General features: G+C 38.4%; 3 protein-coding genes, 7 long non-coding RNA genes and 1 pseudogene across 11 annotated transcripts; 7 read left to right on the top strand and 4 right to left on the bottom strand.

The window, feature by feature from the left end:
- Positions 1 to 15,528: 15,528 nt before the first annotated feature.
- Positions 15,529 to 15,906, bottom strand: LOC136251459 (uncharacterized). Its single transcript, XR_010699101.1, has 2 exons — positions 15,791 to 15,906; positions 15,529 to 15,746 (listed from the first exon to the last, which is right to left on the bottom strand). It is a non-coding gene; the product is annotated as an uncharacterized lncRNA (long non-coding RNA).
- Positions 15,907 to 23,223: 7,317 nt separating this feature from the next.
- Positions 23,224 to 28,236, top strand: LOC136248162 (uncharacterized; annotated as a pseudogene).
- A 1,143-nt stretch (positions 28,237 to 29,379) lies between these two features.
- Positions 29,380 to 30,741, top strand: LOC136251452 (uncharacterized). The gene is made up of 3 exons (XR_010699100.1): positions 29,380 to 29,488; positions 29,807 to 29,906; positions 30,523 to 30,741. It is a non-coding gene; the product is annotated as an uncharacterized lncRNA (long non-coding RNA).
- A 2,419-nt stretch (positions 30,742 to 33,160) lies between these two features.
- LOC136239480 (uncharacterized) lies at positions 33,161 to 47,428 on the bottom strand. Its single transcript, XR_010693478.1, has 3 exons — positions 47,040 to 47,428; positions 33,333 to 33,424; positions 33,161 to 33,226 (listed from the first exon to the last, which is right to left on the bottom strand). It is a non-coding gene; the product is annotated as an uncharacterized lncRNA (long non-coding RNA).
- On the top strand, positions 46,266 to 47,666 carry LOC136239484 (uncharacterized). Its single transcript, XR_010693481.1, has 3 exons — positions 46,266 to 46,714; positions 47,008 to 47,336; positions 47,525 to 47,666. It is a non-coding gene; the product is annotated as an uncharacterized lncRNA (long non-coding RNA).
- Positions 47,667 to 47,854: 188 nt separating this feature from the next.
- On the top strand, positions 47,855 to 48,891 carry LOC136239472 (uncharacterized). The gene is made up of 3 exons (XM_066030215.1): positions 47,855 to 48,119; positions 48,168 to 48,464; positions 48,677 to 48,891. Exons 1-3 carry the CDS (start codon positions 47,990 to 47,992, stop codon positions 48,706 to 48,708), a joined length of 459 nt encoding a protein of 152 aa, XP_065886287.1. The 5' UTR covers positions 47,855 to 47,989; the 3' UTR covers positions 48,709 to 48,891.
- A 16,100-nt stretch (positions 48,892 to 64,991) lies between these two features.
- On the top strand, positions 64,992 to 68,598 carry LOC136239460 (uncharacterized). The gene is made up of 3 exons (XR_010693476.1): positions 64,992 to 65,144; positions 68,340 to 68,385; positions 68,432 to 68,598. It is a non-coding gene; the product is annotated as an uncharacterized lncRNA (long non-coding RNA).
- Positions 68,480 to 72,242, bottom strand: LOC136239468 (uncharacterized). Its single transcript, XR_010693477.1, has 3 exons — positions 72,123 to 72,242; positions 70,204 to 70,331; positions 68,480 to 68,685 (listed from the first exon to the last, which is right to left on the bottom strand). It is a non-coding gene; the product is annotated as an uncharacterized lncRNA (long non-coding RNA).
- A 3,468-nt stretch (positions 72,243 to 75,710) lies between these two features.
- LOC136251446 (uncharacterized) lies at positions 75,711 to 76,186 on the top strand. Its single transcript, XR_010699090.1, has 3 exons — positions 75,711 to 75,901; positions 75,956 to 76,039; positions 76,098 to 76,186. It is a non-coding gene; the product is annotated as an uncharacterized lncRNA (long non-coding RNA).
- Positions 76,187 to 87,157: 10,971 nt separating this feature from the next.
- Positions 87,158 to 93,443, bottom strand: LOC136239448 (uncharacterized). The gene is made up of 3 exons (XM_066030191.1): positions 92,968 to 93,443; positions 91,486 to 91,635; positions 87,158 to 89,915 (listed from the first exon to the last, which is right to left on the bottom strand). The coding sequence occupies exons 1-3, from the start codon at positions 93,154 to 93,156 to the stop codon at positions 89,808 to 89,810; spliced, it is 447 nt and encodes a 148-aa protein (XP_065886263.1). The 5' UTR covers positions 93,157 to 93,443; the 3' UTR covers positions 87,158 to 89,807.
- LOC136239430 (uncharacterized) lies at positions 91,157 to 94,967 on the top strand. Of its 2 annotated transcripts, XM_066030175.1 has the most exons (8): positions 91,157 to 93,367; positions 93,432 to 93,884; positions 93,935 to 93,996; positions 94,042 to 94,136; positions 94,193 to 94,311; positions 94,377 to 94,518; positions 94,564 to 94,728; positions 94,786 to 94,967. In XM_066030175.1, exons 2-8 carry the CDS (start codon positions 93,765 to 93,767, stop codon positions 94,854 to 94,856), a joined length of 774 nt encoding a protein of 257 aa, XP_065886247.1. In that variant the 5' UTR covers positions 91,157 to 93,367; positions 93,432 to 93,764; the 3' UTR covers positions 94,857 to 94,967. The 2 variants fall into 2 exon arrangements, with proteins under 2 accessions (XP_065886247.1, XP_065886253.1); XM_066030181.1 differs by lacking the exon at positions 91,157 to 93,367 and having other exon boundaries at positions 93,397 to 93,884.
- Positions 94,968 to 115,255: the final 20,288 nt, after the last annotated feature.

Genomic DNA, 115,255 nt, shown 5'->3' with positions numbered 1-115,255 from the left:
CAAACCAGCAGTTGGCAGGTAACAATGCCAGATATGAACGTACTAAAAGAAGAGCTGCTGAACAACGAGCAAGGGAAGAAAATAACAGGATTGTTAGCCAATAGATGGAAGTCATTTGTTCATCAGAGATAGATTTAGTGGTTAGTGGGTTGATGCAGGAGATTGTCCAACAAACTATTGATGAAGTTACTACTATTGAATCATCTATTGTGAATGTTATGGACCATTTTATTCTGACTTTGTAAATGAAGATTTAAGGAGAGTGTCTCAAGAAGCTTTTGAGCTAGAGATCTTACATCGAGCTGAAGGAAAGTGTGAATGCTCAGAAGAAATCAAAGCCTTAAAAGATGAGCTGAAATCTTGCCATGTAACTATCGATGAACTATCAACAAAACTAAAGGAACACCTACCTCCCTTTTGTGAGGAGTCAGTGACGGATGATGAATTTGTGCTGTATTACACTGGACTTCCCAATGTAAAGGTGTTAAAAGCGATTTTTAAGCATATACTGAAAACAATGCCATTTGAAGGGATCAACAAGCTGACCCCTTTCCAGGAGTTTATGTGCACCTTGCAAAAGCTTAGGTCAAATACTCCTCTACAGGGTCTAGCTTATCAGTTTGGTGTATCCAAGGCTACTATATCAAGAATTATTTCAAGGTGGTTAGTGCAGATGGATATTAGACTCCAAGACCTGATTATTTGGCCAGATCAAGAGAACTTACAAAAAACCGTGCCGATTTGTTTCCAAGAAAGCTTCAGAATTAGGTTGCAGTTATCATTGACTGCTTTGAAGTTTTTATAGATAGACCATCCAATTTGAAAGCAAGAGCTTCCACGTGGTCGAATTATAAACACAGAAATACTGCAAAGGTACTGATTGGTATAACACCTCAAGGTACAGTGGCTTTTGTGTCAGATGCATGGGGAGGCCGTGCTAGTGATAAACATATAACAGAGCATTGTGGGATTTTAAAGAAACTTTTACCTGGAGACATCATCCTTGCCGACAGAGGCTTTGATATAGCAGAATCTGTTGGCTTAATGCAGGATAAACTGCATATACCTGCATTTACTAAAGGTAAAAGTCAGCTGTCTCCATTAGAAGTGGAGGAGACAAGGTCAATTGCCAATGTTAGAATACATGTAGAGAGGGTCATTGGTTTAGTACGGCAAAAATTTACAATATTACAGAGTACTTTGCCCATACAATTTGTGGCAACTAGGGAAGAGGATGACTGTCCACCTATTGATAGAATGATCCGTATATGCTGTGCTCTGACTAACTGTTGTGATTCTGTCGTACCTTTTGACTAGTTATTACTAACATTATATTCCATCAATTTGAAATTTAGCATATTGACAGTATTTCATTGCAATATTCTACGTATGTCATTGATTCATTAATTTTATTGTACATAAGATTTAGAATACAATAATGGTGATTGGTTAGAATACAATAGTGATACAAATTGGTGATACAGCGGTAATCTACTTCTTGGCTTTTTTCCTCAAGAACCTTGGTAAGATCCGTCAGTCAGGACAGTACCACTTAGCTTTACCTTTTGGTAGTTTAGTTAATTGGAGACAAGAAGTGTGAAACCATTCAATGGGACAATCATGGTTATCACAAGCAATCATCGTGCCTTCTTCAGGTCGATGGCAGTAACAATACGTCAGCTGATTAGTAAAGCCTGAATCAGCACCACACTAGCACTGTTATCCGATGAAGTGCCAGAAGCTGAATCTGTAGTAATGGTCGTATCATTAGAAGTGGTGACAGTGGACCTGGTGTACCAGTTACCCATTAATTCTGGTAGCAGACAGGTCTTGAAAAACTGTTCTGATGCCACTTTGCACTCATTCCAGACACTGGTATCCTTACAAATTCGCTCAATGTGCATGCCTGCTCCTTGGTCATCGTCCATTGCAAATGTGCACACACAAAAATCAGCATAAGAAACATCACAAACATGAAGCTGGCATTGTACTTGATAATAGTAGGTATGGGTGTGGTCCAGAAATAGCTTCCCATTAACCTTTTTCAAACAGAATTTACGGTCGTCAGATGCACTTTGTATATCTGTTCCTCGATGGCAATAAGGGCACTTGATTTCTAGAACACCCTTTCCATGGCAACTGCAATTAATAATACCATCTGGTGATGCACCAATATGTGGCCATTTTGGATTTATCACTAAGCCACTGTCTGTCACAGATAACTCACTGTGCTTTACCTTACTTGCACTTAGATACATATCTCTTGCATCTTTCTCATGCTTGCAGCCCCATTTAGTAGCAGGACATGTAAAACTAAAAGCCTCTGGATAACAAATGGTTTTGATTAGTGACTGAGCCGGGTTTCCAGGATTCGTCCGACAAACAGCTTTCATCCGTGATGCTGTAATGCGGCCTGCCCTATATTTGAACCATAGCTTGGAACTGCTTTGAGATCGTGTAGCTTGTTCAACCTTTGCTGCCATCTCTCCACTGATATCCAAAGTAACAGAGTCATACTGTGCTAACAATTCCAAATAGTTCATCTGTACATATTGTGGTTGTTTTAATGACGTTAAAGGTTGAGGAAAACCATCGCACATCAGCTTAGGTACATATGCAGCACAATGATCTGATGTTAAAGACAGAACACCTGGCCTTGTTCCTCCACAACTCAACTCACCAAAGAGTAATGCCAGTTCAGTCTCAGTAGACCTCTTTCCTCGTGGTGCCACCTTTGGAACAGGTTGTTCATTATTATTGCCATCACTCATTTCATCGAGCTTTCTCTTCTTTCCTTTGGCTGACGTAAAATCTATTTCCTTAATTGGAAGGTACTCAACATTTTTTAAATATGATGGAATTATCCACTGGCATTCTTCCTGCGTGCATGTTCTCGTGTCTTCCATTCTGGCTAATGCCTCCAAATAATAAAGAATGGCTGCAATATGACTGCATGCTTCTCCCAGTCCAGCCATGCAGTCACAGTGGGCACAACAAACTTCCTCAGATAATTTCAAAATAATCCAGCAACTCAGAGGCTTCTCATTCATCCTTTGTGAGTGACAGACCTACAAGCATTATACATCAACTTATAGAGCCTATAAATGCATAGCACAGAAACTTACTCTGCCAGTAGTGAGATATTTACCAGCTATCTCCATCGTAGACGTCTTTAATCCAACCAGACACGAATTGGTTGTATGCTTCCAGGCCTTTACGTGCTCAGTTTAAATTGCTCGGATGTCATATAACTAGTCTTGAGTACCAGATAAGACACCAAATCACACGAGTCGACCGGCACAACTCCACGAAATGGCTCCCCACCAACAATCTTCCCGAATGGATCATTCCCATTAATTAACTCAATCTTCGATTTATAACGTCTCTTGTCTTCTTCGAGCAATCCTTCGAAATACGAAGACATTTGAGGCACCATTGTCAGTGACGAAGAAGTCGACATAGCAGATTCACAGAACACCTGTACACAGTAATGGCGGACGCGGGGGCAACCTGACTTAATCACGTGATAATGCTCACGCGATGAAATAACTCTATTATTTATTTATTTATTTATTTTCCAAAAATGTGCAGCCTCAGTTTGAGGATTAACGCACATATGAAACATGCATACAAAATGTTTTACAATATGATTGATTATGGGATTACTGATTGGTAGGGGAAAGTAATAATAATTTCAGTTGGTACTTAAAAATTTGTAATGATTGTTGTTGGATTAGGTCAGGTGGGAGTGAATTCCACAGTCTAATTGATCTAGGGAAGAATGAATTACTGTACTGATTGGTATTGACAGGAAGAACGAAAACGCTACTTTCGCACCTCCGTAGCTCTGTGCTACCTTGATGAGAAACAGGACGATTTTTGCTGTGGACACTCTCTCCAACTTCAGTACTCCAAATACCAAATTTGAGCGAAATCGCTTCAAGCGTTCCCGAGATATGCGACTTCAAAAATTGGCTTAGTTTCTTCGGGTTTTTTTTTCCCGGGGTGCCTGCACCCCTTACCACCACTCCCAGCACCAGATGGTAAAAGTGCTGGACAAAAAGACTGTAAACTCAAAAAATCAATGAGATGGCAACACTTGGCCTTCCGAAATAGCAAGGTCAAGTGCTCCAATAGTCACAGGGCTGCCACGGTGTGACCTTGCTCCACGCAAGCAGGTCACTGCTGACCTGAGCAAAGAGAAGCTGGTGGAACATCTAATCCATGATACAACACTGCTGTAAGATTGGCCCCGTTGAGTAGATAGCATAGAAGCTAGACGCTTATAAGCAACTGTAGCTGCACTACCCATTCCTCCAAAAGTGGAGAAAACCAATGGAGTGAATGAGCCCATTTCAACATCTCTTATTCTCTGTTCATACATCCTTTGTTTATCTCTTTCAAACCTTCTGTACAAGGAAGAAACCGCTGTGTTTCGATAACTGGGAGCAGTTGGATTGAAAATTCTAACATCAAAGAAAGCCTTCTGATGACGACTTCCCCAAAAACCATGTGCACTTACATCTAAACGTGCCTCATCCTCCACATTAGCTGTGGCATAGCGAAAGGACTCACCAGACAGGGGTTGCAGCACTGGTTCAATGGCCACATTATGACATACTTCAGACAGAGCAGCAGCAGTGAAGTCCCTAAGTTCATTATGACGTAGAGTAGGGAAACCACCTGTAGCACAATTCATTGCATGATCAACAGTAAAGCCATGACCACAGACACACTTAGCAGGTAGACCATTGGGCAACCAACCATATCGTAGACACAGTGCATCCCTAAATGCACCTTTATGGAGTGCAAAACCACGTTCTTCAATAGGAAGCACTGATAACCATGATGAGGCACCTTTCTCACTAGATAAAGAAACAATACGACGTAAACTAGCTGGCAACTGTGGTGTGAGTTCCGATTGCTTACAAACCAGCTGCCGATGTCTCAAAGCTATAACATCAGCTTAGCTTGACGCTGGGCACTAACCACTGACATCCTAAAGCAAGTCTGTTGTTCAATGATCTCCTTGGTTAAAGATGAGGTAACTTGAATGGAAGAATCAAATTCAAAGTTAGCATTAGCAGAAGGGTTACAGACCCAGGCCTCCCATTCGTGCTGGAAGAGAAAACAACTCTCGGTCTAAATCACTGACAAATTTTCCAGTAACAGCAGGAATAAATTCTGTAAAAATAGTTGTTTCAAGAGGTTGAAGATAGTCAGAAATTCTGGCAGCGTTCGTAAAAACGCTCTTTTTCTTCCTCTTTTCGCACACTTGCAAAAACTGCTATAAAACGCTAACGCCATATCCGATTGCCTTGAAATTTGGCACCCAGAAGGGGGGGGGGGGGTATATAGGAGCATCGTGGTACCACTTTTGGCTGGAATACGATAAACAGGCAAAGAGTTAGTAGCGATTATTCACGAAAAATAACACCAATATGTTGTCACGCCTACAGGGTACTGAAACCGCTTACGGGAAGAAGCTGAAAATCGGTGGGTAGGGACCAGTCTATTTTGCTTTTTTTCCTACCTATTTCCAGCAATTCTTTTATTTTTCACCTATTATGCTCCATATTTTGCTTAAGAATTATAATTTTGCTCAGCACTGATCTTTGTTAATTGAATATTTCCAAGTGCAAAGCTACAGTTTCGCCTTAAAGTGACTGTTCTATTAGAGTATCTCGATCAGAAATTACTTCTAACATGTAAAGCAAGAAGCCAGCTAATATTGCTTAACATGTGCGACTGTTTTATTAGGGTATCTCGATTGTCACTTGTTGTTCTTGTAACAATTAGCTATGCATTGTCGATATTTTAGCGTGTCTGACTGTTCTATTAGAGTATCTTGAGCTTTTGTGCAAGAGAGAGAACCATCACTAATAATTGATGAGAAAACATGCATGATTACAAACATATTATGTGTTATGTGTCCTCGGACAACATGCGACCACATGTCTGACCAACAGTGGACAGCAGTGGGCATGGCAAGGAAAAAAAAAATTTATATTTAAGTACAAAACTAAAGTTACAGCTTAAATTATATACAGATTAAAAACAGTCTGGGTTGATTGTCCATTCTTTAGAGTTCCTACCATAAAATATTCTCTGTGAAGCAGAAATTGAGGCACTGGCCATCTTGAACAAAAGATTTCTAGCACTTCCCTTGGAAAATAGGGATACTTGCTGGGTAAAATTTATCACATCCTTAATTGCAGCAATAGAACTAGGTTGAAAATGGCCCAAAACACTGACTTCCACAGTTCTGTAGCAGTGAGGAATCTTCAAACGATCCAATTCAGCCAAAAGCTGTACATACTCAGGTTTATAAAGTTTGCGGTTGTGTGCAGACTCCAAATGATGTATTGAGTCCAATGGACATGTAAGCTCTATAATGCCCATCGATGCAGAGTGTCTGTTATAGATGACAACATCGGGTCTGTAAGGAGTGACTAAGACATTGGAGGGGATGGTTTCAGGAGAGTCATTAAAACGATGTCCCTGCAGGTCCGCATAGACACTGACCATCTGGCAATCAGAAAAGAGAGTAATTAACTGAGAAATTAAAGTGAACAGTACTTGATTATGTCTATAGGTGTACCTTTGTTGGGATAATGCTACTGGGCAACCACCTAAAATATGAGCAGTAGCTGGCCGGTTAGAGTCACAAAGGGTACACTTGGCACCACACTGTATGTGCCAGCGACGCAGGTTAACAGCAGTAGGCAGAGTGTCCGAGGATGCTCTCAACAAGAAAGAAAGTTGCCCAGGGTGAAATCCAGTCATTAACTTATTCCATGTTCTGCAGCTAGTTTCTAACCTAGCAGAATCCAAAAATTTGTATTGCACAGTGAGTTGATTGAGATGGGCTTCACTGTCAGAAGTAACTTTACTAGTCAAATCATCCTTAGCTCTCTTGTAAAGAGACTGTGCTGATGGCATACCGGACAATTGGCTTTGGGCAGCCGACAATATGGAATAATCTTGATTCTGGAACTGCAGAAAATCATTACCAAGATGGAGATGCAAGCCCAATTCCTGCAGCTGAGGATCAGATGATGCACAGATACATGAAAGCAAACTAAGTTTTGCCTCTCTTGACACTGGGGCAACAAATTCCCGGATAGTATAGGATTACCCGAGTAGCATTCCTTGGAAGTTGTAACCATTTCTTAAGATAACGACTGACCATAGATTCGAGTTGTTTAATAGTATGGTTAGTGATTGCATCAACACATAGATGGAATCTTAACAGTGACAAGATGTAATTCCTATAAATCCAGAGCTTATACTCTCCCCTAACAGGAAGAGAATCAGTAGCTGTTAGTAAACCAGATAGACGAGAAGTCATATTCTTGTTTGCAATAGATTTGGTAGCTGACAAAGACACATCAATTAGTTTTCCCAGAAATTTTGTGCCACCCTCAGTAATCAATTTTGTGGTCCCACCTGATAACGGAATTCTCTGTGACAAATGTTTAGAGCCATCAAATAGAAATGAAACGCACTTTGAAGGCTTAAGTGTTAGATCCAAGTCTGCAGCTTTCTTGTCAATCTCTTGGAGCACAGAAGAATGGGTTTCCAAATTGGTGGAAATCAAGGTAGCATCATCGGCATAACCCTTCACTGAATGGGCAATTGAATCGACAAATTTTGGAGAAGATTTCCAACTGGATTTAACAGTGGCAGGTTTATTAGTAAGAGGCACAAACCTCTTTGCCCTCTTACCACAAGGTTTCCAGTCCACCTGGTGGAGGTCAACTTCTTCAAATACCATTGTATCTATGTCTTCCTTATACACAAGTTTACAGAAACCATTAAACAGATACTTGTCAATACGAGCTTTATACCAACCAGGTTCTTCATCACCACTCTCGGACCATTTAATGTATACAAAAGAACCAACAGGTGGTAGGCTATCACAATTAGGCACAGGAAGTTGAAATGTGTAGCCACATGGATTATTCAAAGAGTCTGCCAACTGTAGAAGTGGATTAAATACCAACAAAAATATCATAGGGGAAAGAGTATCTCCTTGAAATACTCCTCGTTGAAATGGTATCACAGCTGTTTCCCAGTGATCACTTGTAATTGTAACTGACAACTGTGAATAAAATGAAAAAACATAATTGAAAAAGGAGGAAGGTACTTTGACTGCCCTTAACATGTCAAAAATAAGATGGTGTGAAACAGAGCCGAAAGCATTCTTGAGGTCAATAAAAGTTACCATCAAAGGCTTTTTGTTTGACAGAGCATCTTGCATAATTGCTGATAAAGAGTAAATGTGTTCAAATACACCCGGCATGCCTGACACAAATCCTTTCTGTATGGTAGTATCCAAAACTCCATTTACTTTCAAGTATGACTCTAACCGCCTACTAAGAATTTTGTGAAACAGTTTCCCAACCACCGATGTAAGGGCAATTGGACAAAAGTTTAAAGGGTCATGTCGATCTCCAGTTTTATATATCAGTTTAATACGAGCCTGGCCCCAACTTCCAGGAGCAGTTCCAGCATTCAGTATCTTATTAAATAATGTAGCCAAAAAGTGATGGGTGCATGGTAAATGAAATAAATGGTAATAAGTAAGCCCATCAGGACCAGGAGCTGATTTCATGGAACAATGACGAAGGCAGGACTTGATCAATGAAGGAGTAATACTTCCAGTGTTAAACAGTGAAGTATCAGTCAGGAATTGTATCCGTAACCCAAGTGGGAAGATGGTCGCCATAGCTCAACGACTCATCAGAGTAAGTTTGCTTAAAGAAATTAGAGGCTGTGTCACAATCAAACAGAGGTGTCACCTTATCTGCTGGCTGTAATTTTTTCCGGGCGTACTCCCACGGGTAATGTCTGAAATCATTTTCATTCTTACACATATTCTTGTGGTTCTGGTCGGAACGATAGCACTTTAGTACTTTATTGTGCGCCCTTACAACATGTAAAAATTCTTTAGAACGATTCATGTCCTTACGTGAGTTGTTCTTCAATAGAGACAGGTTCTGTACCGCTATCTCGATTTGGCGAGGGCGATGTCGGCCGTTGCCACAGGAAGGTTTCATCACGCCATACTCTTGTAAAAGGTCACTCACAAAGTTAGAAAACTGTTCTGCAGCCTCAACTGGAGACAAGTCGTCACAACTCACAGAATGGTGAAGCCAACCCAGTCTGTTCCGAAGAACATCATTAAGTTGTGTCCAACATGGCGAAGTAGCACTTTGCTGTGAAGGGGAAAAATCAGACGCCATTTTGGTCACGTGTGTTCTACTTTCACGTGTGTTCTACGTGTCACTTTTTATGTCCACTTCACAAAAATTGCACGTATTATGCCAGCATTTTGCTCTTTGCTTTTACCCAACCATTATGCCAAAATTTTTGCTGGCGAAATCGACGGGTCCCTATCGGTGGGTGAATAGGTTAATTATTGAACTTCAAACTTTTTGTGGTTTGAAAGAAATCGAGCTAAAAACCAGGAAATTACAACGAAAAAGCCAACAGAGAGGAACAATTACGCAATCGAGATTAGCTAATAAAAAAAAACGACTACTTGCCATGCCTACCAGATAAACCGCTTGGAGTAATGCTTTGAAAATCGCTGTACAGATGGAGTAATCATCTAAGAAAGGCTCTTCAATGGTGTAGAAGAATCAGACTTAAAGCCACGGAGTTATAACACGAAATCCAACTTGGTGTAGCAAGTGCAAGATCGAGATACTCTAATAGAGCATGGCGAAGAGCTGCCAAGAATGGTGTGTAGACTTTTGAACATTATGTTGGCAAGACATTTTTCATTATTAATTGTGTGTGTTTTGTTTTTTTGTTAATTGTGCTCCTTGCCATGCCCACCTGTGGGGCTTTTTATGCCCTATTTTTGTGGTAGCATGTGTCCAAGGACATTTGATTGTAATTGTTTGTGTCATCAATAATACTGATGGTTCTTCTCTCTCTCATCCTAATAGAGCAGTCACCCTGAAGAGAATTCAAGAGATCAGCTAGAAACAAGTAACCTATATAGAGATTAGCTAGAAACAAATCACCCTGTAGAGAGCTCAGCTACAAACAATTCATGATCACCCTGTAGAGAGATCAGTTAGAAGAAGTTACATTGTAGGGAGTTCAACTACGGAAAGAGATAGTTCAGCTAAAAGAAGTCACCTTATAGAAAGTTTAGCTACAAAGAAACCAACATGTATAGAGAGTTCAGCTACAAACAAATCTCCCTGTAGAGAGTTCAGCTAGAAGAAGTTGCCTTGTAAAGAGTTCAGCAAAGAAACCATCATGTATAGAGTTCAGCTGCAAACAAATCACCTGTAGAGAGTTCAGCTACAAACAAATCACCTGTAGAGAGATCAGCTAGAAGAAGTTACCTTGTAGAGAGTTCAGCTACAAACAATTCACCCTGTGCAGAGATCAGCTAGAAGAAGTTACCTTGTAGAGAGTTCAGCTACAAAGAATTTCTACAAACAGGTGAGCCTGTATATATAGACACCAGCTAGAACAAGTTACCTTGTAGGGAGTTCAACTACGTAGTTCAGCTAGAAGAAGTCACCTTATAGAGAGTTCAGCTACAAAGAAACCACCATGTAGAGAGTTCAGCTACAAACAAATCGCCCTGTAGAGGGATCAGCTAGAAGAAGTTACCTTGTACAGAGTTCAGCTACAAAGAAACCACCATGTAGAGAGTTCAGCTGCAAACAAATCATCCTGTAGAAAGGTCAGCTAGAAGAAGTCACCTTGTAGAGAGTTCAGTTACAAAGAAACCACCATGTAGAGTTCTGTAATAAATATATGTATTATATATATATAATTTGTACATTTATTGATAAAATCAGAAATATTTAAAGTATTCATCTGCTTCATCTTTTCTTCTTCTTGTGGAAAAGAAAAAAAAGATAGGTTAAAGAAGCCCCAAAGCTGGCCATAGGCTGGCTTTGGGGTATACAAATACGAAAAGAAGTGCAATCTAATCCAAAATAGCCAAGCTGTAAAAAAAGAGTGCAGCCCTCAAAAAGGCTATGGTGAAAAAAGATGTGAAATCCAAGATAGCGGCCAAGAAATGGCTGTGATGGTAGGTTAATGGTAAAAAATTTAATAACGACAATTCAGGTGAATTTTGTGCCAAGACCAAGCGGCACCAAATTCACCTAAACAGTTGTTATTACAATTTTTATCATTAACCTACCATCACAGCCATTTCTTGGCCGCCACCTTGGATTTCAAATCTTTTTTCACCATAGCCTTTTTGAGGGCCGCACTCTTTTTTTACAGCTTGGCTGTTTTGGATTAGATAATATTACATAATATTACTTTGTGTCCACAGCCTTAAGCTGTCACATGTGAAACCACCACCTTATCACATGACATGATTGCATTGTTGGACAATGTGCAAATCTTGGTTATAAGCAAGAAGCTGATGAATAAGCTTCATTCAGTAGGTTTCGTTACTTCATATAGTGGCTAGGCGTTATTCAGTGGATTACTAACAAGATTAGTAAGTTCATTACTTAAAGTAATAATATTATGTAATATTAGACTCGTTACAGTAACATCATTACTTAGGTAATGCGTTACATTTGCAAGTAAAGTAACTTGAATTACATTACCTGTTTTTACAGCATATTTCATTATATTACTTCGTTACCACAAAAGTAATAATTATTATGTAACACATTACTTATGTTACTCCCAACACTGAAAACATGTATGCATATATAATTATGTGACCAGGCCTGTAAAAATAGGGCATGTGGGCACATGATTTTTGCCTACTTTATCAAACTTTCATCATTCATAACTTTTTGTGCCATTATGCTATGGCAATGCAATTTTGAGCATCTAGTAAGAATAAATTAAGTGGCTTTATGATGCAAGTAACAAAATACAAATATTATGTTCCAGCACTGAGATGTGGCCTGTAGAGTGACATGGTGTAGTTTGTGCCCACATTCCCTGATTTTGCAGGCCCGGTCACATATACAGGGTACTTACATAATATGATTGCATGTACAAATATGCATGAACTCAGAAAACAATTACAGTGTAATAGTGACATGCATAGGTATGCGTATGGCTTGTGCAGTGCACAAAAGTACGACACATATGCAGAATTAGATACACACTTGTATCATGTATGAATGTATGCATGCACCCAGCAGGGATGGACCAACACAAAAAACAAGCTGTAAAGTGTTATTAATTAATTAATTAACTCTTAATTATATAATGGCTAATATATTGCCATAACGAGTGCCCATTATAAATGGAGCCATAACTCCTTTTCCTAGGGGCTATGAAGCTTTAAACTATCAACGATCGGCACAATGCTGTTCCTCCTTGTTGGAGTGATACAAAGTTAGACATAAGTACATCTAGCTATACAAAGCAACAGTACACCATACCCATGCACACTCAACAACATCTTAAAATTACAGTACATTAATCATAAGTGATAGAAAATGGCAAAAAGAATGCAGATCTTTAAGGTCAGCTGACAAAGAATTCCACAAATGAGTACCTTTACATCAAAAGAAATTTTGTGTGAAGGTCGCTTGAACTGGGAAGAAAATGAACATAATCATAGCTAGTAGCTAACAAAATTATCAGTAGTTCACTATGAAAATATCAGCTAGCTAACTAGCCTGCTGTGTCACCTGTGTGTGAGTGCATAGGCGATGTAAACGGGGGGGGGGGGGGGGGGGGGGTTGGGGCATGTTTCATTGGACAACGCTTACAAGAAAAGTTAATTTAGCAGTCAACCACTCTAATGGACCTTATTCGCAATGACGTCAAGCCATAAAATGGTGGTGGACTTTCGTAAAATTTGTATGGACGACTATGGGAAGAAAATTTTTTAACAATCATATCTCAGCCAAGGAAGAAGCTCTAACCCTTAGGTATGGCTATAAGACAGTACAATAAACATGCAATTTTTGGGTGGAATTCGATATCTTCTATCTTAGCTGAGATATCAGTGTTCAATAATTTCCTCCCATACAAATTTTATGAAAGTTCCACAACTATATATGGCAGTAATTTTTACGTGTTTGATGTCATTGCGGATAAGGTTTATAAAAAAGTCCCCAAAACATAGTGAAATAGTCTAAAATAGGTTCTCGGGGCTTCTATAATATGAAAAGTTTCCCTGAAGCAAGCTCCCAGATCCCTATGAATAACAGCCATACACTGTATCTGTTATAAAATTCCACTGTGCAAATTGCACTGTTGAAGTTGGCCCCCTCACTTTCACCGCCCCTGTGCGAGAGAGAGAGAAACCATCATGATTATGATGAATGTGCACAACAACAAAAAAAGAGACAAGTATGTAAATCCTCGGACTAACATGTGACCACAGATCTGATCTACACAGTAGTCAGCTGTGGGCATGGCAAGGAAAAAAGTGTAACCACATGCATACGTACATACAACAAGAAAAAACCCTATAAGGTAACTACAAAACCTAGTTCAATCAGTCTGGGTCGATAGTCCATTTTTTACAGTTCCTCCTATCTTATAATTACATAGCCGGCTACAGTAGCAAAATAGGTGATAAAGAAGAAGTATTATCGAGAGATGACCTTCCACTTTAATAACTATAGCTACAGCTTAGCTAGCTAGTTAGCTACCTCTAATTGTATCATTGAGAAGCGAGCCACTATCATTAAACTCTTCCAGTAGTTCTGACACACGTGGTACATGAAACTGCTTTCGTAGGTTCCCAACATCGTCAATTTTATCCAAGCGTCTGGCAAATGCTTCATCCGTTATAGTCAATCCTTGCCAAGGGGTACGACACCTCTACAAATCACGTACGCCTTCAGTTCCAAATCACAAATCTCCAGCGATTCGCCCACGCAAGTAATTAATGCTACTTGAAAACTAGTCTCGAAAATATATTTATAAACAATACAAACTTACACTTACAGTGATACAATACTAGTTCTTAATCAAGAACTAACGTCCTTCAGAACCCAGTAATAGTGTTAGGCGCAATCTGTGAATTTGCGCAGTTTATAAATTGCGCTGCGCATTTTGTGAATTCATAAAATAATGCGCAACAATTTATAAATTGTTGCGCAGTTTGTGAACTACCGTAAGAGCTGCGCATTTTATGAACTGGGTACCGCCGTTACGTTCTTGGCCGATTCAAGTACGTATCACAGGGAGGAATGACAGGCTTCTCATTTTACCCCCTTTATACTAGCTGAAGGCAGGGGCGGATCCATGCAGGGGGGGGGGGGGGGGGGGGGCTTTAATGGGCTGAAGCCCCCCCCTCCCCCTTCACTTTTAGGCTTTACTTGATCAATACACTGAGTATTGTAATGACATTTTGTCTTAGCATAATTAGATGATCACTAATAATACAAATACTCATAAAACCACCTTATAAACATCTTTCCAAGGTATTATCAGTGGATTTATGCTAAAGTTTATGCAACAAGGACCCGGATCAGCATTGGAGGTGTACAAGATCGAGATACTCTAATAGAGCAGTCAGCTAACTACTCTAATAGAACATTCACTGGAATCATAATTATAGTTGGTTCTGTTATGGAATTTTTCCAAATCTACCTGCACCTATACATACAATGAAGTGCATTGGTCTGTTTAAAGTGCTTCATTCATCTACTTTTGTAGTTAGCTAATATGTATGGCAATACTTAATCCAGGTAGACAATTTCCATTGAAAATGCTCTCAGATTCAATCTTGTATTGTTCAAATTTCAAAATTTTCCACTTTCAACATTAATATTCTTATTCTAACATGCACCTATTCAGTGTTGTGTAATTGTGAGAGGGTGCATCGTGTACTTGGTTGTCTGTACCTACCCAAACTTTTCCATTAACAAAGTGCTTCAGAGAGCCATACCTTAGTAATCTAAAGGCAGTATATAAAATATCTACAGGCAGAAAATATTATGAATTTTATGTGGAAATGTCTCCAAATTGCAGTATTTTTGCATCTATATTTCAAAATTTTCCTGGGGGGTCATGCACCCAGACCCCCTAGTTCCAGCATGCGATGCATGCTGGGAAGTGTGCTTTACACACCTCTACCCAAGAGATTAGTACCTTGAATTAGCCCCCCCTTTTATAAATCCTAGATCCGCCCCTGGAAGGGACATGGATAAACTGAACTGAAGACGCATTCTACCCGACTATCTCTCCCTCCAAGGTTCCTTTGCATACTCTGCAGCTGGCCTGGATAAGGTGCACTGTCTTTCTCTCTCAGTGTTGCGCTACGTATACTACAGCATTTGTGGTAGGCTAAGCCATTCATTTTGATCAGCTGATATTGATGGGCACAGTCCAGCCTGCATGTTTTACTTTTCCTAGCAGTTGTCCAGCACATGCAAGCACTGCACAAGTAATGAAATGCATATCAGCACATAAGGTTTGGTACATTGTAACTCAAGTCCAACATCATATCTTTAATGTCCAGCCTTAAATGGTACACGTAGTTAGTTTCACTCTCATGCATCCAGATGTAACACAACACATGGTTAGCTACATAATGTCACCTCTGTGTGATACAGTTATTAGTGCAAACATATAGTGTTTGGAATCAGGTATGCTGTGTTACACATATAGCTAAGTATGCTCAAATACATGAGTTACAAAGGTACAGCTCCATTTGATGAACAGCAAGACCCAGAAAAGTTGTATCCATTTTCATCTTGCCTGGCTATAACCACATGTCTTCCTAAACACCGTTCATGGTACCCCCATGAGCAACTATTGCACCTGACCTATGGAATCCATACATTAATTTGTATGCATAACTAGACCTCACCATGTCAGTTGTATCATCATCCAAACTAATCATTCCACAAGATTGATAATAGTCATCCAATGATTCTAAATAAACAAACATAATTCATGTGACACATCATAACTCATCGGTACAATACAACAGACGATGAAAAGAAATTTGCTGGTTCACCAAGAAATCCAACTATTCATCAAGAAGTTATTTAAGCTAATATAGATACATTTTACCACAACATGAACAGACACGTACATGTTTACTTAATGGTACAAATGACACAATGTGATGGTGTATATCGAACTGATTGCTGAAGCAATTAATAGGTGCATAATTATAATAATTTTGAGGGAAGCCATTACATGGTGCTAGCTACCACAAATCAACACCTTCCGCTGTCAGCAAAGATACATAAAGGAGGACTCAAGTAGGTCCATGGTGTTCTCATTATACGTACTGCAGTATGACAAATTAAGGTACCAAGCAACGTTGAACAGTGAAGACATCAAGCCCGTAGCAGGGGGTCTGTTCCAGGTAGTTGTAAAGCTGAGTACCGTGTGCAAAATACACACATGATCTTACTAGGGGGTCTGGAGGCATGCCCCTACAGATTCCTTCTGAGATCACTTACTGACTGCTTTATTAGAACAAATGACTATTCTATTAGAATGTCGTAATCTTTTTGCAAACTAATATATCAGAAAATTGATAGGTGGGCTCCATAAATTGATAGGTCGATGGGGACCACAAAGGTTTGGTCTCTTGCAAAAATATCAGCTAAAATCCAGCCTGACTTGTCCTTCACAACTTGGCATTATTACAAACTTGGGAACCGGACTACTTGTTCAGTACAGAATATTGGTATCACCCATCTCCACAACGTATGACTAGTGGCTATAAATTTTTGTGATGCTTGAGAATATGATAGCATACATAATTCACTATACTTCCATATCTCTGCTAGTATTTTCTTGTAGTCTACATGTCCATTTTCAGTTGAATGCACATGCTCTACTATGTCATAAAATTTCTCAACTGTTGCAACTAAATGATGGTCATTCTCATTCTGTAATTACAAAATTTTGTGGAGAGCAGGCACAAAGTTTCTTACCCTTTGTTTGTTCCAACTCCAGCTCTGGGTAGTTTTAACAAAACAAACTTCTTTGTTGTAGTAATGAAAGGCAGGGTTAATTAGAGCATAACTTCTTTCCACTCCATTCAAAACGGTCTGATATCAAACATGATCTTCTGCACCTTCTCCTCCGTTAGTGTTTTGTTTTGCTTTTTGGAGGTGTGATTGGGACCAAGATATTTTCCTCTACAGAACCTTTCGAAAAAACTTGTACTAAGAAAGCGAAAAAAAAAGTTGTCTAAGCGGGGGTTCGAACCCGGGCATCCGTACTCATAAGCAATGTTTGTAACGATTATACCACCGGTGCTGCAGCTAGTCATATTATTTAGTTTCTACTTTATAAACATCCGACTGAAGTGACTTCTATGTGAAGAAGAAACCAAAGCTGAACCCTAGCCTACCCCTAACGCTAAGGAACTACTTTTCGCATCCCCTAAAGTTGAATGCTCGGGGCAACCTACTAGACGCGTGCCCTAAAGTTGAATACTCGGGGCAACCTACTAGTGCCGGCACAATAGCCGTTAGTGTTTGCAAACCGGTACCGGCTAAATATACACTTCGTTATTGGCATTATTTATACACTGACTTATGACTTGAAAGACCGGCACAGACTGTTTTCTAACGTCTAAATAAGAAAAACAGCTCACATAAAGTTCCCTTCCGTATGGATGAATATCACTGATACAGCTCATCCCACAATAATACTTCGTTACTAATGACAACCAACAAAAACCCACAATCGATCCGTTAATTCTTTTTATCTTATGTTTAATCACCCACTGGAGATGCCACTGCTAACTTATAAGGGAAGTTTCAGCAATGGTAAGTTGCAAGCTTCAATTTGAGAAAGCGTTCCGTTCCGTGGTTTAGTCCATCATTCCGTTCCGTTCCGTTCCGTTCCGTTCCGTAGAATAGTCCCCACCCTCAAATCACTCCAAATTGACTGAAAACACTATTGGCGAGCTCTCTGTGAAGTCCTAGCTTACTACACACCATTATCACATAGCCATGGCCATTCAATGGCACCAATCTCCCACTCGTGGTTTTGACAGGGTCGGAAGAAAGCTGCCACAGAAACCAGACTTGCCAGTCCTGAAGGAAGTACAGTGTGGAATATGTGAGTGTATTAGGCCAGCAATCCATTTCTGGTAAAAACGTAAGTTTGATTTTGCGTGTGTGGAAGCCTTGTTATGTGAAATCCGGTCACATATGAAGCTGAGATTTTGCCAGTGGGTACACTTGGCTACATAGATAGTGTCCGCAATCCGAAAAATCAACTTCTACAAATCGATCCCCCTATCATTGTGGGATGTTCATTGTAGTATCCCATTGCTTGATCTACCATGAAACCGGAGGCACGATTGTTGTCTTCACAGAAATATCATTTTCAGCATCTCACAAGATGCAAGATTTATTTTTAAAATTTTGTGCTAAACACAAAGGACCGGATGAAACTTGCTACTTAGCCAAATCGTATCCAGAGTTGTTGTAGTTGAAAACTACGCACAGAAATAAGTAAATGGTTGGCTGGGTGCCCGACACAGGGTTGCTTTCTTTGAAAAAACAGACAAAGAAATACGAAGTTTCGAATTCAAACTGCCCTACCACCCAGGGCAAGAGAAGCCAACTCTTCCTCATAGTGTTTCGATACGGTTGGGTGCATAGTCTGTCAAGAGATCTGAGACTTCTCACCATCTGGGTGACGAGCGTCAAATTTTTTTGCAGCATCAAAGAATTGTGTTGCGAATTCTACCCATTTCCAGCGCTTCTGCAGCCACAACAATCATCAATTATAGACTAAAACTATGGCAAAAGATGTCCCTGAACGTTTGGTAACAGCGGTTGTCAATTATTATTTCATCCACAGTTTCCACGCCTCGCTCTAAGCTATGCATCAAGGGAGGCATCAAAATCGTCCAAATTTGACTTCACCTCTAACGTTCTGCAGCAGCTTCAAATCTTCACTAGATCACCCTACATCACCATTATGCTGCAAAACATCCCAAAACCAAGTTCTGTGATATTATTTTTAATTTGAATCCTTCTCAGCTAATCTGTGAACCAACTCATATTGCTGGAAACATGCTTGATCTTATTTTAACAAACATTCCCGATCACATATTCAATGTAAATGTTCATTCTGTACCACCTCTGTCTATTCCCTCAGATCATTACATAGTAACTTTTGATGTGCAAACTCTCAATCATTATGTACATAACCAAGCAACAACATCATTTGACTTTACCAAAGGTGATTACAACAGTCTCTGCTACTTTTTAAGCAATTCTGACTTCTCTCCTTGCCTTGAGTCTGACAATATTGAACAAGTGTGGTGCTACATTAGTGAACTTATCAAGGATGGGATAAAACAGTTTGTACCCACTGTTAGAGTCAATCGCTACAATCAGCCTAAATGGTTCAACTCTTCTATTAGACACAATATTAATCGTGTTCGAACTCTTAGACGTAAATACAATAAGCATCCCTCTGAACAGAATAAAATCAAGCTTGAAAATAACAAAACACTACTCCAAGCTGAAATAAGTAATGCTAAGGCTGACTACGAATCTACTTTGATCTCTAACTTTTCCTACAGCAACTCTAAAATCTATAAGTACATTCGAAGTTTAACAAATTCCAATTGTATTCCATGTTCTGTTTATTATGACTCCATCTCTGCCAACTCTGACTCAGCTAAAACCTCCCTTTTCAACAAATATTTTCATTCAGTATTCACCCAAGCAGCAAGCCATCCTGCACCCCCTGATGACATTGATCATCATACTATGTTATCTGAGCTCAATATATCTGATAGTGAAGTACTTAACGTTCTTCTTAATTTAGATACCACCAAAGCCATGGGACCCCACCAATTGTTTTACAAAGGTGTGCCACAGCCCTTTATCAACCTCTCTGCTATTTATTTAATTTAACGCTTCAGTTTTCATACTTGCCTAGAGACTGGAAAGTCCATAAGATTGTTCCAATTTTTAAATCAGGTGATCCCACCTCAGTGAAAAATTACCGTCCAATTTCTCTACTCAGTAATACATTTAAAGTTCTAGAACGTATCATCTACAACAAAATGGTTGATCACATTTCGGCCTACATCAACCCTGCTCAGTTTGGATTTATGAGCAATCGGTCTACTACTCAACAGCTACTTCTATTTCTACACAATGCATTTTCTTCTCATGACCAATTTGATGCCATCTACTTAGATATCAGTAAGGCTTTTGATTCGGTTTCCCATTCTTATCTATTGTCCAAACTTCATAACTTTAACATTTCAGGTAGCTTGTGGCTTTGGCTTCAAGCCTACCTTAGCACCAGATCCCAGTTTGTTTCTATTAATAACTGTTATTCTGATCTTTTATCTGTTGAATCTGGGGTACCCCAGGGCAGTATTCTCAGTCCACTTCTCTTTATCATGTTTATGAATGATCTACCTAATTCTATTACTGACAGTGAGGCTTTACTCTTTGCAGATGACACCAAATGTTTCAGGCACATTAAGACACCTCCTGGCGAACAACTGTTACAACGTGACATTGACAACCTCTTTAGCTGGAGTACATCCTCTAATTTAGATTTTAACTCATCTAAAAGCTGCCATTTATCTTTTAACCGGAAGTATCCTACATCATATACTATTAGTGGTAACATAATCATTACTAAACAATCACATAAAGATCTCGGAGTTACATTAAGTGATAATCTTGAATGGAAAATTCATCATGACATTATTTTAAGTAAAGCTTATAAGACATTGGGTCTTGTACGAAGAACCTTCAGTTCATCTATACCACCACTGACTAAAGTTAAACTATACGTATCTCTAATCAGGTCTCAGCTCATGTACTGCTCCCCTATCTGGCGTCCATATTTAGTGAAAGACATCAGTAACCTAGAACATCTTCAGAGATGAGTCACAAAGTATATTTTGAACGATTACATTTCCGACTATAAAACTAGACTTCTCAAACTAGAGCTTCTCCCATTAATGTACACCTTTGAACTTTCAGACATCATGTTTTTCATCAAATCTATCAAAAATCCAACCAGTAGTTTCAACATTCACCATTTCATTTCCTTCTCTACCAGTGCCAGATCAGGAGGCTTCAAATTACATCACAATCCCTCCACCACTAACAAGCAACGACACTTTTACTTTGTAAGGATCTGTCGCTTATGGAATGCGCTTCCATTAATTGATGTTAATCTGTCTATTGATACTATCAGGAACAGAGTCAAGTCCCACTTCTGGAATCATTTCATTCATAACTTTGACCCCCTCAACCCTCATACACTGCACTACCACTGTCCCTGTAGTCGGTGTGTTACTGATCATTTCTCGATTAACTACACACTGTCTTAGACAATTTATCATGTGTTCTTTTATTATTATTTTATAATTACTACTTTTGGCTGTAGGAACAAGCCTACAGACCTTTAGTACACCATGTGTATTGTCAATTCTTGTATCTGTGTGTGTACCTAAGCTTATGATTGTATGTGTGTACTATAAAGCATTAATAAATAAAATAAATAAAAAATAAAAACAAACCGCAAAATGTACAAATCTTTCATTTTTTATTCGAGCTGGGTGGAGCTCCTGGTGAGCTGCTGGTATACTGCATCATATGAAATCACAGAAACACCAACTACTACTACTGTCAAACGTTTTGAACCATCATTTATCATCATTCTAAACAAAATTAAGTGACCAGTGTGGCATCAGAAGTACCGGAAAGCACTTTGGTACCATTGAGAGAATCCCTTGAAATGACGCACGAAAATTTTGACGTTTTCACCCAGATGGTGAGAAGTCTCAGATCCTTTCCAAACTAACAGCATAGACAGACTATGCATCCAACCTTATCACATCACTATGAGGAAGAGTTGGCTTTTCTTGTCTTGGCTGGTAGGGCAGTTTGAATTCGAAAATTCGTGTTTCGTTTTCTGCTTTTTGAGAGAAAGCAACCCTGTGCCGGAACCCAGTGAATCATTTGCTTATTACTGTGCGTACTTTTTAACTACATTAACTCTAGATAATATCTAGCTAAGCAGCAAGTTCTATCCTGTTCTTTGTGTGGAGCCTGAAATTTTAAAAATAATTTTTGCATCCGTCACAAAATACTAAAATCGATAGTTCTTTGAAGACAACAACTGTGCCTCCGGTTTCATGGTGGATCTAGCAATGGGATACTACAATGAACATCCCACAATGGTAGGGGGATCGATTTGTGAAAGTTGATTTTTCGGATTGCGGACCCTAACATAGATTATATATATTCAATAAACAGGAATTCGGAAAAAAATGCGATTATGTCCTGTTTTCGCAGATCCGGTCACATTTATTAACACTGTTCTTTTGTGTTTTTCGTGGATGCACATGATGCGGCTTGTTTAGAATTGCTAACACGACTGCTATATCCTCATGGATTCGACTGAGAAAGGGTTGTTTTTGTAGACTGATCACCGTGACTATGTGCAAGATCATACTGGGAATGTAACTGACTCAAGCTATATAAGGTGCAATAACTACAGATTTTATTATCTTTTAGGTTTATTACTGCTTTTTACAGGAGTCGAGCACCTCCACATTTTCTGGTGCATCAACTGCAAGTAATCTTGATATTACCAAGCAAAGAAAGGAGATAGCTGCCTTATCCAAGGAAAAGGAAACTCTACAGTTTTAGCTGGATAAATAGTGGGCTTGGTAAGAAAATATTACATTATTTACTGTATCTCTACAAACTTTTTCCTGTACTAGATAAATATAGTCTCAAACTCAGCTCCTGAATCAGCAACTTCATCTTCAATAATAACATCTGTCAAACCTAAGGTGTGCCTTTACCTCTATTGACACTTTGAACTTGAAACAATTTGATATTCTTTATAGCTATATAGGTTTACCATGTGTTAGTTGTGTACCACTTTGATTAATTAATTTCTTTACTTTAGGAGGATCAAGATCAAACTCATCTCAAGTACAGTACACAGCTTGTTTGCACCATAAATTAAAATGGATCTTTATTCTTAAGGATATTCCTGACCCCTTTCTGGTCCCAGCATTTCGCCACTCCTCAGAAGCTTGCCTAAAACGGGGGGGGGCATAGACGAATGCGACAGGAAGTACATGGTGCAGACTCTAGCCACCCCCCTCATGACCTACACATTATGACCATCATTGAAGGACTGCCAAATAGTTTCCAAATCATTGCACCGCAAGTTTTCAAACCTTGGTGATGAAAGTTCTAAGGTATACTTGAAACAATCGTATTTCAAATCAAATGGATACTTTTCAACATTACAGGGTGGTTTATATATACCCGGTGCCAGAATATAAATCGAAAGACCACAGATGACAATGATGACACTCAACCTAGAAAGAAGAGGAAAGTGGACACCTTCAAACATAAATACCTAGCGATTCCAGACAATGCTGAAGATGAAGTATCCGATCGATCCAATTTAAAACTCCTTAAGGAAGAGTGGATAAAAAACAAAGCCAGATCCTCAAAAAATGAAGACGCTTTTCATTCGGACCCATAAGCAGCGAAGAGCTGACATTTTAAGTATGAAGGATTCAACCACTTTAAGCCTATTTCTAAAATACCCTATGCTATAGAAGTGCTCTTATGTAAGTATCAGCTATATAGTAGACTTATTATTATTGTTTTCATATGCGCTTTTATGAAGGCAAAACTGAAATTTGAAATCACAATGCAATGACCTGAGCTAAAAGATAACTTCGATGAAGAGTTTATTTTGTGGAGCAAGGCCGTAGTCAGCTATTGTAAGAAGAAATGCACCAGAACCACTGCCATTCAAAAATTGGTGAAGGACATGGATGGTGCTAACATAGTGGTAATTATAATTACAAAACCACATATACCTAATTGACTAGTGGTAGTGGACAATGCTTCTGTAACAGTGGACACTGAACCTAAACCACCCTGCAATTGAGGATATAAAAATGGTCCAAACTTCAAAGCCAGCTGTGGTACATTAATTATGTTGTTCAGCTAACCATCATGGCAATGAGTGGTTTTGTGTAATCAAACCAGTGGATAAATAACCTTCTTAGTGAATTGTATAATGGATAGCTAGGTTATTATTTTTGCACTGGTCGGTACTGGAACGGAGTGTGTCAGAATTGCTGTATGTACTCCCTATAAATTACTGAACATGAGCCTGTGTTTTTGCATGGTGAGCTAGGAGGATTGAAATTAGTACATGGCGGGATAGTTTTTAGTTTTATGCAAATCTGTTACAGATGGTAGTGAGTGAGACATGCAATTTAATTGTTTAACTTGCTTTATTTTTTCATATTATAACCTGTTACTAATATATGTGATGTTTAATCCGCTAAAAAAATGTAGCGGAACAAATGGCGGGATAAAAAGCCCAACAGTTAAATATTGCCCTGTAGGTTCAAATAAAGGTATTCCAAACATACTAATGGCACAATACAATCAATTGCAAGCCAAAGAAATCCTGCTCCCAGCAGTTACTGAAGCTGTTCGAATGTTCGAAGTATTCCATGCTGTTGTAAACAATAACAGTGTCTTGTTCCGTGGTGGCCACAAGTGTGTGTTATAAGTAAACTTTAAAGTGGACTTTTAGTTTTAGTGAACCTCTGAGGCAAAAAAAAAAAAAAACACTGGCATATTAACTAATTATAGGCGGTGGTTTTATTTTTTAAAAGTGATTACAAATACTTGTGTAAGTCTTGAATACTGATGGGGGCCTGTGGCCCCTGGATTCAGAGCTTTGGGGCCCCTTTTTACTTGGGGCCCCTTTTTACTTGGGGCCCTAGGCGGCTGCCTACTCTGCCTACCCTTAAGGCCGGCCCTGCTTATGGATGAATGTGTAGCTCCAACATGAGATGAAGTTGTAAAGAAATGCCAGAGGTTTGCTAATAGTGTTTAACACAAAGTTTCACTAAGTACAAAGCCAAAATATGTGCCTTACCAAGTGAAGCAGTCTTCTGTAGTATGTTCCACACGAAGGATTCAGTGCACTAAAACTGGACTCTAAATACTGGCACATGTTGTAACTGCAATTCACACAACCTTCGTACCACCCCAAGAAAATAATCACGATGAAGTTTATTTATTAGGTGCATGCGCTTAACAACTGTGTGTTAATTCCATTATTTTTTCGCAAATTTGTATTAGGCGTGTGCGCCTAACAACTAGAGTTTATAGTCTGTCTTTATGTGTACCAGTTTGTATAATATAGAATGTTAAAATCCTTTGTGTGCTGATTTATTTTACAGCACTCTTCTATTACACATTGGCTAATATTCATCCAAAGTACTGGTCATCATTAAAAACTATTCAACTAATAGCTGTTGTTCGATATCCCCTACTGAAAGAGTATGGATTTGAAGCTGTTTTAAAACCTTTCATAAAGGATATGAATAAACTTAGAAAGGTGACTTATTTTGTTTGTGTGCATGCATACGAATGTATTGTGACTTTGCAGGGTTGTCTGCTAACAATAAATGATCAAGAAACTGTAGTTAAGGGAGCTGTTTTAGCCATGCTAACCGATACTCAGGCTGCACATTTGATTGGGGGGTTTAAAATCGAAGTTGGATTTTCACTCAGAAAGTGTAGGAACTGCCTTGCTACTAAAGACACTATGAGTGTTAGGGTAAGTGAGGGTGCTGTGATAGTAAAATTGTCTGAAACCTGTTGAAACACAGGAGTCTGATCTCTTGGTAACAGTGCCAAAAATCATTGTATCTTAATTGTCATCAAAATAACTGTATTCCATATATCAACAAATATTGCCAACGCTAATATTTGGCGATTCTCTGAGAAGTGCAATTGGGGACGTTTCTCTTAGCATTTTTGCATGTATGTTGGTTGGATTATGACTGAAAAATTGATGTTTAAAGAGTACACTGCACTTGACTACACTGTATTACTAGTTCAAGGTTTCTGTTGTGAGCCAGGCCCCCTTATCAACTGCTGCCTCATCCACTTATCAATCTACATAACTGTTGCTGTGTGCAGGCTTATATGAAACCACACCCACTAATTGGGTACAAGTTGTATTCTAATCTTACTGTGTAGTTGTGAGCCATATATCCACCTGCATTATATTGCTTTACAAACTGTAATCTTGTCTGACAGCAGGCAGAGAGCCACAGCCACTTGCATGTGTCTGCCCGTCACCTGGTTTTGCTATATTGTCGTGTATGTTGCTATCCACGACATCACACACCTACCTATATACATGTTTGTACAAAACATATTTTGCCACCAAATATGGCAGCTATCTACTAGTCTGGCATGCATGGCCACTCCTTTGCATATTCCTCTTTTGTCCCACCACATTAGCTACCGACTGACTGAATGTTTTAGCTACCAATGAAATATGTACTGTACTGCAGTGTAAGGAATGGCTATGATTACTGTGAGGAGCTTACAATATTGGCGAAATTTAAATTTGGCAATTTGGTGATGATTTGCCACATTTAGTTTACTGCCAAATTTAATTGATGTACAGTATTATGCTGTATTATGATACCTATCATGTATTCCAATATGTTATCACACCTACAACACTCCCTGCTGATAAAGAAAAGGTTTTCTGAAGCGCTATATTTGCCTACTTTTTGTTATATGTGAGTGATCTTATTAACTGTTAACACGAGTCAATTTATGGCTAAATTGAAAAGAGTGCATTATTCACAATAAGCATTCTTGCAGTATGTGTCAGTATAAGATGTCCTGATGACAAAGCCAACCATGTGTTGGCATTCTTATACATAAGTGGTATGAGCTTTCTCTGATGCTATGATTTTGTGAGCTTTCTGAACAGCAGAGGGGTACATTTGTGGTCACTCCCATTATCTACTTATGGTTGCTATGATGCTTAGCTATGGTCATAAAGATTTAGAATGCATCAGGTGTGATCAACTGTTCAATCATCATCCATGCTGTTTCACATTATATAGTTTCGAGAGGATATGTTTGTTTTGAGGAACCCTGTCAACTATGAGTATCACTGTTCTCTTTTATCTGGAGTGTTACGTGAAGCTGACTCAGTAACCTATGGAATTAATTATGAAAGTACATTAAACCAGCTGGATGATTTCAGTGTTGGTAGTGGTCAGCTACCGCAAGACGTCATGCACATCTTGTTGGAGGGAGTACTTCCTTATACTATAAAAACCATGTTGCAGAACTTTGTGTGCGAGGAGCACTTCTTCTGAATCAGTATTGACTATTTGAATCAGAAAATATCAAGTTTTAAATTTAGCCGATCAGAATCTAAGAATAAGCCTTCCCGACTTTCTTGTAATGTGTTAATTGATGATGGTAAAATTTCTCAATCAGGTATGGTATACATTTTAAGTATGTGATTCATTTTGTATAAAAAAATTTTATGTAGCTAGCCAAATGTGGAATCTAGCAGTGTATTTACCATTGATGATTAGAGATATGGTGCCTGAATCAAACAAAGAATGGGAATGCTTTATTTTACTATTAGAAATACTACAAATTTGTGTTTCCCCCCTTTTCTCAGTTGATTTAGTGGAGTACTTGAAATTCTTAATTGAAATGCACCTGTCGTCATTTCGTGAATGTTATCTTCACAAAAACATTATTCCTAAACAACGCTACATGACACATTTTCCATCTCAGATTTTAAAGTAAGTTACATGTACATGCTGTATGTACATGCGTAACATGTGTATATGTAGATTAGGTCCTCTTACGACATCTTGGTGCATGAGAATGGAGGCCAAAAACAGCTATTTTAAAAGAATAGCTCAGCAGGGAAATTTCAAAAATATTGCCCTCAGTGTGGCACGACGTCATCAAAAACTAATGTGTGCCCTTCTTCAAAGTGATGACTTCTTTGAAAAAGCACTAGACAAATCAAATGGTATGTACATATAATAATTATAGTTTGTGACATGTTAACTCCTTGCACACATTTTACTGGACTAGTAACTATATAGAGAGTTGGGAGTTACATTTGTAATGTGTTGCATAAAAATATATCACTTTGACAAAGTAACAAATATATCAGGCCTGTTACTTCTTTTTTAATGCACCTTATGATTGGCTGCATTGTGAATGCCTTTGAGACCACGATACTACTCTGCAAAATACGTTGGCTTTTAGACTAAACTTAAGTGTGTGTCTGTCTACCTACACAATAAGAGAGGCTATCGAATTGCTAATATTTGTATTTTCATATGTAGCTGAGAGTTACAGCTCCCTTGCAACTGAACCAGATTGGATAAAGCAACCAATACAGGACTATTTGATGTGTCATGGTGTACAGGAAATCACAGTAACAAGGTAATGAATGTTATATTATGATGTGCATGCATGCGTGCACATAGTGTGTGTGTGTGTGTGTGTGTGTGTGTGTGTGTGTGTGTGTGTGTGTGTGTGTGTGTGTGTGCACGTGTGTGAGTGTGTGTGTGTGTGTGTGTGCATGCGTGCGTGCGTGTACCGTAGGTTCGATGCCTGGCCAAGACTCTTTGGTGTTGTTGTTGTTTCCTTAAGCAAGAAACTACTCTCATTACTCCAGTCTATACTTAGCGGTTAAATGGGGACCTCCATGATGTTAACTAGGGAAGCAGCTCACCCAGCTGTAACATCAATTGTACCTAGTAAATAACTGGGGAAGCAATGTCAAACTCCTGTCCATGTCTTGCTATATAATAGGTGAGGCCCAGGTGGGACTTCGGGTGCACAGACCATCACCCTGGGGCATGGTACAGCCTTGGAAAAGTATTGGCTTGGCTGTGGTGCAAAAGTGTAGTGTATTGATGTGGCTATCGATTTATGGTGAAAAGTCAACTTCAAGGTTGTGTGCGTAGATCGACGTTTTTGTAAAATTTGGTCACATATACTTATAAAGATACTTAGATGCTGAGATACTTAACTTTTATGTTGGAGTGTTTTGGACTACAGTGGAACCTGTCTTAACAATCACCTCTATGGTAAGACCACCTCTCTAAAAAGGTCAAATTTAGATTTACCTACTGAAGAAGGTATAAACTAACTCACCCATCTAAAGCATATAAATGTTAGCCCGAGGGTGACCAGCTTAGACAGGTTCTACTGTATTTAGCCTTTGTGGAAGATTCCATTTTATATGTAAGCACATTTGCTTTCTTTCTCAGGAGGAGCTACCGAGGCAGGTACAAACACAGAGAGATGAGTGTCTCCCCCTTTTTCTCAGTTGATTTAGTGGAGTACTTGAAATTCTTAATTGAAATGCACCTGTTGTCATTTCGTGAATGTTATCCTCACAAAAGCATTATTCCTAAACAACGCTACATGACACATTTTCCGTCTTAGATTTTAAAGTAAGTTACATGTACATGCTGTATGTACATGCGTAACATGTGTATATGTAGATTAGATCCTCTTACGACATCTTGGTGCATGATAATGGAGGCCAAAACCAGCTATTTTAAAAAGGATAGCTCAGCAGGGAAATTTCAAAAACATTGCCCTCAGTGTGGCACGACGTCATCAAAAACTAATGTGTGCCCTTCTTCTAAGTGATGACTTCTTTGAAAAAGCACTGTACAAATCAAATGGTATGTACATATAATATAGTTTGTGACATGTGAACTCCTTGCACACATTTTACTGGACTAGTAACTATATAGAGAGTTGGGAGTTACATTTGTAATGTGTTGCATAAAAATATATTGCTTTGACAAAGTAACAAGTATATCAGGCCTGTTACTTCTTTTTTAATGCACCTTATGATTGGCTGCATTGTGAATGCCTTTGAGACCACGATACTACTCTGCAAAATACGTTGGCTTTTAGACTAAACTTAAGTGTGTGTCTGTCTACCTACACAATAAGAGAGGCTATCGAATTGCTAATATTTGTATTTTCATATGTAGCTGAGAGTTACAGCTCCCTTGCAACTGAACCAGATTGGATAAAGCAACCAATACAGGACTATTTGATGTGTCATGGTGTACAGGGAATCACAGTAACAAGGTAATGAATGTTGTCATGTGCATGCATGCGTGCACATAGTGTGTGTGTGTGCACGTGGGTGAGTGTGTGTGTGTGCGTGCGTGCGTGCGTGCGTGCATGCGTGTACCGTAGGTTCGATGCCTGGCCAAGACTCTTTGGTGTTGTTGTTGTTTCCTTAAGCAAGAAACTACTCACATTACTCCAGTCTATACTTAGCAGTTAAATGGGGACCTCCATGATGTTAACTAGGGAAGCAGCTCACCCAGCTGTAACATCAATTGTACCTAGTAAATAACTGAGGAAGCAATGTCAAACTCCTGTCCATATCTCGCTATATAATAGGTGAGGTCCAGGTGGGACTTCGGGTGCAGAGACCATCACCCTGGGGCATGGTACAGCCCCACCATTACCCAGATCTGTGTGTCAGTATAACAAAGTTTATTAGATTATATTGACATAACAAATGTGTTACTTTGACAAAGGATTTTGTTAATTTTAACATCTCAGTTGCCTTTTGTTGCTCTAACATATATGTTGGTTGGTTTAACATATATTTGTCACAATAACAAGCTGTTTGTTGATTTAACAATTTGTTAGTGTAACAAATTTTGTCAATTTAACAAATTCGTTTTTACAGTGTGGAAGTACCTGCTATGGATATATACAGTACCATTGGAAGTATCTTGACTAAACTTCCCACTGGTGACCATGGATGTCACAGTAATACAAATGCTCCAGATAGTGTGCTCTCATATGCTTATCAGACACAAAAGATACTGTACAACATTAGTTTGGGGAGTATGTGTGTGTGCATGTGCATGCATGCGTGCGTGCGTGCGTGTGCGTGTGGTCTTAATCAGAGTGTATTAGAAAAGTGTTTATAAGTGTTCTGTATTAGAAAAGTGTTACGAGTTTTTAAATCCTGGTTGATATTATAAGAGTTATTGTGTGTGCTGCGATGTTTATGTCATGCATTTATAGCAAGATTATAATTATGTAGACTATACATAGCTAACATGGACACAGCTATGGTTAATATGTTGCCAAAAATAATGACTGGTGTGCATGCATGTACCCAAGGTTGTCATGTGCTATGACAAGGACACACACACATGTATATACACCATGACATAGACACATAGTGGCTATGGCTAAGTCAGGCAGTATATGACACATACCTCATGCTATGCCATACTATGACAAGGATACACAAGTGTACACTCATGTGAACAGACTAGAGTGCTTTATTATTGTCAATCACTATAATACACACATTATATATGGTGGGTGCACATGGATTGATCATTTCAAGTAGGTGCCAAAGACATGCAGCCAATGTGTACTCCATGACTCCGTTGATAAGACCATCTCATAACATTATATATAGTAGAGGGTAATTACAGTCAACAGTACAGTAGAGGGTAACTACAGTAACAGTAGAGGATCATGTACATAACTACGTACATGTATACAGTCAACAGAGGAAGAAGCTAACTACAGTCAACACATCAGGGTAACTATATATAGTCAACTACACTATAGTCAACAGGGTAACTATAGTCAGCTACAACTATAGTCAACAGGGTAACTATAGCCAACTACACTATAGTAACTATAGTCAACTATAATAATAAAGCACTCTAGTCTGTTCAACTATTAAGATTTCAGTGTTTGGACTACAGTAGACATTGTGGCTCCAGTCACCGCTATCGTGAGGCCAGAGTAAACTTGAAAGGGGATGTATTTTAACAAAAGTTTCTATACATGTGTTCCATAAATATCATACAGTATGATAGTACTGTACAGTAGGAAAATGAATGTGTGGGCATGGTCCACAAAATAACATTGACCAAATAATCATCTTGAAAACTCTTTCATAGCCATCGGTCATGTATAACCAAGCTCATTGATTACAAACTGCAGAGAAACATCTCCTCAAACTCCTTGTAATGTCTAGTTGGAGTGCACATTTAGTGCTGAGTGGATTGATTACAGAGGCAATTCTCAAACTGGTCTTGGTATTAACGTTGTATGATGGGTGGAAAATAAATACAAAATTTCACACATGTCCAAGTTTGCCTTCAAAATACTATGTATTCTTACAGTCCATTGTGTTGTAGTATACACAATAATGTAGCCTATCCATGTATACGTAATTATCTGTTCTGCATTGAAGGGATCACTCAGCATCTCCTGTCACATTTATTAATTCTTCCACCTGGAATGATCTTGACCAGCTACAGCCACCACTAACACCTACAAACAGAGAACTCAATGCTTTTGAAGGTCAGCAGATCAAACCACAAGGCTATTTCCAGACACTGGTGAAATGAGAAGCTTAATACCTTCCTTCTCAATCTGCAGTCATGTCAATATTTATGTCATGTAATTGTGTGAATATTATTGGCAGAGATAAACAAACACAGCTCAACAGTTATTGACCCCCAGCAGTTTGGAATTGTGTCGTCAGCGTGTACGCACATATACACTGATGACACAATACATACATAGCAATATTACCGCTTGTACATATGTATGTGGATTTTGCAGTGAAAGAGACATACAAAAAACAAGTAGCTATAGGATGAGCACAGGTGAATTAGATGAACAGGTAACTACACAAACTCACTCTTTCTACTAATAATCTGGTATTACAGAAGCTACAAGGCCAGCTTGTATTGGCATCCATGAAGTATGTTGTGGTCACATAAGTGTATAACACTTACCAGTCACTGCAGACATAACCACAAGATTCATTGATGCATCAGCAGAGTTTAAGTAAGAAGCAAATGTACGGTGACTATGGGGCCAAATTGTTAATGCTACACAAACTAGCGGCATCCAGTTTTTTAACCTTTGTGCTTCACACAAACCAGTTACCATAGAAACAACACACAGAGGCTACAGTGTACAGTTTGATACAAACTTTTTGTGAGATAAGGGTGACTCAACTTGAGCTGAGAGTTTGGTAAATAATATTTTGGTGAATACTTGTGTCATACTGCATTAATTCTCTCTATTTATGCAGCTAGTTAGCTAAAAAAATTATATAATATAAGATATTTTATTATTTTTTACTTTTGCAAATTGAAATCATTTTGCCAAATTCACCAAAATTTTGTTTCGTATGGTATTACTTATGACTATATCTGCTGGAACAGTGAGTTAGGAATTAATCTTGAAGCTAACACAAAGGGAGTGAATAAATCGTGAGGCACTGCATGAATCCTTTAGATGAGTGGTAAAAACAAAATTATTGAAAAATACACATATACCTTTATAGAAAAATATTTTGGAGATTGCCAATCAGTTTCTAACACAATGATGTACTGTCATGGTGACTAGAGGAGGAACAGTTTAACATTACTTAATGTGGCAGTGTTCTAGCTGTCATTATATCACTGTGCGGTCTTAAAGTTACTCCTGTTTACATGCTGCAGGCCATACCTCTATTTCATCATCCCCTTCTCTTTCTTCCTCCCAAGTCCCATCCTCTTTATGAGGACAGCTCCTGATCTCATAAAACCTCAGCACCATTGCTTAAAGATAAGCAATAAGCTTACAAACCACATACAGCACACAGGCAAACATACTTTTAAAACTATAACATCACAGATACCACAACACAGTGCAAATGTACACTGCAATTTGCTAGATGCATATTCAAAATAACAATGCACTGTGACTTCAAAATTAAAAGAAACCTTTCACATGATCAAACGGTGCATATTTGCTCATGTATTCTTCACAAGTTTTAACTCAGTATTGCAGTATCATTAATGCATTAATAACCACTAAACATTCCAGAATGGCCATTGTTGGGAATTAATGAATTTTTACACAGCATACACACAGTATAACGGCCAGACCAGTCCCATTGAACAATGTCATGGCAGCCAGTTTTTATTTAATTTATGATCTTAGTGTTAGATATTATGGCTCCTGTTACCGCTATCATGAGGCCAGAGCAAAGGGAACGTATTTTAAAAATTGTCTCTGTAAACTTGTTTCATAATAGCACTTGTGGGGCTTTATAATGGGCCAGACAACTGGACTGGAAAACTGGAGTGACATATATATTTTTTTCTCAATCATAATATTCTATGGTTGAATTTATTGAGCACTGCAGTTAGCTATGATCCTGCACCTTGCTATTAACAATGTACACATAGGCGATTCTAAGGGGGGGCCTGTTAAAAAATAACTTTTAAACAAATCTTGGGGAAAAGTTGCTGTATAGATTGGCATTGTTATTTTTAGCATTTTTCATGTTTTTAGAACAAATTTTAGGCTGTTTTCAAGCCTTTAAATTGCAAAAAATCCTGCAGCTTTTGGGGGTTGCACCCCCAGACCCCCCTGAAAATTCTACTTTATACTATAGCCAAACAACAATAGTTATGTTGTTCCCTACTGGGCCCCCCCTGTAGGTCAGGTCTAGAATCGCCACTGAATGTACAGTACAAAAGCAGTGGAATGCACAAAAAATTGTCTTTTAAAGGATTAGCTCCACCACTGTTTTTGTGCTGTACAGCACTAACCGCAGAGTGCATACGCATTTTCAACAAGTTAAGGGTATCAAGGTGGAGAGCGCTCTATGCTGGTTGCTAATTCCACCACCCTCACCTTGCACATAAAAAGTGTGTGCACTCAAAACAACCAATGCCAAGAAATGGCTGTTATGTGATTTCTACTCAAAAGCCCAGTCAACTTTGTGATTCTTGACAATGCAGTGCATTGTGAGATGATTAATCAACCATTGCATTGTGAAATGATTTTTACACAGACCATTCTAGCTACTTGATGGTTGACACATCACCATTGATCATTGCATGTGAGGTGGTCTACACAGGCAACCACAGACTATTCTAGCTACTTGATGGTTGACTCTTCATAATCAACCATTGCATTATGAGATGATTTTTACACAGACAACAACTGACCATTCTAGCTACTTGATCATTCTAGCTACTTGATGGTTGACACATCACCATTGATCACATCACCATTGATAGTTCCAGGTTATTAAATAAGCTAGCTGTGTAGCAAATATTATAACAATGTTATGTCAGTTAGTAGCAATAACAGTGTCTTGTTCCGTGGTGGTCACAAGTGTGTGTCACACGTAAACTTAAGTGTGTGTCACAAGTAAACTTTAAAGTGGACTTTTAGTTTTAGCGAACCTCTGAGGCAAAAAAACAACAAAAAAACACTGGCATATTAACTAATTATAGGCGGTGGTTTTATTTTTTAAAAGTGATTACAAATACTTGTGTAAGTCTTGAATACTGTACCTACATGTTTAAAAGTCAATGATTTTCTCTTTGAAGAACATTATTGTACCTCTATACAGGAGTTTGGCTATGCAGAAACAGTTGAAGAGAGCTCTCATCCCTTGGCTAGTGCAATCATTGCCATTGGGGAATGTGGTGGTCTTTCTGGATTCTTAAGGGCCACATTTTTCAGTATCTCTGATGAAAGTGTTACTGAGGGATGTATCTTTAAACACAGTCTGGGACAGGTGGTCATTTGTGTGTCATAGTTACGGTACATGATACGAATGGGTTGAGGTGCCAAAGTGTGCTTTATTTTAGATAAAGCAGTTATGAGTATTACATGCATTTTAAATTCACAAGTGTATATGCACCATCTATGTTTTAATACTGTAACAATGGCTTGAGTAATAAGCTGTATGTCTGTGTTGCAAGGTTTTGGTATACATACACATACCTTTGCTAGTTGCAGGGGTGTTGGTGTAGCCCAAACAGTGAGTGATGTATGTAGGGGAGGGGAGCAAAAATTTGCCAATGAAAACTACAGTACCTACTAGAATTCAACAGACATGGATACCATACTCTGTTGAAGTATCATTGTTACAAGTAGTGACGGGAAGGGGAGAGGGAGAGCATGATCCCACTTTTATCACTTACACTGTATGGTTGCCATACTCTGTTTAATTTATAGGGGAATTGTACACTTTAAGCTATTGTACATGGCTTACAGTTGTGGTTGTTTATACAGAGTGGTCATTGCCCTGGTGATGGTGGGTGTACAGAGTGGTCGAATCAGTGCTTTTTTACCCTACCATTCCAATGCAATCCTATCTGCAAGAAGAGTGTTCCAGCTGTTAGACACAGAGCCTAGGATAGATAGCTAATCTACATAAGGATTGAAGCCAGTAAGTAGCAGGATTGCTGTATGTGTCCAATAAATCTTAATATGTATGTCAATTTGTAGAGTACAGTTATGTGAGATCAAGAAGACAACATGTACAACTTGACTGCTGGCCAGAATGTATTCTACTATTGATCGTGTAGTTAATCTTAGTGTATATTGTGTGTACTGTATAGTGTTTAATAATTGTTGTCGTTGTCACTAAAGACCAATAAGATTGTTGGAAGTGGGTTAGGGGCAAGGGGACAATGAAAGTGGAAGGTGGAGAAACTTTCTATTCACTAGTGGTCTGTAAGGGCTAGTTAGTGGCTCTGACATCAGTGACTGTACTATTAGGTTATATCGTCACCATCACTACTGTAATACACTTTATGTATAGAGGCTACATGTAGCGAAGTACTACACAACTCAAACTTGTATCACTAGAGAATAAACCAGCAATTACCAGCGGCACTTGGTTACTTTACTAAACTACACTCCATGATCAGTAAACACTTTTAAGACCCATGCCAGTCACTACAGTGCACAGACCGATAAGATCGTTGGGAGTGGATTGCGACAAGGGGACAATGAAAGAGGAAGGAAGGGTAACTTTCTGTGCCCTAGTTGTCTATTTGAGAAGCTAAAGGCTAGTAGGAGGCTATGGGATAATTTGACTGTTCTATTAGAGTATATTGTCACTTGTAACTATAACCAAACTATACACTACTGGAAGGATTCACATCAAATTTTATGAAAACCCAAAGAAACAAAAATTAAAACCATGTGAAAAGTTTAAAAATTTCATTGGGTGCCACGTGAAAATATAAAATTTCTTTTTCATAGGCTATATATACCATACGAAAATCCAATGATAATCCAATAAAGTTTCACCAATGTATAGTCCATGAGATCACTTTCACAGAATTTTCATTGGTAAGTTAGACTGGAATTTCACCGGAGTTTCACTGCATTAGCCCCATGAAAATATAATGAAAATTAAAATTCATTCATTGAGTCCACCAATGAAACTTTTTTCATTGGTTACTTGAAAATTTTCATAGGGTTTTTAAGGTCAATTTGCCCAGTAGTGTATAGCCATGGCACTTAGTAACTTTACTAAACTACACTCCATGATCAGAAACTCTAGCTCCACTTGTCATCTACCAGATTGCTGACATGTTTCCTCCTTGCTCCTATTGTGTGTGGGCATAGAACATACTGTGCAGCTATAGTATACCAGTTAAAATACAATATACTTTGACTGGTTTGGTGGTATGCATCCCTCCCGAAGGGTCGGGTGCCACCAGACAAATCTCTAGCCATATTACCACATATTACCACTCTTCTTAACAGATCATGGGATTTGATAAAATGTGACAGTTATTAACTTCAACTTTTCCGCTTATGCACAGTTTTGCAAGCAGTGTTCCAGCCTCCTGTGTGGTAGAGTAAAAGTGATTTTTTCAGCTATATATATGTATAGCTATAAAGAGTACAAAAATAAACCAAAACAGCACATCACATACAACACAACATGAACACTTGAACATCTGTTCATTTATGACTATACTGACTGTTCTATTAGGGTAGTTCGATCTTTAGCAAGAGCTGCAGCTCAAAGCCTGTAGCTATATAATGTAGATAATACATTTAGCATTCTTCCTTTAAGCAATAGCTACACAGAAACCCTACTGGAGACAGAAAATCTTACAGTATGGTCTATATACAATGGCTTCAATTATCGCCTATAGGCCACAGCAACCACAGATACCATCGCATTAAAGGCTGTGGGCACTTAAAATATAAAAGTTGGAAGTTGGATTTCATCAAATCCAATATTCAATAATGCCCAAGCGCTAAAGTTTTATGCTTTGTTTAGGTTAGTTTTTGGATGGCGGAAAGGTCCCTGCATCGATATACCATCTTATATCCCTCTTTTTTCATAGTGCTAGTATTGGTAGAGTTGAAAGTGATGTAATTATTGTTGCTGAACTGATTAATTGGTGATTTGATAGATTCGAACAGCATGGGGGCATGCAAACAGTGTTGGGAAAGTTACTTTGTAAAAGTAACTAGTTACATATTAGGGGACATCTCCAAACTGATTTTGGTACGCTTAACGTCATAATGACGCTAACTTCAGACCCCCCCTCCTTAACGTCACACTATGAAAACAATGCATTGGCAATAGAAGCACAAAACGTTACATTCTTTACCTGAAAACATAGTCTACAAACAGTATAGCTGTTTAATCACGTCACTTTCTCTGTTCTATAGCTATTTACACTATAACTGCTTTAATAAAAATTAATAACGTCATGGGCTGAACCCCCCCTCCCCCCTTAACGACATTATGACGTTAAGCGTACTAAAATCAGTTTGGAGATACCCCATTACATAGTACTTGCAACTGAACTATTTAGTTACAGTTACACATTACCCATAAAATAAAGTAACTATAATAACAGGGGCAGATCCAGGGGGGGGCTTTGGGGGCTGAAGCCCCCCCTTCATATTTAGGCTTTACTTGATCAATATGCTGAGTATTATAATGAAATTTTGTCTTAGCATAAGTATATGATCACTAATAATACAAATACTCATAAAACCACCTTATAAACATCTTTCCAAGGTATTATCAGTGGATTTATGCTAAAGTTTATGCAACAAGGACCTGGATCAGCATTGGAGGTGTACAAGATCGAGATACTCTAATAGAGCAGTCAGCTAACTACTCTAATAGAACATTCACTGGAAACATGTAGTTGGTTCTGTTATGGAATTTTTCCAAATCTGCCTGCACCTATGCATACAATGAAGTGCATTGGTCTGTTTAAAGGGCTACATTCATCTACTTGTGTAGTTAATATGTATGGCAATACTTAATTCAGGTACACAATTACCATTTCAGATTCAATCTTGTATTGTTCAAATTTCAAAATTTTCCACTTTCAACATTCTTATTCTAACATGCACATATTCAGTGTTGTGCAATTGTGAGAGGGGTGCATCATGTACTTGGTTGTCTGTACCTACCCAAACTTTTCCATTAGCAAAATGCTTCAGAGAGCCATACCTATAATCTAAAGGCAGTATATAAAATATCTACAGGCAGAAAATTTTATGAATTTTATGTGGAAATGTCTCCAAATTGCAGTATTTTAGCATCTATTTTTCAAAATTTTCCTGGGGGGCATGCCCCCAGACCCCCCTAGTTCCAGCATGCTTTGCATGCTGGGAAGTGTGCTTTGCACACCTCTACCCAAGAGATTTAAGATTTAGATTTAAGATTAGGTACTGGGCAGTCAGCTCAGCTGGTTTGCCCAGGGGGTGAAAACCCCAAATGGTACACATACATGCAATTTGATAATTAATTACAGTAGTGAAGGTTAAGTACGTAAATAAATTCATCCAAATTTCTTGATTCTATTATATTAATTGGCAACTTATTCCAGTCTTTAACAGTTCTAGGATAATAACTATATTTATAGGTGTTGAGGGTTGCTTGTGGCAGAATGAAATGATTGGGGTGATGTTGCCTGGTACAAAATTGAGTTCTTTGATAATGTGAGGGGATGGAGATCAGTAGTGTATTATTAATTATTTTATAGAATAGTGTTAATCTTGATGACTGACGGCGTTGTTGTAATGTAGGTATACTAAGAGAGGACAATAATGACGTAACACTATTTCTGGAGTAATCTGATAAAATCCATCGAGCAGCTCTTCTTTGCACTTTTTCTAACTTATAAATGTCAGTGTTATAATACGGATCCCAAACTGGGGCAGCATATTCCATAATTGGTCGAACCAATGTTAAATACGCTGTTCTTTTAGTATCAGATGGGCAGTTGTTTAGGTTTCGTTTAATAAAATTTAGCACTTTGGTTGCTCTGTTACTTACTGTTTGTATATGTGATGACCATGACATAGCTAGTGTTATTAATCGCTACACCTAAGTAAGATTAGTACCTTGAGTTAGCCCCCCCCCTTTTGTAAATCCTAGATCCGCCCCTGAATAATATTACATATTATATTACTTTGTGTCCACAGCCTTAAGCTGTCATGTGTGAAACTACCACTTTATCACGTGACATGATTACGCTGTTGAACAATGTGCAAATCTTGGTTATAAGTAAGAAGCTTGTGAATAAGCTTCATTCGGTAGGCTTCGTTACTTCGTTGTGGCTAGGCGTTACTCAGAGGATAACTAACGAGATTAGTAACTTTGTTACTTGTAGTAATAATATTACGTAATATTAGGCTCGTTACGGTAACTATATTACTTAGGTAACGCGTTACATTTGTAAGTAAAGTAACTTGAGTTATATTACCCATCTTTATAGCGTATTTCGTTATATTACTTAGTTACCACAAAAGTAATATTACGTAAAGCGTTACTTATGTAACGCGTTACTCCCAACACTGGGGGCAAAGTACGGTGAATTAGTCCAAGCATTTTGTATGCACGAGCGGTGATGTCTTTGTAACGTTTATCCCAACTTAGCTAGGTCTTCAGATAATACTAATCCAAGATCTTTATGAGAATCGACATGAGGTATAATTGAATTGGACATAGAATAAGTGGTGTCTAGTTTACGTTTGAATGATAAATGAATAAATTTCTTTTAACTGAAATCCAGATCAACATCCCTTGACCAAGTTAAAAGAGCAGTGATGTCATCTTGAAGAGCCTTATGATCAGAGAGTGTTCTAACATGGATAAAGCACTTGGCATCGTCAGCAAATTTGAGTAGTTGGCTTTCATGAATGTATGAAGGCATGTCATTGAAAACAGTAAGGGACCAAGAATACTACCCTGTGGGACACCAAAGTAAATCAGAATAGCAGTTGTTGAAAGAAACCCTTTGATAATAGTCAAATAGTTCTTGAACCAAGACCATTTTTCCATTTTGTGGTTGTATGTGCCTGAGGATATACCACGATTTAGTTTCTGTGTATGTCATACATTATTTGCATCACGATGGTTCTCTGATCTCTCATGTATATGAAAATTAGACAATTTCCGTTTCCAATTTCCAGTTTCCATTTTCACTTTTTCCAATTGCCCACTATGTGGTTAGCATTCAAACAGAATCGCAGGCAGTAAGCGCTAATTGTGAAATACTCGCATAACTCCGGCACTACTGGAAGATCTAAATTCTCCGTAATCTTGGCAATAGTTGAAGTGACAGCTATAAATACGTTGCCATAGCTTCGTCATGCGTAAGCAGTAAGTGCCAGTGCATGCCATCGCTCATATAAAACCAAGGCCGTGTCGCTAACCTCGTCTAGTCTGGTGCTGCCAACTCTATTTTAGGCGCTTACATATTTTTCGGGACGCTCGTCTGCATTCATCATGGAGAAACAAGGAGAGACTCTGTTAGAAATACAAAGTGTATATTTAGCCGGTACCGGTTTGCAAACACTAACGGCTATTGTGCCGGCACTAGTAGGTTGCCCCGAGCATTCAACTTTAGGGCACGCGTCTAGTAGGTTGCCCCGAGCATTCAACTTTAGGGGATGCGAAAAGTAGTTCCTTAGCGTTAGGGGTAGGCTAGGGTTCAGCTTTGGTTTCTTCTTCACATAGAAGTCACTTCAGTCGGATGTTTATAAAGTAGAAACTAAATAATATGACTAGCTGCAGCACCGGTGGTATAATCGTTACAAACATTGCTTATGAGTACGGATGCCCGGGTTCGAACCCCCGCTTAGACAACTTTTTTTTTCGCTTTCTTAGTACAAGTTTTTTTTTTAATGCACGTAACATTCTAAGTATTATACCCTCCACTGCCGGCAAAATAGCCGGCAAAACAGTGTAACCGGTACCGGCTCTATATAACCTGCCTATAAATAAAGCAAGCAGGAAGATACTGGTAACAGAAAAGAGCCAGCTGAATTAAAACTTGAAGAATTTTGTGCAGTGTGTGAGGAGCAAATATTTTGGCAGACCGCAAGGAGGGTATATTCTGCAAACATCACTGAAGTGTATGCATGGAGTTATTGATATATTAACAGCTGGTGCAGTGGACTAATGCCGTATTCAATAGTGAGCTGATTTTATCTGTTGCACAATTCAAGGATGTGTCTGACTGCTAGCCTTGAATCAGGCTAAATGCCAAAACTCCAAGATCAGCCAAATCTCTATTATAAGCCGCATGTGAAACCATGCCCGTAGCCACCAGGCAAACGTGATTTGGACCAGGATGTGTGTGTAATTTCAATGTATCTAGTCAGATCTGAAATGGAACACTCACATTAATTACATACCACCTAAGAATCCTAGGATTTCTTAAGTGTAACATTTCACATGCTTCACTTCAAACAAAACAGGTTAAATTTGTTTGTCTATTTTCAAGTGATTCCCAGTCCAGCTGGTCCATGAAATTACAATGGGATCACATGTATTTGTTACAGTGCGGGCTGTCCTGTGTTGGATCTACTCTAGAGTTGAAATTTCAAGGTAGACTGCCAATGTACTGACACTAGTACTGTTGTAGCATGTTTAAGTGGAGGACAAATGAAATAGTAATGCTAGATTATTTATGTATACAAATTTTTCATAATGAAATTGATATCCCATTTTGATTTGTACTTCCACTTTGCAACATATTCAAGAACAAGAAGCTACCACACTTAATTTCCAACCACTGTCATTAATTAACTAAGATCTCACTAGTCTGTAATTCACCTTACTGTAGTGATTTTATTGATTCATCTGTATGTTTTCTTCATTTTCCTTTGAAGTTGTACCAAGAGTTCGTAATAAAGTGGAGAGTGTCTAACTTGAATGCACTCACCAAACACCCTGCTTAAAGTAACACGTCGGCCTTATTTCAGAACAAAGGCTTTACCTTCTTCAGCAACACTAATCAACAGTTTTCTATCCCCCAGTTAAGGTGTTGATTTGATGAAAGGTGAACTTTACGCAGGGTGTTTGTACAGGCCATACTGAGAGTTAGACACTCTCCCCCATACAAATCAGTATTACAAACTCTTGGTTGTACAGTATAGGTAAACAAAGATAAGTTTCTCTCCAATCTTATTCTAGGATTTCTATTGACAAGGAAAATTCAATTATTTGTATACGGGCTCAAAATTGAGAAAATATAAAGAAAGTGAATTAATATTATACAGTCAGTTTGCTTTTGGATATTTAATGTCTCCAACTACAACAAAAATTCGATGAATCCATGCATCTCATCACTGGTCGTCTGAACATTCTGAAAGTGATACCTCACTCAATCAACCATATATTCTGTTTATTAGACTGAATAAAGTCATGATTACCTAAACAATCACTTAATTAATGTTTTATAATTATCCTATTCCATTTTCCTGGAGGTTCCACTGATAAAATGCAATTTCAGCAATGATAGCAGTTAGCCAAGCTGCAAGTTGATTCAGAAAGCATTCCATTCTGTAAAATAGACCCCATCCAGAATTCAACTCAGTACTCAGGCTGAGATATCTGACAATAGTCCACTACTCTGTTAATGAATTATTGATGTTCACACAATATAGCCTCCTTGAGGTATCTGAATGTTTGTTCCTCACACACTGCACAAAATTCCTTTAGATTCTGCTTAGACTGAGTTGATTCAGCTTGTCACCATACTTGTTTCCTTTGTAGTGTAGCTATACACATACTGATTTATGTCGATTAGAAAGGCTGGGCCTCAGACTGTACATTCTAAAGTCAAGTAAGTAAAAATAACTCACATACTAGTAAAAACAAGTCATGCATTAAGTTCCCTACTTGATATATCCGAAGATGAACACACTGAGTCAGCTATTCCCACAATTAGTACTTCGTTACTAATGACAACCAACAAGAACCCACAATCGATCCTTAAATTCGTTTTATCTTTCTTGGGGTACGTTTGATTACCTGCTGGAAGTGCCACTGATAACTTGTACAGCAATGGTAAGCTGCAAGCTTCAATCTGAGAAAGCATTCCGTTCCGCAGTTTAGTCCATCATTCCGTTCCGTTCCGTTCCGTTCCGTTCCGTTCCGTTCCGTAGAATAGACCCCACCTGATTTGAGGGCCATGGAGAGCCCAAACTTGGCCTCTGGATTCCAATTGTCTTCTGGCTTCATTTTATACCCCTATATTAAGCCCACCCACCGAAATGTATAAACCCACTCAGTGATAGCTAGTAAATTAATACAATACTGAGTGAATACAATAATAGTACAATAAATGTGACTGAATTTGACAAAACAAGGCTTCGACGCACAAAGCTTTGTTAGGAGATATGGCGATTTTAAGGAATCATTGTGTAATAACTTCCCAGTGCCTACAGCTGTGCAAACAAAATTTGCACCAATTGTTCATCTGTTCACTAGCTATCACTGAGTGGGTGTATACATTTCTGATACCCAAAATTTGCCCTGTTTTGAGCAGCTTTTTTCGAGCGGGTAATAATATCACAGGCGGTACTAATAGGGTGGGAGGGTGGGGGTGGACGGTGGTCTTAATATACGGGTATACGGGTATAAAATGAAGTAAGAAGACGATTGGAATCCAGAGGCCAAGTTTGGGCTCTCCATGGCCCTCCATGGCACTCAGATTACTCCAAATTGACTGAGAACACTATTGGCGAGCTCTCTGTGAAGTCCCAGCTCACTACACACCATTATCACAGAGCCATGGCCATTTAATGGTGCCAATCTCACACTCGTGGCTTTGACAGGGTCGGAAGAAAGCTGCTACAGAAACCAGACTTGTCAGTGCTGAAGGAAGAACAGTGTGAAATATGATAGTGTATTAGACCAGCAATCCATTTCTGGTAAAATCGTAAGTTTGATTTTGTGTGTGTGGAAGCCTTGTTATGTGAAATCCGGTCACAAATAGATGCATACTTGGTGCAAATTGTGTTTGCACAGCTGTAGGCACTGGGAAGTTATTACACAATGATTACTTAAAATCGTCATATCTCCTAACGAAGCTTTGTGCGTCGAAGCCGGGTTTTGTCAAATTCAGTCATATATGCCAAACACTCTGGGAGTTACAGCCCTGCAAAGTAGCAACAACAGAAAAAACGATTTGTACAGCAAGTATAGAGAGAATAAATTACAGGAGCTTACAAAAACGGTTGTAACTTACCAACGGATCAAGGTACAGAGCTAAACGTTTCACCATCGTGTTCGCCATGAACAGGGGAATAAATTACTGGGTAAGTTTTTCCTTTACTCGTCCTTCTTCACTGCATACAAAGGCGAATGCATGAAGATAAATTGATCGCGTACGATCGCTTCGACATGACATAAACAAACGCTCATAACTTACGTGTCCTTGGGTCCACTGCAGCGAAACAAAGATTTTCTAACTCCTATTGCGCAGGCGAATAAGATGATACCCAGGTTTTTATTGTTAGTCCCTTCCTTCACTAAAAAAGAGGGGTTAAAAAAATTTACGGAATTAATGCTTTATACTGTAAATTTAGGCTTGTGCTATTAGACTCTATGTCCCTTTTTCGCAGATCCGGTCACGAATGTTCATGTGTATTTACCATCAGGTTTGGCCAAATCTACGCTCCCTCGTATGGATTCCAATAGTATCTTCAATACAGATATCCTAACAACAAAGGGCTGAGTGTTCGCTCCTTGGAGAGGTTTGTAGCTATATGTATAGCTGTATCAGCTATAAGCTAGCTCCAGAGCTATATCATGCATTGTATTACCTAATTGTTTGTGTGTGTCAGTGCTTCTGTACCTTGTATTTATTTTATTTATTTATTTATTGATTAGCAAACACCCAATAGGGTTTTTACGCTAATGTACAAGGTACATACACATAAGTGCCTAGTTTAAGTTACAATAACATAAGTGCCTATAATTTAGGTTACAATAATGATTAGTACTAAGTTACAATAAGTGCTAAGTTACAATAGGTGCTAGGTTACAACTAGTGCTAAATTACAGTAAGTGGTAAGTTACAATAAGTGCTAGAATTACAATGAGTACTACATTACAGTGAGTGCTAAGTTACAATAAATACAATAAGTGCTAAGTTACAGTTATAAAGTAGGAGTAGTTGATTGTTTAAATGTTTCAAGATCAATGGTAGATAGATTTGGGATACATAGATCGTTCCAATGGGGAATAGTTCTGGGTAGGAATGAATAGAGATACGTGTTTACTGAAGATTGTATATGATTAAATTTCTGATCATGATGGGCTCTGGTAGCAGTTTGATTTAATGATGGCAGACTATACAACACACCACAGAAAATCAGTGTCAATCACCTGTCCCACCCCAAACCAGCCTAGAACAGCACATTAGGAATCATTTGGTACTACAAGACCAGACTAGCGTTATACAATACTGTACATAGATTCCAATTATTACTGGCCAAGTAAAACTGACAATCATGTGTGTTGGTGTTAACCAAAGGCATATATACTTCAAGTTATCTTTCATTGCCAATTTTATGTGCTAGTAGCTAGCTATATAGTGCAGCTACTTAATGTACGGCAGATTACCATGTACTCAAGTGTAATTACAAATTCAATTGTAAGAATTCAATTGTAAGATTCCATGTGTTTACTAAATAATTAACATGCAATCATTGGTTCATTCTATAGGTTCTGCTGTGATAGAGGCATACACAAAACAAGCCGGCTCAGAACACCTGAATTAGATGAAGTAGTAGCCACTGCTGTCAATGAGGTACAATAATATGACTGTACTTTATATTGTTTCTGTTGAATTTGGGCATGCTCCATAAATATACGTAGCTACAATGTGTTACACATTACATAGAGTAATTTATTTTGCTAAGTTAACAGACATTCAGCATTTTTACAACTTCATTTAGCTACTTCAGCCACTAGGTAGCTACTTCATTTAGAATAATACACAAATAACCATGAGTAGTTTTGAACAAAGTGTGATTTCTACATGTGCATTACACAACTTTGTTATCCCAACAACTGAATGTAAAACCATACTATTTGTTATAGGCGGGTACTGTGTATGGACGCAGAACACTTACAGGGTTATTGGCATCAAGAGGAGTTAAAGCTGGAGAAAGGAGAGTCGGCGAATCGTTGAGATATGTGTCACCTGTGTACTGCCAAGCCCGTACAAATTCAGTTGCCAGGATGACGAATCCTGCAAGCTACTGCAGGGCAAATTATTTTGGTCACAAACTTCATATAGACCAAAACAAAAAGAATGTAATGTTCGGGGTGACACATATCTGTGCAGTGGATGGATTCAGCCAGAAAATAGTAGCGTTCAGCACCATGCCAATAAAAAACAACAATCTGATTTATGATACGGTGTACAGGTATTTCATTACTTGCAATAACTACACTGCACTGCAACACAGCACACACAATAACTTATCAAGTAAACATGTTCATCCATATCAGTGGTATATTTCATATTATTGCAGTTCTATATGTATTGAGTACCCATATGCGATATTCTTTGAAGTTTCACTCTTAAGCATGTGAACATATTATTATTGTTTAGGCAAACCGTATGCCAGTATGGCATGTGGGATCAAATTAGGGTTGACCACAGAAGGGAGTGGTACCTAATGTTATACATACAAGAACACCTGGCTGGATACCGAAGAAAGCCTTCTGGACCACCTCATTTACAGACATCCTCGACTCAAGTGAGATTTTTGTGATGAAATGAAAAACAGATAGCTAGCATCTGATGTAGCTATAAAAATGCTATAACAGATTACTGACATTTAACAACAGTTATTGTAATTGGATACACAGGGTGAAAAAATCTCTCACCTGATATTCTATCATTAAGATCTAAGAATGAGGACACGCATGTAATCACTGTTGCATTGTTTCATGTTAAGTTAGCGTTGGCTTTGGTGTTAACTGACATGTCTTGTTGTAGAATCATGTGATAGAAAGGATATGGGTAGAGGTCAATGGAAGGGTCAACTACCCCATCAAAGCTGCACTAATTGAAATGCAAGAAAATGGTGATTTCAACTTAGAAGATAAACATGTCAAATACTGCGTCTCGTGGTACACTATACATGTTGGCCAAGTTGAGACAACAGTGTTTGTGACAGCCTGGAATGAGCATCGTATATCAGGTATATTTCTCCATGCCTGTCTATTATGAAATATTACTATTTCTGTAGGTGCAAACAAAGGAATCCCAAATGTGATGATGGCACAAAATAACCAGTCTAAACAAATAGACAACTCTCTGGTGCCAACAGTTGATGAAGCTGGTAGACTGTATGAAGCTAACGGAGGTCATCTAACTCTATTTAATGAGTTTGGACGAGACCCATTAACAGGAAATGGGGATTTGATAACTATCAGGATGGAAAGATTTTATGAGCAATGGCCAAGCTTTGACAATATTTTTCATGGAATTGTCAACAATACCATAACAATGTTTCGTGATGGACTGTTATGTTTCATTGATATAAGTATGCAACTAACAACACAGCTGTGAGAGAATTTCACATGCAATTTAATTGTCTAACTTGCTTTATTTCTTCATATTATAACCTGTTACTAATATATGTGATGTTTAATCAGCTAAAAAATGTCTGATTTTTAAAGTAAAACAAATTAATGTCTGGCTATGTCCTGGTAACTAGCAAATATAATAGCTATTATAAATATAATTGCCCAACAGTTCCTCATGGTCTTCATGAGATGTGGTGGTGAAGTGTTGTGGATCCGAAAAGAAAAAAAGAATCAATAGAATCATGTGATCGAAAGAATCTGGGTAGGAGTTAATTCAAGGATGAACTATCCCATTAAAGCAGTGCTTATTGAAATGCAGGAAAATCAGGACTTCAATCTAGCAGATGACCACAATAAATTATGTGTCTCCTAGAGAGGCAAAAAAAAACAAAAAAACACTGGCATATTAACTAATTACAGGTGGTGGTTTTATTTTTTAAAAGTGATTACAAATACTTGTGTAAGTCTTGAATACTGTACCTACATGTTTAAAAGTCAATGATTTTCTCTTTGAAGAACATTATTGTACCTCTATACAGGAGTTTGGCTATGCGGAAACAGCTGAAGAGAACTCTCATCCCTTGGCTGGTGCAATCATTGCCATTGGGGAATGTGGTGGTCTTTCTGGATTCTTAAGGGCCACATTTTTCAGTATCTCTGATGATAGTGTTACTGAGGGAAGTATCTTTCAAACAGTCTGGGACAGATGGGCATTTGTGTGTCATAGTTACATTGCATGATACGAATGGGTTGAGGTGCCAAAGCCGGTGTGCTTTATTTTAGATAAAGCAGTTACGAGTATTACATAGCATTTTAAATTCACAAGTGTATATGCACCATCTACGTTTTAATACTGTAACAATGGCTTGAGTAATAAGCTGTATGTCTGTGTTGCAAGCTTTTGGTATACGTACACATACCTTTGCTAGTTGCAGGGGTGTTGGAGTAGCCCAAACAGTGAGTGATGTATGTAGGGGAGGGGAGCAAAAATTTGCCAATGAAAGCTACAGTACCTACTAGAATTCCACAGACATGGATACCATACTCTGTTGAAGTATCATTGTTACAAGTAGTGACGGGAAGGGGAGAGGGAGAGCATGATCCCACTTTTATCACTTACACTGTATGATTGCCATACTCTGTTTAATTTATAAGGGAATTGTACACTTTAAGCTATTGTACATGCCTTACAGTTGTGGTTGTTTATACAGAGTGGTCATTGCCCTGGTGATGGTGGGTGTACAGAGTGGTCGAATCAGTGCTTTTCTACCCTACCATTCCAATGCCATCCTATCTGCAAGAAGAGTGTTTCAGCTGTTAGACACAGAGCCTGGGATAGATAGCTAATCCACATACAGAATGAAGCCAGTAAGTAGCTGGATTGCTGTATGTGTCCAATAAATCTTAATATGTATGTCTGTCATTTTGTAGTGTACAGTTATGCGAGATCAAGAAGACAACATGTTCCCAGTGAATAAGAACTTCAGTTCGTGTTGTGCATGATACAACTTGACTGCTGGCCAGGCTATATTCTACTATTGATCGTGTAGTTAATCTTAGTGTATATTGTGTGTGTACTGTATAGTGTTTAATAATTGTTGTCGTTGTCACTAAAGACCAATAAGATTGTTGGAAGTGGGTTAGGGGCAAGGGGACAATGAAAGTGGAAGGTGGAGAAACTTTCTATTCACTAGTGGTCTGTAAGGGCTAGTTAGTGGCTCTGACATCGATGACTGTACTATTAGGTTATATCGTCACCATCACTACTGTAATACACTTTATGTATAGAGGCTACGTGTAGCAAAGTACTACACAACTTAAACTTGTATCACTAGAGAATAAACCAGCAATTACCAGCGGCACTTGGTTACTATAATAAACCACACTCCATGATCAGTAAACACTTTTAAGACCCATGCCAGTCACTACAGTGCACAGACCGATAAGATCGTTGGGAGTGGATTGGGGCAAGGGGACAATGAAAGAGGAAGGAGGAGTAACTTTCTGTGCCCTAGTTGTCTATTTGAGAAGGCTAGTAGGAGGCTATGGGATACTTTCACTGTTCTATTAGAGTATATTGTCACTTGTAACTATAACCAAACTATACACTACTGGAAGGATTCACATCAAATTTTATGAAAACCCAAAGAAACAAAAAATGAAAAAGTTAAAATTTCATTGGGTGGCACGTGAAAATATAAAATTTCTTTTTCATAGGCTATACCATACGAAAATCCAATGATAATCCAATAAAGCTTCACCAATGAATAGTCCATGACATCACTTTCATATAATTTTCATTGGTAAGTTTGACTGGAATTTCACCAGAGTTTCACTGGATTAGCCCCATGAAAATATAAAGAAAATCAAAATTCATTCATTGGGTCCACCAATGAAATTTTGAATTTTCATTGGTTGTTTGAAAATTTTCATTGGGTTTTTAAGGTCAATTTTTCCAGTAGTGTATAGTCATGGCACTTAGTAACTTCACTAAACTACACTCCATGATCAGAAACTCTAGCTCCACTTGTCATCTACCAGATTGTTGACATGTTTCCTCCTTGCTCCTATTGTGTGTGAGCATAGAACATACTGTGTAGCTACCTGTTAAAAATACAATATATTTTGACTGGTCTGGTGGTATGCATCCCTCCCGAAGGGTCGGGTGCCACCAGACAAATCTCCAGCCATATTACCACTCTTCTTAACAGATCATGGGATTTGATGAAATGTGACAGTTATTAACTTCAACTTTTCCGCTTACGCACAGTTTTGCAAGCAGTGTTCCAGCCTCCTGTGTGGTAGAGTAAAAGTGATTTTTTCAGCTATGTATGTGACTGAATTTGACAAAACAAGGCTTCGACGCACAAGGCTTTGTTAGGAGATATGACGATTTTAAGGAATCATTGTGTAATAACTTCCCAGTGCCTACAGCTGTGCAAACAAACTTTGCACCAATTGTCACGTTCATCTGTTCACTGGCTATCACTGAGTGGGTGTATACATTTCTGATACCCAAACTTTGCCCTATTTTGCGCAGCTTTTTTCGAGGGGCCAAGTTTGGGCTCTCCATGGCCCTCAAATTACTCCAAATTGACTGAGAACACTATTGGCGAGCTCTCTGTGAAGTCCCAGCTCACTGCACACCATTATCACAAAGCCATGGCCATTTAATGGTGCCAATCTCACACTCGTGGTTTTGACAGGGTCGGAAGAAAGCTGCTACAGAAACCAGACTTGCCAGTGCTGAAGGAAGTACAGTGTGAAATATGATAGTGTATTAGACCAGCAATCCATTTCTGGTAAAATCGTAAGTTTGATTTTGTGTGTGTGGAAGCCTTGCACTACCCCAAAATCGCGGCAACTCAAACTTTTTTTTTTAATGATCGACTATCGGAAATCCCGTACATTTTCACAAAAAAGCACTTCCTCAAAAGCTGCTCACGCAGTAAATCACACTAAGACTATATCTCTCGAGTATACCTTCGTCCTAGTTGGATCTTCTGGGCCAACCACTTTGTACTTCTATATCACTTGTTGATGTCGTCTTTCTAAGCGATCAGTGAACTCAGAGTCATTATCCGTAAATTCTTGAGGGGTCTTCAAACACACCAACATCTATCGAAACTTCTATTACAAGAATGGCCCTTTTCCTTACATTGTAAAGACATCACTACAACACTCACATCTGCTACTTGTCAGTTCATCTCCACGTAATCTTTGAGGAAGCACGCAACTAGCGCTATGAAAGTTATTCCCACAATTAGCCAGGGCCACTGCGCGTTTATCCAGTGCGCTTGATGGCGCTTGCGGTGTTAGATTGGAACCTAGTAGAACATGCAAGTGAGACTTCTTCCTGATCGTCTACGGCATTTTATCGCTCTACTTGAGGCGAAGAAATTACGTTTTTAGTAAGTTGACACGTTTTGTTTGGCTAGTACTGCACTGTTGTTTAATCGGGGTGGTTATGGTTTAGTGTATAGTCTCGCGAGGCTACTCGGAGTGAACAATACATTTAGCTTGTAGTAAAAATAAAAGCCTGCAACACACTATCTATGCTTGTGTCTCAGCTTGTATCCATCCATTACCTCAACTCAGTCTTCGACAAGGTAGCTAACCCCTCCTTCAGCTTTACCTCACAAGGGAGCCACTTGAGCTGATTTCTGTGCAAAGAGATAATAGGTAATTTTAAAGGACAGATCACTGCACAGGTATTAGTGCCTACATTTCCATACGTGCATGCTGAGAGATCAAATACTTTACCTGGCAAGATCTGACACATTTTTCAAATTCCATTGTATTAAATACTTAGCTATATCAAGAGTTCATAATATATATACTAAGGAGAGTATCCTACTCTCATATATCCCTGTAGAAAGGCGTATCGTGAAGTTATGACGTAACGACAAGATGTTGTGGTTTGTGACGTACAGGAAGCCGTAATAGTGCAAGAATCGTTAGCACCGTTTCATACTTGCGATGCTCAGGATAGCCGTATTCGCGAATGGCCTAGTAAGAAACGCCTACGAAGCGGTCTTACCCCATGAAGGAACGATTGTAGTTGGGTGAGAAACGCTTAGAGCTGGAGTTAATTTGGTTGCTAGCGACGTTGGTAGGCACGCGTTCAATCGATACCATGTTCAACTAATGACATCATTAATTATACAAAGAAAAACGGGCGAACTCAGAAGTGTTACGTCATAACTTCACGATACGCCTTTCTACAGGGGTATATGAGAGTAGGATACTCTCCTTAGTATGTATATTATGAACTCTTGGCTATATATATATATATATATATATATATATATACTTATCCAAGTGTATGCTGTGACATGAAGTTGCAGCCTCATATATCCTGGATTTATAGCCCAGCAACAGAAAGATCAATGTGTATAGCAAGTTAGAGAAAGTAAATTACAGCTGCTTACTAAAACAGTTGTAACTTATGAACACAATGGTATACAGAGTTAAAATTTTCACCATTACGTTTGCCATGATAAGGGGAATCCATTGCTGGGTAAGTTTTTCCTTCTCTTACCTTTTCACCACAAAAGACGAAATCAATGAAGAAAAATTGATCACCTACTATTGCTTCAATGCGATGCAAACAAACAACATAATTTTTGTTTCCTTTGATCTACTGGAATTAAAGAATGATTTTTTTGAACTCCTCTTGAGTATATGAATAAGTTGATATCAAAGTTTTTCTTCATAAAGATCAAGGTATTTTAAATTTTTATTTTTAACATGTAACCTAGAGTACATAATATTTATATGGGGAGAGTATCTAACACTCAGTATGGCCTGTACAAACACCCTGTGTAAAGTTCACCAAAGTTCACCTTTCATCAAATCATCACCTTCACTGGAAATAGAGAACTGTTGATTTGTGTTGATGAGGGCAAAACCTTTGTTCTCACAAAAGGCTGAACTGTTACTTTACACAGGGTGTTTGGTGAATGCATTCAAGTTAAATACTCTCCCACATATAAATATTATGTACTCTTGATGTCACTAGACATTTAAATTGTGATCATATACCTTCCATTACCTTGCGTAAAATAGTTTATGAGATTCTGTAGTAGTGGCCTCCAAAAGTCTTCCGGTATAGGGATCATGGAGGTTTGGGTCTTCGCAATAGTGGTTCCATAGTCAACCAAAATAATTCATAACAATCCCAAACACTTTCCAACAAATGTCTACAGTATTTCTACAGAATTTTAAAAATTGTCTATGAATTTCTACTAATCAACTTACTACCTGATGCCTTAGTTCAGCCAAACATAACTTAATGTGGGTAATATTATGGGCCTGATTACTTCACTATTTTCCATTGCTTAAGCCCAAGATGTACCTTTTCGCCAGCTTCATATCATGGCTGCAGAAGAGGTCTGCAACACACTACTTTTACTTTTTGATTAATTACATAGTTTGTCTGCAATTTCATGTAAGCTTTGATAGTCAGTATGCAAAATTAGGGGTAACAGGAGGTTGCAACATATTTGGACTATGCTTAATATATTTTTTCTAAACTTTTTTCTGACAAAATTGATGAAAATAATTTTCATGTAACACATTGTAACAGTAAACAGCAATGCATTTGCCATGCACACTTTATGCAGTCCACACATTTTACTTTGTCTCAGAGAAGTGATCATCTGCATAATTTATTCCCTTTGGCCCCCAAGATTTGTAAAGAAAGCGTTCCATTAAAAGTGAACACCACTATAGTGGCTCTCACTACATGCATGCATTCAAAGATGTGAATCTTGTAAATGGAATATCCTATGTGTAAATGGATTTGACCACACTACTGTGTGGTCAATCTCCATTCTTGTGAACTTTGTTTGGGAGCTCCTTCATACTTGAGCATGATGGGAGGTCGAAAGGAACTAGATTGATTTTTTCATGTTTCTGGAGTAATTTTTCCTTCATTTTCTATCTGTTACAAGTTGATATGCTAGAGGTATCAATTACTTAGTCATTTTGTAGTGTTGTAATTCTTAATATTATTTATGAATACCTTATAATTCCCAATTACATTGCTGTGTACTGCCAAGGATGCGTATTGTAACAAACTTCATAATACACACGGAAGTATCTTCTCAACTGTTTCATTATAGTTTGTCTATTATATTATTTTCCACAAATTCTAACAACAAAGCCTCTAGGATGCTTTTCATTATTAATTTATTCATTTGCACTGATCACGCCCACTTTCAAGTCAAAAAGATATGCTTTTCCTGGGAGTCTATGGGCCTACAATGGTGTCTTTTGGTTGTTAAACACCTGAAAAGCCCATTGGGAAGGCCACTCACAGTGTTCATAGAGAGTTGCTACACCTGTTCTTTTTATGGGGAAAAGAAACCACCTTTGAACCAAAGCTTACCTGTGCCAAAGTTTACTACAGGGTCTATAAGCATTCCCAATGGCTACTTTTTATCATTAAGCTACTTTGTTGCATAAGTGCGGGTGTAGACAGACAAAGAAACATTCATACATACGTACATGTATACATACATACATACATACATACATACATACATACATACATACATACATACATACATACAAACACACACACACACACACACACACACACACACACACACACACACACACACACACACACACACACACACACACTTTTCTGAAAACAATTTCAGTAAACCAGGCATGCAACCATTGCCAGTATTTTGCCAGCTGTGGGCGAGCGCCTCGTTCGCTGTAGCTACTGTGTGGCATTTGGGACTAAAGCTACTGTGGGGCATTTGGGACCAAAGACTTTAATCCTTTTCTACAATGTAGTTAACATGAATTAACCTTTGTCCCCTATTTTGTGTCCGATCCTTTCTCCACTACTGTGTAGGTGTTAATTCACAGAATTATAAACACCCGTGCTTAATGAATGGATTCATTGTAGAGAAACATTTTTAATGCTGTATTGTATATTTGTGCTGTGCTATACATGATACCATTATTTTTCCTTACTGCATTCCTCTGTAATTATTAATAAACATTTGTGGTAAAATCGGGATAGTCTAATATATTAGAGCAGTGAGCAACTCTATTATGATTTTACTAAAGTTAGTGTTGTTTTGTCACTTTGATGAAAACATTGCTTAATTTAGATATTGTCTGTAAACTGATGAAATCGTTCAAGCTGCCCTATAAAACTTAGACAACCTATTGTGTAGTTCATATGAGAACACCACTGCTGTGAATACCTATTTATACTGTATTATCTATGGATCAATCACTTGTTCACAGAAAATGCATAAGCACCAATCAACGATTTTTTTTACCAAGTTGGGCTGGGTTTAAAAAAGCATAAATATTTAAATGTACTATAGTTTGAAAAAAATTGTCTCTAAACGAAGATTTATTACCCATGAAATGTACAGCTCACATGAGTACGTCCAACCTCCCCTGCATGGTGCACTAGGTTGGACTCCATGATAGCCAGTTCTTTTTTCTTGAGCAACAAACTAAGCATCCACTAAGGAAATAAATGCCACTCTTTCTTTGTCTCATCCTAAGGTCATATTGTGGAAGCTTGGGTTCCCAGGCTTCTACCCATAAGACTTGGACAGTCATTCTTGATGATTGTTAGTCCTAGATGAGATTAGCTGTGATGCATGTGTCTGCGTAGTGTGTGTATGCACGCACCTGTGTGTGTTGTGAGGCAGCATAGCTAAGTGGCTAAAGCACCATCCCAGTAATTGAGAGTTTTCAGGTTTGATGCCCAGTTATGCCAACTTGCTGTTGTTGCTTACTTCAGCAAGAATCTTTGGCTCAATCCAGAATATTAAGCTAGGTGGGCAAAGTAAGCCGCTTTGGATTCTAAGGAGGTCCAGGGGAAGTTCCCCCAGGAACATTTAGGTGTAAATATACTCAATTTTTGTGAAATTTTACTGTGATGCCAATTATACAACTTTGGGATCAATTAAACCTTTCCATTTGTCAAGGCTATAGGTATAAACCCATGGAAGGCAATAGCTAACCCAGGGGGGCCTGTGTCCCACCCCCTAGATAAACCCCTGCTCACATTGCTCCAATATACTCAGCTGTTTACATGGGCACCTGGTGACCTGATTTTTCAACTGGGAAGCAGCCCACCCAGTTTTGTCTGCACAAGACGCAGGCTTTTGAACTGGCTTACTGGATGGCAATAGCTGTGTTCTGCAATGCTATCATAGGCTTTGCTTGGTTTGTGTGTGTAGTGTAGTAGTGTGAGTGTGTGTCTGTCTATCTGTGTGTGTGTGTGGTGTGTTTTATTTATTATTTATTTATTAATGCTTTACAGCACAAGTGCTGAAGGTCTGTAGGACACCTGGTCCTACAGCCTGCTCAAAAACTTTAGCTACTGTGTGTTTGTGTGTGTGTGTGTGTGTGTGTGTGTGTGTGTGTGTGATGGTAATGGAGTGTCAATGTAATCAGGGGCGTAGCCAGGAATATTTTGAAGGGGGTTTGGATTTAAAGTAACTGGATTGTCTTAAGGGGAAGGCCTGGGTGCTTCCCCTAGACCACGTTTGAATGAAAATTTTGCATACACAAAATGTGCCCTTAGGCAGTAACATTAAAAGATGTTTGTGCATCTAACTAGCTAAAACCTACACACTGCTGTTTATGCAGCTTATAGAAACTATAAACCTATTGTAATACTAACTAATCTTCACTTCCAGACAGCATACTGACAGCCAACTTCAATTTCCTGGCACACGGAAGCCCTCCACACTTGAGTCCCTTAGTCGGCAATACTTTTTTCCAGCTATATACATTATTCTCGGCCGGTCCTCCTGTTGATGGTCAATAACTTCAGACTTGGCTTGTACTCCAATATGTTCGAGACATCACGTGACCACAACATGTAATAAATAAACAAACAATTCATCAGGTAAGTAAAGTATACATCAACAATTCACAGTTCGTGCTAACCTGATACATGTATAACTCGACCACTCAAGTTTAGTAGCTGCTGCCTTAAGCTTGTAATATGTCTCAACCAATCACTGAACTGTCCTTCGCCGTTTCACTTGCGACATTCGTCACATGCGCAAGTGATCACGTGATGCAATAGATATGATTTGCAGGGTTCAGCATTAATGTGATGTGACCCTCAAGAGTAGTACAGAGGAGCGCCAGTTGGAAAGTAGCTACCGGAGAGCTCCAGGGCTGTAAGATTTGGTGTGATTTTTAATTTTTTTAAAATCTGCTTCTGAAAGGGGGGTTTGTCCGAACCATCTGAACCCCCCCTGCCTACGCCCTTGGTAATGGATTCTTTTCCAAGCAACCTATGTGGTAATAGCAATGTACAGTAATAGACCACTTTATTTAGGCATGAGGAATTTAATTAAGGGTTGGCAATGTCTGGAGTACATATTTTCTAAACCACACATTGGTTCCCATACAAATTTGTATGTTTTTCGAAGTGTCTCACAGACTTACAGTTCCTTGGATTGAAATGAAACTTAGAGACACAGGTTTACCACCTATAGACCTACCGATTGGCACAGACAGAGTGAAAATAGCTTATTCATAGGTGAAGATATGGCTTCAAGAATGTAGTACATGTTGTAGGCAGGAATAAGTTTATTAGTCACTGAAACACTTGCTGAAAAGATCCTAATGTATCAGTATCCAGTCCTACAAGCCATAATCAATCCTTAGTGATTATATAAAATAGGCCACCATCAGAACATGATGTGAATAAAAGGAACTGACTTGGATAACCGACTTGTATATTGACATGTTTTAAAACTCCCTAACCTTTGACTGATTAATTTAATTTCTCAAACTGCATACAGACTGATACACACATAATAGACTGTACACATATGCACATGCATAATAACGTATTGTACACTCACCATGCACACCACTACACACATGTAGAAAAAAACAACAAAAAACTATAAAGCAACCTTTTGTTTTCACTGCTAGTGGAGCAAACTAGAAGAACATCCCTATACTTGCGTGTTTCTATAGCAACTTTGGTGTTTGAACTCCTGCTTGGCAACCATCTATTCAAGATTTGATTGCATTGTATAACCACTAATTAAAACTATCTGACATACAATAAAATACTTTCCTTTCTCCTATAGGTGATAATCTGATAGATTGGACAATATAACTGTGTACTATTTTATGCACTGCTCCATCGCCAGCCTCAACAACTTGAAGTGACATTGGTTATGGTTACATACACATGTGCATATATATGGACTCATGGTTGATGCATAACTGAAGATCATAATATGTGACCGAATTTTACAAAACAAGGCTTCCACACACATCCACTTTTATGACTTTGAAGTACCATAACGTGATGTAGCAGTAAGCCATTAGTCTCAAAGTTTGACCTGGTATTGTACTATGCTATGGAAGGACTATGTGAAAAGTTGAAGCCAATAGCTTGCTGAGTAGTCAAATTACAGCTGGTTAAAGTCAGAAAATTGGATGTGTGTGGAAGCCTTGTTTTGTCAAATTCGGTCACATATGTACTTTCTGTCAACCAGTGATCATGCAGGCATTTAGGATGACAGTTATCTGTCTGTGAGTGTGTTAGAATGTGTGTGTGTGTGTGTGTGTGTGAAATGAACAAAATAATATTAATATTTATAATAAAACTCATAGTCATAAGCTGAGCTGGCATGTACATAAAAGTTGACACTACTGCATGGACAGTATACCCACCATATCAAGTGTTATTTACACATACTTAACAGCAGCCAAGCAAACGCTCTAGCCAGACTGACAGCACTAAAGTGGATTCAGAGCATATACTTTGGTGGCTAATAGCTTAGGTCATTCACCCTGGGTGTAATTATAGGCTTGACCAAGTACCAGCCCTATTGTTGATGGCTTCATCAGCCAAATACTTGCTGCTGGCTTTGGCATGCATCTGAAAAGTGATCTGTGTACCACATCACTGCTGGCTATATCCACACTGCATGCTATATCTCAAAAATCGACCACTAACAAGTTCAATTGCTGCTTGCTTAGAAGGTGGCATAACTACCAAGAAGCATTTAATTTATCAGTATGTGAATGGCATTGCTTAGATATTACAAATAAAGCTATATGCAGCTACACAATCTACCACACAGGAAAATTGTGTCTATCTAGCCATCAGAGACATGTGAATTACCTTTCAGGCATTTGTTTATTTATACAGTGTCTTCACCTGTTTACAGCATGGTCACTATTTGATAGGAAGCGGTATACATCTTCAGTCATGATACATCACCATGACAACTTAAAAATGTCACTTCAAGTTGTGTGTGCATCTTGGATAGAATTTATACAACAAGGACATTATATCTGAGGCTAAGCAGCTATAGTGATATATAAACAAATGTATTACTCAGTCTATGTATATTGGAGACCTACAGGAAAAACACATTATTGTATGTGCCAACCAGACAGATAGATTCAATTAGTGGTTATAAATTAAATACCTGCATGTCAACAAGTTAGTATACAGGAGTTCAAGCACCATGCAAAGTTGCGTAAATGACCAAGCAAGCATAGGGATGTTTTTCAAGTTTGCTTCACTAACAATGAAAACAAAAGTGTAGTACATAGTATAATACTATTATAGTTTTATGTGTGTAGTGGTAGGCAATTAAGTCTGTGTAGCCATCTATTTTGTGTGAGTGTACAAGTGTACAATACTGGATAGTGCATGTGCATATGTGTATGTATATCCTGTCTCTGTGTGCACGACTGCACGTGACTGTATACATGTGTGTATCATTTGCTTGTCTGGTTTGTGTGTTACAATGTGTCTGTGTGAGTGTAGTGCTTGTGTGTAAAATGTTTATCACTCATAAGCTGAGCTGGGCATCACGTACATAAAGTTGATGATTCTACTGGATGGTATTCACCATATCTGCACCAAGGGTGGTAGATATCGCTACACAGGTGTTATTTACACATAGCAGCAGCCAAGCAAATGCTCTAGCCTGACTGACAGCACTAAAGTGGATTCAGAGTATAATTGGTGGCTAATTATAGCTTAGGTCATTCACCCTTGGTGTAATTTGTAGACTTTTGACCAAGTATCAACCCAGCTGTTGATGGCTTCATCATGCAGCCAAAGTTATAAACACTTTATAGTTGATGATTACTTTTAACCTGCTGTTGGCTTTAGCATGTATCAAGAAGATCACTGAAGGGTGATCTGTGTACCTCACTACTGAGTACAAAATATACATCAATGCCGGCTACATGCACCCCTTATCTCAAATCAACCAGTAACAATTTAAATTGCTGCTTGCTTAGAAGGTGGTATAACTACCAAGAAGCATTTACACATACATGTATAGTTACGCAAACCTTAAAAATGCCACTTCAAGTTGTGTGTTCATCTTGTATAAAATACAGGACACTACCTGAAGTATAAATGGCACACAACATTACCATATTGCCCAGTCTATATTACCTACAAGAGATCTGTTGTATCAATTTGTATGGGTCAATAAGGCAGAGAGTTCAATTTGTGGTTATAAAGCAAATTAGCTCAAATGTTGTCAACGAGTAAAGATGGTTGCCAAGAAGGAGTTGCCAAACAGTTTCTTAACCACTACTAAGTCAATGCTACATTCACAAACCTAGATTTCAAATACATAGTGGCAACTACCTTTAGTGGAAATCCTATAATTAATGCGTTCCCACAACTTGTAATTGTATACAATAATGTTTGTTGTAACACTAGAAAACCTATTAATAATAGTTTAATTTATAACAATAATATTGATGTTTGCTTAGATGCCACATTGGGCAGAATCAATTCATAAAAGAGAAGATTAACTATTACTATAATATAGGTTGGTTAGTCTTAATACACTGCACATAGCCAACCATCTTCAGTAAGAGACAAACATGCACCTCAGTTACATGCATCATCATCATTGCAGCTGTTATTTACGCCCAACACTGACCTGACAGACTACACTAAAGCATTTACTTCCATTCAAATCACTCTACTGAATAGCTTAGGTCATTAAGGTGTTGCTCATTATTGACCAGTAACCCCACTGTCAATTGCTTTATTATGTAAGATCATAAACTTCCTTGATAACCAGACTAACTTGTTGATGGCTTTGGCATCAGCAAAAAATATTGGTCGGCTAATGTTAAATATGCACCCAGCCCATATAGCTATAGTAAACCATCTAGACAAACATGCACCTCATGTCACTCTCAGTCATATATATAACACAAAACACAGCAATGCTGGCCTGACAAAAGACACTATTCCTGGTAGTTTATAGGTCTACATGCATAGGTATTAAATGAATTTTTCTTGCCGGTGCACTTCATGTCTCTGGTCACTGGTGATGTTGACATAAATCAAAGCCTGTTGATGACTAAACCTACAATAATGTGTTGAGTAAGCTTTGCATGTATCAGAGGCGAAACATTAAAGTTAGTGTATAGGGATCTATGTATACCTGAGCCAGGAACTCATAAGCACCACATACCTTTGGCACTTATAACTGAGCTCCTGCTGAGCTTAAGACAGAGGTATTAGTTCATAAAGATCAATCATTTTTAGTGACTTTTTCTGAAGGTTGCATGGTAACAGCCATATAAATATCTAGCTAAAACCAATGAAACAAATAATGTGCTAGGGAAATGCTTTTCTACTTCGTTACTGTATTAAGTAATAATATTATATAACACGTTACTAAAATAATGTGTTACGCCCAACACTGACCTGTGTATGTGTTGTATACCTAAGATAATTTGTGTGAAAGGAACAGACCCATGCAGTGTCATGTCTCTTCATGGCAGCTGGTGTGTCCTCACAGCATACCAACACAGCACAGTAGCAGACACAACAGAAATTCTTTTCAAATCATGTGACAAAATGCACAATAGAACTTCTTTTCAAATCAGAACCCCGTTCACCATGTATAGATGCATAACCATGAGGCTGAAGTTATATGGAAACATAATCATAATTATGAATTCCTTTCTAGTGCAACAAATGATGCACTGTGATTATATGCTAGGTCAGTACTGCTGGATATAGTTAGTATTGGCCGCAAAGTAATGAAAAATAGTGGATAAACAAGACCCAATCCAGCAATGTGGCTATGGGCCTATGGCCATTTGGTTTCATTAAAATTAATGCCGAATTACATTTACGGATAGCAAATTCTATTGAATTATTGAGTATAATTGCCATTCAGTGCATGATATCATTATCCATTTTGGCCTCAGAATATAATTTGGCATTCAATGAATCCAAAATTATATTCAATTCTTGAATAGAATTTTGGATTCGACGAATGAAAAATGTATTTGAATACGGATAAAAATCCTTTCAGATTTGCGAGTTTATTATGTGGGGGTTATTATGTAGTGTTGCAGAGAATGTACAGTGAGGAGGGGAAAATAGGTAGATCTAATGCTGCACTGAGCTAGATTCAATCACTAACTATATCGTGCAAATGAGTACATCTGTATAGAAAGTGTTTGATAGCTACAATTGGCTGAGCAGAGAGACTCTAGGAAGTGCGTTTACTAAATAGACTGAAAGAAGAGTTGTATAGACTCTAGGTTCCCCATGCATTTTGATTTAAAACACTTAATCTTTATTAGTCTGACTTGTCAATGCTTACAAATAATGAATTACACTTAATAATAATATCTAGAACATACTTACTCTGCTGAGTCCACTACACTGTCTTGTAATTGTTGCATTGCTTGCTTTGCAGTTAATCGCTTTAAATATTGCACATTTCGGCATTTCTCTGCAATTGTTAAAAGTGCTTTTTTTGATGAGCTGCAAAAAATGCAGTCACTCTCGGCAATTTGGTATAGTATTCCTCCAACAGAGTACATGTCACTAAATGTCGACTGCCTTTTTCCACCCTCCACAATTTCTGGAGCAATTTGGGGAAATTTTCGCTGATATTCAACTTGTTCACGTGCACTTAAATAAAGAAAATTACCCAGTTTTTCCTTGGTTGCTTTCCGTCAATTACAAGTATTTGATACCTTCCTGTTCCAGCCTGGCACACAGGTGATGAGGATTCCAATGGAAGTGTTGTTGGACTGCCCAGTAGCACATTGGTACCAGTTGCATCATTATGAATAATCTCAACTGTGTTGTGCAAATAATCAAATGCTTCCAATATTTGCGCACAAGCACTGATCCAGTCAGCATCACTCAAGCCAAGATGACGTTGGTCTAACTCTCGCCTCAGTGTGGTTGAGTAAGGAAGCTCACTACCAAATAAGCCATGAAACTGCATGACTATCTTAAAAGGTTCTGTTGATGTACACACTCCTAACAAAAAGGGCAGAAATGGATGACAAAGGCATGCCAGCATTTTGGCTTCATTTATAATATCTTGTACCGCAGTCTTGACATGCATTTGCTTTACAGCAGCATAAATACCTCGGTAAATTTTCAGTGTTACAATACCAAAACTACCACGACCAAGGTAGTGGTTTTCCTGCCTTCCACTTGGATTGGTCAGTAACAGTGGATCGATTTCATGAATATCATGGCTGAGTTTGTCACTTAATGGCCTACTACCGAATTTTCTGCTGCTTATGAATTCTTCTTTCCTCTTTTCTGCTTCCCACCTCCAATGCTCCCAAAAGGTTCTTGACATGCACTTCAAAGTAACAATTTGACTCTTTGCCTTATCCATTTCTGTTTGAGTGGTTTTAACTTGACGCCTAAGATCAGCGTTTTCCTCGTGTGATTCTGCCAGGGAAGTTTCCATTCGCTTTTTCAGCTTCATTTTACGAAGACGCCTTGCACGAGAATTTCTCATTGAGCGTTTTTCCTCTCGTGTATTTCTTCGAAATGTGGGGGTACGTCTTTGCTCAGAATGAGAACAGCTGCCTTCTTCACCATCCATGGCAGCGAATAGGGACTGTGAATAAACCAGTAGCTATATGATACAATTGCTAGCTATTTCACATAGTTAGCTATATAGCTAATGCTGCAATCTGGTTATGGGGCGTGCGAAGTGAATGGTGAAACGTGATTTTGCGCCGGCCACTGTCTGCACGTGACTACCATGAAGCAGGAAGAAATATTCGTTGGTCTATGGACAATATTATACCGCGGAGAACAAGTACTTGCCCAGGGAATTCAATAAATGGTGAGATATAATGTACCACAACTAGTCTCGTGTGGACTACTCTGATCTGTGAAAAAAGTAGGCCTGCCACGCCACAACTACATATTCTTTCCAGTGCTGTACTACGGGGGTAAGAACCTAAGCCTTAAACTTTCGTAAAACCTAGATTAAACTCTTTGTGCATCATTTATCAATGTATTTTAGTTCCCACAACACAATAGTTTAGCCATACAGAGCATACATTTGGTCCTTTGCCGCTAAGATGACTCATCTTACAGTGGCCACCTGCCAAGATGTTCCATCTTTCGACAGGGGGACCAACACGGTAGTTATAGCCATACAGAGCATACATTTGGTCCTTTGCCGCTAAGATGACTCATCTTACAGTGGCCACCTGCCAAGATGTTCCATCTTTCGACAGGGGGACCAACACGGTAGTTATAGCCATACTGAGCATACATTTGGTCCTTTGCTGCTAAGATGACTCATCTTACAGTGGCCACCTGCCAAGATGTTCCATCTTTCGACAGGGGGACCAGCACAGTAGTTATAGCCATACAGAGCATACATTTGGTCCTTTGCCGCTAAGATGACTCATCTTACAGTGGCCACCTGCCAAGATGTTCCATCTTTCGACAGGGGGACCAGCACAGTAGTTATAGCCATACAGAGCATACATTTGGTCCTTTACCGCTAAGATGATTCATCTTACAGTGGCCACCTGCCAAGATGTTCCATCTTTCGACAGGGGGACCAACACAGTAGTTATAGCCATACAGAACATACATTTGGTCCTTTGCCGCTAAGATGACTCATCTTACAGTGGCCACCTGCCAAGATGTTCCATCTTTCGACAGGGGGACCAACACAGTAGTTATAGCCATACAGAGCATACATTTGGTCCTTTGCCGCTAAGATGACTCATCTTACAGTGGCCACCTGCCAAGATGTTCCATCTTTCGACAGGGGGGACTAACACAGTAGTTGTAGCCATACAGTGTGCATTTGGTCATTTGCTGCTGAGATAACCCATCTTACAGTGGCCACCTCATCTCCCCATGATTGTGTTTGGTTTTTACAGATCTGGTCACAATTAGATAAACCAGTGAATAGACAATTACTATGTAACCACAAGTACACAACAATTTGGAGTTTTCAACTGTAGTAGAGACCATAGCACATTGATAAAAAGTACAGAAACAAGTTTGAGTAGCTATATATATAGTGCACAATATTAAATCAATAAGAAGTGTTATATCTCTGCTGTGCTCTTCTTTGTGGTATCTTAAGCACAGCAGGTATATAACACTAATTATTGTTTTACTGTAATTTAATATTGTACACTGCTCTAGCTTGTTTCAGTACTTTTTATCGATGTGCTATGCTCCCTACTCTAGTTGAAAATTCCATACTTGTTTGTTCAGGTGGCAGTCACCTGAACTTCCGGTCTGAAGTGTGTATTTTCAAAACTCCGCTGCGAGCTTGTCTAACCATGTATGCAGTATGCACAAGAACTCAACACCAGGCGATACATCAATTCTTATACTATTTCTATGCTAACGTTCATGGTGGTGGCTTGTTGAGAGTTAAATTATGAGGTCATTGTAGAAGCATGCAAAAATTCTTTCGGCGTCACTTCACGCAAAACTCTTGGTGTATTAAAGGCAAACTCATCTACAATCTATTCTCCAATAGTTTTATGCAGTATGCAGTGAACACCATTTAACACTATGCCAAGTAGAAACAACACTAGCTGATGTCAAAACGTTCAAAAGGAGCCAAAAGCCACTATAACATCGACAGGCAGTACAAATAAATTTTTTCCTTGACATGCCGCCGCCTACTACTCATCACTCATATTACACAGGTCTCCCTCACTAGTATACAAGAATAAACTGATGCAGAAAGTATATAAGCTCTCTAGCATACCATCCTAAACCACAGGTGATGAATACTGCCAAAAGTTTCGTGCAAGTGACACAAACTTTCTTAAACAAGGCATCTGTTATTCTACTTACTTTTAGGGGTGTCTTCTATAATAAATTTTGCAGAACAACAACAATCTTCTTGTTGCAAAGCTCTGGCCCTTACCATGCAGAGTGGCTATTTTAATATTATGCAAAAACTAATTACATGACACAACTAATGGATTCTTGTGGCAAGACATATGGCTTCACGTTTCCAAGGCTTCATAAAAGGTGACTGACTGCTACCAAGAGTAAATAATGGAATTATTTACTCTTGCTGCTACCTTAACTGTTTTGTAATAAAATTATTATAACCACTCATACTGCATAAAACGAAAGAAATGGTGCTGAGCGCCCTAGCTATCAATAATTGTCTGAAAAGTGAAGTATCCATTATACAGCTATGTTCAACCCATTACATAGCATTACGAATCAAGAACTGTTTGAAAGCACCTCTGCAATCAAATAGCCAAAATGAATGATATGGACGATTTCCATTACGAAGAGAAGCCATCACATGCTACTACCAAATTGACACTTTTCACTGTCAGCAAAGATGAATAGGACACAAAGGAGGACACTGGTAAGTGCATGAAGATTCCATTGTACGTACTGCGGTATGCCAAAAGGCACCTCTCAGACTAAAGTGACATCGAACAGTGAAGCCTGTATCCTTAGCCATTATCGAGTTACGCTTGTCTGAAGGCATCAGTCAGTCAGTTACTCGCTAGAAAACTCTGTTAATTTTTAAAAATTCTGTAGCACTTATTGAAGCATATTGGGTTAATCTCAAAGCTTGATTGGGCTTAGTTTTGTCTAACCAGTACTGCCTCACCATTGTCTGGAAAAGGTGAGGCTAGTTTTTGTGATGTTTTTTCATGGGCCATGCCTACTTCTTAGTGGTTCCTACTAATACTACCGTTTACCTTCATTACTATATAGGCTAGATTATTATTATTTACAGTGTGATCGAAATTTCAGAGTTCTGCATCCCTAGCACAGTGGATACAAGAATTACAAAAGGTGGTAAATTCAAGATCAGAACTATTCTGTAATTTTTTTTCAACATTTTCAGTTAAAGAAATACACCCTTTCCTTTGATATTGTATGTCATCTTAAGTCAGAAGTGTGTACAAAAATGCCCTTTCCTGACATATATTCTAATTAATTTAGTACAACTTAAGTGTAATTTCCCTCATTAAAGTTTTCATAGACTTACTGATTTATTCTTTGAATGGTTTTTGCATAGAACACTCCACAAGTTCCAGTGTTTAACAGAGGAACAGCAACTCAAAGTAAGGAATGATAATTTTGTTTAGTTCTGAATACCTTTTCTTGCAGGAAATGCTAGTGATAAAGTTGAAGGAGTTATAAACCTTTTATAAGAGATATAAATGATATACAATAGATTAACAAGTGTAAAAAAATATACATTGTATGCATACATCTATGACTATGTCGCTAAGTAATAAAGTGTGTCATATCACAAATATTCATCTTGGGTGGAACTAGTTCAACGTGTATCTTTGATCATATTATGTAGTGTCAAAGTAATCCAGTAGCCATTGTTATTGGGTGTATCCCATGAAAGAAACCTATAATAAAGTAAGCATACATATGTGTACAAATGTATGTATGCATGACACAGTGGATTTTCAAGCACTGACTCTTAAGTCACCTAAGTGTGACCAAACAGCATCTTTCTCATAAAATGACCCACAACTGGTATAGAGGTATGACGTTTACATGAGCACCATAAGGCTTATATAGAGAGCTTGTTTTGAAGGGGTGGTACTACAAACTATGTACCAATCGAAAACTTTTCTTGTGCTAAATTCAGTGGTGTAATCAGTCTATTGTCTTGTGACAAATAACGTCGAGAATTCAGAACATTATAGGGGGAGTATCCTACTTCAGTATAGCCTGTACAGATGGGAATCTGTTAAGTTATGCAATGGCATGAAGTATTTCAGTAAAACACTGAAATCTGTAGGATATCACTTTAACACTTTGAGTGTTGATACTGTACAACCTAAATATTACGAGGGGGAAATTTTTTGCTGAATTCGTAGTTTTGGGGTATATCAGCAAAAATTTTAGCCTTGAATTATTTAGACCTCCATATAGTCTAATACATTTTGGGAGTGTTTGCAAATCCACAAAATTTTTATTTTAGCAACATTGTTCAACCTCGAAATATTTAGGCTATATGGTAGTACCTCCAATGGGTTGCTTATTGAAGCTGCCCTACAACAATCTTTGTAGCTATAAACTGAGCAAAAGCCTGACCAACCAACACATGTACACTGTAGGTAGTAGTGATCCCACAAGGTGAAAATTTTAATGTCACAATAACATGGGATTTACTGTATATCATGATAGGCATGATGTATTAAATGAATTGAATATGTTAATGCTTTCACAGGACAAGTTTTATTCAATCGATTTACAATGATTTGACAAAGTTGACACTTGTGTTTTAGGCATCACCACATATTGCCAGAGAAATATCCTCATAATTTTTTATTTACAAAATATATCAAGTCATTTTTCACTACATAATTTGATTTTTCTCTATCGCAATCATCATGCAATGGCTTCTATCACACGTATACAATGTATCGTGGCATCACTGGTAGGCATTAGGATAATTGACACCTACAGAATACTCCCCCCCCAATAATAGTATGAACTCTACATGAAATGGAGGATAAGCAGCCACCAGGGAAGAGCACTACTTATAATGAAGTAAACAGTGTTCAGAGAGCCTTAAAATCCTTCAAAGACTGTTACGACATTACTTTTTGCAGTTTAAAAAGTTCTAAGTATGCAATCCTTTCTGAAGGCACTTATTTCATGTCATACCTCTGGGCACAAACTGTCGGTTTGGTGTGTCGATGTATAACCTTGTTGGTAGATAAACTTTTGGACTTGTAGGCAGGGAGTGGATGGACTCAACTATGGACTGTAAGTGAATTTACTAAGGTAATAGTGGGTTACAATGTGCTAATTTGGAAAGCCTACTGTACATATACATGTTGTGAGGTTCTGGTATGTGGATGTAAGTGTATATAGAGTTAACAGACAAGTTAACTTGATCAATTAACACTCACTTAGGTAGGTATCATCATTGTCAATTGGCTTCTTGTTATGTAGAGATGGATGAATAATATCTTGGTTGCAGCATCAATCTAGTGTAGCATGATAAGATACCGCACTATTCGTTCACATAGGAAGGAACCTATTACAAGCCACACATTATAGATCATACTACAATTTTTACAAATAGGGCACCTATGTTGGAAGGGTCACCGGGCTGAACATAACTACTACCCAGGAAGGCAATGATAACAATGACAAGTACACAATAAATTGGAATTATCAACTAGAGTATATCATAGCACACCAATAAAAAGTACTGAAACAAGCTGGAGTAGTGCACGATAACAAGAGTACATAATAAGCATTATTACGTATGTACTCTTGACGATAATAAATCATAGTAAAACAATAAAAAGTTATAATACCATAGATTCCCTAAAAAATCAGCAGAAATAAATTACATGTAATTCCATTCATGTCTGGCCGAAAAATTAGGAAATAAATGTACCAACCTGGTGCTATTGTCAAATTTTTAGGGATTGTGCAAACCAAAGTAGCCACTATGACGTTTTCCCCGTTATTAAGGGAAGCCAGATATTCTACCACCAAATAGACACTTTTTGCTGTCAGCCAAGATGAATGGGACACAAAGGAGGACACTGTAAGTCCATGAAGAATACATTGTACATACTGCGGTAAGCCAAAAGGCACCGAACAGCAAAAAAAATCAAGCCCATAGCCTTACCTGTTATCGAGTTACACTTTCTGAAGGCATCAGAGTCAGTCAGTCAGTGAGTAGAAAATTCCATTTCCATAGCAACTCGTTGAAAGCAGTTTGGATTGATCTGAAAGCTTGTTTGGGTTTAGTTTTACCTAACAAATACTACCTAATTGTCGTCAGAGAAAATTGAGGCTGGTGATGTTTTTTCATGGGCCAAGCCCACACCTTTGTAGTCCCTATTATACAGTACTATCATATTGTATGATGATGATACTGGAAACATATTAGTATTAGAGACTCTTGTAGTGTCTATTCTCAGTGTATAATTGTTTATAGTACACTCCACAACAGTTGGGAAATTCACTGGTACGTAGGTGGGGAACTACATTTTACTGAATGGTGTGGTACCATTTATGCTGAATTACTATCGCACAGACATTGGACAAGTTGTGCTTGTGTGTTGCCATTCTAGCCTGAAACCCACATTTACTCTCAGCCATGTGGGACGTCAGACTGGTCTTCTCATTAATTTTATGTTTGTTAAAAGTTAGAATCATGCTACCTAAGGATTGTAAGAAACCTGCAACCAGAATTCTACAAGACAGAATAAGTGAAGGCTGTTTTTACACATGACATTTCAATGGAGCTGCAAATTTTGAAGGGATCAAATTTTAGTGGATAGCAGTCAATCCATGAAAGTTTAACCCGCTGGTAAGGTAAGCAGCAGTCAAGTAAAAATTCTGCTAAATGAAAATGTTTTAAAATTCCACTAAGTGTGGCTGGGGACAAGACCACCAGAAAAGTCTGAGCAAAATTTTAAAAGTGTTAATTTGAATCAACAAAACAATGCATAAACCGGTGTTGTAGGTTGTAAGGCTCTCTTGAGACTTTTAAAAAGAATTAGCATCCAACGAATCAATAATAATAAAGTGAACTGGCCCTTCTTAGTCTAAAGGCTCTAACGAAAATTTCAAACCCACAGCTCAACTGAGTGTAAACTACTAGTAATTGTGAAGTTACAAGATATACCCTGCTTCACAAGTCTATTATAATTGTTAATGTTGTTTAACCATATCGTCGATCTACTTACAGCAAGGCGTATCTCGAATCACAGATTACAGAATTATATAATCTATGCTCGAATATCACCTCACTACTAGTGTCACCCCTTACCATACACGAACGCAATATAAAACAGGAAAAGGGTACCTTGAAACAGAGTTTTCTGCTAGGCGATGCGATGTCTTCACTCCCAGAATGGCTTCCGTGTCACCGGTGGCGCTAATAGAAACAAATATTTCTCAGTCAAGAATGTGCGCTTGCTGCACAATTTAGTGGCGCTTTTGCAAGGAAGTATACCAGTGTGCCAAAACCTCGGCCAGAATGAGCACCATAAGTACCGTACTGTTATCAAATGATGTAATAACTACTATAACACAATAATAATAAAAATACAATAGTTTTATCGCGTCATTTGTTACAGCAATTAAAAGTCTCTAATAGTACATACGAGGTGAGTGTGTGTACTATTAGAGATTGCCAAAAAATGTACATGATTGTGGGTAATGCGGTTATATGAAATCCGGTCACATATGTTATGTATATTTGTCCCATAACTTTTAGATAAGGAATTTGAAGTAGTTCTGCTTTACATGCAGTCTCAACCTTGGTACACCAGTAATGAAGTGTTGCAAAAGTATCTTGCAGAGGAGTGGCTCACATCAAAACCGGTATGTTAGCACATGCTTTACATGAGTTTGTATTCATGCAGTGGCGATTCTAGACCTGACCTATATGGGGGCCAAGTAGGGAACAGCATAACTATTGTTGTTTGGTTATAGTATAAAGTAGAATTTCAGGGGGGTCTGGGGGTGCAACCCCAAGAAGCTGCAGGATTTTTACAATTTAAAGGTTTGAAAACAGCCTAAAATTTATTCTAAAAACATGGAAAATGCTAAAAATAACAATGCTGATCTATACTGCAACTTTTCCCCAAGATAAAGTTATTTTTTAGCAGGGGGGGCCATGGCCCCCCCTTAGAATCGCCTATGCATTCATGTACACGTACATATCACATATCTCTAATTAGCTTTGGTCACATGTATACCACCAAGATTTCCATGCTGAGATTGACACAGATAATCTTACTGAAGCATTCAACCATACACTGAGGACACGGTATCTACAACTTCATCAAGATTCCAGTATGACTGACCGAAAGTACTTACATGACATTGGAAGCTTCACTATTAGAGCAAGGCTCAGCATGCACCACCATTTCAACAGGAGACATGCCAGATGCATCCACTTGCACTGTTGACAGTACTAATGAGAATCAAAAGAGTGATGATAAACTGAAGTTCAATTCAGATGTTGATCATAGTGTTGATGTTGAAATGGATAATGGTAACACAAGTAGGGAAGATGATGAACCTGTTTAAAAGATCCCAAAGGCACAAACATCAGCACACAAGTTGCAATCACTTCAGAAAAATGTACATGCAGTTTTAACAAAGTGTAAAGATTTGTGCTACTTAACAACTGATTGCTCAGTTTTAGAAGATGTCATTAAAAATGCAGAAAATTTGTATTGTGAGCTAGTGGAGTTAGCAGCTGCAGATTCATCAAGTACTGTTAACAGTTTACCAGTCTTTCCTGCGCTGGCTAAGGCTTCAGTCGACAATGTCAGTAAAAAAAGAAAACTACTGTGCCGTCAAACCAATCCTGTAAAGGAAGTTCTTTTTCAAGGAAGAAACTCAAAATGCCATGTACAGTCAGTGTGGATCAAAGCCTTAAAGAGAACACTGCTCCATTTATATTGGGTAATGTTGGTGGTAGGAAGGGTATCAATGATCACGAAGTTCACATGGATTACTGTGGAGATACCATTGAGACAGACACCAAACCAAGTGGCTTAATTTCTAGCAGTGACACAGCCAGAATATGTCCTGGGAGTAGCAGGACATTGCCATTACAAAACACAGGCAATAATAAACTGCAATCAGTATCGAGGAATTTTCTTGAAGATGCAAAAACAACCCCATTGGGTCGTCCAAGACTGAAAAGACTATGAAGGGAAAGTGGAGGTTTCCTAGACAAGTGAGCGAAGAAACAAGCACAGTACTTCTTGACAACAGAAAACAGAAACTTTCTAGCTCACTATTGACTGACTTGACTGTCATTGAAGATGATGGTGACCAAACGGTATGTGTACATTAATTTGATATGTATATACAAGAGTTCATAATATAATTTATATTACAAATTCTTGACCAAGGGAGTTCATAATATAAATAGAGGGTGTATACAGTGGAACCCCTCTTAACAAACACTCCTGAATGGCGGGCAGCCTCTTTATAATGGACAATTAATAAAGTCCCAAATGCAACTTCCAATACCTGTGTGTAGTAATGCCCCCTCAATAGCGGACACCTCTCTATTCCATAAACTGGACACTGCACAATTCCCAGACATGGCAAGCACTACAGTACAACACCTCGCTAATTACGAACACAAGTAACAATGGTTCATTTCCAGTTACAACAATCAATCGAACTACATCATTTAGTGCAGAAAGCACTGTCTCCATATTGCCTATTCTACAAAGTGCACTATAGTGCAGCCTCTGTGCAGGACAAAATGCTGAAGTTATGAGAAGCCATATGCATGTGTATACAAGTACTGCTGTTAATGTTCTTACCCAGGCCTTCTGAAAATAGCAGCTGGTGCACTTTAAGAATAAACTGCAGTGCAGGATAAACTACATAATCTGTATAGCCTACCATCTTGATAAATGATAATCTGGACAAGTCTTTATGGGAGCATGCGTAAAATTTTTGTGGTGCTAATTGTCTGGATAGTGTAGTAGAGGCCACACACCATAGGTAACCCATGCTCAAAATAACATCACTTCAATCTGTTGCTGATCATATCTGGTTCACATGGTACCATAACCCATCTTGCTCCACCACTTGGACCATCTTGCTCCACCACTTAAAACTGATTATTTTAAAATATTAGAAAACCTCTTAAAATAAGGGCACCTCCATATTATAAAGGACATGTTTAATTTCCCCAATGGTGTCCGTCTTAGAGTGGTTCCACTGTATGTAAGCAGTGTTGCTTGCTAGAAATTAAACTGTTATAAATATACACTTTGGTTAGAGCTGAAACAAATTAAGCATTTGATTCAGACAGTTACAATTTTGGTTTTCAATGACAAGATTTTATTGTTTTGAGGGGCATAATTTTTGTGGATTTTATGCCAGTTCACAAAATTTTAAAATCTTGAAATGTGTTCAATTAATCCACAAAAATTACACACCTTGAAAATATTGTACGTATATGGTATAGCTATGTTTTGCAATGTGATGCAACTGCACACAGCTGTTATCACTACCTCAAGTTACCACTCATGGTCTGGGACTTCTTAATAAACAGTCTCAGTGTCAAGTGTGTTACTCCCTGGGCTTTCTGTAGCATTCTTTAAGGTCCCAAATTGGAATAATGAATAATAGACTATCACTGCCAAGTAGCTGGATACTTTGATCTTTGAATATAATTGTTTTATAGAATTGTGAAAAAAAACTAAGGATGGTACAACCAAAATGGAATGTTCTTATCAGGTATAATTCATGTTAAATATCTTGTTATGTTATCATGAGTTATATATTACAAAAAATAGTTTAAAGAAAGAAAGCAACAGAAAAGGTTATTTTATGTAATTTAATTTGTCATACAGTGTATTAATTGATACAGTATATAATGAAAAAATGTGAACATTTACAAACATGTGAGCCTATTCTTCCTTTCATGCAGGTGTTCTCTCCAGAAAGTGTAATTTTTCCGGCTGTGCCTTGCTTGACTGTGGTACTTGCAAATATTGTAAAGACATGGTGAAGTTTGGTGGTCCTGGAAGGAAGAAACAGCGATGTAGTAAGAGGAAATGTGTTAATGAAAAGACTAATAAGAGTACACAGATTTATAAGGTGCTGTCAAATAATTTCTAAACAATTAGTGTACTTAACATGTTCTATATAAAGTCCACCAGCTCTTCAACTGTTAAAACCAAACAACCTATTGAGCATATAATAGTGCCGGGTCATAAGGATACACAGATTTGTAAGGTATGGTTAAATAACCTCTATTGCTATAGTGTACTTAATTACACGTTATATCATAAAGTCCACCAGCTCTTCGACTGTTTATAATGCACCTATTGAGCATGTAATAGTGCCAGACAACAAAGGTGATGAGGGTACACACTATGCAAGGTATGGTTAAATAATTTATATTGTTAGCATTCTTGATATGTTCTATATAAAGTCCACCAGCTCTTTGACTGTGGTTAATCAGACTATGCAGTTTTACAAGGTACAGTGTAGTATCATAAGGATGTTGTAAGTGTAATATACATTCCATAGATAGACAATGGATTCTCCTTCACCCTTTCTACATCAAACTGGATGAGCTATCAAACACATTGTGCCAGACGGTAACTGCTTTTTTAGGTCTGTAGCTTTTCATCTCTTTGGAGATGAAAGCGAACACTTGTTTGTGTGAGCAGAAGTATTAAAGTTTGAAAATCATTATGAACACCTCTTCACCAAGTTTCAAATGCCACCAGAGAACAAGCCTTCATCTCATGAACATATCAAACTACTACAACAACCCAATATTTGGGCGACGCAAGTTGAAGTTATAGCTGTTGCTACCATGATCCAAGTCCCAGTTTATTACTGCAAAATAAGTGACGATAGTTTCTGTCACTGGGAAGTGACACACACCCTTAAAGACACAACTGTATGTGATTTGTTTCTTAAGGCCACAGAACTGCATCACTTTGAACTGCTCTATTGGGATAGGACGCACTATGACTGAGTAGTGTCACAAAGAACTGGAAAGTGTAGCAGCTCAGTTCCTGTACTTTTAGGGGCTAAAAGTTATATAGACATCACTTCATAACCTTATAGTTCAATTTATTATTCGTTTCATTTGTTTAGCAGATTGTAGCAAATTTCCTTATTTGTGATCCAGTCTGGGAAACCGGTCTGATCACCCATGTCAGCCAATTGGATTTTTTTACCCAGAACACAAGCTACATGAATAAACAAATACCTAAGTTCACAATCAAAACCAGCTAGACTTGAGTGGTCTGGTTTTGCTGGCTGCTTTTGCCAAGCCCAGTGGCGATCTGTATGTATGGTGTGGGGCCTTAATGGAGCTCTGGTCAGCCTGGGGATGGCTGTATGTGGCTGTACAGCTCCGTGGTGTTGAATAAATACGTGAATTTCCTTTCATTTTAGCAAGTTTTGATACCTGAATGGCCCAAAACTTGGCCTATTTCACCCCTACACCGTCCTTTACAATTTTTTGAACAGCTTCTTTCCTTCCTTCTAGGATCCTCCCTTTAAAGCTAGCCTGATACAGTCAACCACAGTTTAAAAACTATCGGAAACTTGGTTGTTGGTTAGTTGCATAGTGGATGCCCTGGAAGCTAAGGAATTGGTGTAAAATAAGTGAAAATTTGGTGCACATAGCTTCAACTGCTGGTGAGCTACAAAGAAACCGGTGTTTCTCGATACTTTTAAATAGGCAATAAGACCAGTTTCCCAGACTGGGTCACATTTATCTAAATAGCATTTATAACCTATGACACATATGGGTAAACCATACAAACCCATACAAGGGCAGAATATTTTGGCCTTCAAAACTTGCAATACCAGAGGAAGTTGATAATCATATAGCAGCTACATATGACTACAAAACAGAGCATTGTTTCAAGTGTTAAGGCTTTGAAAACAGTACATTGTATTTAGAAGATTTGTAGGGGTTATGGAACTGAAATACAATCCGTCCATTAGAATATTAAAAGGTATCAAAGTTAAATTTGTTCCAATGCATGGTTCAAAATTTTTTTAGGGTTGGGCAAAGTGCATCACGATATAACATGGAACCGTTCATCACAATAATATATTATATGCACATTAGAGAAACCATGTTATATTCGTTTGTACAAGTTTGACTATAGCTTGTATTGTTGTACCCATCCAAATTAAGCCAAAAGTCATGATAAGACCAAGAAGTGGTGCTGCACCACTATTATGTAGAGTATTACAGCATCTTAAGAAAATCATAGCCTCAATACAATTATCATCTCATACTTTTATCATGATACTAACAATATATCATTATATTTCCCAACCTGAGATGAATGACGATGCATGACTAACCCACTTCAATACAGACATTAATGAAGTACGGTAAAACACACAGAACAAATTGAAAACAGTGGAAATGGTCAAACTTATATATGCAATATGCTAGAGTAAAACCTTGCTAAGCTACCACCTCTTAAAGCCCACTTTTTTTGACCTTATATAAATAATTTGGATGAATTACAAGCATTTGTTCTCTTTAACAATTCATAGTCATTAAGCACTGTACATGTATGGGACTCTTTGTAAAGAGGTGATCTTTGTAGTATAAGTAAACACCGGCCCTTCAGACCTACCTAATGCTTTATTGACAAAGGTACTGTACCTATATACTATTAAAAGTTACGCCTGGGATGAGAACCTGGCTGAACATGTGCAGCTCAGGCTTCGTACTTACATGGCTGAACATGTGCAGCTCAGGCTTCGTACTTACATGGCTGAACATGTGCAGCTTCACAATGGCGGATCCAGGATGGGGCATTTGGGGCAAATGCCCCCCCCCCTCAAGAAATTGCATACAAGATCGAGATACTCTAATAGAGCAGTCAATTACTCTAATAAAGCAGTCACAATGTTCATGAGGCAGTGCAGCTTGTTTATGAAGCTATAAATAGGATTTTATTTTACATAACATACGTGATATAATATATTTGGTAAAGGATAACTAGCTATTATTGTTGTGACCTTTTTTTTTTTTGCTCTTCAATTTTTTTTCAGCAAGGTGCCCCCCCTCTTTCCAGACTCTGGATCCGCCCCTGCTTCATACTTACATTGCTCACAGCCATCGCCAATGTCATTCAGTAGGCCCTCAATCTCGCTCATCCAGTTGGTCCGAGAGCGAGTTGGTCCTCAATCTTGCATCCTATCTTGCAATCTTAAGCTTGTCCTCGTCCTAATTAAAGGCCTGTGTAATTCAATGTATTTTTGTTGTAGTAAAATACACGTGCGACTTTTACCCTGTACCTAGCATTTATCCCCGGATTGGATCACGTGAGAAACGAAATTGTACGTGAAAACGTATAAACGCTATCGCGTAACTCTTTCCAGTACACGTGAACCACGCTCACTTATCGCGTTACAAACATACGCTCAGCCACGCCCCATTTATTAGTAAGTGCAGTCTGTAGCACGAAACTGTGTCCGTTGGCTGTCTGCAAGCTTACATGGAGCCATGCCCACTAATCAATTATTGTACCAGTTATACCTAGTCTATAGTATTGCAGCAGGATAAGTACCTTTGTGAGTCACACCCACTTCAATACATCGGAAAATTGTAATAATAGGTACGCAGAAAGCCACACCCAATTGCTGTCTGCAAACTCGCAGAAGCTACGAGGAACCAAAACCCACTGACTGATTTTTAAATTATAAATTTACCGGCTTTAATACAGTTACCACATATAAACTACTTGTTCACTCAACACGAATCGAACGTTCAAAACGTAGTCAGACTACCCTAAACATAGCTCTTATAGCATGCCTCGGCTTTAATTAATCCGGGTCACATCCGGGTAGGGATCTGCAATAAATATCGATACGGCAATATATCGATACAGCAAATAAGACGATACTGTATTTGGTAAATATCGATATATCGAAGTTTGCTCCATTACTATAACAATGTAGATATTCAAATAGAAAGCCTCTTTATTTAGGCCACACCAAGTCAAACCTTAGTTTCTGGTCACCCGCCCGCATGGTAAACCTGAAACCCTAGTTTATGAGGACTATTATTAATATTACAGGTGCTTAAGTGCACGTGACCCAGCAAGACACTTATTTTTACTGCAAAAGATCGATATACTCTAATAGAGCATTCAGGGATTCCAATAGAGCAGTCACACTACTCTTAACTCTAATATTAGGTATATATTAGGTACATATGCTACACTAATAAAATGTTTCTAACTATAGCTAGTTTTGTCCTTGATTATATAGCTGTTCAGATTATAACTGTTACTAATGCTTCTGTAACCAAAGTAATTTCAGTAGCATTAACTACTAGTCCATGCAGATGGACCATAGCTTTAACTTTATAATTCAAATGTAGTCCTCTAATGATTAGTCTAATTCCTTATCACTGAACACTACAGGGGTATGGAAAGCCGGCAACATTCGGTGAGCTTAAACTTAAACTTTTCCATAACTAAAATTAGATTGGCAAGTAGAAACCCTTATAGTTTAAACATTCCCAGATGATCACTAAAAAACAGTAGTCTGGAGCACTCAATGACTCAAAACTTTGACAGTTACTTTTCTCAAGGTTACTGAATAGAAGGCTGGAAACACATAGCTAGTGGGCTAAGACTTTACATTTGAATGAAGAATTTCTGATGTGAAAATAGAAGTTAAATTTCATTGTGTATCATGATCATATGAACAACTTAGCTATAAGTCATAGTAATACTTTCCTGACATAGCTAATGAGACATTTATTTCACTTGGAAAGCATAAGTAGCTACATGAGCAAAACATTTCCTATAGTATATTCTAAATAAATAAATAAATATAATTATACTTAAATGCTATACATCAGTGTATAGCTAGCCATGATCCATCAACAACTTTCCTAGTGCATTTTTTGCCGAAGCACAACTACTTATGTTGTTGGTTAAGTATAAAATCAACATGAATTTGCTAAATTGAACAAATAATAATACCATACAATATATTGTCACAGTAGAGTCTATAGTCCTGAAGTCCTGATCATCCGCCCGCCCGCATCCATTTGTAGGCTTGGGAGTGACCAGAAACTAAGGTATGACTTGGAGTGGCCTTACCTGTACTATAAAATGCAACTTTACGAGAAGCCATATAAATACGCGTGTGTAAGTGCTGCTGTTATGGATTAGGCCCCTATTTGGTGATTATTAGTTTCTCATCCACCGCCCGCATCCTTCTTAAGCTACCGCATGGTAAGCCATTATTTACTCTGTGCATGCTCAGAAGAACACGTGATACCAAACTGTTATAATTTTTTGTTGATGAACGCTAAAATTCCCTATGTATCGCCAGGAGAACTGTTGTTTCCTTAGCAAATTGCTGCAGTGCCAGTTGCAATCGTGCTCTATCGACTTCATCAAAGCAGGCTTTCAGTTGACTGTCTAAAAACAGTTGGCGATCACGAAAAGTAGAATCAGCTGGTGAAGGAAATGTTTGTAGTAAGAAAGAAAGACAATTTGGACAAGGTCTGTACATCAGTGTGTTAATATTATAAAATAATGGCATAATGGTAATACCCTCCCGCCCGCATCATAATAATTAGAAAGGCTGGATGAGAAACTAATAATCACCGAATAGGGGCCTTACTAAAAACAGTAGCTGTTACACTTTAAGTGTAAAGAACTGCACCACTAAGTAGTAAACAACCTGCTGTATACACTAGCCATCTTGACAACTCATCAAAATGCAGAGTAATCCGGACAAGCCTTTGTGGGAGCATGCATTACATGTAAAATGTTTGTGGTAGCTGATTGTCTGGGTCGTGTAATAGAGGCAGGTATCCAGGTAGAGATGGGCTTTTTAACAGCAACTCTGTTTTCCATACTAAAAATCATATCAGTTATTTGTCACATCAGTATATTGCTGTACTAGTTTATCAAATCGACGGGTCAGACTAGAAGATGGCGGTTGCGTAAGAGATTCGTCTGCTACACGACGACTGTTCATTGCTACTCTATCATCGCCCCCAACAAGACCTAGACATTTTCGGACTGGTAGTGTGATTTTACGTCGTCTGCTAGCTACTGGGTACACTCTGGGATCCTCTTCACCCCAATTAACGCCCACAACTAAGCGACTCACCTCGTACCGTGGTGTCCAACCTCGCTAGGATTGGTAAAACGGTACCATAAAAGGCAAGAAATCAATTTATCACCTGTACTGTGTTTTGTTGTAACATTTTCAGTTGTGAATTTTTGTCACCATGACGACACCTCAACGACCCCACAAAAGAAAGAGACCACAACTGAGTTCCCCTGGGGAAAATTCAACAATTTGCCCAGTCTGCCTTGACCCTATTCTAGATTCTACTGAAAACACTGAAGGCCAAGAAGCAATATTTTGTGAAAGTACTTGTAACTCTTGGATACACCGCCAGTGTGCTGGCCTATCTCAAGTTCTATTCAAAGTATTTGAGGAAAGTGATGAGCCTTTTTACTGTCCCCATTGTCGCCTGGTCTCACAGGACAAGCAACTGTAGGAGTTGAAGAGTATGGTAGATGTTTTATCCAAGGAGGTGGTCTCACTCAAATCTATGGCATCCGATCAACAAGCCCCAAAGTCACCATCTTCAACTCCTCAACAACGACCACTACAAGAATCTCAGACAATTTCAACTGCAGCTGGTAAGCAAACTCAACCACCTACTATCACAAAGACAAATCCATCCAGCAGAGGAGATCGTAAGTTTAATGTGGTAGTATATGGCATTGATGAGTGTGATAAGGGAATACCTAGGCATGAGAGACTAAATCATGACTTACACAAAGTTACCACTATTGTTACTGAGGCTAAGACTAACATAAATCCTTTATCTATACGTGACCTTCTGTGACTGGGAAAGTACCGTGACAATTCCAAGAAACCTCGACCAATACTGGTTAGATTCAATCGAGCTGTTGACTCTTCACTTTTGTTATCCAAGGCCAGTGCATTGCCTAAAGACATAAGAGTCAAGCCTGACATGTCCAAGGAAGAAAGACTTGTAGAGTCACTTCTTCTTAAAGTAAGACGGCAACAAATTGACAAGGGAATTGAACACAAACATATCAAAATGCATAACAACAAGATCTACATACGAAATAAGTTACATGGTCAAGTTATTGATTCAGTATTTGTCCCGTCTCGGTCTCAACAAGATAGAGATGAAATAGATGCTACCCACAACAAAGTTACTGCTGACCATGATTCTCCCACTCAAATGGATTCATCATCAAACTGACTACCTAACAGACAAGTTCATGATTCTACAAATTATACACATGATCACACAATCAATTTCAAAGAATCAGATACTAAAAGTGGCAGCAGTAATCTCAAAGTTCTCCTATGGAACGCACGTAGTTTAAACAAACAAATTACTGCTTTTCAATCGTATGTGTACTCTCAAACTTTTGACATAATTGGAGTAACTGAAACTTGGCTCTCAACTAACATTTTTACTAATGAAATATTTCCCTCTTGCTACACTGTTTTAAGAAAAGATCGAGATAGTAGAGGTGGTGGTGTATTATTAGCTTTCAAATCTTTCCTCACAGTAACGCAGTTATCCTCTCCAAATGATTTAGAAATAGTCTCTGCTGAGATAGACCCAAATTTGCTCGTGTGTCTGATATATCGTCCACCTAACTGTTCTGATCAATATAATACCTCACTCATGGCATACCTCAATTCATTTGATAGTACCCAAAACATTGTATTATTGGGAGATTTAAATTTCCTGACATAGACTGGAGTATCTACAGTGGTAGTTCCCCCACAGCTGATGATTTCGCAGAAGTAGTATATGGACTCAATTTGATTCAATGCGTAACTGGCCCCACACATATAGCACTGGGAACACCCTAGACATAGCCTTGTCTAATATTAGTGGCCTTCAACATATTGAAACCTGCACAAACCTACCACCCAACCTCTCATCTGACCATTATTTGATAAAACTTCTCATTAACCATGTCCTCAGCAAACCTACAAAAAATACGTATACAAAGATTAGATTACAATAAAGTTAACTGGGAGGACATGAACCAATTCCTTACCGAATATGACTTTACCTTAGCATTGAATTCTAAAAATGTCGAGTTTATCTGGCTATACCTGAAAACTGCCATAAATAGTGCTTTAAATCTATATGTTCCTAAGATCTCTATTAAAGAATCAAATCATCCTAAGTGGTTTAACTCAACAATCCGTCACAAAATCAAGTGCCTCCGCACTACTAAGAGACAACTTGTGAGACATCCTACAGAAAGGAAAAGACTTAAAGTGGAGGATCTACAAAGGGAACTACAACAGATGATAACTGAAGCTAAGCATGATTATGAAACAAATCTAGCTTTAAATTATGCTCACAGTAATAGCAACAAAATTTTTAAATATATATCAAGTATCAAAGGGCGAGAAAGCTTTCCTGCTAAAATGCACTACATAAATGAATCAGCATCCACTGACTCGGAAAAAGCTCAACTATTTAACAATTATTTCCACTCAGTTTTTTCTACATTTACAGGTTCAACATCATCTGTATCTGACTCACAATCAAGCAGTGTCACTCCTCATGTTCAAGATACTCTGTTTTCTGATTCTGACGTCCTTGACTTACTTATATCTCTTGATGAAACCAAAGCTTGTGGCATTGACAGCTTTAGCCCAAAAATCTTCAAACACTGTGCAGGGCCATTACTTCATATAATTTGCCATCTTTTTCACATGAGTATATCATGCAGTTTTATTCCTCTTGACTGGCGCACTCATTGTGTGGTTCCTGTGTACAAATCTGGGGACAAAAGTTCTGTGAGCAACTACAGACCCATCTCACTGTTATGTATTTTATCAAAGGTTCTAGAAAGAATTGTGTATAATAATATAATTAATCGTGTCAGAGAACAATCCACCAAACATCAGTTTGGTTTCCTTCCTAGAAGATCTACGTTTCAGCAGCTACTAGTATTTGCAGAAAAAGTCTTTGAACCTAACAAATGTGAAGTGGATGTAGAATACATGGATTTCAAGAAAGCGTTTGACTCTGTCTCTCACCACCACTTACTTGGCAAATTACAAACCTTTGGAATAACTGGTAAAGCAAGACAGTGGTTTGAAGCATATCTACACAATCGCTATCAATGTGTCAAGATAGGAGATTCACTGTCAGAATTATGTTATGTACATTCAGGGGTGCCCCAAGGAAGTGTCTTAGGACCCTTGTTATTCGTCATTTTCATTAACAACCTACCCGAATTCATTCAATTTGCAACTCCTTTTATATACGCTGATGACACCAAACTTCTATATGCAATTAGATCTCGTGAAGATACTACAAAGTTACAAACTGATATCAACAGAGCTTCTAATTGGAGCACCCTGACTGACTTACTTTTCAACGAATCCAAATTTATTCATTTACGTTTCTTCTCGACTACAACAGTCCCCCCTACATACACCATCAATGAAAATCCTATTAAATGTTTAGCACAGCATAAAGATCTTGGAGTAACATTCACATCTGACTTCAGCTGGTCAGCACATTATAACAACATATGTATGAAAGCTTACCAAACCTTAGGACTTATCAGAAGAACATTCCAGGTTAACAGTGCTTAGGCAAAGAAACGTCTATACCTAGCACTAGTCAGATCACAACTATTATATTGTTCACAACTATTGAGGCCTCAACTAATAAGAGACATTACTGCACTAGAACGCATTCAACGAAGAGCCACTAAATATATCCTTAACGATTACACATCCTCATACAAACTCAGACTGGAACAACTGCATCTCCTGCCTCTCATGTATCACTACGAACTCCAAGATGTACTGTTTCTAATAAAATCATTAAAGTCACCCACTGATAACTTTAACATCTACAACTACATCACTTTTGCAAGAGGCAACACCAGATCTGGGATTGACCAAAACCTGAATCATCCAAGGACATCATCAGTAACACAACATCATTTTTACTTTAACAGGATAGCCAGACTATACAATTACTTACCAGTCATTGATCTTTCACTATCTACCAACACAATTAAATATCGTTTAACTAACTATTTATGGTCGCATTTTACTAATAAGTTCAACCCTGAGAGAGCTTGTACATTTCACTTTTTGTGCCCTTGCCACCGCTGCTCTAGAGCGCCAATTTCTACCAATTTTAACAAACTCTAGTTATCTATTGTAATTATAAGTAACTAATAGTTGTAATTAATTAGTTATTGCATTGCATTGTATGTATGTTTCTTTGGCAGTGGGTATCTATTACCCACTGACCTTTAATGCAGTCTTGAACTGCATTAAAAAGTATTAAAATAAAAAAATTAAAATAAAATAAAATAGGTCTAATCTCCAATCACTATCAGCTCACTATTCACCACCTTTTGCAGTGAGCATTAAAAGGAATACTTCATTGATTAAACCTCTTGCACGTCTTCTATTAAGAACACCTCACTCAACACCTGTCATAGAGTAGTATGTTATCACCGACTTGATATAATCACGATGTGTACAGCCTCATTTTACTGACACCTTCCTTCCAACTCACACATTTGGTAACTTGTCGTAATTGTACATACTTATATAGTTAAGTAACTAATGGAAATTGTACACATGTAATTGCACATCAGCATTATACCCCTGGAGGGTCCTGCTGATTAACAATAAACAATAAAATTTGAACTCGCGATCACGTGATAGTGGGCATTTAATGGATTTTAATTTTCTTTGTCCGATGATGTTAGTAATAGCGAAATAACAAGAAATTGTATCTGCAGCAATGATTTTCATATAAAAATCTGCATGGTAGCGTTGTGAAAAATCGTCTCACGTCGAATCACGTGACTTGCAACATTTACTAACGGTGGGGCACAGGCTGCAGTGGGCCCCAGTGTAGCTACGCCACTGGCTACATCAAGAAACGTAATTGCGGATATCACTCATTATCGTCTGAAAAGTATTCTTTTCGCACACTTGTAAAAGTGTTATATAAAGGGAAAAGCACAAAATACAGCTACAATACAAACTACTCTACAACTAAACTACAAACACAATTAATTACAACAGCGGTTTGGGGAAAGGAAAATCAGAGTCCTCACCACTGCTTGAAAGCTGCTTATTTACTTTTTTAGTAAATTACAGTAACTGAGCAATCCACCAAAAATTTACTGACAGTATACCACCTGAATACTTACTGAAAGATTACTATGAAGTAAAGCTAAACCAATTTGTTATACTGGTAAGTAATTTTACAGTAAACAAGAGAATGCCATTAAAGGAAAAATGATTACTAATTGTTAAGCTAGCTATTATGCTGATCATAATGCCATATGTACAAGTACACAGTATGCATACACAAGTACAAAATTTTCAAATAATAATTCAATTCAAAATCCTGCAAGTTTTAGCTACAGGCTGAGTGCCTATTTAAACATTCAACTGAAAGTCAAATATAATTTCCACATCCAAAATAAGAGTTACATGGAATCACTGCAATTGCAGTCATACAATCTACATCTTGGCTTGCAGTGCTGACAAACGGACAATGTGCACAACGGCACAGAATAGATGAAATAAAAACATATCTATGAAGTGAAGGATTTTTAATTGAATCATCTTCAGGTCTATTCCAGACTTCAACAGGTTTAGGGTAAAAGCATTTTTGAGGGTGATGTTGAAGAGGAATGACTTTAGCCAACACATTAGAACAAGTTTGGGGTGATCTTGATTGCTTAAACACAACTGTGCACTCAACAAACCTTATAACAAGGAAGGGCTGCTCTTGGACCTCACCAGATATGCTTTTTGTACGCGCAATGACAAGTGAACTGTTCTTTTGTCTGGAAAAATATCCTCCATACAAGGATCCGTTAAACATCACTGATGACGATTCTTTGTGCAAAATAAGTGTTTTTGTATACACATCTCCATAGTGAAAAGCAAAATATTGATGAATTAAATGATGGTCATTAGCTGAAAAGGCTTTCTCCTTGATACTTGGTAGCAGTTTACAGCATTTGTTTGACTCCAAGATAGCTGCACTATCAAAGGGATATAATATATGAAGAAAACATCCTCCATAGTTAATTTTATCTCTATCAGGCTGCATACTGTCTAATAAAGGTTTTAGAGTCTTAGCTAGTTCACCACTTGGCCATTCAATACTGCCTACTTGTTGCTTGCTGATAAACTTTCTAAACAGCTGAATTTCGACTGCTTGTTTATTTGTGTGTACACTACCTAAAACTCCATTCATTCGTTCAAATCCAAACAGCCAGAATGATGACGATGGACCGTAATCAAATAAACAATTATTAAGATAGCAGTGTAAATGTAAATTTGGGTAACAATTCTCTTTTCCAAATACAACTTCAAACATACAACAGTATCCATGAATAAGATGGTCAGCACGGTTTATGTTTGAACCGGTGATTGCACGAGAACAAAGTAATGCACAGGCATGTGTGAATACTATCCATAGTGAATAGAGCTCCGGATTAAGAATAGGCTTGAAGCAAATTAATGAATATATTAGCACCCAATTTTTCCACTCTTCAGCTTTAAAATTTGAAAACCCACTTCCACCTTCAACTTTTCTGGGGAATCGCCCAATTCCAGCAGGAACAGTAAATTGATCAACAGCCTGTTGTATAACTTCTAGCTCACTAAGTCCTACTCCATTACTTTTCTTCCAAAGTTCTACGAATTTTTTTGCACTGCCAAGCAGCAAATTATGCATAGAATCTACTATGCAAAAGTTCACTGCATTATAATATGGTAAATTTATCAGGGCTGTATACCGAATTCCATGTTCTTTTTCAATAGAAATCTGGTCTGAAGCAGTCTTTGCATGTTTGTGCTTCATACCAAGTGCAAAGCATTCTGCATGTGTTCTCAAAATCCAGTTCTCACGATCAAACCCACTGTAATCCGATTTCTTTCCAAATCTTTCACATGGAAAAGTCTTATGACACCTAAAACAACCTTTCTTCGCTGCATGTGACAAAAATCCTCCAACTTTTCTTGTGGCAGGTGAGTCACATGCTACACATATCAAAGCAGCCCTAATTTTTATTTTGCCATGTGGAAGGGTAATCTCTGTACCCCTCCACAAATGCAGGAGGTCTGTTACTAATGGCTCAAGAAATGAATTAATGTTATAGGATGGTTCTTTAGGGCCAGGAATCAAACCACATATTATAATATTTTCTTGGGCATAGCGAATTTCACGAGGCAGGTTCAATAATGATAAATAAATCACTCCAACAGAATATATGCTGTGCTCAAAAGGCTCCATCCAGTCTACATTGAGCATCAAGCCATATGAATATGATTGAGAGAAATGTCCATTGTCCTCAAAATGCTTCCATACTGCTCCATCACAAATATCGGCAAAAAGTTCAGGAAAAATGTAGCAGCTTCTCCATTGCTCACAAATGTGCAAAATACCAGGGCGAGATAGAATGTCAGTCAATGATGATGTGACTGATTTATAACAGTAAGTTTTCAGTGGTCTAAAAACTTCTTTTTTATTCATTCTTACCACCTTCAAAAGATTGTATTGACAGTGACCCCTACAAGAAGGTCTTGGATGTCGAGGATATTTAACAGCTGAACAAACTTTTGGAACTGTACAACTACCTATTTGTTCAAAACAATCTCCTATTTTAAAAATGGCACAGCATTTAGGACAACACACATACTGCTCAAAATTTTCCTGCTCTAAATTTATGAACTTTCTGGCTTTGGCAATTGTGTCCGGAAAAAAATTTATTGCTTGTATGAAGTTGCCTGAAGATGTAATAGTGGCAATATGATGTAAAATCAAATACAAACCCCGCAGCAACATTTCTGTTGCTATGTTTGAAATTTGGAACATCACCTTCCACATGAATAGAAATAATACCAATAGTCGTACTGTTGTTTTATAGGTATTTAGGTGAACTTGTAAAGGTTCCTCATCTTATAAAGATTCCTCATCTTGTAAAGGTTCCTCATCTTGTAGAGGTCCATCTTCATCATCAGAATCGCTCCATATCTCTGGTCCAGAAGAAGCATTTGATAAATGGTCCTATATGCAATTGACACATTTAAACAATCATGCACTCATGCTCACAATAGCAGTTTACCACTATATGGAATTTTACTGACTTACTGAAAATTTTATATGGCATCACCAATATCAGATTTTATGCTAATGGCTATCAGCTCTTACAATTTTGTGTGAATGCCGTTGTATTATAAACAGCATGAAAATTAATGACCCCATATGTGCTTCTCATAATAATAGATCAATACAAAAATCATACACTGTATACCACCGTACGGCTCCAAATTTTCGTAGTTTAATATTTTTTTGATCCATTTTGGGTTCATCAAATTTTTCATAAGATAAACTCATAATTTTTTTTTGTGAAACACATGCACAGAATGATGGTTTCATCATACATAGGCATGAGATGCAAAACACGTGGAAGCACGATGCAGTGATGGCAACTACTGGAAGAGCCCTTGAGGCAAATCTTGACTTGTGTGTGAGACACTATAGTCTGGTGGTGTCCACCCCTTCATATATATAAAGAGGAAGGGTCTGGTCAGCATAACATTCAAAATTTGTAGCATGTTACAGAAAACAGGTAACACCAATCAAACTGCGCTATTAGCAATTAAAAATTTTTTATGACGTTTCTTTTGAAGATATTTTAAATTTATTTATTTATTTAATATACACACAAATTTGCAACACAATTAGGTCGGACAGAGGGAGATAGATACTATAGAATTATGTAATTTTTGCATCACAAAGTTTTGTGAAGATGCATTATGATTGAGGCTGCTTGTAATTGCCTGTTCTTTAAAAGAACAAAAGATAAAAGTAGTAAAGGATCGTTTAGATGTACTAGTGATGCTACCTAATTGATATGGAAAGTATCTTTGGTTGTGTTAGTAGCTGTTTGTTGACTTATTTCAAGAACTTACTTAGTATGGTTGCTAGACATGCCATTCTTGCTGCCATTATTGTGACATCATTGCTTAATAACATTCCATTGTTACAACTCTGTAATGCTAGAGTAACCAGATACTTCTTTATGTAAAGGGGTGGGTGCTGCCAGACTGTGTGAGAGGTTTCCATGTGCACACCAAGACGAACAGATGCTGGTGCGAGGTGAAATATTCCCTTGTACTCGTGAGCTCCTAAATGCTCATAATATTTTTGCTGTGAAGGTGACAAAGCTGGCAAACTCTTCATTTTGTCTTAAGCATTGCCTCGTACACAATACCAAATTATTCAGCACTTATCAAATTTTTGTAGGATTGCTGTAGTTACAAAAACTACAAAAATTTGAAGCCATATGGTATAGTATAATTTTAGTTCTGATTGTTTTCTTGTAATGAAAAGCATTGCACACATAAATGTACAGTCATAATAATGAGGATGTTGACAACAAATGTGCAGCACTATGCCTAGCTTTAGCAAAGCACAACCACACAATTTAAAATAAAGGGTACAAGCATTTTAATCATTGTGTGTACACATGCATATGTACTAGGTGTAGTGAAAAATGCACCCAATGAATACTGAATGTGTATGCATGCATTACATACAAATATAGCTACATACAACTTCATAATACACATACTGTGTCTTCATCAACATCAAATTCTCCATTGTCACTTGATTCATTTTGCTCGTCTCCAAAAAGTGGTGTATGATACCATTCCATATCTACATTATAATCACTTCCACAATCAGAACTGTCATCATCAGAATATGTCTTGCTAAAATCAAACTGTGCATGCATAAAAGGAAATCAGTACAAATACATAATAACATTAATAGTAATGTAACTTCTGTATGCTACTATGCATTTGAATTTATTTCATTGCTTGTACTACAGATAAGCTCAGTTTGTGAACTTAGAGTTTTGCATTAATATGAATCTAGACATAAATTTGAATAGTGTATAGATCCTCACACTAATAGAAATGTGTGGTGGTGGTGGGATGGAAATTATCAAAACGGATGGAGACAACAAGTCAGACACAGGCCACAAATATGTGTGTATCACTAAAACACGTAAACTTTTGTTTCTCATCTACCCTTTTTTTGTACCGCATCTATAATAATTATTGTACCTGGCAATGGTGGCTGATGACAGACTGAGAAAGTTACATTCTGAGTCATGTTATCTATCTAATTTAGCCATATAATTAGTATGACATATTCCTGATAATTGGGTGTGGCTCACAAAACAGCTGGGCTGCACCAGGACTAGACTAGCCTGATGAATTTCTACACTTCCAACTAAGTACTTTATTTCATACATGGGTAGGACTCATACAGTGGGTCACACTTAGACAAAATGTGACCCGGATGACCTGACCCAGTTTCAACACTGGTATACCTATACCTATAGGGATTGGGCAAGTCATGATCATGAATGTTATAATCCCAGTTAGTCTGGTGGCATGACCCACAAGCATGGCTACGTAAAACATTTAAGAATAATTGCATCACGGAATGATACTATACCTAATTTTTATCAAGAACTAGGAACAGCAATTTTTGCACATAATTTATTCAAGAAAGATAATCATAAGTTACAATGATACAACAACTAAATCCATCGGCGTACATATTATTTTATTTGATGTGAATATGACAGAAAAACTAGACAACAACTTGGCAGTGGTGTAGCTGACCTCCTAGCTAAAAAATTCTCTACAGGGTGACTTGAAATGTAGTTGCAGTCACTACTGGGTGACTTGATTGTGCTGTAGTATTACTATGATAATACAGGTACAGTGTGGTGAGTGTGTGTTAATTAAATAGACACGTGTCATCCATTGTCTGCTGTCATTGTTGGCTTATTCTGGGATATTACAGGAGCCCAATGCATTCTTGCAATGATTGCACGTTAACTTCAATATACTATGATAGCCAGTTCCACTACCTAATATAACCGGTAAACATTTTATATATTAAAGCAACTATATTAGCTTTGGTTTCAGTGTGTACTGGGGTGTGGTAGGCAAGGGAAATCCATGATATGTATAAGACATGCTATACAGTAGTTACCAATGTAGCAGCAAATACCTCACCATGCCCTGTATGTACATACCTTTGCTGATGCTGGTATAATCACTGAGGTTTCCGACACTGTTTCTTCAGCAACTACTTCAGTTTCCTCTGTTGTGAGACTTTGAGAAGACATGCCTAGACGATGATTGTACCACGTTGTCTTACATACATAACAGCCACAGTGGTCACAATATTTCCTGGCATAATGTCGCTTTTCATCTAAAGCCATTGTTTCATATTTCCGAGTTACATAGCCGCCATTCGTGGACCTTTCCGTATATTTTGGCGCGTATTCTCAGTATTTGGCGCGTGTTCACACACATGTACAGAGAGAAGGCATGGCGACATCTGACAGGACCTCGAAGAGGACGCCTGTACACAGGCAGTACGGCGAGTATTGTTACCCAGTTCACTCGGGCCACATGGAAGAAAGACGAAATGTAAGTTTAGATTGGTTAGTATATAGTAACACTGAACACTGATGCCGCCATGTTTTGTTTACAGCCACTACAGGCAGCAAATTTCGAGGCGAGTTATGCGGTGCGACGCCCGTCAAGGTCATCCTACATGGAGCAGCCGGAAAACTCTTACTATTGGCCACCTGGTAGTGCAATTCCTTCGTTTTCTCCATCTACACAAGAGTCTGGTACTGATGTGGCTCACCCAATACCCCGGTGTACACCACCTGATACCCCAACTAGAATACAATTGCAATTGCAGCCTCCACCTGTACGGAAATTGCCATTAACTGAAAGTGATGAAATCATTTCAATGGAAGATACTTTGAGGAAGATATTAAAAGCGCAAAACGAACTGAAGCAGTAAGTGAATGGAATAATGATTCGAGTTGATAAAATTGAACACCAATCTGGTATTGAGGTGGCAGATTCATCATTGTCATCTAGTAGTACTAGTACACCGGATGATAAGCAAAAGAGGTTGCCTTCAGACTTAAGTGTAAGCATATTGGTTGCTATATTGACCAGTTTTATTTATATGAATTTTAGAGCAAAATTGGTGCCATTTATCAGGCATTTCCTGATGAAAAGCAGTTCAACTTGGAAGAGAGGTTTGTTCGTTAGAAATCTTCTAAAAATATAATAATGTTTCATAGGTCTAATTCTGCTTGGAATACTGAAGTAAAGAAGTCACTGAAAGAACAGATCATCCTTGATAAAGAAAATAAGTATTCTTCTAGCATTATTACTGGTGATGGCTTATTGTACAACTATAGAGATTTAATTGAGATGTTTGCTCTTCTGCAGCTGCCATCAAGCGTTACTTTGAATCACAAAAGCAAATACTGAGAGAGTCAAAGCCTAATCAAAAGGAGATGGTGAATGGTCAAGAAAAGCAACGAAAAAGAAGGTCAAGGCATCAACGCGTAAGTTTATAACTAAAAAATTAATGTCCATTTGTTGATGAGATTATTTGGGTACTACTCTTTAGTTGTTTGATCGGCGCAAGAAATATGTTCAGTGTGATGGATTAGAATGGTGGAACCAGTTGTCAATTGAGTACATGAGTTTAGAATCCAGTGATGAGGAAGATGATACAAAAATAGTGCACCATTTATCATGGCGATCAAAAAGTTTAGCTTCCTTTTTTTGTCCTACTTTCATGTGAAATATTTTAGAACTTGAAGAGTATTTGAAAACCCTCGATGCAAGGGCTGATGCAGCTATTGAGTCATCCAAGCATCATGCTGCTCCACGCAAACCAAGAAGAGATGGAGTCGTCGCAGAAATGATACCCCCTGCTAGTGCTCCATCATTGACAATTAGTAAAAACTGGAGAAGACGTATGTTCAATTTTTGTGTGTGTGTGTGTGCATGTTACTATTACTGTTCACTTATAGAGCATGGACGCCTCATGTGTAGTTCATCAGGATCAGGAGAACACAGTGATGTTGATTCAGCTTCAGACTGATATCAGTTATCAGTGAACAGCTAACTGTTCTTTTTTCTTTTGTTTGATTCCATTAAGTGTTTTTCAAATAATCTTGATATAGTATTGCTGTTTTACTGCAAAACAACTGAAGTAATACCAGGGTGGTAATTATCCAGTAAAACTGTATGTTCCATCTACTGGAAGCTTACTAATAAGTTTACCTGACAGTAAACTTTCAGTAAATTGACTGTCTACTGAAGTTTTACTGCGTAGTAATGCATCAGCTTCCAAGCAGTGCACACTGCAAAGCCCAGTACCGTAACATCATACGAGCTTTGTTCATCCATAAAGAAACTGAAAGTTGTTGTAACAAATGTTTACGAGCCTGTTTGGTTGACGCACCACTTCTGGCTGTGGTGCATTCAGCAATGGTACGAAGGGTTTGAAGCGCAAATGGTGACCAAACACCAAAAGTTTCTACAACAAGTGGGACAAAGTCACACTCCACCTCCTCTACAGCATCTTGATGTCTCTGGTCCTTGGCTAACTCAACAGCTGCAGAAGCTACCCCAGCACAAGAAGAAGAAAAAAAAATGTGAGAAGGCTGGGTAGTGCTACGAACAGACACATCAAAATAAGCTTGACGACCATACTGAAAATCAGGGTGGTATACATCACCTGGGCGAGAATTATCTTCATAAGAAACACATTGTTCCTTCAAAACTCCTGAGTGACTCTGGGACAAAGCATGACAAACAATGTCAACTAGAGCATCATGGCGATGAATTCTCATAGGACCATGGGAACATTCCAGAAGATGGTCACCAAATTGGTCAATGGAAGCAAGACACACACATAATGGGGAAAGTGGAAATAGAGGAATTCCGAGCCACAAACGAAGGCCAACAACAAACTCAGGACCAAGAATAGCCAGAGCAAGGGAGACTTGAGGAATAACTTTGAGCCATCCACTGCTAGTACCAGATGAGTGAGAGAGAGAGCAGTAAGTCGAGCATGGTTTCGGATGTTGAAAGAAGCAAATAGTTGGTCATACTGATTTTGATCTGACAGAGCCTGTAAGTCCTGCTGGGTAGCAGAGGGAATAAAGATATCAGATGTAAACCTTTCAAAGGTAGTAACAGCATGTTCTTCATTTGGAAACACTAGATCATGAAAGTCCTGGGATAGAAGATGAGAAGCCAAGAGACGAACACTATTACATGAACCCAAAAAGGCCACAGCAGCAGAAGGAAAGGATGAGCGCAAGCCCAGACCCCCCAAGCGAAATGGTAAAGTGGCTTGGCACCAAGAATCATTAGGAAGACTACATTGTATTATGCGACTTAAGCAAGTTTTAAGATTAGAATCAAACTGTTCTAAAAAGGAGTACAATATACAGAATGGCACTGTGCGCAAAAGATGAATGATCTTGCAGCATCCAAGGCAGCTGCGTAGTAAATGAAGCTTGACTTGAGGGTCTTCTAAAATTGCAATGCTGTCTTGAGCAGCTATAACCTTGGCTAAACGAGAGGACAAGAACTGATCGAAAAAGTTGTCAGTTTCCCAAATAGGAGATCCCAAAAGCTCCAAACCTTCACCAGCTCGGTTGATACTGGTGGGAAATTCAGGGAATGGGTCTCCAAGAGGCCAGAATAGTTCGCACTTGGACAGATTTAAATGAAGACCAAATCGGGGACCATGAATTGAGAAAGAATCTAAAAGCTTCAGTAAGGAAGATTTCGAACCAATAAATGTCCCATCATCTAAATACCACAGATGTAAGTTGACTAAATCATGAAGCTTGACAAAATCAATAAACTGCAACAAAACTAAAAAAAAAGCAAAGGGCCCAAAGGATCACCTTGTTGTACACCAGATGAGGCCATGATACGTCTAGAACCAAAACGAAGCTCAGCAGGTTGTGAGTAGCACCACTTAACCGGTCGTACCCATCTTGACGTAAAAAGACACTTAATCCCATGGGATTCCCATGGGGTTCCCATGGGAAGATTTAACGTGAGCAGTCCCATGGGTCACTCATGGGAAGATTTTACGTACTTTACACTCACGTAAAATGCTGGTAGAAGGTAGGAAATCCACTTGAGAGCCTTACTCCTGGGAAGATTTTACGTAACTTCGTAAATCACGTGATACTAACGCCACGTCATGCAAAGTAATCACGTGAGCATTGTTAAAGGAAATTCCATGTTGCAAATCACTTCATACAAAGGCCACGTAATGCAAAATAATCACGTGAGCATTGTTAAATGAGATTCCTTGTTAAACAGTAGTATTGTGATGTGTGTGTGTGTGTGTGTGTGTGATCGCAAGGATTTTACTACCTTGGTACTTACTCTGCGTTGGAAATCCTCGTGGTCATGTGATGCAACATGATCACATGTGAATGAGCTGCACTGTATTGAAATTATTTTGAAAATATAAACATTGCATGCATGCAGCTATATCTATGTCAGGATCATCAGGTATATAACATGAAAACAATCTGTTTGTCACAGTATACACTAGTGACTATACAGTACTTCCCCACTTCTGGCTTAGTTACTGCAATCTATATTAGGATCATCAAGTAAAATAAAACAGTCTGTTTGTCATGAGGAAGTATACAACATACTTCCCACTTCTTTCATCATAGGAAGGTTCTGTCCCTTTGTGCCACTTTTCCACTCCTACTTTTATAGAAAACTTAATTTTAATGGTTTTCCCCATCAAACCCAAGTCAGGTGGGTTGTAGATGACACCGACATCATTCTGTGAGCTATATATGCATGTAAATAATATACATGAATCATATTCAATATTATTGAGAATTATGCCAACTAGATTTGGGCTGAAGCCCTTTCTCTGGAATGCCTACTGGTGTAAATTTAAAATGACAGCCCGTGAGTCCACGGATAAGCCACCTGCCACAATGCACTGCTATGTTTCATATGAAACTTATATGTACGTAACTAGCAATATGCATAAGACATAACTAAGTTGCACAAAACAAACAGATATTCCCTACACAGCCTTTAGTTACAGATACAAGAAATACCTTTGCAGTAAATCTGGCCACTACGGAAATACCGGCTATTTTGTTCAAAATAAACATGATAATCAGCATATCAGTGGTGTTCCATTCTCAATACTGGAACTAAAATAATTACAGTTCCAGCCCTTTTTTCTGTGGAACTGAAACAAAAATTTTGTTTTCTTTAAGACTGGAACTGGAACTTGAACTATAATTTTGCTTTCCTCAAATCTGTAACTAGAACTATAAAGAAATTTCATCAAGTATTGGAATTAATACTGGAACTGGAATAGGTCATATAACCATGCAGTTTTTTTCCAATTAGATTTTATGCTCTATACAAGACCAGATTTTTTCTAACAAAAACACAATGTAGACTAGTATATAACTTTATGAAAAGCTGTGTGTATTACAACCATGTAGGCATGTGCTAAAATACTGCTTGAAACAACTGATTAGCTAGAGAATGTCAAACACAATGATGGCTCAGTCACATTGTTATGTCTGGTTCGGTGTTTGATAATTAGCTATACAGGTCACTCTTTTTGTACCATGCCACCATTCAGACTCATTAGTTACCTCAAAGGACTTTAAATAGTGGTGTTATATAGTTGTTTGTCTAATAATTAGCTACATACATGAAACGACTAAATCTGGCAAGACTAGCATATAACTTATTAATAAGTGTCTGTGCGCATATTTCATTATGGGTTTTTGGTAGCTAATACTTAAGTTAAGATAAGTGTTGTTATAGAAATTGAAGAATGATTCAAAATGTCATGGTCCCAGAACTGGAACTAGAACTGTAATTCTAAAGGTTTATGGTTCCAGAATTAGAACTGGAACTGTAATCGTAAAGATTATTGTTCTAAAACTGGAACTAGAATTGTAACAACTAGCTGATACTGGAACAACACTACAGCATACATAGAAGAAATCGTATGTGCTACAAACTGACATTTTGCACTGTCAGTGAAAACAAATGGGACACAATCCATGATGTGTGCATACATTGTAGTTACTGTGGTATGCCAAAAAGCACCACAGTTGTAGCCTTAACTGTTATCAAGTTACTTGATTGAAGGCATCAGTCAGTTAGTCAATTCTACTGAAAAAAATCATAGCAACCTAGCATACGTAAGTCATTGATTATTGGCAGGTACCAATTATTGGCTCTTGTAAATTATACAAACCATGGAATATATGAAGATACATAAAATAATTTTGTATTGGAAACCAGTATGCTTTTGCGTCTTAACTGAATATCTCTCGAACGGCTGGAAAACTTGTCTGAAACAGAGTTATTTAAGGACTGTATATCCCACAAAACTTTACAATGCACCAACAAGGCACCAGAGAGCTACTGATGAATTCGCAAAATCTGCTGATAATTGGTCAATCACTGAAGTACAGAGTGCCAATAATATGTACCTCATGCCGATAATTGGGACATGATACGCTTTGCAAATTCACTCACAACACGATGATTACCAACGTGACATATTAAAATTTGGTGTGCTAAGAGACTAAGACTGCTCTATTGAATAGTGCAAACTGGAAGTTCATATAATACATCATTCCAAAAATGAATTACAATTGTTGGACGAAATGGTGCCGATAAGTTGGTGGGTTACACTATTGAAATTGTTTCAGGTCACACTGAAGTCTTTTAGGCTTGACTATACATAACCAATACTGCCAAGGCACCATGAAAGTATTGCGAGGCTGGTTTTTTGGTGATGCTTTTTGCCAGAAAATCTCAAAACCTCCATACGTTTGAATAATAATAGCCATGCATGCAACTATTATAAAGTATTTTGTATGGGAGGATCACTGAGGTTTATTTTCCACAAAATACAGCATTCTTTTGAAAGACATCATTTATAAACCCAACATTTAACACTTTGAAGAACAAAACTAAATCTTTTCTTCCTTTACGCTATTTAACGTGCTTGCCTTTACCTTTTTACATTGAAGACATCATATATAAAAAATACTATTATACCATGTACCATTCAGTGATACTGTACAAAAGATACTGTAGAGCACTCATGGTTGAGACCTCAGCTTTGCCTGTGCAGCATTACCCTCTTGATCTCACTACTCAAGCTTTATTCCAATACAACTGATGTAATTATGTAAATGATACATGTCAAACTAAATGTATGTATATTGAACACTATAAGCCCATGCATGAAATATACATGCATAAACATATTCTGTGGTCTACTGAAAACCGAAGATTTAGATCTGTACATATTAGATAAACAACAATAATAATATGCAACTCAATGCAAGTATAATATATCAAGTAACACAGCATATCAAGACACATCGAGTCATCAGGCCAAGGACTGAGACACACTCAAAAACAAAAGCAGCTACTACCTAAAGTCTATTATAACAATGAAATACCCGTAAAAGTATAAATTGGCCCACTTCTGAAGCTATTACAGATACCTTTTCTTAGTTATGGTAAAGTCATCTTGTGTATCGGTGGACAGGTGCATTCTGCTTCTTGCATTTTCTTTGCTGTTTCATTTTGCTGCAGTCTCTTGCTTTTTAGCTTCACTTAAACACTTTGGTCATTGTAGAACACTGAATGTCCATGCTTTGCAACAACATATTTAGCTGTATAGCACAAATGGCTTTGTCCATTTTGTATAGATTAACTAAAGCAGGAAGTAACGATTGTGGATTAGCAGTTTTGCAATCTCTATTCTTCCGTTCAACAGCATTGGTTGATGATGGACATCTCTTCCAAGTATCAATAATATATTATTATATTAATACCCATGTCAGCATGATCTTAATGTAGCATTTTTAAGTGTTGGGGCCTGATCCACCATTCAACCCTTCTCTTAGCAGTAGTCCAATTGCAGTTTTGTCCAGAAATTCCACCTCTTCCAATAGTGACAAATCTTTTATAACACTAAGTAGAATTTTTGCAGATTATTGTGAACACAATACTTTAAAGTATTCCAGTGCACTAGGGCCATCGCAGTGCATAATAGCTGTAGCACTTTTGTTGAATATTTGCTTTTATTTTGCATACTATAAACAACTCTATCACGTACACGGTGCTAGGATTTAATCCAATGCACCTTGCAACCTTTCAGTAATTACATGGCTGAATCTTCTCTAATACTTCTTTTTAATCCATTTATTCCAGCATCTAACCAACCTGGCACTATTCCCAAAGGGTTTTAGTTGGCTGGAAATTGGGATGATCCACTTTGCATTTTTAAAACATTTTGGTGAAAGCAAGTGCATGCACACCACTATTTTGATGGGAAAGATGTACCCTAGCCATCACTTCCCATTCCATCAAGTGATAGTCAAATGCTACAGCATTACACAAGTATGTAAATTCTGTACTTATATAATTACATTGTATGTTATATCTGTTTGTATAAACTCACAATTGATAGCAATTAGGTATGGTCTTGATAGTTTTTTAACCACATATCCTTGAGTAGTGTCACCTAGCTGTTTAATTTCTTCTGCATCAATTTTATCAAGATTCTGTTCCAACTGTAAAATGTCAAATGTTTTCTCTGCAGATGACGTCAGCTTGGCCTTTTTTACTTCAGTCCTTATTTGACCCAAATGTGTACTAGCCTTATCAACTACACCTGGCACAAATTCTAATCTCTTTCCTTGACTTATATCAATAGGTGTTAAGTGTTGAATTAAGTGATACAACTCTAGAAATATTTCCCTGTACGCACTTGGCAATTTTATTTGGCCCATGAATTGCATGATTATGCAAATTAATCATCAGTTCTTTTTGATTTCTGACGAGCGCAAATATCCAACGATGGTTGTCATTTGAGTTTTCTGGAAACAAATATGCAAACTCTACTGGACAGTCATTCACATGGTTTAGTGGTGCAGATGGATGCAGTTTGCATCGTATTTTTTCTCACACTGCAGCAACATAGTTGCATGAAGGCTCACTACATACTTTCACTCCACAACAGGGTGCCGATTGATAGTAAATATGTGACCGAATTTTGGAAAACCGTCGATATACGCACAACAGTACTTTTGTAATAAAACGCATTTAAAAACTATAGTTAAAAACGCAAGCTCCAGAAAAAAATTATGCAAGTTTTTATCGTCTCGCTGGTGGGCGAATTAAGCCGCCAATGGTACAATCCTGGGAATCATCGTGTTCGCCTGTTCATAGGGAGTACAAATATCTTTGTTTCATCTCCATATACGAAAACATTCCAAAGTTACAGACGTTTGTTTACGTTGCGGTGACGGAAGAATTTACCGACGATCGTTTTTCCGAGACTTTGCCTTCCTTCTCGAACACAAAAGCATGCCTGTGGAAAACCCTATACCTTGGTGGATGCACAAAGTCATGGCGAACACAATGAGCAAAGATTCAATTCCGTATGTCGTTGTTTCAGTAAGTTATGATGGTTTATGTAAGCGCCTGTAGATTCTTTTCTCGATAGCTTCTGTACATATCAAATTATTTGCTCGTCCGGCTGTCTATTCGAGGGGTCCGCAACAAGTTAGAAATTTTGTAGGTCCACAGTTTAAATCTTTATTACAAATCCTCGGAATCCTGAAATCTGAAATCTTATATCTTCGAAGTTCCCGGAAATTTTCGGACATCTCCGGATATTATACGTGTATCAAAGCGTGTTTTTCCGTTACGCACTGAGTTGGCAGTACGTTAGTCGGCCGGATTCGGCTCCTCGGTAAGTCATAGCATGTAGCTAATAGCTACGATTTACTCTACTAATTAGTGCTCAATAGCGGTATTACCTAATTGGTGCTCGACTTCGCGCTTGACTTGGCATTTAATACCAAAGCTAATTGAGCTCGAGTTGAGTGGCTGCAGCTGGAGAAGCAGCTGGCTAGGACACGAACTAGGACAAGCAACTGGCTGGGACACGCAGCTATAGCAACTCTACTGGATACTCTTGGCCGGGTTAAATTGGAATTTTCTCCGAAGGATTCTTTATAAGAATTATGTAGCTGTTAATTTTATACTTAGCATATATATATATATACTTGCACACATTTAGCTCAAAATTTGAAACTGGCTGCATGCTCCACTGAAGCTGGCTGGAGAAATGGCTGATCGTGATTGTGTGTTTGCCACTGCATATTGCACTGCACTGGCACATGGGAAAGATCCTTGCTCAATCAACTGAAGTATTGTGAGAACATTTAGAGCAGTGTTTGTCCAATACGAAGATGACTCCCTATCCAGTGATCAAGACAAGAGGAGGTGGATATCCAAGGTATGATGAAGGATGTCTATTGTCTATGCAGATCAATAGATGATGGAAGCCCAATGGTGTGTTGTGACAAATGGTTTCACCTAAGTTATGTAAAAGCTAAGGTGATTGCAAAAGACAGGTGGTACTGCCAGATTTGCTGAGTCTCTAGCCAATTGAATCTTGAATCATTGCTTTTTAATGCTTACATATAGTCTACAGTGGCGGATCCAGGGGGGGGCACAGGGGGCACGTGCCCCCCTCCCTTAAAAAATCTATATAAGATCGAGATACTCTAATAGAGCAGTCAATCACCAATCACTCTACTAAAGCAGTCAGTGTTCATGGGGAAGTGTAGCTTACTTAGGAAGCTATAAATAGGATTTTATTTTACATAACATACGTGATATAATATATTTGGTAAAGGATAACTAGCTATTATTGTTGTGACTTTTTTTTTTTTGCTCTTCAATTTTTTCAGCAAGGTGCCCCCCCTCTTTCCAGACTCTGGATCCGCCCCTGGTCTATGACTAACACAATAATCATCAAGCATATAACTAATAGAAATTTTATTTTTATACTGTAAGCATATAGAAATCAATTAAAAATCTATGCCTATTTCTTAAAATTCTATAAATTTTACAAGTAATTTTGAAATCTTCACTGCAATATTAAGATCTTCACAAGAATCTTGAAATCTTTAGAAATCTTCCCTGGAATCTTGAAATCTTTGGTAAAATCTAAAGATTTTGAAATCCCGTAGGCGATTTAGCTTGGTTTCAGACCCCTCGTGTCTAGTGCTGTATTTCCAATGCTGCTTAACTTAGGAAGCTGAAACTTGGCTAGTCCATTCCTCTGTCCCTGTAGAAAACAAAGAACAAATAAAATGCATTTTGAAAATTGTGCTGATATCGACGATTTTCTAAAATTAGGTCACATATGTTCTTTTTTACCACCTACATCCATTTCCAACAACCTATCTTTGTTTATTTTTCCTTTACACAACTGGATATCATTCCAAATAAAATGTGGATCACTTTCCACTGATTGTTCTAATGTTTTGTAATCATCTATATGATAGACACACTGAAGCTGGACAGTTTTATACAACCAGGATACTGATATTCACTTTTATTTGTCAACGTTTCCAGTTTTCTTTCTCACTCATCATTTACCTAGCTATCATTAGTGGTGGTGTTCCTTACCAATTCTTACTTTTATAGAGTTGCCTGAGGAGGTTGAAAGTAGTGCACTATTCTTTGTTTCTGGTTGGCACTGTTTCGCTAACTCTAAAGATATTGTAATCTTATTGTCTTCTTTAGCTGTGAATTCATGACCTTTAGTTGTGATTTGGTATACACCCAGAATTGCATAGTGGCCATTTTTTAATCAGTGATTTCAGTTTCTCTTTGTATAAAACCATAGGAATAGCATTTTGTTAATGAATAGTCGCCACCATGTTTCAGATTAAAATTTCCATGTGATGGTGCAAGTTTGTCATACTCCTGCGTCCAAGCTGCATTTGATCCTCTGATCCACTGAGAAACCTTAAGCTCACCTTTTTACCCTTACTGTATCTATAGCATTCGCCATGTTTCTATCAGGCGCAGGGGTGGTGGAGCAGGCCAAAGAGTGAGGGGGCAGCTGTAAGTTGAAAACCAAAAAAAAAAAAGTCACAGCCTGTTGACAATAGCTGCTCTCTATCAATTATATCTTCTTATTTATAACTACACATACGTAGCTAAGTAACTTGCTACGCTGCTTCTCTGAATACTGTGACTGCTCTATTAAAGTATCCAGATCCTGACTGTTCTATTAGAGTATCTCGATCTGTTCTTGCAAACAGTGTCCCCCTGGCCGTCTCCACCGCCTGTGATCAGGCAGAAAGTAGTGTACAATCTAAAAATAACTAGCTGTAGTTGCATTGAAGTAATACAATAGTAGCTAGCTTATCCTCGCACGACTAAGGGAATTGTATGTAAGTAGCTATACTGCAGCCACTACAGTAACTAGAAGGGCTATTCCGATAATGACACCAGCAACCAATGGCTCAGCATCCACAGAGCTATTGGGTTGTGCGAAGCAAAGAGGATTTCCAAAGCAGAGCAGTAGTAAAATCCATGAAAATCTTGATCTCCACAGAGAACACATCTCGTTTAACAATGCTCACGTGATTATATTACATCACGTGACATTTGCATCATGTGATCTACAAAGTTACGTAAAATCTTCCCAGGAGTAAGGCTCTCAAGTGGATCGCCAACCTTCTACCAGCCTTTTTCGTGAGTGTAAAGTACGTACAATCTTCCCATGAGTGACCCAAGGGTATAGTGACGTTATTTTTTCCCATGAGTTACCTATGGGACTGCTCACGTTAAATCTTCCCATGGGTACCCCATGGGATTAAGTGCCTTTTTACGTCAAGATGTAAACGACCCCTTGTTGTACACCAGATGAGGCCATGATACGTCTAGAACCAAAACGAAGCTCAGCAGGATGTGAGTAGCACCACTTAACCCAAGCAGAAATCTCTGGAAAATCTTCAGCAACTCGTTCGAAAAAAGCAGTACGACTACATTCATTGAAAGCGTTCTTCATGTCTATTTTTAACAGAGCTAAGGAAGTCAGAAGCATGTTGGTAAATGTAATAACGATAGTACGACCGTCAATGGAATACGCTGCAGTCATCTGGGACCCATACCACCATAACAATATTCAACAGCTAGAGAAAGTACAGCGTAGGGCAGCTAGATGGGTCCTAAATGATTTCAATCGATTCAGTTCAGTCACAGCTATGTTACAGCATCTTTCTTGGCCAAGCCTTCAGCTGAGACGTAAAATATCCAGATTACAAGCACTTTTTAAAATTATACATCAAGATTATTCACTGTCAATTCCTCCTCATTTTATTTCAATGACAAGATCCACCAGACTATATCACCCACATCGTTTTATTCTACCAAATTCATCTACCTATTCATACCAACAGAGCTTTTTCTCCAGATCAATTAAGGATTGGAACAACTTACCATATCTTCCATCATTGAGAGCAACAATATTGACTCTTTTTCAGCGGAACTGCAAACATTGTATGGAACCCAATAACTGTAATCTTTGTAACTACGTAGCTAAATTCATTTTATGATTGCTTTTTTTTTTCCTGAGCATATCAGCTGTGCTGTCTGCTCAGTAACAATAATAATAATAATAATAGTAATGACGAGTAACGTGGATAGCAGTCTCCAACCCCCCATGAATTCCAACCCCCACTTGACCGTAGGGGATAAAAACACCAGGGAGAGAAGGACGAACAGCAAGACAACATAATCGACTTGCTAGGCGCCTAATTACTTCAGCCACAGCAATTGGGCGGACCCCTCCACCTTTCTTTAGCAAAGCAGTCAAAGGAGCCCCACACAACCAAAGAGAAAGACAAGAAGGAGCTTTTTCAGAAAGCAAATGGTTCATCAGACAGGTTAGAGAAAGAAGACAATCATGAGCGGCAGGAGCAGTGGACCCAGCAATCACATCCAACAAATGTTGAGCACGGAGTTTGGAAGCTCCAGGGCTGGTGCCCTTTGGAAATGCTCGCAAGCAAGACAAAACCATTGAGTCATTAACTGTTAATGCAGGCTTAGAAGGCAACACACTTACATCTGGACATGGCGAAGAAGGATGACGATGGAGCAAATCCTCATATGCAGAATCATCATCATGACCAGCAACACGCTGAGATGAAAGGGCCTGAAGAGCATTACTATATCTTCCCTCCCTAGCCCAAAACAAAGCACGAGCCTTACAATACAAACCATGAGAAACCCCTCCACGAGGCTTAGAAACTTTGAGATCGTCTAGCAAAAATTCCAAAGGCTATGAATGCCCCCAGACTGATTCCAATATGTGTAAAACAGAATATGACAAAGCGGCGACGTTGACTATTAGTAGCTGGAATGCGTAGAACAGCTTTTGCAAACATAGTCAAGCGAACAAAAGCCCAAACAGATGAGCAAGCTTTACGTAGTTCAACACTTAAGACCCTGGCTAAAAGAGGGCGGACACTACGAGGAACATGGGCAATAGTATTAACAGGACAAACCATAACACGGTCCATCATAAAGGTAAGTACCTCAGATTCTATAGCCGCAGGACCTTGAAAAGAGCCACATGCAACAGAGTTTAAACCTATTTGTAATGGATCAGATAAAGTGGAGGAAAGTTCATCAATGATAGGGGGAGTGGAGGCACATGGGATGGACAACTGAGATAAGGGAATGCTTGACACAGTAGTAGCATTTACAAGTTGTGCACCACAATGCTTTCCTGTACTCAGAAGACGCCTACATCCAGAATTACGAAAACGTAAGTGAGAAGCCCAACGGCAGGAAGGTTGTGAGCAAATCAAACGATTACAAGAATCAAAAAAGTCAGCAGGTGGAAAGGTATACCTTAATTGAAATATGAACAGAATTAATGTGCTGCCAGAGATGTGAACAGGAGGAGAAATGCTTATTGCACAAAGGACAGTCATTTAGATCTGAATCAGGTGACGGGGTGTGACTGGGGCTGGCTTCAAGGGAAGATAACAAAAGATCTGGATCATCAGCTGCAACGGCTGTAGTAACTGGAGATGGTGAAGTATTAACTGAGGATTTGCTGACTAAATTATCAACTGATGACTCACTAACTGAAGATGGTGAAGCATTAACTGAGGACTTGCTGACTGTAGATGGTGAAGTATTAACTGAGGACTTGCTGACTGTAGATGGTGAAGTATTACCTGAGGACTTGCTGATGGTAGATGGTGAAGTAATAACTGAGGACTTGCTGACTGTAGATGGTGAAGTACTAACTGAGGACTTGCTGACTGTAGATGGTGAAGTACTAACTGAGGACTTGCTGACTGTAGATGGTGAAATAACAATTGCGGATTTGCTGAGTAAAGATGATGGAGCACTAAGGACTTGTTGACTGGCACTGGTGAAGTGTTAATTGAAACATTGCTGACAGAAGCAGCTGACTCAGTACAAGCGACCACAGGAGCCAAAACCTTGCCAGTATCCAAAGTATCCACTAAGCAAGACGATGTATTAAGACTAGCTAAAGCAACACTAGGCTGTACAACAGACGCGTCAGTAGTTTCCTTCCTCCCAAGAACTGTACCAGAATGGAATAGATTAGATGCTGAGATTATTGAGACTGACTGTGTTGAAGAATTTAAGCAAAAATTAGCCCCTTTTATGTATATGGTTAAGTAACTTATCGTAATTGTATATATTTTTATAGTTTATTATTGTAATTGTACATATATATATAATTAAGTAACTTGTCGTAATTGTACATACTTATATAGTTAAGTAACTAATTGAAATTGTACACATGTAATTGCACATCAGCATTATACCCCTGGAGGGTCCTGCTGATTATCAATAAATAATAATAATAATAATAATAGTAGATGACGCGGACAAATCTGTATCCCCTGATGTCTTGGTTGATCAAAAGGTGACGAAACAAACTTAAAACATTTTCTTCCTTCCGAACTAGTATACAACTCCAAAAATTTTCCTAATGGTCTCCCACAATAGCGAATAGATTTCTTCCAATTCTTGGTACTCCTTCTTCCAGCGTGACGCTCGAATTCACAAGGCGTCAGCACCACAGAACCGAGAAGCACACAGCGGCTACAGCCGTTGTACACACAAACTAGCGCTTAACGAACCACAGACGATGTCCAATACAGCTTTACCAGGAGAGCAGGACATTAAATATTTAGAAATCCGTGAAGTATCCATTTAATTACGCTTCGTTGTCGGCTACTCAGGTTTTCATTAGCGTTCGAATCTGCGTAACGCCGTGCGTGAAAGCGTACCGGTTAGCGTGATAACAAAAGGCTGAGTGTTTTTTTGTTTTTTTTTTTTTACCCGGGCTTGATGGACTGCCCTTGCCTACCACCCCCAGCACATAAATGGCCTGTGCTGGACAAACCGGGACTTTCTTAGTCCACGGCAAACTGAGACTCTGCCCGAATCAGCTCCACAATTGGGGGAGTCTTAACATAGTGACCGATGGATGAGCGGGCTCCGCGGATGCATTGTATGGAGGACCGCAAGAGAGAAAAAGATAGACAGCACCTTAACCACCCCATGACAACAGAGTAATCATCGCCCCACTTGTTTGAAAGTTGATGAGCCAAGCGTTGATAAAAAACAGAAGCCTCATGAGCCAGACCACCAGAGGCAGACATTACCAGGGGGGTAAAAGAGGCATGCTCCTCCTCACGAATTCTCTGAGCATACGCACGTTTCTTAATGTTCTCGTGCCTCCGATAACAGGAGGCCAGTGATGAGGACGCATTAGAAGCAGCCAGAGGGTTGAACACCCGCACATCCACAAAACATCTTTCACTTCTTCCACCCCAAAAACCATTCATGGCGATGTCAAGACGGGCACCATCTTGGATATTGGCAGAAGCAGGGTAGTCCTGCTGTGAAACCGGCTGGAGCTCTGGTTCAACAGCTACCTGAGAGCATACTTCAGTCAACAGGGTAGCAGTTAGATCTCTGATCTCATTGTGTCGGATAGAAGGTAAGCCACCCTTGGGACAGGATAAAGCATGCTCCACTGAAAAGGAAGTCCCACATGCACAGTGAGCAGGAGTCCGCTGAGGAGACCACCCATAACGTAGTGCCACGGCATCGTGAAACGCGGACTTATGCAGTGCAAAGCCATGTTCCTGTAGGGGCCGGGTGGTAAGCCAGTTGGAGGCCCCTTTGGCTGAGGCTAGATCTAAAGCGCGTTGAGAGGAGGGATCTAAGTGGGTACGCAAACTGGAAGATCTATCCGAATAGTTGGAAGATTTGGAATTGCGGATTGCGGACTTGCGAGATAGCTGTTCTGTTTTAACAATAGCCGAATTGATACCCCGGTCCAGAATGAATTGTGAAAGAGGCTCAGCAATGTGACACGAGGCTGAATACTCCTCAGCTGCAATAAGAGTTGGGTTTATGATACCCAAACCACCATATCGAGGTGGAAGGGCAAATAATTTACGGATTGTGTCATTTGGTGGAGAGCAACCCATCAAAGTAGGGATAAGTACCAGCCGGATGTTGTCCTCAAGGGGTTGTAAAGCCTCTGATATGTTTGGAGTAGTGCGACAAAGGCTGAGTGTGCAACCACGCCAACAGCTACGCTCTCACGCACGGCGTCATGAAGATTCGAACGCTGGTAAAAACTTCAATATTTTCAACCCGTTACACAGCAGTGTGAATCAAGAACTGCACCTCTGATATCAAAATAGCCACTATGACAAATACGGACGATTTCCGTTACGAAGGGAAACCATCACGTGCTATCGCCAAATCGACACTGTGCTGTCAGCAAAGATGAATGGGACACTGGTAAGTCCATGAAGAATACATTGTACGAACTGCGGTATGCCAAACGGCACCTGTCGGGCCGAAGCGACGTTAAATAGTTTTTTTTTGTTTTTTTAAATTTATTGTTACTGGGCAGACGGCAATTGCCGATGCGCCCAGGGGGCCATCAACACCCCAAAGAAATCACACATACACATAAGATATACAGCAAACAATTAGATAGACAATAAGTAATTAGTAAATGTATCTATGTTTTAGTTTAAAAATCAAGCCCTTTTTCTCTCTTGCGGTCCTCCATACAATGCATCCGCGGAGCCCGCTCATCCATCGGTCACTATGTTAAGACTCCCCCAATTGTGGAGCTGATTCGGGCAGAGTCTCAGTTTGCCGTGGACTAAGAAAGTCCCGGTTTGCCCAGCACAGGCCATTTATGTGCTGGGGGTGGTAGGCAAGGGCAGTCCATCAAGCCCGGGTAAAAAATAAAAATAAAAAAATCAAGCCCGTAGCCTTAGCCGTTATCGAGTTACTCCTGTCTGAAGGCATCAGTCGGTCAGTCAGTCAGTTACTTATTGTAGGTTTAGTTGCTTTTTTCTGCTTTTTGTCTTTTATAAATTAAATTAGGTTTAATTTCTAGCTAGAGATCGGGGAGGATGGGAGTGCCATTAGGGCCGGAATAAAAATTAAAAAAAGTTACTTACCTACTCAGTCAGTAGAAAATTCCGTTAAACTAGACAGATATTAAAAGCATGATGAGGCGAGCCTGAGTTGTGTAAAAAGTGATGCGGCATCAACTGTATTTCCATAAATTGCGTTTAATGTGTGTGTGTGTATGTGTTTGTGGCTATACATACAGAAATGTTCAGGCTACTCTAGAGGTAGCTGGAGGAAGATGAAAAAAGTTTAAGTTGGAAGGCCCAGTGGCCTGCCAGTATATAGCTACATTACTGTGTGGACGGCATAATCAGCTAGGACTTATCTCCCTGTCTTCTGCAATTTCATTGGCCAACTACATGTAGGGCTGGGCGGTTTCTCGGTATTATAGTAATCTAATCCAAAACAGCCAAGCTGTAAAAAAAGTGTGCGGCCCTCAGAAAGGCTATGGTGAAAAAAGATGTGAAATCCAAGGTGGCGGCCAAGAAATGGCTGTGATGGTAGGTTAATGGTAAAAATTTTAATAACGACAATTCAGGTGAATTTTTGTGCCGCTTCACAAAATTTACCTGAATTGTCATTATTAAAATTTTTACCATTAACCTACCATCACAGCCATTTCTTGGCCGCCACCTTGGATTTCACATCTTTTTTCACCATAGCCTTTCTGAGGGCCGCACACTTTTTTTACAGCTTGGCTGTTTTGGATTAGATTTCATTTCTTTTTGTATTTGTATACCCCAAAGCCGGCCTATGGCCAGCTTTGGGACTTTTTTAACCTATGTTTTTTTCTTTACTACAGGAAGACGAAAAGATGAAGTAGATGTACTTTAAATATTTTATCAGTAAATGTACAAATTATATATATAATACATATGTGATCGGATTTGCGAAAAGGGGTCTTCCACACACATCCAATTTGCCAACTTTGACAATTGATAACTTCAGATTGGAAAGAGCTATTGCCTTGAAATTTGGACAGTGGTGATTTCTTTGCAGCTGAACTCTCTACATGATAGTTTCTTTGTAGCTGAACTCTCTACAAGGTAATTTCTTCTAGCTGATCTCTCTACAGGGAGATTTTTTGTAGCTGAACTATCTACAAGGTAACTTCTTCAAGCTGATCTCTCTACAGGGTGATTTGTTTGTAGCTGAATTCTTTACAGGTGATTTGTTTGCAGCTGAGCTCTTTACAGAATGGTTTCTTTGTAGCTGAACTCTCTACAAAGTAACTTCTTCTAACTGATCTTTCTACAGGGTGATTTGTTTGTAGCTGAACTATCTACAAAGTAACTTCTTCTAGCTGATCTCTCTACAGGGAGATTTGTTTGTAGCTGAACTCTCTACAGGTGATTTGTATGTAGCTGAATTCTGTACAGGTGATTTGTTTGTAGCTGAATTCTGTACAGGTGGTTTCTTTGTAGCTGAACTCTCTAAAAGGTAACTTCTTCTAACTGATCTTTCTACAGGGCAATTTGTTTCTGGCAGAATTTTCTATAGGGTGATTTCTTTGCAGCTGAACTCTCTACATGATGGTTTCTTTGTAGCCGAACACTCTACAAGGTAATTTCTTCTAACTGATCTCTCTACAGGGTGATTTGTTTGTAGCTGAACTATCTACAAGGTAACTTCTTCTAGCTGATCTCTCTACAGGATGATTTGTTCGTAGCTGAATTCTGTACAGGTGATTTGTTTGCAGCTGAGCTCTTTACAGAATGGTTTCTTTGTAGCTGAACTCTCTACAAGGTAACTTTTCTAGCTGATGTCTCTACAAGGTAGCTAGTTTGTAGCTGAACTCTCTACATGGTGGTTTCTTTGTAACAGAACTTTCTACAAGGTGACTTCTTCTAGCTGATCTTTCAATAGGGTGATTTGTTTGTAGCTTCACTCTCTACAAGGTAACTTCTTCTAGCTGATCTCTCTACAGGGAGATCTGTTTGTAACTGAACTTTCTAAATGATGGTTTCATTGTAGCTGAACTCTCTACAAGTTAACTTCTTCTAGCTGATCTCTCTGCAGGGTGATTTGTTTGTAGCTGAATTCTGTACAGGTAATTTGTTTGCAGCTGAGCTCTTTACAGAATGGTTTCTTTGTAGCTGAACTCTCTACAAGGTAACTTCTTCTAACTGATCTTTCTACGGGGCAATTTGTTTCTGGCAGAATTTTCTACAGGGTGATTTCTTTGCAGCTGAACTCTCTACATGGTGTTTTCTTTGTAGCTGAACTCTCTACAAGGTAACTTCTTCTAGCTGATCTCTCTACAGGGTAACTTGTTTGTAGCTGAACTCTCTACAGGTGATTTGTTTGAAGCTGAACTCTCTAAATGATGGTTTCTTTGTAGATGAACTCTCTACAAGTTAACTTCTTCTAGCTGATCTCTCTACATGGTGATTTGTTTGTAGCTGAACTATCTACAAGGTAACTTCTTCTAACTGATCTTTCTACAGGGAAATTTGTTCGTGGCAGAATTTTATACATGGTGATTTCTTTGCAGCTGAACTCTCTACATGGTGGTTTCTTTGTTGCTGAACTATCTACAAGGTAACTTCTTCTAGCTGATCTCTCTACAGGGTGATTTGTTTGTAGCTGAACGATCTACAAGGTAACTTCTTCTAGCTGATCTCTCTACAGGAAGATTTTTTTGTAGCTGAACTCTCTACAGGTGATTTGTTTGAAGCTGAACTCTCTAAATGATGGTTTCTTTGTAGCTGAACTCTCTACAAGTTAACTTCTTCTAGCTGATCTCTCTACATGGTGATTTGTTTGTAGCTGAATTCTGTATAGGTGATTTGTTTGCAGCTGAGCTCTTTAAATAATGGTTTCTTTGTAGCTGAACTCTCTCAAGGTAACTTCTTCTAGCTGATGTCTTTACAGGGTCACTAGTTTGTAGCTGAATTCTCTACATGGTGGTTTCTTTGTAACTGAACTCTCTACAAGGTAACTTTTTCTAGCTCATCTTTCTACTGGGTTATTTATTTGTAGCTGAATTCTGTACAGGTGGTTTGTTTGCAGCTGAGCTCTTTAAAGAATGGTTTCTTTGTAGCTGAACTCTCTACAAGGTAACTTCTTCTAGCTGATGTCTCTATAATGTCACTAGTTTGTAGCTGAGCTCTCTACATGGTGGTTTTTTTGTAACTGAACTCTCTACAAGGTGACCTCTTCTAGCTGATCTTTCTACAGGGTGATTTGTTTGAAGCTGAACTCTCTACAAGGTAACTTCTTCTAGCTGATCTCTCTACAGGGAGATTTGTTTGTAGCTGAACTCTCTATAAGGTGATTTGTTTGTAGTTGATCTCTCTGCAGGTTGATTTGTTTTAGCTGAACTCTCTACAGGCTGATTTGTTTCTAGCCGATCTCTCTACAGGGTAATTTGTTTGTAGCTGAACTCTCTACAAGTTGATTTGTGTGTAGCTGATCTCTCTGCAGGTTGATTTGTTTGTAGCTGATCTCTCTACAGGGCAATTTTGTTTGTAGCTGATCTCTCTACAGGGTGATTTTTTTGTAGCTGACCTCTCTTCAGGGTGATTTTTTTCTAGCTGATCTCTCTACAGGGTGATTTTTTGTAGCTGACCTCTCTTCAGGGTGATTTGTTTCTAGCTGATTGCTCTACAGGTTGATTTGTTTGTAGATGAACTCTCTACAGGGTAATTTGCTTGTAGCTGAACTCCTTACTTTGTGTCTAGTTTGTAGCTGATCTCTCTACAGGGTGATTTGTTTGTAGCTGAACCCCTTACATTGTGTGTAGTTTCTAGCTGATCTCTCTACAGGGTGATTTGTTTGTAGCTGATCTCTCTACAAGTTGATTTGTGTGTATATAGATGATCTCTCTGCAGGTTGATTTGTTTGTAGCCGATCTCTCTACAGGTAATCTGTTTGTAGCTGAACTCTCTATAAGGTGATTTGTTTGTAGCTGATCTCTCTGCAGGTTGATTTGTTTTAGCTGAACTCTCTACAGGGTGATTGCTTGTAGCTGAACTCCTTACATTGTGTCTAGTTTCTAGCTGATGTCTCTACATGGTGATTTTTTGTAGCTGAACTCTCTTCAGGGTGATTTGTTTCTAGCTGATCTCTCTACAGGTAGATTTGTGTTGATTTGTTCATTGCTGATCGCTCTAAAGGTAATTGATTTGTTGC

This window comes from Dysidea avara, chromosome 1 (genome assembly GCF_963678975.1).
Source record: "Dysidea avara chromosome 1, odDysAvar1.4, whole genome shotgun sequence".
Taxonomy (NCBI): Eukaryota; Metazoa; Porifera; class Demospongiae; order Dictyoceratida; family Dysideidae; genus Dysidea; species Dysidea avara.
Note: the sequence above shows the minus strand (reverse complement) of the source record. Positions and strands in the feature narration are given on the sequence as shown.

What these genes read in the sequence shown, in the direction of transcription:
- LOC136239472 (XM_066030215.1), top strand. Translation starts at nt 47,990, where the DNA reads ATGCAAGAAAATGGTGATTTCAACTTAGAAGATAAACATGTCAAATAC. An exon ending in GAATGAGCATCGTATATCAG is followed by an intron (nt 48,120 to 48,167) that starts GTATATTTCTCC and finishes CTATTTCTGTAG; the next exon opens with GTGCAAACAAAGGAATCCCA. An exon ending in GTTATGTTTCATTGATATAA is followed by an intron (nt 48,465 to 48,676) that starts GTATGCAACTAA and finishes ATTGCCCAACAG; the next exon opens with TTCCTCATGGTCTTCATGAG.
- LOC136239448 (XM_066030191.1), bottom strand. Translation starts at nt 93,156, where the DNA reads ATGGCTTTAGATGAAAAGCGACATTATGCCAGGAAATATTGTGACCAC. An exon ending in TTATACCAGCATCAGCAAAG is followed by an intron (nt 91,636 to 92,967) that starts GTATGTACATAC and finishes ATGCATGCACAG; the next exon opens with TTTGATTTTAGCAAGACATA. An exon ending in TTGATGTTGATGAAGACACA is followed by an intron (nt 89,916 to 91,485) that starts GTATGTGTATTA and finishes AATTGCATATAG; the next exon opens with GACCATTTATCAAATGCTTC.
- LOC136239430 (XM_066030175.1), top strand. Translation starts at nt 93,765, where the DNA reads ATGATTCGAGTTGATAAAATTGAACACCAATCTGGTATTGAGGTGGCA. An exon ending in GGTTGCCTTCAGACTTAAGT is followed by an intron (nt 93,885 to 93,934) that starts GTAAGCATATTG and finishes TATGAATTTTAG; the next exon opens with AGCAAAATTGGTGCCATTTA. An exon ending in TAGTAAAAACTGGAGAAGAC is followed by an intron (nt 94,729 to 94,785) that starts GTATGTTCAATT and finishes GTTCACTTATAG; the next exon opens with AGCATGGACGCCTCATGTGT.